We start from the raw sequence: 144,179 nt of genomic DNA, 5'->3' as shown, positions 1-144,179 counted from the left end.
TCGGCGATCACTTAAATGTTTGGTGAGATCAAATCGAAGAAAAACAACAGTAGAACTCAGGTCTATGTTTAATAGTGAAAGTAAGAGCATTTCCACACGCACAATGCGAAGGGAACTCAAGGGATTGGGACTGAACAGCTGTGTAGCCTTAAGAAAACCACTAATCAGTGAGGCTAACCGGAAAAAAAGGCTTCAATTTGCTAGGGAGCATAAAGATTGGACTCTGGAGCAATGGAAGAAGGTCATGTGGTCTGATGAGTCCAGATTTACCCTGTTCCAGAGTGATGGGCGCATCAGGGTAAGAAGAGAGGCAGATGAAGTGATGCACCCATCATGCCTAGTGCCTACTGTACAAGCCTGTGGGGGCAGTGTTATGATCTGGGGTTGCTGCAGTTGGTCAGGTCTAGGTTCAGCAACAGTATGTGCTCAAAAAATGAGGTCAGCTGACTACCTGAATATACTGAATGACCAGGTTATTCCATCAATGGATTTTTTCTTCCCTGATGGCACGGGCATATTCCAAGATGACAATGCCAGGATTCATCGGGCTCAAATTGTGAAAGACTGGTTCAGGGAGCATGAGACATCATTTTCACACATGGATTGGCCACCACAGAGTCCAGACCTTAACCCCATTGAGAATCTTTGGGATGTGCTAGAGAAGGCTTTGCGCAGCGGTCAGACTCTACCATCATCAATGCAAGATCTTGGTGAAAAATTAATGCAACACTGGATGGAAATAAATCTTGTGACATTGCAGAACCTTATCGAAACAATGCCACAACGAATGCGTGCCGTAATCAAAGCTAAAGGCGGTCCAACGAAATATTAGAGTGTATGACCTTTTTTTTGGTGGTGACTTTTTTTTTGGCCAGGCATATTAGATTGATTGAAAACTTATATAATTAGTAGGCCGAATTGAGCGGAAGCCCTTCCTGATTAATAACATGTCTTAAACTTGAACTAAGAAAGCGTGGAAGCATTGATAACCATGAAAAACATGTGAACTCTTATGATTTTTAAACCGAGTCTGACCAGACGACGCTCAGCAACATCTAAAGCCAACAAACACATATCCCGGGTCATATTACATACATTGGAGGAAAGTTTCATGATAATATGTTTATGTTTGGTGAATCGACTTTTTAATGAGAGAGAGAGAGAGAGAGAGAGAGTGAGAGAATGTTTTTTCTGGCTAAATTTGCGTCAGGAAAGCAGTGGATCTGTTCTCGGCATTGGATGCAGTGCTGAGCATGGTCCAGCCAGACTCAAATCATAAGAGTTTACATGTTTTTCATGGTTATCGATGCTTCCGCACTGTCTTTGTTAAAGTTTAAGATAGGCCTATGTAATTAATCAGGAAGTTTTCAATCAATTTAATATACTTTCAGCTGTCTGAGTTCCTTCACTCTAGTGCAGATGAGCGCAGATGATGCAGCCGCGGGTGAAACTCGTAAAAGTTAAATTAAGCTATTTTACTGAATCTCAGAACTACTGGAACTCTCAGTACACTGAATAGATTAAAGATCAAACTGGTTTATGGCCCTATTTTCCTTGTTCTTTGCACTCACCACTGACCATTTCCAATGATAACTCAAGCAGACGGGAGACCCCAACACACCCGCTGACGTCACCAGCTGCTTGGATAAAAGATGGCAGCTTCCTAGTGGCGAAAGGGGGGAATACTTTTTAGTTTTCCAGCAAACCTAGGTGAAATTCATGTTATATTTCAGAGCCATATCTTACCCAAGGTGAAATGCAAACAAACCACACTCATATTGACCAGTGTTTCATGTCCTCTTTAAAACCAACTGCTTAAGGTTCATTCTCACTGCCGCGATACGGAAATACAGGACGGATTTGCGGAATATTTGCGCAGTGCCCTTCCATGCTCAAACCATACACACAGGCGCGGTACGGACGCGGTGCGTTATTTTGCGTTGTTGTGTTCCAAGTCTGAGCTGTGTGAACGGGTGCGGATGAACATGGACGAGAGTAGGAGTAGCAGCAGCAGCGGCAGCGAGCTAGCAAGCTAACGTTTAACAAGCGTCAACATCAACTTTCTTTAGCACTTACCACTCTCACCGCAGCCACCAAGCTGGACAATGGACTGCCAGACGTTGTCCTTTAATTCATTGTTCATAAAATCATCCTGTCTTTTATCAAAAAGGATGGGGTGCTGTGAAATTATCAACCTTTCTCCCATACTGTCCTGCCTGACTGGATTTCAGACTCTCCCGGTCTGTGCGACTATAAACAATTTCATTGGCCCAGCTGTGTAGTTCCGCCGGCGAATTCCGCGGGGGGTCAAAGTCTGGGCGGAAACTTTTTTCACCGCACGAAAGTTCCGTCCTGGTGTGCAAACTTCCATAAGAACCCATGAAATCAACTTTAATATTTTTCCGCGAGAATAATCCGCGCAGATATTCGCCCTCAGTGAGAATGGACTCAGAAACATCTTTAGTGTAACGTTTAGCTGTAACATGTGAAGGTTTGTTGTGGCCGCCATGTTAACCCTCCTCCCCCCTTGCTAACAAGCTAACTAGTCTCGCTGCTGGCGGGAGACTAACACTAAATGAACAGATTTATGCATGACAAGGAAAGGAACTGCAGCTCTAAAATGTAATAATAACAATTAATATACAGACTTCACGTGTGTTTTAAGTACGTTACCTTCTCGTTTGCAAGTTGCGTGCCCGGGAAGACAACGCTGAACAGGAAGTACTTTGGCGGTTAACACAAAGAAAGTAAAGCTAGCGGAAGTGCAGAAAGTGCAGTTCCGTTAATCATAAAATGCTCGTTATACTTCCAATATTTCCCTTTATGGACATGTGTCTAACCCTAACATTAAATCCAATGTACCTATTTATGCAATTTCATAAGAACATACTGAGGATATATTGACAACACGTAAGGGACATCTAACATGATACCGGAAATGCTAACCTGCATCCTTCAAAATAAAGTTTGTGCTTCGATCTGGCTTCGATCCATATGAATTCTTCCAAAATGTATAATGCTGTGTTCATATAATAGCGCAACAACCTCACACTACTACATTAACATATAGCCTTGTGTTAACCTTATGTTGCTGTTGAGTCTCTTTCTCTGTGATAGCTCATTTTATATTGTAATATCACCATACATGCATTGTCCTTACTAGCCCAGTGAAAACAACAAGTTTCCTTACCTTAGTCAGCCAAAACTTTCTGCAAGGTGAGCAATGTGGAAGTAGATGGGCATTCACCTCGATTCAAATGTCTTGTCTAGAAGATAGCCTGCTGCATTTTTTCTTTTTTTTTTTAAAAAAAGGCGCACTTTGACAGGAAATGCTTTTCGATTGAAAACTGCCTGATTACATTAACTTGAATTCACTCAATATTCTCTATATTTGGAATCAAATAAACAGAATGCTTATGTTGTATTTAACTATAATGAGTGGATTTTATTCCAAACATTTTTATTTAAATTTTAATTAAATAATTGCCACAAAATCAAAAATACAATTATATTGAATACTTTTTACCTAATACATTAATTAAAATCTACTTGACCAAAGAATTATTTATTACAGTGTAGATACTTTGTTCACTAGTAATGATTTAATAACAACATTTTAAGGTATCCTTAAAATGTACACACTGTCTTTGCTTGCTCAAAGAATATTCTAAAACAGAACATTGTTATTCTTTCAAAAGTCACAAATAGTAGTAGGCCTAAACAAGTTTTCAACAACACAATGTTTTTATTGCAACACATTTTCAGACAAAAAGTTTGAGACTCAATACAACAGGTGGTGCCGGCTACAATATGCTGCGTTGTCATGTGTTTTTTCCATCTTTGAACACCTTCCTGATGTAAAATGGGGGCGGCATTAAATCGTCGATCCTCTCTTTGATTTTGACGCTCGAGATTGTGACGTCATTTCGATCATCAAGCAGGCAGGCGCATCTTTCATTTAGATGTAATCCTCCTTGGACAGCAGTTTCTCTGCCACAGCCCTTCGTGCATTAAGAAGCTGAAACAGAAAACAATTATTGCACTTGCTTCTTTCACTTGCTAGTGGTTGGCAAAAACTGTTAGAGGGAAGCGATAAGCCACTAGGTGGAACCACAAATGCAAAAACTTTATCTCTTCATTGACCACAGGAATTAGTAGCTGATATCGACTATATATGGTTTAAAGGTGGAGTCAGTATGATTTTCCTAAAAATAAAATATAGACTTCCTGCTAAATCATCACCTATGGGCTTATACTCGTGTGGTGGTGACTCTGTCTGCAGCCCCCCTTCCTTCTGCCTATATTTTGATGTTTTGGTGTCTGTTTTGTTGTGCACGGGGGCGCTCATGGGCGGGTTTCTTGTGTTTCCCCCAGTCAAGGACAGAGCGCAGGACTGGACTGGAAGTAGTGAAACCTGATGACTGCATTCAAACAATGCTGGCAATGCAGCACCTTCCTGCACGGTTGTTTGGAGGTGTGGGTGTGTTTATTTGTGCTTATCAGCGTAACTACGGTGAAAAATTAACAAGAAGGTGTTATTCCTCTGATTCCAATAGTGTGTCTGCACACCATGAGACTGCAGATACATGCTTCTCTCTGATTACCCAGCTTCACTTTTAGTTTTGTCTCGCCAGCACTGCTCTCTCTCTTCAGTCTCTAGCTAGCTTGACCACAGCTGTGTTTACAAACAACAACAACAACAGGCCGCAGGTATGTTGGCGGTGTGTGAGTCCTGCCTCCCGACCCTGTCAAAACTGAGGGAGAGCATCTCCGGACTGCAGGCCGACCTCAAGGAGAGGGAAAAGATCCTCCTGGATTTTACCACCGTCGCCACGACCCAGGCAAAACATATTGCTCACCTGACGGCATCCGGCGCTGGTGACCGGAGCATGATGGCCACGAACACCACCACCCTGCCGTGGACTGGCTCCATAACCACCAGAACTCTGACACCAGCACTAGCCGAGTCCCGCTGGCACCGCCAGGGAGCCAAGCCCAAATCATCGGCACTCTCCACCTCCTGCCTTCGCCCTGCGGAGCTGCAGCGCTTCATCACGGAGGGTGGAGCGGGAGCACCGGTGAGCTCAACTCCACTCAAGCCGAGGGAGCCCTGGTCGGTGGTGCCCAGGGGCTCTGGGGCTCGTCCATCTCCTCCTCCTCCGCCTCCGGAGCTGCCGCTGGATAACAGGTATGACATCCTAAGCCTGCAGGTCTTCCCTCCCGTGGATGCTTCGTCCAGCTCGCCTGTGGAACCTGTAGGCCTACATCCAGCTGGCCGTGGCTCTCACCAGTCCAGGAATCGGCGTCTGCTTGTCCAGCCTGACCCCTCCCCTCCATCCTGGTCAGGAGGAACCGCGGCCCGGCGCCACAAACATCGGGCTCCATCCCGTCACCGTCATACCTCCAGGCAGCCGGAGGCGCACACGTGAGCAGCACACCCCCTCTGTGCTAGTGATCGGGACCTCCATGGTCAGGCACGTGGAAGTGCACAACGGCCGCACCTTCTGCCACCCTGGTGCCCGTGTCAGTGAGGTTGCATCCTCCGCCCTCCAGCTGACTGCACGGCACAGCTCGGCCTCCATGCTGGTCCTGGAGGCCGGTATCAATGACCTCAGGAACCAGCAGTCAGAGGTCCTCAAGCAGGACTTCGTCTCCCTGGTGGACCGCCTGCTGGACACGGGGAAGCGGCTAATTATTTCCGGCCCGCTTCCCCCACCTCGTTATGGTGACGTCACCACCAGCCGCCTTCTTCAGCTGCACCTGTGGCTGAAGGGATACTGCCTGTCCAAAAGTATCCCTTTTGTCGACAATTTTATAGCTTTTTTAAACAGACCCCACCTTTTTAAACGGGATGGCCTCCACCCAAACCAGGAGGGATCACGGCTTTTATCAGTCAACATTAACCTGAACCTCCTCCACTACACATTGCACCACACACACTTCTCCCTCAGTAGCACCTTCTCTGCAACCGGAAACACAGGACATTCACACCATAAAAACTATCATTACACTTAGAAAGTTGAAACCCAGGAATGTTTTTAGACCTAACCGTGTTTTTAACATCCATTTGAAAAGTCACGAAGAGTGCATGTTCAGCACAAACATTAAAATGGCAGTGCTGAACGTGCGCTCCCTTTTAAACAAATCTTTTATCATAAATGATTTAATTTTAGACAATAACCTAGACAGTATTCTCCTTACAGAGACATGGCTTGGCACCGACGCACCTGTTGTTCTCACCAAGGCTTCCCCACCAAATTTTAACTTTTTATATTCTATTAGGGGAGGTAAAAGAGGAGGCAGAACTGCATCAGTAACAAAAACCACAATGTTCTCAAATGAAGTTTCTTTTAGCAGTTACACGTCATTTGAGCATCATGCCTTTGTTTTTAGCAGTCCTCCTATCCTTTGCATAAGGGTTTACAGACCACCCCAGTACTCCACTTCTTTTATCAGTGATTTCTCTGAATTATTATCAATCATTCACTCCACCTACAACAGGATTTTAATAACTGGTGATTTTAATCTACACATTGACAACACCTCGGATCCAGTATCCAGAGAATTTTTAAACCTCTTAAACTGTTTAGATTTTAAACAACATATCACGCAGCCGACCAACAGCAGAGGGCAGACCCTGGACCTGGTCATAACCTATGGCCTGTCCGTGGGTGTGTCCTCTGTTGTGGATCTGGCTGTGTCCGACCACTTTTGTGTGTTTTTTAACATCACTAGTTTTAACCAACAGGAGGCCCTGGTGAGAACAGTGAGGAAATGCTACCTAACTTCTGAAGTGGCTGCAAATTTAATCCAGATTTTACAGAGCACTCCTGCAGAGATTTTACCAGCACCCTGTGATTTTATTGTGGACAATTTTAACAACAAACTCAAGTCAACGCTGTACTCAGTGGCTCCACTTTTAACCAAAACAATTAGAACAAAACCTACTCCCCCATGGAGAAATCAGGAAATCAAACAACTGAAAAGATACTGCAGGAGTGCTGAGAGAAGGTGGAGAAAATCAAACCTAACAGTCCACTACGAAATATGACGCCAACATCTCAAAACCTACAGTAACGCAGTCAAACAGGCAAGAATTTCCCACTTCAAAAAACTAATCTCTGACAATAAAAACAATCCCAAATTCCTCTTCTCCACAATTGATATTTTAACAAACAGTAATTTTAACAGATCACCTAAGACAACGATCAATGCCCTTTTTGAGGACTTTGCAGACCACTTCAGAAGTAAAATCAATGACATCAGATCCAGTCTCTTATCGCAACAGATTTTAACTGTCGACACACCTGGATCATTGCTTTTACCTGAGGAAACACTGAAGAGTTTTGCCCTGGTTGATGCGAGGACACTTGGTCGAGTTTTCTCCCAAATAAGTCCACAACCTGCCTTTTAGACCCAATTCCCACACCATTTTTTAAAACATTTTATGGATTCTTTGAGAAACAGCTACTGTACATGGTGAATTGCTCTCTTCAGACAGGTGTCTTCCCGGCCTCCTTGAAAACAGCGGTGGTGAGGCCCCTTCTGAAGAAGAGCAATTTAGACCCCAACATTCTTAATAATTATCAACCTGTATCCAACTTACCATTTTTAAGCAAAATTTTAGAAAAACTGGTTTTTAACCAAGTAAATGATTTTTTAAATACAAATAACACTTTAGAGAAGTATCAGTCTGGTTTTAGGATGAACCACAGTACCAAGACAGCCCTTTTAAAGATTTTAAACGACATCAGGTGCAATTGAGATAACCATAAACTCACAGTCTTGGTACTACTGGATCTAACCGCCGCCTTCGATACAGTAGACCATCACATTTTATTAAATAGACTGAGGCACCTGGTCGGCCTCTCTGGTACTGTTTTTAACTGGTTCGTGTCTTACCTTACTGATCGACACTTCTTTGTAAGTATGGATACATGTTCCTCAGGAACCCATGAGATAAAGTTTGGGGTCCCCCAGGGGTCAATTTTAGGTCCAACTCTTTTTAATCTCTACATGCTTCCTCTGGGGGACGTCATCAGGAGGCACGGCATCAGCTTTCATAGTTATGCTGATGATACGCAACTGTACATCGCCGTGTCTCCTGATGACACAGGGCCAATTGATGCCCTTTTTAACTGCATTTTAGATATAAAGTCATGGATGGCAGCGAATTTCCTGCAGCTCAACCAGGACAAAACAGAGGTTTTAGTCATTGGTCCTGAAGGCCAGAGAGAGAAACTTTTACCAAAACTACAGGATTTTAAACCAACACAATCTCTAAAAAATCTGGGTGTGATTTTTGACTCTGAGCTCTGTTTTATTCCACATATTAAAAACATAACAAAGGCAGGTTTCTACCACCTTAAAAATATAGCCAGAGTCCGCCCGTTTCTCTCTCAGGCCAACACGGAGGTGCTGATGCATGCTTTTATTTCCTGTAGGTTAGATTATTGTAATACCCTGCTCTCTGGTCTTCCCAAAAAGAGTATCTCAAATCTACAATTATTACAGAATTCAGCTGCACGAGTGCTGACGAGGACCAGAGGGCAGGAGCACATTACATCAGTTTTAAAATTGCTGCATTGGCTCCCTGTGCGCTTCAGGATCGATTTTAAGGTTCTTTTATTAGTTTTTAAATGTCTTAACAGTCTTGGGCCTTCTTATTTATCTGACCTGCTTTAACCATATCAACCCTCGCGGACCCTGAGGTCCTCCGGCACCGGCCTTTTAACCATACCACAAGTTAGGACTAAAACACACGGGGAGGCGGCATTTAATTATTATGGCCCCCGATTGTGGAACAGCCTGCCGGATGACCTCAGAGCTGCAGAGACTGTTGATGTTTTTAAAAAGAGGCTCAAGACTCATCTTTTTAATCAGGCTTTTAACTGATCTCTATATTTATCTATTTTAAATTCCTCTTATAACTGATTTATCCATCTATTATCTATTTTTTATTTATTTTTTATATTCTTACCCTTCCTCTTTTTACGTTCTTATCTCATTTAACCTTTATCTTTTGTTATTTTAGTTAGCCTATAGGTTTTAGTTTTGATGCATTTTATGTCTCTGTTTTAGATCATTCTTACCTAGCTACTAACTCAATTTTATGAGCTAAATAGCTTTTTGTTGGGTGGGAGGGTTGGGTTTTCTCTTTTCTTTTTGTTTTCTGTTTGGATCTTTGTTGTTTTTAACCTCTGTGAGGCACTTTGTGTTACTGTTGTATGAAAAGTGCCATATAAATAAAGTTGATTTGATTTGATTTGATTTGAACAACTGGAAAATCCTACAGACTCCACCTTTAACTGGCTGCTAGGAAAGGGATCTGGAAGGCACATCCCTGACTGTTCTAGTTTTGACTGACTGAGCATCTACAGGGCTTGACGCTAACTTTTTGAAAAAGTTGAAAAAGTAAGGAGTGCACAAAGAACTTTAGGGGCACAATGTAATGATATTGATTTTTTTTTAGGAGTCTAAAGTACGTTTGCTACAGACTGTGTCCAAAGTAGCATATTGTTTAGCTTCCTACACCAATACTCCTACTGATTCTCCAAACTAAGGTGTGCCAAACACCCTTTTCTGCAGCTAATACACTGGATATGGATACAACTGCACTTCAAATAATCCAAACAGTCCCTTTAATATTTAGTTAGCTAGTAGGACTGGGTGAAACATAAACTACCGTAATCATGACCATCATTATTTTGGTATTGATATAACTATGTTTACTAACATGAAGAATGACATGTAAATGACCAGTGATGTTCACGTTTAACTGCATGATAATCATATAGTGCCAGTTTCCCAGACACAGATTAAGCCTAGTGCTTGACTAAACTACTAGATTCTACTTTTAAAATACAGTTTAATCCAGAACTAAGCTAAATCTGTGTCGAGAAAACCATCACATAAAGTGTGATCAAACTAATTGGTGTGCATGCTTCAGCCAAGTCATGCTTGAAATTGTTTCAATCCAGCCATTGTATTTATAATTCTACTATTTATGTTTCCAGTGGTTGCTATTTACATCTCAGTCATGTGAGCCTGAGCTTGCCAGTGCAACTATGACTTACAATATATTTCATCCTGGGGAAAGCAAGATTCAACAGTGTCCAATTTAATAAACAGCAACACAACAAAATGTTCTATACACAGCATTTCAAACATTATGTGTTGCTTACCTTTGTATGAATTCCAGGGTAAGTGATATCTCCTTTGGGTATTTTATGTTTAAGACATAAAACAAGGGGAAAGTGTAGCTCAGGGCCACAACAGGGGAGTTGATGTGGTCATTCACAACTTCCTGATCGACAGCAATCTTGAATCGCACATCACCTTAAACATATAAGATATTACAAAAATAAAAATATTGCATGTCAACTTCAGAAAACCACTCCAAATATAGTCGTTCTTCCATATTCAAAACAATTTGGTTCTCTACTGGCCATATACAGTAATAAAAACTGTATATGGCCAGTAGAGTGTAAAATGTCCTCAACAGGTATTCCGCAACAAACTATTTTTTTCTCTCGATATTTTGTTTTCTCAGACTCTAAATTTTACATACATTTCAAGATTTTGTCTCCACCAAACTACATAGAGTATCAACTGTATATGACCAGTAGAGTGTAAAATGCCCTCAACAGGTATTCCGCAACAAACTATTTTTTTCTCTCGATATTTTGTTTTCTCAGACTCTAAATTTTACATACATTTCAAGATTTTCTCTCCACCAAACTACATAAAGTATCATTTCAAATCAAACTAGACATTTTCAACAATGCACTAAAATTTGGCTCCCACATTATTGTTGTCTTTGCAGCATAACAAAAACAAGTGAACAACTATCACAAGTTAGCTGGGGCCAGAAAGCATGTTAATATGATACAAAAAATTGTTTTCAGTTTGTTCATGTTCATAATGAATCATCCTTACGTACTAAAGTTTGTTTTGGAGTTCTGCAAGGTTCTGTGCTCGGACCAATCCTATTTACTCTATATATGCTTCCTTTAGGTAACATCATTAGAAATCACTCTGTAAATTTCCATTGTTATGCGGATGATACACAATTGTATTTATCTATGAAGCCAGAAGAAAGTAATCAATTAACTAAACTTCATAATTGCCTTAAAGACATAAAAACCTGGATGAGCACCAATTTCCTGATGTTAAATTCAGACAAAACTGAACTTATTGTTCTTGGCCCCAAACAACTCAGAGACTCTTTATCTGATGACATAGTTTCTCTAGATGGCATTGCTCTGGCCTCTAGCACTACCGTAAGAAACCTCGGAGTAACATTTGATCAAGATTTGTCTTTTAATTCTCATTTAAAACAAACCTCACGGACTGCATTTTTTCATCTGCGTAATATTGCGAAAATTAGGCCTATCCTGACCCGGAAAGATGCAGAAAAATTGGTCCACGCTTTTGTTACCTCAAGACTGGATTACTGTAACTCTCTATTATCAGGTAGCTCTAGTAAGTCCTTAAAAACTCTCCAGCTAATTCAGAATGCAGCAGCACGTGTACTAACAGGAACTAAGAAACGAGATCATATTTCTCTTGTTTTAGCTTCTCTGCACTGGCTCCCTGTAAAATCCAGAATTGAATTTAAAATCCTACTGTTAACTTATAAAGCTCTAAATGGTCAAGCTCCGTCATATCTTAGAGAGCTCATAGTGCCATATTATCCCACCAGAACACTGCGCTCTGAGAATGCAGGGTTACTCATGGTCCCTAAAGTCTCCAAAAGTAGATCAGGAGCCAGAGCCTTCAGCTATCAGGCTCCTCTCCTGTGGAATCATCTTCCTGTTACGGTCCGGGAGGCAGGCACCGTCTCCACATTTAAGACTAGACTTAAGACTTTCCTCTTTGATGAAGCTTATAGTTAGGGCTGGCTCAGGCTTGCTTTGTACCAGCCCCTAGTTAGGCTGACTTAGGCCTAGTCTGCCGGAGGACCCCCTATAATACACCGGGCACCTTCTCTCCTTGTCTCTCTCTCTCTCTCTCTCTCTCTCTCTCTCTCTCTCTCTCTCTCGTATCCTATTACTGCATCTTGCTAACTCGGCCATTCTGGATGTCACTAACTCGGCTTCTTCTCCGGAGCCTTTGTGCTCCACTGTCTCTCAGGTTAACTCATATTGCAGCAGTGCCTGGATAGTTTGATGTGTGTGGTTGTGCTGCCGCAGTGGTCCTGCCAGATGCCTCCTGCTGCTGCTGTCATCATTAGTCATACTTCTACTGTTATTATACACATATGATTGTTGTCACATATGTATACTGTCTGATATTAATATATACTTTCAACATATTGTATCACAGTAGCCAGAACTATAATTATAATATTATTACTTTCATTAATGTTGTTGTAAGCTACTGTCATTACCGTCTGTCCTGCATCACTCTCTCTCTGTCTCTCTCTCTCTCTTTTTCTGTCTCATTGTGTCATACGGATTACTGTTAATTTATTATGCTGATCTCTTCTGTACGACATCTATTGCACGTCTGTCCGTCCTGGAAGAGGAATCCCTCCTCAGTTGCTCTTCCTGAGGTTTCTACCGTTTTTTTCCCCAATAAAGGGGTTTTTTTGGGGAGTTTTTCCTTATCCGCTGCGAGGGTCATAAGGACAGAGGGATGTCTTATGCTGTAAAGCCCTGTGAGGCAAATTGTGATTTGTGATATTGGGCTTTATAAATAAAATTGATTGAACTGAATTGAAAAAAATACAAACCCATGATAAGGATGCAGGGGGTGCTTGGGATGCTCAGTCCAGCAGCAGCTGGAGTCCTGTTGCTGGAAAATAAAACATCAAATAAACACTATGAATGCAGGGTTCAACGCTAAGGTTTTTTTTCACTTGCCCGGTCGGGCAAGTTGGTCAGAGATCTACTTGCCCAAAGTCAGTTTTTACTTGCCCTATAAAAATTGTTTAATTTAAGTGGCTATCAAATAACAAAGACTGCAGTTATTTTTATGTTATGTAATCTTTATTCACATTGTATTTGTTAATTAAAACAACATATGTCATGTATTGTAGCTTAATTCCTACACAAAAATGACAGTGTCAGGGCTTAAAGTGAAAAATTTGTCTCTCCGTCTATAATTTTGCGCCCTACTTGAGCCATGCCCACCTCTATTTATTTTTCACCCCTCTCTCCAGTTCTGCTGTATTAACACTGGGTTTAATATATTTTGCTTCCATCTCTCTGCCCTGCTCTACTCTACTTCAACACTACTTAGCTCTCTCTCTACCAGTAGACTACAACATCCACCTGTTGCACAAAACGCACACAGCAGTGTTTCCCCTAGGATGGAGTTGTAGTAGCAGAGGTGAAGCACACGCATGAGAAATATTTTTTTTTATTTTTTTGTATGCTTGCAAAGCACAGCCTGCTGGGATGTTTCTATGTATCTACTGGCACCAGAAGGGCTCTTTAGGATTAAGTACGTACAGTACATGTGTGCACAGTATGAGCAGGTGAAATGTCTGTCTAGCTTACATATGAAGTGTCTCAAGATTTAGGAACATACAATTATATGGGGAGGTGAGGAGACCGGATGGCAGCGTGAGACCGCGAGACCACTGTGAGATTTTGAGATTCAACATGGCGGCGCCTAGCTGCTAGATTAGATATCAACAAACTAGCCAAACAAATATAATTACCTAACGGGTGACAACTCCAGCCTGCACCATCAGCCAGAGTGGAGGACCTAGAAGAGTTTATCGATCACTACTACTACTACGAGTGCGTCATGGAGGGTCCTGCCGACAACCCCAATAAGAGGAAGAAGACCGACTCAGCCACCGATACACAAGACTTATTATCCTCCGAATTTAGCGTCTTGGAATCCATCAACAAGAAGCTAGAAGTGCTCGGTATGCTTCACCAGGAGATAAAAGACCTGAAGGTAAGCTTGGAGTTCACTTACCAGCAGATTAGCGACCTGCAGCAAAACAACGCTGAACTCCGCTCCACCTTAGCGGCGGTCACTTCAGATGTAGATCTCCTCAAAAAGGAAAATAAACTCCTGAAGGAAACTGTCCTCGACGTGCAGTCCAGAAGCATGAGAGACAATTTAATCATTTCTGGCATCCCGGAGAGCACACCAGACAACCCAGAAGTCTAGGTAAAAAAGTTCATGGTGACGGCCCTCAAGATCCCGACGGAGACTGTCAACAACATCACCTTTCACCGCGTCCACAGGCTCGGCCCCCGAGGAGGTCAGCGTCCTCGTCCTATCATCGCCAAATTCGAACATTATCAGCAGAAAATGCTCGTTAAGAGTAAAGGACGAGAGCTAAAAGGCACTTCGTTCGGTATGAACGATCAGTTCCCCAGGGAAATCAACGAGAGGCGGAAAGTGTTACATCCCATTTTAAAAGAACACAGGCAGAAGGGAAATAGGACCTCTCTTGTGGTCGACAAATTATACATAGATGGGCAGCTGTCCCGCCACTCTAGCACCACCCCATGGCTCTTCTGAGTGAGATAAGTGTCCCTAAAACCACAAAACAAAGTAGAACCATAGCTTAATTGTATTATAAAAGGAATAAAAAAAAAAAAAGACCAAAAGATGTGTGTATGCATGTATATATATATTGGTGCTGCACTATTCTTGAAATAAATAAATAAATATATGTATATTTCATTCAAAATGGTACTCTGACACATTTCTCCTGCAACAGATAATTCTGCGATTGCAATGCAATTAATCGTGCGGCCCTGGTATATATGTATGTATGTATGTATATATGCAGATGTATATGTATGTACATGTGGATATATGGATATATATGTATATATAATGAACACAACACTGACTTAGTGAAAAGGAAAAAAAGGAAAAAAAAAAAATCTCACAGGGTGTGAATGTACACTTCACATACCCCACCCAGTATTCTCCCTTTCCTTCTCTATTTTTTTCCCTCCTTCATGTCCCTACATCATTTCTCCTACAAGAAACCCACTTGCTAAAGTCAGAAGAAAAATCTCTTAAAGATCCAAATTTTAATCAAATTTTTTCATCCTGCTATAACAACAGACAAAGAGGTGTCTCTATCATGGTCCACAAGAGACTACCATTTACTTTAAACAGCACGGTAACAGACCCAGAAGGCTGCTACATCATTATTCAGGCAACAATCTTTAACAAATTATATACAATCGTTAATCTGTATGCCCCTAATAATGATGATCCAGCCTTCTTTCACACAATCTTCTCTCTACTATCTAACCTATCAGACAGCTCGACAACTATAATTGAAGGAGACTTTAACACAGTCCTAAATGCTTCATTAGATCGATCTAGTAACTCAGTACACACAAAGCAATCACAATCGGCTTAGGTAATACAGGAATATATGGATGATTTTGGGCTTAGCGATGGCTGGAGACTCAAATACCCATCGAAGAGGGAATATACTTTCTTCTCTCCTGTGCATCGCTCATTTTCAAGAATTGACTTTTTTCTCTTAAATAACTCCATCTCACAAAAAATTACCACAAAAATACACCCGATCATTATCAGCGACCATGCACCAATATCACTCAATCTGCAAATAGAAACCATCCATAAACGGCCCCCAATATGGCGCTTTAATATCTCTTTACTTAAAGACCCAGACTTTGACAAAATGGTGAGACGGGAGTGGGCAAACTTTCTTGAAGACAATGACTCTCCAACTTTATCTCCATCCTTAATATGGGAAACTGGGAAGGCAGTAATCAGAGGAAAAATTATATCATACTCCTCCTACAAGAAGAAACAGGAATTGCACGCAGAAAAAAATATTGAGGAAAAAATTAAACAACTAACACAGGAATATGCAAACAATCCAAGTGATCAAGTATGGACCCAATTACAGTGTACAAAATCGCAACTGGACAATATTCTATCAAAGAAAACTTAATTTATCATACAGCAACTAAGATATAATAATTTTGAACACAGTAACAAATCAGGAAAATTTTTGGCTAATCAGCTCCAAGGCAATAAAGAAAAATCTCTGATACCAACAATCCAGGGGCCGTCCGGAAATTACACACAATCTCCTCAGGAGATCAATCAGATTTTCTATTCTTTCTACCATAACTTATATTCAACAGTAAACAATCCAAACCCAGTAGATATTCAGGCTTTTCTTGATAACCTAAATTTACCTCAGTTATCCACGGATCACAGAAATATGTTAGACGCCCCCCTGACTATTAATGACCTGCAGAGCGCATTAGACAAAATGCCAACAGGTAAGGCTCCAGGTCCAGACGGCTTTCCTGCCGAATTTATAAAACATTTCTGGACAATATTAGCACCACTTTTCATCAGGACAATGACAGAGATCAAAAAGAACGGAGGTATAAGACCTCACATGAATACAGCAGCAATCAAATTATTACTAAAGCCAGACAAAGACCCCACACTTCCTTCTAGCTACTGTCCTCTATCACTAATCAACAGTGATATCAAAATTATCTCAAAGGCACTTGCTTCTAGACTGGAGAAAATAATCGCATCAATAATTCATAATGATCAAACGGGCTTCATTAATGGCAGACACTCAAGTAATAATGTCAGAAGAGTTCTTAATCTGATAAGTAAAGTACAACGCTTTAATACAAAAGCAATTATTCTGTCACTTGATGCATAAAAAGCCTTCGACAAGGTCAACTGGTCCTTCCTATTTGCCACCCTGAGTGGATTTGACTTTGGAGAGTCATTTATCCAGTGGGTATCAGCCCTATATAATTCCCCTAAGGCCACAGTCACCACCAACGGGATCACATCTAAAAGCTTCATTTTGCAGAGAGGAACCAGACAAGGGTGCCCACTCTCACCTCTACTGTTTGCAATATTCATCGAACCATTGGCTATGGCAGTCCGTCAGAACAGCAAGATCATAGGTATCCATTCCGCCAATTCAGAGCATAAAATTAATCTATATGCCGACGACATTTTACTTTATCTACAAGAACCGAAATCGTCTTTACATGAAGTATTTAATCTCATAACAAATTTTTCTAAACTTTCGGACTACTCCATCAACTGGTCCAAATCGACAATACTGCCAATAACAGAGAACTCTTGGAATCCTGCAGACCAAAAATTTTCTCTCCCTGTGGGCAACATAAGATATCTTGGCATAAATATTTCACCCAAACTATCAGACCTGGTCCACCTGAACTTTAGCCCGCTGCTAGATAAGATCTGTGGTGACCTGAAGCGCTGGAATAATCTTCCCATCTCCCTGCTGGGACGAATAGCCACAGTTAAAATGAAAATTCTACCCCAAATTAACTATTTTTTTTCCATGATTCCATTCACACCCACATCGAAATGGTTCCTGTCATTAGATTCTGCAATTATAAAATTCTACTCAAAGAACAAAACAGCAAAAATTAGCCTAAGCACCCTTCAGAAAAACAAATTGGAAGGGGGATTGGACGCTCCTAACTTTAAACATTACTATTTAGCTAACCAGCTACAATACCTATTGAAATGGTTATATCCTAACGAAGACTACAACTCCTGGCTCGAACTAGAACAAGCGGACTGCAACAATATAAAACTCTCTGACCTCCCGTTTATCACCACTACACTCAGACGTCATAACTGTTAAGAAGTGTCATAAGTGTTAAGAACCCAATGATTGCTTCCACCTTATCAGCCTGGTGGAAAACACTAGAAATCACAAACTCTCCGATAGAACCTTGCTTGCTCTCTCCAATTTGGCACAACCCAGATTTTGAAATTAACAAAAGACCTCTCCATTTTAGCACATGGGAGATGAAGGGAGTAACTCATCTCCATCACCTTTTCCAAGACAATATACTTATGACATACACAAACTTATTTCAAACTTTTGAAATAAGAAATGGCAATTTTCTACAATATTTACAATTGATAAAAACAATCAAGAGGAGAATTCCAGCGCCTCAGAACAATTTGCAGCCACCAGAATTTGCCAAACATATTACAAAGCTTTCTCCGAGTAATAAGAAGAACCTTTCTAAGATTTATAAATTACTATCAAAGACCAGTTCTATACATTTACCAATTTTAAAATGGGAAAAAGAGCTGGGTGTATCACCAGACCCTGACTTCTGGACTCAGATATGCAAAAATACATTTAAGATGACAAGACACACTAATATACAACTTATCCAATTTAAAGTACTCCACAGAACACACATCACCCAACAAAAGATGAATAGAATGGGCTTTAGTCAATCTGACACATGCACTGTGTACTCAGAACACTGCAGACACCTACTTTCATGCACTCTGGTTATGTTCACCCGTCCAGCACTTCTGGTCAACAGTCACTCAAAAACTCTCCTCCATTTTGGACTGCAGGATCCCATTATCTCCCAACCTGTGCTTAATTGGTGACCTGATGACAATTGACCTCCCAAACAGCCACTGCAACTCTCTTCTTGTAGCTCTCGCCATCGCCAAGAAAACAATCCTAGTCAATTGGAAAGATAAACAGACCTTCAACATCAACCATTGGCTGAATCTCCTTGTAGAACATATTTCGCTGGAGAAAATATCTGCTGGCCACAGAAACCAATTAACATACTTTACAGAAAAATGGTCGCCATTTATTCACTCACTAAACATGTCTGTATAGTGCCACTCAGCCTGTGAGCATATGCCACCTGTACATATAAATATTACAACTCAAGAAAGACTGTTGTGTAATATGTAACGTGTTTCTATTAATGATGTAACCCCTAATCCCTCTATCTCTCTCACCACAATATACCACAGCGGTTCATCAGAACTCAAGGTCTTAAGCATGTGTTAGGTGCACCTTCTCCCCCTTGAATCCGGGCCTTCTCCCTGGCTCTGTGGGGGATCGCGGGGCCGGGCGGTTTCCCCTGGGGGCGGGTGCGTCTGGACTGCTCGCCCTGTGTGCCTGGGGGGGGGCAGGGTCTCCTCGTGCTCCCTGGGCCTGGGGCGGCGTGGCCGGTCCCCCCTGGGGGGCTGTTTCCACCCCTGGTGGTGCGGGGTGGGTGGGCTCCTCCTCCCCCCCCAACCCCTCCTTCGCTCCGCTCCCGCCCTTCCCCCTCCCTCCTCCCTCTCCCCTCTCCCCGTCCCTCCCTGCTCCTCTCTCCCGGCCTCGGGCGGGCTGGGGGGCCTGGTGTGGGGGCTGGGTGCTGCCCGCGGGGGGGTGTTCTGGTGCTGCGCAGTGTGGGCCGGTGGTGGGGGGCGGGTCGGATGGGCTGGGGGTCCGGCTTTGGGTCTGTGGCGGTCTGGGGGGGGTACTGGCGGGGTTGCGGGTTGGCCTGTGTTCCTGCGCGTCACGGTTCAGGGGGGCTGGGTGGGCCCTCCTGCCCCGCCTGTCTGGGGTGTGTCTCTGGCTCTCTGGGGGTGCCGGCCATTGCCGCCCCGGGTCCTTGGGCTTGCGTGGTGTCCTGCGGCCTCTGCGGCTCCCTGGTCTTGGGGTCTGGGCGCTCCTGCGGTCTTGGGGTGCCATACCGCCCCCCTTCCCCCGCAGGGTTGGCCCTGGACCCTGGTGATGGTTTTCATAAACACATTGGGAGGGTTCAAATACATGCATGCATGTTCGATACATAAGCTCCGTGATGCATCGCAAAGAACCGATGGGATCACTCCAAAGGGGCCCACTTGCTTCTCAAACCTACCACACCGCGCTGGCAACTCTTCTCTACAATCGGGCTTTCCCCCTCCACCAAGACTCTCACATTTTTGGTGTTCAGTATAGACTTCTCTTTTGTTTTTGTTTTTCAGTACAGTATAGTAGACATGTATATGTTTATTTTTGATAATCTGCATGGAGCACAACCACCTCAAGGCCACAATACATCAGCTACACTGCCTGTTTCTCCCCTGTTTTTTTTTTGTTTGTTTGTTTATTTGTTTGTTTGTTTTTCCTCCTCCTTCTCCGCATGCACTGTCACGGCCCTCTCTGGCTCATATTAGGAAGTTTTTCCAATAAAGGCTGTTAGGCTAGTCTCCAGGGAGGGTGGGTGACAGTCACAACCACGCATTATGGGTATAAAATACTTGACTGCAAGATTAACAGTGCATCAATCTTCACAAGAAGTTTACACCCTTTTGTGGCGCTAAGCTATGAAGACCAATGCAGACAAGTAGAAAAAAAAAAAAAAAAAAAGGAACATACAATTTTATTGAATATAATAAAGTAAAAAGTCACTTGACATGCTGCTGTTTTGTGCTATGACCTATTTAAGTGTTGGAAGTTGTTATTTACGTGACAACGCCTGAACGCAACACAAGTTCAGCACGAGTGCCATGCTGGGCTGCTGTGCGAGCAGCGTGTTTGTCTGTGCGCAACAGCAGTCTGTTGGTTATTTACACACTGTCCATTTCAATAACTTTGTCAGCTGACAAACTGCACCGGACTCGGGGTCAGGTTTGGTCAGGAAAATGTGGCCCGAGCCGCTCTAGCGTGCTCACCTGTGTGTGTGGCGGAACTCCGCCGTGCGCAATACAGAGAGCAGAGGAGAATTGTTAACGCGTGACCATGTAGAGACAGAAATGATACGATGACATAACACCATAAATAGTATATTATGTTATTATATGAAACGTCCGTCGCGCAAAATCATATCAATGGGGGCTGTGGGCAGGACATTGTTACACAGCTGTGCCTGTGACTTCAGGCAGAGAGACCGCTGCATAAGAGCAGAAGAGCACGTTTTAAAATACATTTATTTTATCAATTAGTTATTAACTTTTACTATTTTTAGCAACTTGCCCAATCGGGCAAGTGAGTTGTTAGTTTACATGCCCGACCGTGAGTTTTACTTGCCCCGGGCAATCGGGCAATCTTTATTGTTGAGCCCTGGAATGTCATGAACAATGTTTCAAGGCAAGACAGAGGGCACCAGCAGTGCAAAATGGGTCATGAAGAAAAACAAATACTTACACTGTTGTGCCATATGGACAAAAACTAGCCAACAGCCCACATATAAAGAGCATTAAAAAAATCTTTTAGTGAATGGAAAATAGTCAATTTTTACTTACCTCATTTTGGTAGAAAAGGTGATCAGGGTTTTCCTTGAAGAATTTCGAGATGCCAGAGATCAGCTGCAGTGGATCGTCACCTAGTTGAAACATTATCCCTTTGGTGTCTAGGAAATCTTTGATGCTCTTTCCTTTTCTTGACAATTCGTCTGCCATCTTTGTGTGAACCGGAGGAGGGTACAAGTGTGATCAAACAGGTGAACAGCTTCAAAAAGGAAGGGCCACTCTTCCAGCACTGTGTTTACAGTGCTTCCTTTGTTGATAGCTGCACATTGAATGCAGTATGTTTCAGCCATCAGTTTTCGAACGTGTGACTCCTGAAGATGATTGGTGTTGAAGGCACCTTTCAATTCATCTTGTTTAGATTCTAGTTCTAGCAGCACATGTATGAAAAAAATAACGAGGTGAAGATAGCGTGTCCACCCGGTAGACTGGAGATTTGTGTTCCCTCTTACACACACACCTGAGCTGACTGGGCTACCAACTGAGCTAGACCAGCAGCTGTCAATACCAGCCTCACCTGGCTTAGCCGTTTCAAATTCAAAATCAACACACGGATACTATCGTGTCAGCACCACCGCCATTGTTGAGGGCATTAAACTGATCTATAACGTTACACACCAGCAATGCATTTAGTATAGAGGCAACCACAGCTACTCAAAGTCAACAACACCACATCACTGAGGCTAAAACTGACTGATTAGCACTGATAGCCTACCTCTGCCTGACGTCCACGACACTGTAAAGTAAGCACTGAAGTCCCTTAACAAGTCCATATTCGTCTCATACTTTGCTTAATTTAACTTAGTAGTAGCCGGCCATGTCGCTAAAGGGCGGTAACGTTAGCTTATTGGCAAAAAATAAGCTAACGCTAGCTCCGCCAATTAGCGACATGACGGGACCACATTCAAGCGGGTGTAAACTCTGCTGTGCTGAGCTGCAGCTTCGAGTCAAATAGAGTCAAACTAAGCAGCACATGTATGGAAAAAAAATAACAAAAGGAGGTGAAGATAGCATGTCCACCCTGGTAGACTGGAGTGCTAATGGATTGTTAGCATGATTTGTTTTCCCTCTCACACACACACCTGAGCTGACTGGGCTAACAACTGAGCTAGACCAGCAGCTGTCAATATCAGTCTCACCTGGCTTAGCCGTTTCAAATTCAAAATCAACACATGGACACTGTTGCCAACTCCTCAGTAAGAAAAGTAGCTATTGGCTGTCCTAAAAGTCGCTAGAAGTCGCTAAATGATGTCATCACCTAATTTGCATAATTATCCATATGCATGTCATTGTAATGGCTGCTGTAGGAGAGAGGAATAATGTCGTGGGAGACAAAAACTGAGTAAAAAAACACCCTGAATATGTTTAGAACTACAAATGAACCTTCTTTCAGTGATTTATATTAGACAAAGAAAATTTTACATTTACATCCCGCCCTGACTGTAACAACCTCATCTCACAGAAATACGTGAAATGACCACGACCTCTTAACACCGCATTCTGTGGTGGCAGCACGTAATGGGTTGAAATTACGTGCTGCCACCACGAAAACAATGCCAATGTAAAGTCAATTAGGATCCTCTCCCGTGGTGGACACACAGATTCCCTGATTCAATCACGTCACGTCAACCTCGTTTTCCTCAATGATATCTTTAACATTCTTGTATACACCCAAAAACGCGGAAGTGTCCTTGATAACTCAACAATATGACAGGTTAATGTCAAGGCCATAAAATAAAATAAATGTATTTTGCCAGCTTTTGATAGTGTAGGGCTTTAAGAGCATTGTGCTGTGGGTGGATGGGGTGCGTTCCACTACTGTTTTGTAGCTGCTGTCTGCCGTCTGTGGGCTTCAATCCATTTCAGATTGACATCCATCTGCTGTAACTGAAACCAAACGCCAGTAATAAATAAATAAATAAGAAGATAAAAATAAGGCTGAGCACGGAAGAACCAGAGAGGAAACACCATCACATGGAGCCGTCTGCCCCTGGCAACCCGGCCACCCTCCACTCCACCAGGGGAGAGTGGACCCCAAGCCAGCGCCACAGAACCAGCGGCTGCCCCGCTGGTTATACCTCCGACCGTGGCAGCTGTCACACCAACCACTGCTGAAAATTATACATTTTGATACAGGTAGGCTATATACATATTGCAAAACTCTGTAAAAGTACACCAAAGCATATTTTCGTTTCCAAATATTTACTTGAAAACGAAACCATTCATACGGTCAATATAAAACATTTTGTTAGTAATAAAAAACAAATGTAATCTCAATGTGAGCCAGCCGGCGGGACTGTGGCTGAACCACTTCCAATGTTCATTCATTCATTCATTCATTCAATCGCGTGTTCAATGTGTGTGTGAGTCTGTGTGTGTGTGTGTGTGTGTGTCTCAGAGAGGAGTATCAATAAAAAAAAGTAATTATTTCGGTGTTTATTTCTTTTATTCTTCCGTTTTTTTTAATTAAAATGCGTAATATAGCCTACAATATTATAGACCAAATGTTAATCTAATTATTATTGTAGAATGTATTTAGCAAATCACCACTCTCAACTGGAGACAGCAGCAAAAAAAAAAAAAAAAGGTATTATAAAAAGCCGACAAATCGTGTTAATTAATTGACGTGAGACATTGAAGAGGTTGTCTCCTATACTCTGTAAGATTTAATTTTTTTTATCATAACTTCTCGGAAATTACTCAAAAGTAGAACATGCTAAAAGTAAATACAATAATAGGCTAAATAGTATCTAAGCAATAATGAAGTGTCTAAACAATAATAAATATTATCTAAGTTATCTATTAGGCTACCATTCCACTCTGTAAATAGAAATTTAGAATAGAAATAAATTTTAACATTTCAATATGATTTTAATATTATTTTTGCTTATTTCATTATTGTTATTATTGGTTTTACTTTTTAGTAGTATTGTATTGTCTGAGGATGACTCATTTTAGTAACTATCTACAGTAAAAAAAGAAAAAAACAAGCAAAGAAACAAACAAAACTCACTTTATACACGGGGCCTTCAAAGTGCTCTCTGAAACTACACCTGGCATGGCTTGTGTCCAAAAAATGAAAAAATCTAAACTTTGTCGTAGAGCTAAACCAAATACATCATTGGAAAGGTCTCAACCTGGAGAGTGACATGTCAGTATGAAGATTCTACATGGCTCCTGCTTTCATCCATTGACCTTTGAACCTTGACCTCAGTGCATGTTTGAGGACTTATAACTCAGCAACGAAAGGGGGTACAGACATGGGACCAACTGTTATAGAGAGCTCTTGACCTCAGCTATCATGTGAGCGTAGTCAACAACTGTGGGTGCTGTCAGATATGGATAAAATATGGATAAAATTAATTTTCACCCATTTAGAAATTAGATATTTAAAATCTGATTTCACAAATGTGTTTACCATCCCCTTAAAGTCCACAATGTACTCTCAATTCAATATTTACAACTTCCAAATCTGGGAACAAACACTTAGATTTTTTTCCCTGGGACCGCGCCATGCAGTTTGATACATATCAGCAACATAGTTGTAGTTCTTCTGATATGCAAAGTAGGGCTCTAAATAGGGTTGTAAAGAGGTTTATCTACTGAATATATCTAATATCAAGTAAAGCCGAACGAGTTATTACACTCCACCTAGATGAACTATGGTAAGAAAAAGTAAAGATGTCGGCTAATTTTCGATATTTTAGCTAATACACTAGAAACGGCGCTTTTGGGACAGTAGGTTCGTTTGCGGCATGTAAAATAGGGTTGTAAAAAGCTAGATCTACTGAATAAATCTAATATCTAGTAAAGCCGAAGTAGTTATTACACTGCACCTAGATGAACTATGTTAAGAAAAAAAGCAAGGATATTGGCTAATCGTAGTTATTTTAGATAGTACTCTAAAAACGGCGTTTTTGGGACGGTAGGTTTTTTGCGGCTTGTTGTAAAACAGGGTCGTAAAAAGATACATCTACTGAGTATATCAAATGTCTAGTAAAGCTGAACTAGTAATGACACTGCACCTAGATGAAATATGTTAAGAAAAAGTAGGCATGATGGTTCATTTCAGATATTTTAGCAAGTTCTCTAGAAACAGCGTTTTTGTCATTGAATATTTGAATAGGCTATAACAAATATCTAGAACAGCCGAACTATCACGTTATTATCATTATTATTATTATTGGTGGGAAATTATAACAGGGGAATGTATTTGCCGTTTTAATATCAAGAACACTTTGGCGTTTTTGTGTGTGTACAGGAATGTTAAAGATATCATTGAGGAAAACGAGGTTGATGTGACGTGATTGAATCAGGGAATCCGTGTGTCCACCACGGGAGAGGACCCTAATTGACTTTACATTGGCATTGTTTTCGTGGTGGCAGCACGTAATTTCAACCCATTATGTGCTGCCACCACGGAATGCGGTGTTAAGAGGTCGTGGTCATTTCACGTATTTCTGTGAGATCAGGTTGGACTGTAAACCAGGTCGGGATCAGAGCAATAGATCAGCCAGCGGCGGTTCCGCACATGCGCGATTCACTTGCAGTCTGGACATGGAGGGGTTAACGTCTCCTGCTCTGACTGCTGCTGGGAGGGAGGACTGGGCCGTCTGTGAGTGATTTGGGGTGAGAGAGGAGCCCACAGCAGCATCAGAATAAGAATGATACATGCTCTCACAACAGAGTCTCCAGAAGTCTTCAATAACATCAGAAAAAGTCGCTAGATTTGTCCTTAGTCGCTTTTTTGAAAAAGAGTCGCTAAAGGGGTCTGAAAAGTCGCTAAATATTGCGACAAAGTCGCTAAGTTGGCAACACTGCACACGGATACTATCGTGTCAGCACCACCGCCATTGTTGAGGGCATTAAACTGATCTATAGACACCAGCAATGCATTTAGTATAACGTTAGGCAACCACAGCTACTCAAAGTCAACAACACCACATCACTGAGGCTAAAACTGACTGATTAGCACTGATAGCCTAACGTTACCTCTGCCTGGCGTCCACGACACTGTAAAATAAGCACTGGAGTCCCTTAACAAGTCCACATTCGTCTCATACTACTCTTAATTTAGTAATAGCCCGCCATGTCGCTAAACGGCAGTAACGTTAGCTTGTTGGCGAATTATCAGCTAACGTTAGCTCCGCCGATTAGCGACATGATGGGACCACTATCTGCTTCAGTGGGGACTAGACGATGTAAAGTTAGATTCGTTTGTTTGTTTGTTTTTACTACAGATGTGTGACAAAGGTTACTCCAATCCCGAAATCCTTTCACAGAGCAGTCCAACCAAAGTGGGTAATGGCCGCTACCCTTTCCGCACCAAGCGGAAGTCCTTGTTCCCATAATGTAATGCGGGCTTGAAAATACGGAAGAAACACCTGTAAAAAATCATTACGGAAAATTCCTTCATAGTAACACGGTACATTGTGCTGTATTTTTACGGACTTTTCTTACAGTGTAGCTTCGTAGCGTTCAGTTACGCTGGGCTGTATCTCCACTCTCCAGGGTGGAGGGAGAAATGCACAGACTGCTTTGTGAAAAAGTGCTGTGGTCGGAATAACGGGCAGTCAGACACCTGGGCATGAAATCCAACGGTCGGAATAATGGCATTAAAATGGTCGGATTAATGGGCAGTCGACATTATGGGACTAAAACGATAAAACTCACCATAGACCTGCATGGTCGGATTAGCGGGTAGTCGGAGTTATGGGTATTCGGACCTATGGGACGTCGGACTAACACCTGGTCCCCCATTCTCCATTGGTCATAATCAAAATTGTCAGTGTTTGTATTATCCTTAGAAATCACAATGCCCAGATATTTCTCCTACCTTTTAATCTCTATGTTATATAGCCTAATGGCTGTGAGCGATAGTCACATAACTTTAATATTTCACATTTATCTAAATTCAGTTGCAGGCCTAAGGCTTTTGAGAAATGGTTAACTGACTGTAAAGCTAAGGGAAGTTGATTTTCGTTTTCTAAAAATACAGTTGTATCATCAGCCAAATGACTTATTATTATTTACCTCCCATCACATCTAACCCTAAAATATTACTGCTTTCGATAAAAATAGATAACATCTCTGGAACCATTAGAAACAAAAACGGTGAACTACCACATCCTTGACGAATCCCGCTCTTAATCTCAAATCTCAAGTCCTAGATCTATAGAGCTATTTACTCCATTATAGAGCATTCAAATTAAGTCTATAAATCTCTCTACAGATCCAGCGATGCAAAGTTTGAAGTATGAAAGTATGTTCAACAGAATCAAATGCCTTATAAACAACAAACAAAAAAAAACTCTTTCTTGAATCATATGGCTTTAATCAAATAAATCAAATGCAAGTCTAATATTGTTATTGATCTCCCTTCCAAAAAGCTTGATTGTGTCTCAGTAATTAAGTTTTAAATTTCCTATTTTGAGCCTGCCAGCAGTAACGGTTCATCAGTCTTTGACCTGAACCCATAGACATATATACATAGACGCCGCATTGACTGCCGCTGCCTATCAGAGTCGACGTCCTCGCCGGCCGCCATCTTGGATGGGTCTCGCTTTGCCTCCACAGTGCATTCACTTCTATTGAGGAAGGAGCTGTATGCACAAGTAAAATAGAATAACTCACTGAATTTTTAACTGATTTTCACGTGGTTTGGTTTGTTACAAACGGCACACATGTAGTTATGATACAGGATGCTTTTGTACATTAAAAATGCGGGATTTCATGCTTTAATACTTTCTGCAGATAGCAACAGCATGTTATTTAGGTCACAACACAGTTCTTTTATTCACCTCTACCCCAGAGTGGGATATATATATATATATATACACACACATACACAGTATTTATATACTGTATAAACACAATATATACAATACAAAACATAGTATAGCATATTATGTATAGCACACCTTTGTGCACATATTCACTTTTCCACCAGCTGTGCTGAAAATATCCCCTGCTGCTCATCCTTCTGTATCTTTTTTCAAATTATCTTCACCACAGTCCTATTTTCATAGTTATAATACCAATACCAAAATTAATTTCAGTGTTTATGTAAATATTGAAAATGTTTTTTTTTACTACTTTTGAGGGATCACAGCAGTCAGTGTAATAAGAATAAGAAGAACTTTATTAATCCCCAAAGGAAATTTCAAAGAAGTCTGTAAGATCATCTATTTAACAAAGAATTATTAAGTCTAATGGCTGTGGGTATAAAAGAGAGTGAGTGTGTGTGAGAAATAAACTCAATCAACAATCAAGCTTTTTCTTTATTAAAATATATTAATAAATGTATTAATATGCTATATTATTAATATGCTATACTATGTTTTGTACTGTGTATATTGTGTGTATATCTATCTATCTATCTATCTATATATATATATATATATATATACATTCATCGCACTCTGGGGTTGAGGTAAATAAAATAACTGTGTTGTGACCTAAATAACATGCTGTTGCTATCTGCAGAAAGTATTAAAGCATGAAATCCCGCATTTTTAATGTACAAAAGCATCCTGTATCATAACTACATGTGTGCCGTTTGTAACAAACCAAACCGCGTGAAAATCAGTTGAAAATTCAGTGAGTTATTCTATTTTACTTGTGCATACAGATCCTTCCTCAATAGAAGTGAATGCACTGTGGAGGCGACGCGAGACCCATCCAAGATGGCGGCCGGCGAGGACGTGCTCAGGCACTCGATGCGGCGTCTATGTATATATGGCCCAATCCCAAACCACTCCCTACCCACTACCACTTCACTACCGAGTGTCACTCCAAATCAAGTTACACTCGCAGCTGCGGAGGGCACTCCTGATTAAGGGGAAGTGTATGAAAGAGAAGCCAAACCATGGGACGCCCTCGCCACTCTACCGGAAGAAGGAAGCAGATGTAACCATGGATACAGACAGATGCTTTGTGAAAGCAAAATAGAGCAACGGGCTATTAAAAAAACATTTAAATATTAATTAAAATGAGTTAAATTAAAAAAAAAAAAAAACTTTAATAAGTCAGATAAGAGATACAGTGCAGTGTAATCAAAGTAATTAACTTGTTCATATTTTATAGACACAGTTTACACATTCACAGATGAACTTTATTAATTAATCTGGGCAATCTCACCTCCATCCCTGCTTTGCAGCATTCCTTTTTTTAGTAAAGAGACTCATTTTTAATCCGTAGATTGATTAACTGCTTTGTTTTTTCTTCTGTCCCTGTGAACATTTTTTAAAAATCATGAGAATGGGATGAGGAATTTTTGAGACAGTTTTAAATAGTTCATTTAAGCATATGGACATGTAGGTTTTCATCTTTTGACATCAAACATTCTGTGAGTTTGTTTGAGACTCTAAAGTCAGTGTGAGGAAAACAAATGTGTGTGTTTGATCGAAAATATTTTACAAAGTAGAAAGACGGAACTGTTACATTTGTACGTTGTTTCCTCCATTGTGATGTTGCGCTTCCTGCTGGGCTCATCAGAAGCCTGCACTGATGCACACTAGCTATCTAAGGGCTGAGCAGTCCACTCGCACTCAGCGATAATTGGTTTGGGACGGCCCTTAATATGGCGGAGCTCCGCGTGACCGCGCAAACGGAGGGGGAGTGAATAGGGCGAGGGGATAGGGACCGGTTTGGGATTGGGCCTATGTCTATGCCTGAACCCAGCAGCTTTCCGGTCATGGGATAGCCTCTTTCGGAGCATGCTGGGAAGTGTGTTTCTGGATTGCTCGATTCCCATTTGTTCTCGGAGACAGTAAGTCGAGCTGAAACTCCACCTCCCAGAATGCCGCTCCACTATCCCCTTATTACTTCAGTTCGACACTGAACAAGACACTCAGATGCCAGATTTGTTGCGTTTGTAACACGTATCCCCGGTCAGGTTCAGTTCGGAAGGAATGCTAAATAATATTTCATTGTATTGACAGCTCAACTGTAGCAAGCCGCTTCAAATACAGTGGAGAATTACAATGGATTTTATCAGGAGAATGAGGAGTGGCAGCCGTGCTAATTAAACAGTAGCTAGTTCCTAAATTAGCTGGCAGGAGATGGAAGCTAAGTGAGTTCTGTAGCCTCCATTCCTCCGCGTGAAACCCATTCCAATGTTAGCTAACTTAATGTTAATAAATAACCCTGTTAACATCGGATGATCTGCCGCATCCCTGTCTTTTAGCTGGTATATCTAACGTTACCGTTACAGAGGAACTTAAGCGATGGAGGAAGTTGACAAAATTTTGATTCACGCCCTCAAACAAGTCGGCACGTAAGTTTCATCAGCGTTTTCTTCATTTTCCGTTTGCAGTTGTGTGTAGTGGCAGCTTAACCACGGGCTGCTGAAATTACATGTTAGCTGACTAATGTTCAGTTTGGTGGTTAGCAGCCTGCTGTCACACAGAAAGCATTCAATCATTAGTCAACTAAGCGAAGTCAGCGCATCACATGACCAAACACGTATGTAGGTTATTTGAGGCTAAAGGTTGTGAGCTTGGATTGAGAACAGATTCAACTCGCTGTGTAACCAGCAGTACCGTTATGTTGAATGTATGACCCACAGAGACGTGAGCGAGGAGACTGACAGTGTCAGACAGTTCAGCAGTGAGCTCATAGTGGAGGCGGTGGTCAGATGTATCCGGGTGATCGATCCGGGCCTGGGCAGCGCGCTGCCCACCTCCCTACCTCCAGGCATGTCTGCCCGCTTCAGGGTGGGCATGAGCCTGGCACAGGCCTCCCAGGTAAGACACCTCTTGTAATAAACTTGTTGGTTTATTTTAAAATAAAGAGTGTTCTTGTAGTTTCACTGCCATTCAAACATGCACCTATCAAAAACTGCCATAACTGTCGCAACGCATGTCGTAAAACATATTCTCTGACATCTCCCCCTTTTAAACAGCATCCATGCTGATGCTTAGAAACATAGATCATTAATTGTAAATAATAACAGCTTCTCATTGTGTCTACAAACAGTTATTCACCAACCATTGAGTGTCTTATCATCAAATAACTTTGTATAGTATTTCCCTTCAAAACAACCATATATTATTTTGTATTCTTACAAAACTCCTCTTTTTTCCAAAAAAACCCCCCACAAAGTTATTTGTTATTCATTTAACAAACAGATAATAATTAACTTAATTTACTAAACAGTTAAACCTCTTTTGTATATTGTTTGTTTATTTAAACAGCTTGAACATAATGTCCTTCACAGATCAAGTCTCTGAACAGGTTTAACAACTCTACCAGACCTAGTTTGAGACAGTCCATCAGGGGTCTCCTTCGGGCCAGGAGAGCTATAGTCTGGGCTTGCCTGAGTATCTGGTGTATTTGTGTTTGTTGTGGTGTTGACAGGGGACCCTACAACAGGCAGTGCTTGGAGACGGTTTCGCCTGTACAGGGCTCCTTGCTCTGTTTCGATGAGGTATGATCTCTCAGTTGTGCTCTCACCAGCCACTGCTGCGGGTGTAGACCAAGTCTTTTGATTGTCCAGCCTAGTGAGAACAGGGTCTCCAGGCTGTAGTGGTATGAGCTGTTTCACACCATGTCGCTTGTTGTAGTGGTAGGCCTGTTTACTTTTCTCCACAGCATCCTTTGGTCTGATGTGCTGTCGGTTCGGCCATTCTGGTTGGAGGTTTTTAGCCAGGGTAGGTAAAGTCGTCCTGATTTTCCTGCCCATTAACAGTTCAGCCAGACTGACACCAGTGCTGCTGTGTGGTGAGGATCTGTAAATCATAAGGGCCAGTAGAGGATCTTTTTGTCTCAGTATTCTTTTGGCTGTTTGCACTGCACGTTCAGCATGTCCATTGCCCTGTGGGTTGTGGGGGCTAGAGGACACATGCTTAAAGTCCATCTCGCAGGCAAAGTCTCTGAAAGCATCACTGCTGAACTGCGGCCCATTATCACTGACAACCTCTTCCGGTATTCCATACCGGGCAAATGTAGCTTTCAGCTTTAAAGTTACCTGTGCACTTGTTGTGGTTGGCATGTGGATACCCCACATGCCAACCACAACAAGTAGGTATCTGGTAGGTAGGTAAGTAGGTAACTACTACTCCAAGTATCTGGAGTAGTAGTCTGTTATGACAAGAAAGTTCTCTTTGTCATATTCACATACAGTACAGGCCAAAGGTTTGGACACACCTTCTCATTCAATGCGTTTTTTTTATTTTCATGAGTATTTACATTGTAGACTCTCACTGAAAGCATCAAAACTATGAATGAACACATGTGGAGTTATGTACTTAACAAAAAAAGGTGAAATAACTGAAAACATGTTTTATATTCTAGTTTCTTCAAAATAGCCACCCTTTGCTCTGATTACTGCTTTGCACACTCTTGGCATTCTCTCCATGAGCTTCAAGAGGTAGTCACCTGAAATGGTTTCCACTTCACAGGTGTGCCTTATCAGGGTTAATTAGTGGAATTTCTTGCTTTATCAATGGGGTTGGGACCATCAGTTGTGTTGTGCAGAAGTCAGGTTAATACACAGCCGACAGCCCTATTGAACAACTGTTAAAATTCATATTATGGCAAGAACCAATCAGCTAACTAAAGAAAAAACGAGTGGCCATCATTACTTTAAGAAATGAAGGTCAGTCAGTCCGGAAAATTGCAAAAACTTTAAATGTGTCCCCAAGTGGAGTTGCAAAAACCATCAAGCGCTACAACGAAACTGGCACACATGAGGACCGACCCAGGAAAGGAAGACCAAGAGTCACCTCTGCTTCTGAGGATAAGTTCATCCGAGTCACCAGCCTCAGAAATCGCAAGTTAACAGCAGCTCAGATCAGAGACCAGATGAATGCCACACAGAGTTCTAGCAGCAGACCCATCTCTAGAACAACTGTTAAGAGGAGACTGCGCGAATCAGGCCTTCATGGTCAAATAGCTGCTAGGAAACCGCTGCTAAGGAGAGGCAACAAGCAGAAGAGATTTGTTTGGGCCAAGAAACACAAGGAATGGACATTAGACCAGTGGAAATCTGTGCTTTGGTCTGATGAGTCCAAATTTGAGATCTTTGGTTCCAACCGCCGTGTCTTTGTGAGACGCAGAAAAAGTGACCGGATGGATTCCACATGCCTGGTTCCCACTGTGAAGCATGGAGGAGGAGGTGTGATGGTGTGGGGGTGTTTTGCTGGTGACACTGTTGGGGATTTATTCAAAATTGAAGGCACACTGAACCAGCATGGCTACCACAGCATCCTGCAGCGACATGCCATCCCATCCGGTTTGCGTTTAGTTGGACGATCATTTATTTTTCAACAGGACAATGACCCCAAACACACCTCCAGGCTGTGTAAGGGCTATTTGACCAAGAAGGAGAGTGATGGAGTGCTGCGGCAGATGACCTGGCCTCCACAGTCACCGGACCTGAACCCAATCGAGATGGTTTGGGGTGAGCTGGACCGCAGAGTGAAGGCAAAGGGGCCAACAAGTGCTAAACACTTCTGGGAACTCCTTCAAGACTGTTGGAAAACCATTTCAGGTGACTACCTCTTGAAGCTCATCGAGAGAATGCCAAGAGTGTGCAAAGCAGTAATCAGAGCAAAGGGTGGCTATTTTGAAGAAACTAGAATATAAAACATGTTTTCAGTTATTTCACCTTTTTTTGTTAAGCACATAACTCCACATGTGTTCATTCATAGTTTTGATGCCTTCAGTGAGAATCTACAATGTAAATAGTCATGAAAATAAAGAAAACGCATTGAATGAGAAGGTGTGTCCAAACTTTTGGCCTGTACTGTAGATCTATGCCAATTTTCTTCCATGGCCTGTCTGGGAGAGGTGTTGACAGGAGAGGCTCCTTGTTCTGTGCTCTCCTATGCTCCCGACAGTACATGCAGTTCTCCACTTTGTGTGTGATTTGTGAAGCGATGCCAGTCCACCACACTGAAGTGTTCGCTCTCATTCTGCATTTGTTAAGCCCTTGATGACCATCATGTATTCGTTCTAGCATTTCTGACCTCATGGAACCAGGTATCGCTATCCTGCTCCCTCTGAGTACCAACCCATCATGCACAGATAGTTCATTTCTCACAGGAAAATACTCTCTCACACAGCTCTGTGTGTGTGTTATGTGTTCAGGCCAGCCATTCTAAATGTACCTGATTACCTCTTGGAGTTGTTCATCAGTGGCTGTCTCTGCACGGATGCCGTCCATTTTCATCTGTGATGCTGCTCATAACAGCAGCAACGTAACACTCAACATCTGTGTGGCTGTCTCTGCAGTGCTCCGCTTCCTGCTGCGGGCTCCTGGGCAGCATGTCCGCCACAACAAGTGTTTTCCCCGGAGCGTAGTCAGCCTCCAGGTTGAACCTCATCAGCTGCATGAGGAGTCTCTGGCAGCGGACTGGTGTGTTAACAAGGTCAAGGGATTTCATTAGTGGAATGAGTGGTTTGTGGTCAGTTATGCAGTCCTTCCAGAAAAATGCGGAATTTTTTTTTTGTGATTGTTGCGGGCAAAAATCCTTGATTATGCGGCACGTTATCTTAAAAAATGCGATGGAATATGCGGGATATTTATGCAATTTTATGTGATGAAATTGCGGGAAAAAACACTCAAAAAAATAATTCATTGGATGAACATAATTTCATCATGCCACCTATATTCCATCTAAACAAATCAAGTAATATCAGCCTATCTTGAGTGTGTTACTTGAACACCACTTAGATTTGTCAGTGTAAAGTCATGTAAATATTTACATTCAATTTATTTGCCTTTTTTATTGAATTAAAATGTTTGTAGCTACTTAGTCTAGTCAGATTAATTTATGTTCAGTTGACAATGACCAAATACTTTAGTGCAACAACATTCAGTCTTGTTGAATAGTATAGGTTTTGTGTGTTACACTAATATCAATCTTGTTGAATGAACTAATATAGGTTTTGTCTGTTATACTAATGTCAATCTTGTTGTTTTAATTAATGTTTTTATTATCATAATCATGCTTAATTAAATTGCCAAAGGTCCTATAACATACATAAAACATGCAAAAACATTTAACATTTTATTCAACATTTGGCTGTAACATAGTAGTGTTAATTTTATCAGCCATTTTTAAATTTAGTCTCAGTTTTAGTCCAGTTTCAATCGCGCTTGTTAGTTTTTATCACATTTAGTCAACCTCATCCCGTTTTTATTTAGTCAAGTTTTAGTCGACTATAAGTCGAGCATTTTAGTCTTTATTTTAGTCCAAGAAAACATAATTTTATTCGTCTAGTTTTAGTCAACAAAAACTGTCAACATTTTAGTCTAGTTTTAGTCAGGACAATCACTTTTATACCACATTTAGGGTTTTTCATGTATGAAAATGTAGGTTAAAGTTGTTTTGAATTATGTGTGGCGTATTATTTTATTTTATTTTATTTTATCTAGATGAATTGTTTTAGTTCGTTTTAGTTTTTAGTTTGCATCCATGTGTAGCTGCCCAGGTGTTTTGTGTTAACTATAGTTCGCTTGCAGCTCCTAGATTAGCTCATACTTTTGTCTGCTTTAATTAAACTTGCAATCCAACTGAAACCATAGTTGCCCGACCAGTATAACGTATCTAAGTTAGCATAATTTCAACTTCATACACAATTCTATCAACAAGTGGCTACGGTCGCTACATGCTAAGAAGCTAACGTAAGTTAGCCAGCCACACACATTTATATCAACAAGTGGCTACTATTGCTACATGATACGAAGCTAGTAAGTTAGCCAGCATTAGTTTGCGGTCGGTTTAACGTTATTGTTGGAACATTACAGCCGTTGGTTTAATGTTATGTTATAAACAACCACCACCAAACTTTTTGTTAACTTACCACGATGTCTTTGTGGTGAACTGCGACGTGTCTCTTCAGGTTTGTTGTGTTTTTTCCAGCTACCTTGTGCCCACATTCCTTCCCTTCGACTAAAATCAAGCATAAGGTTTTTTTCTCCACTTCAATGTAGTGAAAATGTGTCCATATATCACGTCTTTTCTTTCTCCCGGGCCCCGTGCAAAGCATGGCCATTAATGTTTTACTTTTAACCTTTCGCCGTGAATCCACCTCCTGTCTGTCCCATGTGTTTGTGCACTCTGTGCCCACTGCAGATTTGAAAGGGGGTGTGTCACTGTGTGTGAGTAGCAGAAGAGCCGAGGAGGCGGAGGAGACAGGATTTGACAAAATCATATCATATAATAATATAATATAATTTTCGTCTCGTCTTTGTTCGTGAACTAAAATGTCCATAGATTTTAGCCCAGTCTTTATTGATTGAACTACATTTTCGTCTCGTCTTTATTAGTCCACGAAAATGCATACTGATTTAGTCCCAGTTATTGTTTATTAATGGGGGTTTTAGTCTCGTCTAGTCTAGTTTTCGTCTGGTAAAAAATGTGCGTTGATGAAAATATTTTCGTTTAGTTTTCGTTAACGAAATTAACACTATAACATAGAACTGCCAACAGCAATGCAGAAAAACATGTTCATAAAACAATGTGGCAGATTACACAAGTGTAGACACTGACCTCCAGCAGACCTAAAATTACACCAGATTTTTACCATAATTATCTGTCTTTTTCATGCATCTCCAAATGCCAGTGACAGTAAAACTCTTAAATCCTTCTACCACTCAATGCATCAATTAAACCAATTTTCACCTTTTGTTTGTGTCAAATATTTACCATATCATGCATTTTGGAATGCTGTATTCACTTCGAAGTCCTAGCAGCTTCAAGAAAATAGTGTTTACAGACAGTCTTTAAAGTTTTTAACAATCAGCATTTTTCTCAACCTTTGTAACAAGTGCATGTAGAATGTTTTACCAACAAAATAATCGATATACAGAACACAACCTTAGTGCTCCTGTTGTCCTTGGGTCAAGGAAGGAAGATGAGGGAAGGACGGAGGGGAAGAAGGAAGGAAGGAAAGGAGGGAGGGAGGAAGAAAGGAAGGAAGAAAGGATGGAGAAAAGAAGGAAAGGAGGAAGGAAGGAGGGGGGAAAGAGGGAAGGAGGGGAAAAAGGAAGGAAAGAAGGAAAGAAAGAAGAGAGGAAGGAGGAAAGAGGGACAGAGGGAAAGAAGGAAGGATGGAGGAAGGAAAGAAAGAGGGACAGATGGAAAGAAGGAAGGGAGGCAGGAAAGAAAGGAGGAGGAAGGAAATAAAGGAGGAAAGAAGGAGATAGTCAAAACAGATAGACCCGGGAGGACAACACGGAGGTTAAAACAATCTTTCAGGATTTGTGCATGACTGGTGACATTTCAAGTTTTAAAATTTTAAGTGCAACAACTCAACTTCTTAAACATAAAATTGACATCAAGGTAATAAGCATGTTATCATTGTTTTAAACACTGAAATATTACAGTCGACACATGTGCACAGTTTAAAAAAGAAAATGAAACAGTGAACAATAACTGTAAAAGAAATGTCAGAAAATCTTTGTGAATACACATACTGTACTTTAAAGGAGTCCATAACTTCCCATAACCCATAATTCAATTAAACTTCAAGTATTCATTGTATGTTTGTGTGCAAGTATAACAGGTCTGCTCAAACAATTTTTGAAAAACAGTATGAATACAACTGTTCCAGCTACAACTGTCCATGTAGTAAAATTAGTGTAGATGTGTGTTCAAAAACAGTTCTCTTCTCCACCCACAAACATAGGAGACTTCAACATATGAGACAACAATCTTGGTCTGAGTCCACTTTGCTTGTGTCGATTTTGAACCTTCAAAACAAAACAAAAATCTGCATTGGCAGGGATGTGGACAAATGCCATGCTTATCAGTCTTCTTCAAGCTTATTCACTCCATAAGCTTGTTTTTGAGGAACTGTGCCTTGGATGACAACCTCTGTCCATCCAGGTTTAGAAGTATCTTCTGCAGGACTTCAAAGGTGCATTTGAGCTCTGGTGGGTAGCTTAGGTTCAGACAGTAGATCAGTCCAAATAACAGAGCACAGGCAATGTCCCTCAAACCACTGAGGACCTCCACTCCTTAGATCAGCACACAGATGTCCTCTGGGGCATCTCCAGGCTCTGCACCCTCCTTCAGAATGACATACACTCCCATCACAGTTTGCTCCATGAAAGTGTTGGCCTCAGCGTCTGTGTTCTGTGGAGTAAAATATGATATTCGATCAGTCTAGACAAAGTGTGGCAAGAGACAATTTTATGAAGAAATTAAAGTATTTTGTAGGCACTTCAATACACAAACGGCTGCTAGTCTGCTGCTAAAACACACATACATACACACACCTGCTGCAACCGCTGCTACAGTAACCAAAGATGTTGGTTAGGGTGTTAGCAGACTCATTACGTTACCAAACCATTGACAATATGATCAAAAGGATCATGTTAAAATGTCAACAATATGTTCCTGAATTTCCCCACTGGCAATAAATGAAGGCTTATTTTATCTTAATGCTGTGTTCAGTTCATTTTGTTTGTTATTAGTGTGCATGAATTATTTATGACACCTGCTTGGATGTTTTTGGATTTTGGACTTTTAAAACATAGGTTTAGCAAATACTGTCTCTAGTTTTCAACCTTGCAGAAATAACAGATGAAGAAAACCCCTGTACCCTATTAGGGACAAAAGTGTCCTTTACAAGTTTTATTTTCTTGATAACTTTGCAGTGATTATGTTTTTAGCCATGATATTTGGCACAGGTGAGTATTTTTTGACTCATTTTGGAATTTCAAAGACAAATCCTATATTCCATTTTCCTACACAGTGTAGCAAAAATACTGACACTTCCTATTAAGGGACAAAATTGTCCTCTTCAAAAATGCCCTATCATATGTTACATGTTTTTTTCCACTTTTTTCCCATAAAATATTTTAATCAACTTCAGTCCTGATCATAACTACCAAATATTCAATTAATTTCAGAATTTTAACCCCTTAAATGCCAGGGTCTAAGACAGCATCACATTTTTTGTACAATTTAAATATTTTTAATATATCCAATGCAAAGTGGATTTTCGGGGGGGGGCATCTTAGACACTGCCATTTAAGGGGTTAAAATTCTGAAATTAATTGAATATTTGGTAGTTATGATCAGGACTGAAGTTGTTTAAAGAGGCAACAGACAGCATTTTTTCCTAAATATATCATTATGAAAATAATGTGGGTTGCACAGGGTAGTGGCCACGGTAAAATCAGACTATCACCTTTTACATAGGTTACTTAGTGGCTTTGCAATCTTTGTAAAAAGCTTCTGCCACCGGGGGCGAAATTTCGTGGAAAACAATCTGCTTTACGGCAGGAAACACGTCATGTATCGGTCAGCCAATCAGGGACTGGAGCTGGTCCTTATGAGGAGTTGGGCATGAGATAGTTGAGTCACAAGCACAATGGCAGACAGACAATGTTTGGAGACAAGTGAAAAACGGCCTAGCAAAAGAAAAGGAGCTCCTCTGTCTGAGGAAGAAAGAAGAGCAAAAAGGAGAGTGATAAAAGAAGAGGAAAAACAAGAGTAAACCTCAGTCAGGCGTTCAAGAGATGGAGGGAGCTCCGTGACCAAAGAGACTTCAAAACCAATGTCCAACTAGCTTTCTTTCTAATGGATCAGTAAGTAACACAGCTAAATGTTAGCTAGACGAGAGAGGACTGTACTGTACTGTACTGGCTGCTAGTTCATTCCTAGCTGGCCAGCATCGCAAATCGCTGCAACCAGGGACCGGGTAGAGAGTGTTGGTCGGCTGGCATCCTTGTTGCCATTCTACGGCAGCCCTCGGACAGTGATATCCCCTTCCCTTCCTTCTGTTCTCTTCTCATGGAGGCAGCTATCGACGGACATCGCTGAGCTAAGTTACGCCGGTCACTGGCCACAAAAGTGAGGGCAGCCTTCGCAGCTACTGGGCACCCAGCATCTCCAACCGGGAGAAGTGAAGTAAAATCCTCTCCGCCGCTCCCGTTTGTGTGGTGAATGCCTCTCCTCTGTCAATACACTCTGCCAGCAATTTAATAATATTGATGCCAGTTATAACATTTGAATGTTTTAGTAGTAAGCCATGTTCTAAGCAAGACAATGTATAGTGAGCCGGTGACAGTTGAAAAATAACTCCGCTGCACGTCGGGGTTAGTTATTTTTCAACAGTCACAGGCTCACTATACATTATCCCTTACGTGTCTACTATTGTTTGTACTGATACTGCACATATTAGTATAATTTACTGCAAGTTGTTTGTACTGGTTCTGTGCATTTTGGTATAATTATTTGCATTGCTATTTGTTTTTTCTTCAGATAAATCTGATAATTGTTGCTCGGTCTCTTTACTCATTTATTTAGTAGAGTGTCCACACACCTTCTCATTCTACATTAGGGATGGGCAACACAAGCAAAAACACTATTCGAAAATCGTGGCAAGTATTCAACAATTTTTTGAAAAATCGATTTTTCAAAAATAAAACGACTATTCGAAAATCGTGACCCATCCCTATTCTACATATACATAGAGGTATACTGGTGGCTTTACAGCCTATATTTTATTGATTATCTCTGATCCCACTATCAGTTTGGTCGTTGCCACAGTGCGAGCAACACTGCTGACGCTAGGTGGCGCCAAGCTAAAAAAAAACTGAATCCTATCTGTTGCGTCTTTAAAGATTTATGGAAAAAAAAGTGGGAAAAAACTATAAGCATATAATATTTTTAGGGTGTTTTTGAAGAGGACACTTTTGTCCCTTAATAGGAAGAACGTAACTTTTTTTAATAGGGTACAAGGGTTAACAGATCAAGCATGTAAATATGTGCTTTATCCAGCTGGCCTACAGCTACTTTGTCACACCTAGTCAAGTAGATACACAAGGACTTGAGGATGCATGCTCGTCTTGTATGTATTAGGAAAAAATAAAAAAATTAAATTAAATTTTGACAATATTATGCATTTTAGGCAGCATTTTCAAAAAATAACTCCAGTGTTGGTAGCGAAATTTTGTCATTTTTGTTTACATACATACATAGAGATTTATGCTCATGCAGTTATCATGACAGGGGCATAAAAATGTTTTTTAAGAATAAGAATCACTTTATTGATCCCCAAAGGGAAATTCAATTGTCTGGCAACTCATCTACTGAAGAGGTAAATAGTTTTACAAACCCATTTTAATACCACCATGGCCACCATGAGAGCTCTCAATTTTCTTCCAGCCACCCCACCTTTGCTTCGAAAGATCTCCATCATGCGTGGAGAGCATCAGTCGAGCTCAGCAAAGAATGTAGAAAGCAGAGGTACAGTCAATATGTGCATGAACTCGTTATCGATCTGAAAAAAAAAACAAAAACACAATGCGCTTGTCACTCAAAAGGAGAGAAACAACAGGTCAACACTATTTGATTTGTCATTATCTTCCTGTACTTGTTTGTGCACACACTCGGGGCATACAAAAAACCTGAGCAAATATAGGACATGCACCTCTTTCTGAGAGAACAGAGCTGGCCATCTGCTTTTGAAGTCTGCAACCAAGGGCTGTCCTTGAAGAACTTCTTGCCTTCTATATGAGAAAGTCTCCATTTTCAGTGTCACTGTATGGCCATTGGTTCTCTTCTTAATCTCTGAAAGCAGCGCAATTCTCTCGTCTTCCAGAGTGTCAGTGGTTTCCCCTGGTGGATGCTGCGGACAGTAATTGACTTCTGCTCTTCTGGGCTTTTTCACATTCAAGGCTGCTTTATCTTGGGCCTTGTTCTTTAGTGAATTTATGGTCACCTCGTTACATCCAAGGCCTATTAGTTTGGTCCTGAAGTTGGCCATTTTATACTTGAAGCTAATCTTCCACCCGTAACAGCCATTGAAGGATCCTTGTTCCCTCAGACATGGATGCTTTTTCACAAGGGCTTCTGCAACATCATTCAGATCAAGGTCAGTTGGGTACGCTTTGAATTTAATAATTTCTTCTGCTAGTCGTTCCAGAATGAGGGATTTCAGTTTTGGTGAGGGGCTCAAATGAGTTCCACTAGCACTGCACTCAGCATTTGCCATTTCAAGTTGCAGTTCAGCCTCATAGCTGAAACTAGGGATTGTGAAGACACTTGGCCAAACCAGCTGCCTTGTGGATGGCGATGAACCTGAAGGTGAAACTGGCTCTGTGTCATCTGTGTCAATTGAGGAGACTGATAAGGAATCTGTTGGGCCTTGGACTGCTAGAGGTTTAAGTGTCATTTCAGCATCGTTTGGAGTAGATGAGTATACAACCTTTATAGTTGCTTTGTCATTTATTTCAGAGGTCACAGACAGATTTACAAACTCATCTCCAAAATCAGCGTCTTGATACTGAAGCTGAAAATCTTGTAGCAATCCAAAACTTGTCTTTATTGTCTGGCACAATTCCTCTATGGAGTCTGGTATCCCTGCTGGCAGAATTAGCTTCCTGGCATCATCTTCACCAAGGATAACCCTCAGTCTTATGGGCTGGGCCATTGTGTAGATCTAAATAATAAAATAAGAAAACCACAATTAGAAAAAATACAGAGGCCCTCACAATAATTAGACAATTGATTTGTTGATTTGTAACTGACCAGATATTTGAGCCAATAAGCCAATGTGTAAACTAGTTCAAAACACCAGTGCCCATTAACTTTTTGTGTGGCTGAGGCTCAAAAACATTAAATTTACCTTTTAAACTAATTTAAATGATACAAAATGAAAATACAGGTAACAAGGTAGTGTACAGGCTTTGATTGTACACACATTGTGCCAAGCAGAGCTGTACTTGATTGACAGAAAAATAAACTGTCCTTAAACAGTTGGTATGGCGAGCAATCTGTTTAAAGAAACTGTGTTTCGCCTCAAATCTCATTGTCCATTTATGGACAAGAGGCCCAAAGAGGCAAATCAAAACAGGGTAGTGCTCCAAATAATGATGTTTAGGGAGAAGATGGTTTTTTGGAAAAAGCTCTTAGTATCTCTGGTGATGTTCACTGATTTTACACTCAAGATATGCAGTCGACTCATCACAGTGTACAGGGACTATGACAAGCTCCACTATGTCCTTGACATCCAAAACAACATGCCATATACGTTCATCCTCTGGAATGAGTGGACCAATAATCAGAGGCAACAATCTAAGCAGAGACCAATTTTCGTGTGCATTTCCACCAATGTTTTTTTTTTTTTGCTGAGAAAGTCTGTGGTATTGCGTGAGGCCGATTGGTTTTATCTCCCCATTTGTACTTTGTTTGGATCTAATTGTGAAGTTTTTCTAAGGTGAAATACTTTTTAGAGATCAAAAGAGAAAACAATGAGCAAGCTCCACAGGTATTATGCCCTCCAGTAGATCATGTGCTACATCTGGAGGGTAGCCTGCAGTGACATGAAAATGGGTGAGATTGTTACTCAAAACACGATCCCGTTTAACTCCACAACATGTACTTGCTGTTTCCAGTGCACACTTCAAATGGGCTTTGTGAAGTTCCTGCGTTCTACATTCAGAAATACCAGCAGCCAGTGACTGGATTTCTGATTTCTTGGCTGTGCAGAATCTACAGATGTATTCACCAGAAAAGCTTTCTACAAAACCTGCCAGGCCATGGGCTCCTAGGTTGTCAGCTGTTAAGCCATTCACAGTGCCTTTGATACACTCAGGGGCGGACTGGGGCAAAAAAGAGGCCCGGGAATTTAGTAACTGACTGGCCCACTCAGGGGCCGGGGCAGCGAGTGATGGCGGCGGATGATGGCGGCGGATGATGGCGGTGGATGATAGCGATGGATGCTGGTGGTGGATGATGGCGGTGGATGATGGTGGTGGAACAAATATGTTCACATATATGTGGGAGACAAAAAATATATACATGTAAACATTATTGAAGGGATAATGACACATCATTTAACCTGAGGCCTTGATTAGAACAAATATGTAATATTTTTAATGTTAGTTAAAATAGTTAGTCTGCAATAGTCGCTTAATAGTGTGAAGACTGGTGAACATGTAAGTCACACTAATAATGATCATAACATAATAAACATATATCACCTATGGTGCCTACTGAATAAGTACAGCTTAAGTTTTATAAACTGCAAATAATACACTTTAAGAACAACACATTAATACACATTTCCCTTTCACAGTGCATGTAGACTGTCTCAATTTCTATATTATCCAACAAAACCCACACAAAAAGAATAAAACTGACATTCATTTTAATGTTGATGAATTAGCAAAGTAATATACAGCAGAGCAGCATTTAGCTCACCAGCTTAAGGGAAATACACAAGAGATAATGTTAGATCAGATGTTCAGCTATTTTATTAGTTACTTAGCCATGCTGATGTTGGCTAATGCCACTGAACGCTGTCTGGCTTTAGTAAGGTTACACAATAATGACGTTTTGACAGCCAAACTAGCCTACATGCATTGTGCTAAAAGTTAACAAGCTAGCCATATAATGTTATCACATTAGCTTACAGCTGCCTCACCTGACTAGCATCCCCCTCCCGGGCATGTTGTCCTCCTCCTGCAGAGGGCGACGTGAGAGCTGCAGGTGCTGCTGCAGATGCTGAAGGTCCTGCTTGAGATGCAGCAGCAGAAAATAAATGTGTCAACTTTTGACACTTGGCAGCATCTGCCTGTAGTGCCTGCCTTTTTGTCTCTCAACTTCTCCGCTCCTCCTTTCCGTTTCTTCTCCATTTTTGCATGTGTGTATGATTGATTGATTGACAGATGCAGAGGGAGGAGGGACCGAGGCCCTTGGCCTTTGGCTGTGATTGGCCAACAGCCCCAGGACTGAGGTGAAAGGGGTGTGACACACCCATGTGGGCCAATGTTGATTAGCCAGACACTAGAGAAACTGTAAACATTGGTTATCATATTAAAGGCCAGCCCAACTGCGCCGAAAGTCGTTTTTCTTTTTTTTTTTTTTCCTCTCAGTCCGGCCATACCGGTACTCCAGGTGGCCAGTCCGCCTCTGGATACACTCATCTGATGACTGACTGATGAACACACCATGTTGCTCCAAAATGACAAGATCTTCCAAAAGTGGATCTAAAACTTTTTCAAACCCAAATCTCCTCAATTCTTCACTTTTACAAAGAACTGACAAATAAATGGATGAGAGAGCAGAATGAGAGTCAGGAGGTAAATTGTCCAAGACCCAATATACACCACAAAGCTTACGTTTTTTGCGTGAGGTCCCAATAGGATTACAAACCTCAAAATTGTCAATGTAAAAATTTATGGAAATTCTCAATTCAACAACTAGAAAGCTATTTGTTTTATAATGCTCACCATCTTGAAAAGACCTGTAAACCCGCTGATCACCATGCAAATCATCTCTATTTTCCTGAGCTATGAGTTCTTCAGTCACTCTATCCAGTAATTTATTGTGACTCAGTATTTCCTGCAATGACTGTAATAAAAGGCTCGTTTCCACTGCAGGAACTTCGGGGTAATTTTACGGGGCCGGGGCCGTTGGTGCGTGTCTCCACCGCAGGAACCACCCCTGAAGGACAGAGTTCCGGAACTTTTACGGGGGCTAAACAAGTCCCTGCCTCGGGGTAGGTACTCAGAACGGCCCCGAAAGACTCCCGGCTGGGGCTTGGGGATTACTTGGTGCTGATTGGATATACTCAAGGAGGGATGTGATGTCAACAGAAAGCTACAAAATAGCCGGCATTTTTAAAACTCAGCAGATGAGGATTAGCTCGTTCATATAGCTTCCTCCGCCATGTAAAAAAAACCTCACTAAATGGCCCGTGAAAAAAATATTCTTTCCAGCGGATATCTTAGTTACAACATGATTGAGCTAGCAAAGCAGTTTTGTGTTGCTATGTGTGGTATTTATTCAGTTTTGGGAAATCACGATGTCTGGAAAGCATCAGTGGCTGCCGCTGACAGGGACAGCTAACAGCAGGCTAATATCAGGACGTCATCTGTTAAAAGCCTCCCGTTGTCGGATACAACATGAAACTACTCCAGTTAGCTCAATCATGTTGTAACTTAGACATCCACTGGAAAAAAATTTTTTTTCACGGGCCATTTAGTGAGTTATTACAGACACCGCTAAGGGCTATCAGCTAACGGCGTTCCTACGTCACCCCGGTAAATGGTCGCGCAACGATTACGTCACATCCAGAGCCCGTAACTTTACAGGAACCTTCCTCGTACTCCGCTCTCTCAGTGGAGACACGGCGGTTGAGAGGGCCGAGCGAGAGGACGTTCCTGTAGTAGTTCCTGCCCCCCAAATAGTACCAGGAACTTCTTCAGTGGAAACGGGCCTAAAGGGATGTACTGAAATGACCTCCTTTGGTCTACAGATAAGCTTGAAGTATTGTTTTCTTTTATAAGAAGTGGCAAGAGGACCACACTTCCCCAAAATCTTAGCCACAGGATTAGAAACACATATAGAATTGGCAAGTTCTTCAATAACAGCCTGACCAATATGGAGGTTATGGCTTTTGAAAACTTCTGTAACTGTGCACTTTGTGACAGGTGCACTAGCTGAACTTAACAAGAAATGCAACTCCTCCAATAACTCATCTACTCCTTTCGCTGGAATATAAAATATATGTTCCAATTTCAACAATATTACTGCTCATTTTTGCTCAATTAGTTCTGGCAGATTTTCAATAGCACCGTCATCACTTTCTGTCACTGACTCAGTTTCATATGATACATCAGCAGAACAGCCAGCCCTCACATTATCAGACAGGGTTCCCGCGGATCCTTAAAAAGTCTTAAAAGGCATTGAATTCATTAATCTAAAAATAAGGCCTTAATTGGCATTAAAATGTCTTAAATCAGTCTTTCAAAAGTCTTAAAAATGTTAACACATGGTAAGTAGGATTTTATGATTGTAATTAGTCTCAAATCTAAAAATAATAGGTAACATTTATTTTTTTTAAATAATTTGCTGAATAGCAGTAAAGTCACGCAATCACGAGAGCAGAACCAACAAAACAGTGATGTGTTTGCAGCCGTGACTCTCAGAGCAGATGCACGTCAGTCATGTAGCAGTCGGACCACATGGGAAAGTTTAAATTTAATGAAAACTAGCTGTCCAACAAAGATTTTTCTAGATGGCTGAAACCGGTACCAGGCAATTTATACGAGGCACGGTGTATTTTGTGCAAGAAATGTTTCAAAATTGTCATGATGGGAATCCAGGCAGTGGAGTCCCACATGCACAGTGTGAAACACAAAGCCTCAAAATCAAGCTGTCAACAAACGCCAGGTATTTCACAGTTCTGCTCTCGTCTCTACCGTGCCTCCACCCCCATCTCCGATATCAACAACCGGGAGAGGAGCACCAAATCTCTGGACAATGTTCGGGTGCATGCCTACGCTAAAAGTAGAGGTACTGTGGTGTCTGAACACCGTGACAAAACACCAATCACACTAGGGCTGTCAAAAGGACCATGAAATTGATTTAGAATATTTTCGAATTAATTATTGTTTTTATTTTTTTATTTATTTATCTTTTTTTTTTTTACAAAAAAACACAAAAAAAATAAGATGCTTATTGTTGACGCAATATGAACGTGACACTCTGATACATTCTGAACTCACTGAAGTGGCAGGTATGACCAACTTCTGCCTCGCTATCTGAGCAATGTTTGGATACTTCAGTGCGTGCACCACAGGATTGGATCCTGGTCGGCTCGTAGTGGTGTCTCATTCTGGTAATGTTTCATCTCTAATTCAAAAAGGGTAGGCAGGGAAGCAGCAGGTGCAACACTCTCCCTGTATGTCTTCCCGAACAGGTCACACATCGCGGACAGCGCAGTGGGTGGTGTTGGCGCAGCGGGCTCCTCCGTCAGTGCCTCTCCCTCCCTTGCTGAGTCCCTCTCTGGCCTGGCTTGTGCGCAAGCCATCTCCGCCCGAACGGGATTCGCCGTGATATACAACATTATTAATAGTATTAATTAATTAGTAATGATATTCAAATTATCAAATTTAGGTTTGAACTTATAAAAAATATATATATTCAAATATATTTCGAATTTTTTTGACAGCCCTAAATCACACAAATCAAATGAGGGAGTTTTTTCATTTGTGTTGATTGTGTCGTTGGTCTTAAATTTCATTTCAAGTGGCATTAAAAAAAGTCTTAAAAAGTCTTAAATTTAACTTGCCTTAAGCTGTAGGAACCCTGTCAGAGGTATCCGACTCTTGCAATGGGTCCACAAATGTAACTACACTGGCTTTTAGATCTTTCAGTGTGTGTGGATGATGCTTTCTCTTTTTGTGTGTATAAAATATACTGTAAATATTTGTCTTGAAAGGGCAACCTAAAAACACACAACTAACTGTCTCATTACTTCGCGGATGTGTTCCAATATGAGCAAAAAAATCTCTCTGTGGAGAGGTCACTGCATTCACACAAGTCGCATTTAAAAGTTACTGAACTAGAAGTTGTCTGTGTTGCCTGAGATGAATGAGCTTTATAGACATGGGTATTGAGTCCACTCCACGTCTTGAATGTGCATGGACAATTTACATATATGCACAGATAATGTTGGCCTAATCCATAATGATGATGTAGTTTATAATGTTTAAGTAATTTGTACCTACTACTCTCTCTGGTAAGGATAGACCGATATGGATTTTTTAGGGCCGATGCCGATACCGATTTTTTTCCATCACCCTTAGCCGATGACCGATTATGGACTGCCAATTTTCTTGAGCCGATATTTGCTCCCTCAATTTACATCAAAAAAAATGACACAATGATAACAAATATTACAGGTCTCAAGTTTAAAATAAGAAACATTTATTGAACAGTAAAAAATACTAAAACAAGATGGAAAGTTGAGGTAGAACAGGTAGAATATTATTATTATTATTATACATTCAAATAAAAAAAAGAGTTCAGTGCTCTTAAATCTTCCAGTAATGTCTTTATAAAAATAAACAAATATTTAAGCTGAAGCATAAATAAAACAACAACTTCTGTACACAGTAGGATTCAACAGCTTTGTTCAAATTAACCACATACTTTCAAATGAAAAAAAGTGCCAGGGAAAAATAAATCTGCGAAGCCACACGCGTATCGGCCGATGCCGATACAAGTGAAAAACTCAAATATCGGCCCGATATATCGGCCGGCCGATGTATCGGTCTATCCTTACTCTCTGGCGACACAATGTTTGCACTGCCATATACGCGTCACTGAAAGAAAAAGGAAAAAAAACAAAAGCATTAGCAAATGATAAAAATACATATACTACATTTCCTCAAATACAAAATCTGCACGGAGGTCCGTGAGCCGCGAGTTGATCTGACCGAATCTGACTAGAGAAAACACTGTAATCTACTATAAATGATGTAACTCTGCTAAAACTACATGACAGAAGCTGTGTCAAGCTACACAGAGCCGGGCAAGCATAGTACATCTGGTCAATTTTCAAAATAAAACACCCTGTGCCTGTCGGTCTCTAAACAGAGCGAGAGGAACAGACACACACAAGCAGGCAGAAAGAGACAGAGAGATGGACATACAATGACATGTAAGGTGCAGTGGAAGAGGAGAGACACTCATGTTTCTTTTTTTGTTTGAAATGTCTGTTAGTTATTTCATACTCATTTTTATTTATATTTATTTGTATTTAATTATCATCATTTGTTGTTAAAAGCAGAGAAGAAAATAAAACCTGTCTTGCAAATTCATTGCATTTTTAGCATAAAAAATATTTTTGTGGTAGAAATATTGGTACTCGGTATCGGCAAGTATACAAATCAAAATGGTCAGTTTTAAATAATGGTATCGGTGCATCGCTATAAAATAATTAATTCGGGTGGATGGCGGATGGAAGATTAATGTTGATATGGGGATTCACCATAGCCCTTCCATGCATCTTTAGTGGATACACTCCTGCTGCCATGCTGCATGCCAACTAGATAACACATAAACAGTATGATAAATATTAACTTACCATGTATTGTTGAGAAGGTGCATACACCTCATGCATGGGGCATGGGGACACTGCTTTGTTTTGCGATGTATTTCTGGTAAAAAGAAATTGTTTAAAACTAATATAATGTAAGTAATATGTCTAATGCATTGAATAAGCTAAGTATTACAATAATTAAAATGACATACATTGAAATGTGAAGACTATTACTTGACCTTAATGTAGACGACCTAGGGCTACGTGATGTGACAATATATATATATCATGTGATGATAGAAAAATGTCTTCCATATTATGCTGTATTGTTTATTTCGTTGTGCTGCAAGTCACAGTCAATACAATATTTTTCATCATTTGGAATCTCTCTATCTTCTGCGTAAATAAATTCCTCTTATTGGCTTTTTAGTGACAAAAGCTTTTATTGCACTTAGAAGTAATATAACTTGAATCAGTTTTCTCAATTCTCCACCAGTGTCTTTTCTCTCCTCTGCTCTGTGTGTGGAGGCGCTGAGCCCAACCTGCGATGAAACAGCGTAGAAGAGAGGAGACAAGAAACTAAAGTGACCATAAATGACAGAAAAATGCAGTAGAGACTATTTCAGCTCAGTGTGTGAGTCCACTTTGCATTTTGCTGTTATTTCTGATCACGCACTCTCCTGTGGCTCGGCTGCTCCTGTGCGCACATGCACGCTGGGAGTATACAGACCTATTTACAACTATTTATCCATTGAATTTACAGGAAATGTGCAATATCGTGACATGTATCGTTACTGGATATTAAATTACCTATGTGAGGACAAGAGGTTTTGGTCATATCGCGCAGCAATATTTAATCTAATTAAATAGATTCTAAGTTCAATAATTGTAAAAGGGTGAAATATAATTTCCATGACTGACCAATGAAGACAAAATATCAAGGAAAAGATCCTACTGATGATTTAATATGATATTACTGAGGCAGAAAAAGGACACGCACTTAATTTGTACATTAAGATTTTATCTTGCCTCTTGTTACCATTTCAACTATAAAATGCAGTGCATACTAGCTTACAAGTTGGCTTTGTAAGGGCATGTGTCTTCATCAAGATGAGACATAATGCACCACAGAAAACAGTCCAGCTGATCATTCACTGTTCTACCAACTTCACAGCTACACTAAAACTTCACATCTTCACTGCTCTAGTTGCCAGCACTCACACACACGGCACACCCGCTTTCTCCCGTACATACCGTTACGTCACACACATTAACGTTACGCATTCGGATTCAAAACAAAGCGACTAGTTTGCAGATACCCACGCTGTTTAGAGCGAGCCAAAGCATGTGTGCACAAGCTCACATACGCGCTCAAATGCTAACAGGCTAGAAAACTCGAACAGAAAACATGTTGTGGCCACTTTATGCGCACTTTGTCCATTTTTCAACTCTTTTTTCGGCCCAAAAATGACAGGAGGTAAAATACTGTACTGAATGTCAAGAATGTCACTTTTATAGAATTGGCTTCTTTATTTTATAATTTATGATTAATGTCTACATCAACAAATGTTAACCGTAGAATCATATCATATCGAATCGTATCGTTCCTACACTGTATCGAATCGTTGTGTATTAAAAATATATTGTTTCTGAATTGTATCGTAACCCGTGTATTAGGGCTGCATGGTATATGCGGTAGACGGTAGAAATGATATAAATTTGGCCCACGGTAACGATTTGCGCTCTACCGTCCTATCGTCGATGACGTCATCGCACCTGCCTCAGTGTGAAAATGGCTGCGAGCACAGAGTCAGCAGAGCAAGAGGAGCTGGTTCACGTCCGTTATTAGCGTAGCACGTGCAACATGTGTTGCTGGAGAACTTGTGAGTGAGTGAGTTAATGTTTTATGAACAGCCCCGGACTTATCAGACTCTTTTAGCGACTTATCGCTCAGAGGGAACTCATTCAGTGTCTCCTCTGGCAGCAGCACAGCGTCTCTCCCTCTCCTCTCTCGCCGTGCGCACACGGGAGTTGGTTTTCGGCAAGAGAGTTTGTCATAAACCTTTGGTAATGTAAACCTATGTGGCGCTAGGGGCTCCACAAAAAACTCCATATGTGAATGTGTGATAGTTGTGGTATCATAACTACTTATTGACTTATTCATACTTCAAAAACAGCATCAATAGGCCCGTTTCCACTGCAGGAACTTCGGGGTAAATTTATGGGGCCGGGGCCGTTGGTGCATGTCTCCACTGCAGGAACCACCCCCGACGGACAGAGTTCTGGAACTTTTACAGGGGCTAAACAAGTCCCTGCCTCGGAGTAGGTACTCAGAACGGCCCCGAGAAACTCCTGGCTGGGCTTTGGGGGTTACTTGGTGCTGATTAGATATACTCAAGGCGGAATGTGATGTCAACAGAAAGCAACAAAATAGCCGGCATTTTTAAAACTCAGCAGACGAGAGTTAGCTCATTCATAGCTTCCACCGCCATGTAAACAAACTCAATAACTGGTTCGTGAAAAACAATTTTTTTCCAGCGGATATCTTAGTTACAACATGATTGAGCTAGCAAAGCAGTTTTGTGTTGCTATGTGTGGTATTTATTCAGTTTTGGGAAATCACAATGTCTAGAAAGCATCAGTAACGTTAGTGGCTGCAGCTGACAGCAGCAAAGCTTACATCGGGACGTCATCTGTTAAAAGCCTCCCGTTGTCGAAAATGACTTGAAATTACTCCAGTTAGCTCAATCATGTTGTAACTAAGACATCCACTGGAAAAAATATTTTTTTCACGGGCCACTTTGTGAGTTTAGTGAGTTATTACAGACACCGCTATCGGCTAACAGCTAACAGTGTCCCTACGCCACTACGTCACCCCGGTCAAAATGGTTGCGCAATGATTACATCACATCCAGAGGCCGGTAACTTTACAGGAACCTTCCTCCTACTTCGCTCTCTCAGCGGAGACACGGTGGTTGTGAGGGCCGAGCGAGAGGACGTTCCTGTAGTAGTTCCTGCCCCCCAAATAGTACCAGGAACTTCTTCAGTGGAAACGGGCCTAATAAGTGATTAACATAGGGGGGATTAAAATAAAATAAATAAATAAAATAAAATAAAAATCAACCAGCCACCCTCCTCCCCTGACAAGTAAAGAACAGTCCCTCCATAAGTAAAGAACAGTCCCTAAAGTGCGGTGAGGTCTGTGGGCCGTTACCTGCCACAAAGAGAGAATGTGAACGGCTTGTTTCCCCGCTGACACGCCACATATCTGTGTGCCGCCACGGCTTGGCTGGTTACTTCCAGGTACTTCTGGGCAGTCATGACATCAACAAAGAGGAAAATATTGGACCTGGAGCCAGGCATCTCCGTCGGCGGTAAGAGGTTATCTTGCACCGCGGAGCACTATGGCCGGCGTATTTAACAGGAATATGTATTCCTGTCTGTGTCTGTGACCCCCGTTCAACCCACAACCGACAGGATTCTGCTGCTGGTTGAAATCTGTACTCGCGCAGCATGCTCCTGAATGATTTCTTTTACTTGCACAAAACTATTTTTGGTCACAAATGCAGTAAAATGCTCTCACCGTAGAGCTCTGTGAAAAACAAATCACTGTAGCATATATAAACAAATCTAGCCTACAAGTAAAAATATTAGGTATTCTAGGTATTTTAGGTATTCTAGGTATTTTATATGGTGATGTAACATTAATCACTATGGATATATAGACCGGCGGGGGGGGGGGGGGGAATCCCACACACCCAGCCCAGGCTATAATTATGGTTATATTCATGTATTTAGAAGTATCTGAAAAATAATATAATCCCAAATCAGAAACCCTATTTAGTAAATAGGGTCGCAGAATAGCTAATGGTTATTAACTCCACGTGTTGGCTGCTAGCATAATGTTACAAACCTGGACTGGACGTAGATGAACTAGCTGTGCTAGGGCATTCAGACACTGTAGGCTACATCTTTCTGTCTGAATATGATGCACTTTTGCAAGGTGCTTTGACAGATTGCTAGTGTTGCCGCCCTTACACGCAAAACATTTGTCACCCTTGTGACAACGCGCTGTGTCTGCATCAACTCTTGTAATGTAAAGCCACACTTTTGACCGTTTGGCTCTTTCCGCCATCATTATCTATCTAAAGGTAGGCTACAAGCTTGAGTTAGTGTATGCGCTGTCTTGTGTGTGTGTGTGTGTGTGTGTGTGTGTGTCACTGGAACAACAGCCCTGCCCCCTGCACTCCACTCACACACAGCAGGCAGCCAGGGTGAGCGAGACAGATCTCTCGTCTTCAGGGAGAATAGCAAAAATTATGATACAATAACAGATAATTGACGGAGTTGGTGAGATAAATGTGCAAGATAATGTTTATCTTGTAAAAAAAAAAAACAAAACGTGACTGCTCCAGTACCGATAGCAGAACCGTTAAGGTCAGAGCTTATCAATACTGCGGTCTTGAAGAATGTAGCCCCGGGGCTCGTTCAATACTGGGGTTCGGTACCCATCCCTACAAATGTCTAATAACTACTATTTATCACTCACGCTATTTAAATAAATAGATTCATGTAGATATATCTGAAGTACTTACCGTTCCTGGCGAGGATGCTGAATGATGGTGAGATTAGGTCAAGCAGGTGCTGTTAACCGATGGTCCTCTCCCGCTTCTCTGCATGCAGAGTGGTGTGGAGCATGCGCAATAGCGATCCTTCTTCTTCTTCGTTGGTTTACTGGCAGTTAGCAAGCAACTTTTAGGTGCATTCTGCCACCTTGTGGACGCAATGAGTCATTGACTTGAAGAATCTCATTCTCATCGGATTGAAATGAATGAATTTAATTCATCTGAATTTTCTTTGATTCATGTACAACAAACGAGAACGAATCATTTAATGAACATAAATATGATTAAATAATTTAATGTGAACATATTTCTAGTTTGCTAATCAAACACATGCCTGTTGATTTTTTTGAGTGAAGTGATTCCCCCAACACCCTGTTCTCACTAGGCTACTACCTTAATGTAAAGAGTCATTTCTAATTACTTCCTATGATAAGCAAGCATACTACATCACAGAAAGTGCAGGGAATATTTAAGTTCTCATCTTGTTTCATTTCAGACCTTAAACACATGGCTCAGACTTACAAAACATTGCTTAGTCAAACAAGTTCTGTAGCTTTACAAAAAGAATATGCTACAACTTCTGTAAAAATGAATAAATAAAATATAAAAAAATAAAATGTGTGCTTCCTGTTTTACAGAGGTAGCTATACAAAACAGACATCTTCCGTTAAAATAAATGCTTCCAATGCGCAAAGTGCAATCTCTTACTGTAACGTAAATGTACATACTACAATATACTTACAACTGTAAGGTTTTTGAAACTAGTATGATTTAATCCACTGGAAACAAAAAAGTGCGATCTTACAACTGTGAAGTTGCATCAACTCCTGAACTACAACAGTCTACTGTGAAAATTGAAAACTATAACTGCGTAGCCTCTAACACTGGCCAGTCATTCGCCATCCTCATCCTCCATCCCCTCTCCCTCAACGTCCATCTCCTCCCCCTCCTCCATCTCCTCCTCCTCCTCCATCTCCTCCCCCTCCACCATCTCCTCTCTCTCAAATGCTCCACTGTGGACTCGTTGGTTGTGGTAAAGGAAGACCAAGGCTTTGAGGTTTTGGTTGGTAGTTGATCTCCTTCAGTTAGACAACACCAGTTTGTAGATGCTGTTGCTGCGTTCAGCATCAGCTTAGTTTGAGACAGCATCTTTGTACCGTTTGGCCAAGGAACTCAGCACAGGAAGTCTCTCCTGTAGGCCATCCCAAAACACATCCAAATCCACCACGCCAGATGTTGCACCTCTGAGTGCTGCTGGACCAAGAGTCTTGAAGTAAGAGTCAAGTTCATCACTCGGCACTTCAGTGAAACCTGGAATGGCCTTGTAGCTTGCTACGGAGTCATCTAGGAATGCAATGTGGCGAGGGTCAAACACCCTGACCTCCTGGAGAAACTCAATGGCTGGCTGCCCATGTGACATGTACTTGGTGAGCTTTTCTTCAGCGTTTTCTGGGTCTTGAAGCATCTAGTGGAATCTCTCCACAGACTGTGGAGCACTTCTGCCACACACCTATGAATAAAAACCACAAATAGAAAGAAAGGAATTAGGTCAAACATACAATATTTATGTTCAATGCAATTACATTTTTTACTTTGATCTTACTAAACTATTTATGTTTGTACGTGCAAAGGGGGTTAACTGATGAAGAAAGGGAAGTGTTAATTGTATTGAGGAATTGTTATGTGAAGGAAGTTTATACCTCGATTTCCATCTCTATGAACTCCTTGTACAGTCCAAAGTGCTGTGCGTGGTACTGCACTGCAGAGAACCAGGAGTTCCAGCGTGTTGCACAGGGGTTTGGAGGCATGACTGCCTTTTTTCTTGGCAGCTTGTTTGTCATGAAGCAGAGATATCTTCTCTTGCGTGATCCAGCATTGAAGAACATCTGGGAGAAACTCAGCATGAAGCTGTTCAACTGAACGAAAGGTTTGCAGAAGGCATTGCTGATGAGATTCATTATGTGTGCCATGCATGTGATGTGTAGTGAGTTGGGGAACAACAACTGCAGAGCTGCTGTGAATGCCTTCTTCATGTAGGCTGCATTATTAGTGTCGAACACAATCACATCCTCGTTGTTAATGCTGTATTCTTGTAGGCACCTTACAACAGCCACGGATACAGTGGAATGATTGCACTGCTCAAGGAAAACAGTATCTGCAAGGTAGGCCAAGATCCTCCCAGAATGATCCTTCTCAAGTGGTGCAAGTAGGATGTTCAGCACACATCTCCCCTCGACATCTGGAGTCTCATCGAATATCACAGCAAGAGGTTTTCCTGCAAGAAGTGTCCTCAGCTCCTCTTTTTTCCTCTCATATACTGCTCCCAAGTACATCTCTTGAAGCTGGTGAAACCCTGGAATGGCGCCGCCATTGATGACTTTCTCATTCAGAAATTTCCTCAGTGCAGGGTGGTCACTCTTAGACAGTGGGATGTTGATGGCCGTGCAGGTGGCAACCCAGGTTTCACAAATCTACAAACAGAAAAATACTTTTGTATCACTGGGCTGTATTATGTATGTACACACACCACACCACATCACACCACACACAAAGTCCAGTGTAACCTACAGCAAACTGCAGTATAAAACTGAATCATTTACAGTAAGCCTTTCACAGAACAGTAGTGTTTCTGCAAATAAAACATAATTGTTTCATGGCAAAATCAATCATCTTGCATGGGAAATTACACTACTGTTAGGCTATCTAACCCTAACGTTAACTTACATCCACACACGCAACATACTTGGAAATCTCATTCACACTCACACACACCTGTCTGTTTCATTCTGTTTTCAATTTAACTATCAACCTTTTCTTAATTTTACAAGCTTTAATCTTGTAGGCTACTGACCTTGGTTCTTTCAGCCCTAGCAACTGTTTTGGAAGTTGACACCTCAGTGTAGGTGAGCTGCTTCTTGGCTGCTTCCGCTGCTGCTTTAACCATCATCGAATGTTTGGCGGTGGCAAAGTGGTTGTCCAGCGTCGACTTCCGCCTGTGGTCCAACACGCAGTTGCATGGAGTGCAAAATAATTTGCCCCCAATGTCATGTCCAGACATGTTTTTATCATTTGAGAAACATAGCCAAAGTCAGGTCTTTTATCTCAGCCACAGATTTGGAGAAGCTCATCCATGCTTTTGTTTCTTCACGCCTCGACTATTGTAATAGCTTATATACCTGTCTCAGCCAGAAATCAATTCACCATCTACAGTTGGTGCAGAATGCTGCAGCTCGGCTTTTAACTAGGTCTAAAAAATGTGACCACATCACCCCCCTTTTAGCATCCCTGCACTGGCTGCCTGTTCATTTTAAGATCGATTTTAAAATTATTTTTTTGTTTTTAAGGCCAGACTTGGGCTAGCCCCTGCCTATATTTCAGACCTTTTATCCTCACACAAACCAGCTCGCAGTCTGAGATCTGCTGATAAGGCCCTGCTAGCTGTTCCAAGGTCTAGGCTGAAAACAAAAGGCGACAGGGCCTTTGCAATCAGGGCACCTAGACTCTGGAATGATTTGCCTGAGGAAATCAGGTTTTCAGAGTCTGTTCCTCATTTTACATCACTCCTCAAGACACACTTTTACAGGAAGGCTTTTATGAAGTAATGTTTAAGTTGATATAATGTTTAATTTGTATGTATTTTGTGTTGATATTGATTGTGTGCTAATATTTTATGCTGTAAAGCACTTTGTTATTTATATTGAAAAGTGCTATACAAATAAAGTTATTATTATTATTATTATTATTATGTAACACACCGGGAAACTGCTTTGCGTGGTCTTTTGCGCTTATTTTTGTTGGCAAATGAGACTGATTTGCGGGCTTCATCATGGCTTCTTTGCGCGGTTCACAGCTTTCCGATGACGTTCACGTTGCGTAATTACGTCACTTCATAACGTTCCCAAGGCAACGGGGAAAACGGCTGCTCCTGTGTGAAGTAAACGCAACATTTTTCAACTTTCTGCTAAGATAGATGTGACTTTTTGCAACGAAAATGCGGGGATTATGAATGCAAGCCCCGCATATTTTACGCATTTTGCACGGAAATTGGCGATTTATGTGGCGAAAGACCCTTCATGATGGACAAAAGCAAGGGCACGTGTACCCAACCTGGAGGTTTACCGGGGCCCGGCCCTGGAGCCAGGCCTGGGTTTGGGGCCCTTGAGCGAGCCCATGGCGTCCGGCCGGGCCCAGCCCGAACCAGCTACATGGGCTCGTCCCCCTGCAGGCTCACCACCCGCAGAGGGATCCAGAAGGGATCGGTGCTATGTGGATTGGGCAGCAGACCAAGGCGGGGGCCTTGGCGGTCTGATCCTCGGCTACAGAAGTTGGCTCTTGGGACATGGAATGTCACCTCTCTGGCGGGGAAGGAGCCGGAGCTTGTGGAAGAGGTTGAGCGCCTCTTCTGGAACCCAAGTCCTTGAGAGGGGTTGGACTCTCTCCTTTGCCCTCCGCCTCTCCGGGTGAGAGGCGGAGGGCCCCCAGACTCTCTGCCTGTACGTTGGGGTTCACCCTGGTGGACAAAGGGTTGCTTCCCTGCGCCTTCGGGTCGGGGAACGGATCCTGACTGTTGTCTGCGCTTATGCGCCGAACAACAGTTCAGAGTACCCGCCCTTTCTGGAGTCCCTGGGACGGGTGCTGGACAGTGCCCCGATTGTTCTTCTGGGGGACTTCAACGCTCACGTGGGCAATGACAGCAGGACCTGGAGGGGCGTGATTGGGAGTGGTGTTCAGTTATTGGACTTCTGTGCGGGTCGCAGTTTGGCCATAACTAACACCATGTTCAAACATAAGGATGTCCATCGGTGCACGTGGCACCAGGACAGCCTAGGTCGTAGGTCAATGATTGACTTTGTAGTCGTATCATTTGACCTGCGGCCATATGTTCTCGACACTCGGGTGAAGAGAGGAGCAGAGCAGTCAACTGATCACCACCTGGTGGTGAGTTGGATCAGATGGCAGAGGAGGACGCCATGCAGACCTGGCAGGCCCAAACGAACAGTGAGGGTCTGCTGGGAACGCCTGGTGGAAGAACCTGTCCAGATGATCTTCAACTCCCACCTCTGGGAGAGCTTCGACCGCGTCCCGAGGGCAGAGGGGGACATTGAGTCATTGAGGCGGCAACTTGCTCACACTGTTTACAGTGGGGGCAGAGAGCGTGCTGACGTCAACTGGGGACATTGTCGGGCGGTGGAAGGAATACTTTGAGGAGCTCATCAATCCCACCAACACGTATTCCAGTGAGGAAACAGAGACGGGGGTCTCAGGGGCGGGTCATCCAATTTCTGGGGCAGAAGTCGCTGAGGTAGTGAAGCAACTCTGAGGCAGCGGAGCCCCAGGGGTGGATGAGATTCGCCCTAGATATCTTAAGGCTCTGGATGTTGTAGGGCTGTCCTGGCCGCGCCTCTGAAACATTGCGTGGACATCGGGGCAGTGCCTCTGGAGTGGCAGACCGGGGTGGTGGTCCCCATTTTCAAGGAAGGGGACCAGAGGGTGTGTTCCAACTACAGGGGGATCACACTCCTCAGCGTACCCGGTAAGGTCTACTCCAGGGTGCTGGAGAAGAGGGTCCGGTCGATAGTTGAACTTCAGATTGAGGAGGAGCAGTGTGGTTTACGTCCCAGACACGGAACCGCGGACCACTTCTTTACCCTCGCCAGGGTGCTGGAGGGGGCATGGGAGTTCGCCAAACCAGTCCACATGTGTTTTGTGGATTTGGAGAAGGCTTACGACCGTGTCCCCAGGGACATCCTGTGGGTGGTGCTCCGGGAGTATGAGTTTGGTGGCCCCTTGCTAAGGGCCATCCAGTCTCTGTACCGAAGGAGCATGAGTCTGGTTCGCGTGGCCGGCAGTAAGTCGGACCTGTTCTTGGTGGGGTTGGACTCCGCCAGGGCTGCCCTTTGTCACCGGTTCTGTTAGTAACTTTCATGGACAGAATTTCTAGGCGCAGCCGAGTGGTGGAGGGTGTCAGGTTCGGTGACGGGAGGATCTTGTCCCTGCGTTTTGTGGATGAAGTGGTCCTCCTAGCTCCATCGAACAGTGACCTCCAGCTCTTGCTGGGACGGTTCGCAGCCGAGTGTGAAGCTGCTGGGATGAGAATCTGCACCTCCAAGTCTGAGGCCATGGTCCTCAGCCGGAAAAGGGTGGATTGCCCACTCCAGGTCGGGGGGGGAGGTCCTTTCTCAGGTGGAGGAGTTTAAGTATCTCGGGATCTTGTTCACGAGTGAGGGTAGGATGGAGCGGGAGATTGACAGGCGGATTGGGGTGGGGTCAGCAGTGATGCAGGCACTTAACCGGTCCGTTGTAGTGAAAAGGGACCTTAGCCAAAAAGTGAAGCTTTCGATTTACCTGTCGATCTTCGTTCCAGCCCTCACCTATGGTCACAAGCTCTGGGTAGTGACCGAAAGAACGAGATTGCGAGTACAAGCGGCTGAAATGAGTTTCCTCCCCAGGGTGGCTGGGCTCAGCCTTAGGGATAGGGTGAGGAGCTCGGACATCCGGGAGGGATTCGGAGTAGAGCCGCTGCTCCTCCACATCGAGAGGAGCCAGTTGAGGTGGTTCGGGCATCTGGTAAGGATGCCTTCTGGACGCCTCCCTTGGGAGGTGTTTTGGGCATGTCCAACAGGGAGGAGACCTCGGGGCCGCCCCAGGACACGCTGGAGGGACTACATCACCCGGCTGGCCTGGGAACGCCTCGGAGTTCCTGCGGGAGAGCTGACGGAAGTGGCTGGGGAGAGGACTGTCTGGGCTTCTTTGCTGAGGCTGCTGCCCCCGCGACCCTGACCCGGATAAGCGGAGGATGACGAATATAATCGTGTTTTTCTGGAGGGACTGGTTATCAGTTTGAATGCAGGCAGACCATAAAGATATTTCTCAAATCTCTCACATGCCCACACAGATGCCAGGCACGCTTTTTCTATTTGAGCATACCTTGTCTCGGCATCACTCAGTCACCTCGAACAGAACGCCACTGGTCTCCAGTCTTCACCATGGAGCTGCAACAGCACGCCCCCAATCCCATAGCTGCTAGCATCAGCTGAGACCACTGTGCTCCTGTTAGCATCATAATACACTAAGGTAGGTGACGTTGTGAGAAGCTCTTTAATTTTATCGAAGGCTGCCTGCTGCATGGGACCCCACATCCAAACTGATTTTCATCTTAGCAGTTCATACAGTGGTTGACCCACTGTGGCGAGGTCAGGAATATATTTCCCAAGGTAGGGCTCTCCTTACTTCTTGGACATTTTCAGGTGGGGTGAGCTTGTTGATTGCTGACACTTTAACTAGGTTGGGTCGCACGCCATCTTTGTTGATCACCTGACCCAGGAAGTGTAACTCAGTCTTGCTCAGCATGCACTTCTCTGTGTTTAACTTCAGGCCTGCTGACTCTAGACAGTCCATGACTTTCTGCAGCCGCTCATTGTGCTCACTCATGTCCCTCCCGTGGACAATAATGTCATCCATGTAGACTGCAACTCCCTGCAACCCTTCCAGTGTCTCCACCATTTTTCTTTGAAAGATCTCTGGGGCGCTGGTGATCCCAAATGGAAGACGTTTGAAGCAGTACCTTCCATAAGGTGTTATGAAGGTGGTTAGCCTCTGGCTATCCTTATCCAGAGGGATTTGCCAGAATCCAGAAGCTGCATCCAAGGAAGAGAAAACTGTGGAGCCACTCAGCTGAGCTATCATCTCTTCAGATGTCGGCAGAATGAACCTCTCTCTCTTGACAGCTTTATTCAGTCTCTTTAAGTCAACACATATGCATGCTTTTCCAGTCTTTTTTTTGGGACAGGCACCATCGGCGCACACCACTCAGTTGGTTCTGTTACAGCCTCAATGATGTTGTTGGCCTCCATCCTGTCCAGCTCCTCCTTCACTGCCTTTAACAGGGGTATGGGGACTCGGCGTGCCGTGGCCACTGCATAGGGCTGAGCATCTTCTTGTAGTGCAATTTTCACAGGTTGTGTTTTCAGTAGGCCAAACTCCTGTTCGCTGGTACTGATCTCATACACTCGCTTTATTAGCCCCATCGCTAAAGATGTTGGACGACTGAGCAGATTGTTCACACTCTCACCTCGAATAACATAGAGCCTGAATGTGTATGTTTTGCCTTTGTATACAGTCTGTGTGATAAACTGCCCCAAACAGTTCAAACCACCCCCCGGACCACTCAATACTTTCTTTGCCTTGTGTAGGATTCTCTTTGGCTCAAAAGTGTTTTATACAAAGTCTCACTTAAAACACTGCAATCAGCCCCAGAGTCAATTTTAAACTTTACAGGCTTTTTTTTTGCAATATCCAGAGTTACTGTCCACTCATCATCATCATCATCATCAGACGTGCTATTAACTGTGCCAAGGTAGTAATGGTTATTATGACCATCATTTTCAGTCACTTCACTCACCAGCCTGCTTCTGAACACTCTTTCCCAGTGCCCCTTTTTCCCACATTTGTTGCATGTAGACTGTCTTGCTGGACACTTATCCTGCTGGGTGTGAGGTGTTTTGCCACACTGTCCACATTTTCTGCTGTCACTGTCTTTGTGCTTATGTTTGTCCTGGCGAGGTCTCCATCCTTTAGTCTGCCCGCCGCTGCCGTGTTTTTGTGCTACTTCTTGGATAACACAGTTTCGCTCTCCCTGCTGGTTAACTTGCGCTTTTACCTCCTCTGACTGACGCACTTCTTGCACAGTCATCTCCAGAGTGAGTTTCAGGATTAGCTGCGGTTTCTGTGATAATTCTTTGTCTGAGATGCCTACCACAATCCAGTCCCTTATATGTTCCTCCCATTTTGCACCGAAATCACAGTGTTCAGACAGTTCATACAGGGCGCGGATAAATGTCTCTGTACACTCTCCCGCATGTTGCACTCTCCGGTTGAAACAGGCATGTTCATGAATAACGTTGCGTCTCGGAATGAAATAGGCATCAAACTTTGCCATCACTACGTCAAACTCATCTTCACTTTGCCCCTCTTCATAGGAGAAAGAGCTCAGGATGTTTTCCGCTTCCTTACCAAGTGCATACACCAGTGTGCTCACTTGAACCGGGCCGTCCTCTTTGTCCAGTTTAGTAGCTGTAGTAGTCCTGTAGCGGGAAAACCGTTTCTTCCACTCAGGCCACTCCGCTGGTTTCTCAAAACAATAACTCTCTGGTGGTTGGAACTTCGCTGTCCGTGACCACTTCTGACACCAGATAATAAACTTGTTGGTTTATTTTAAAATAGAGAGTTCTTGTAGTTTCAGCACATTGACTCTTTATTGACACAATGCTCTCTTAACACCCATGAACTGCCGTTCAAACATGCACCTATCAAAAACTGTATATCGTAAAACATATTCTCTGACACCTCTGATCCATAGCCCAAACCTCTCTGGGGTTAACCAAGTTCATCAGACTCTCCAGTAAGTTTTTAAACTGGAACAAAAAAAAGTGCCACCAGAAGGGGAGACAGTAGTAGGTGACCCAGTGGGTAAGCTGACCAACCGTTCCTTACCATTCCCGCCCCCCCCCCCCCCCCCCCCCCCCCCCCCTTCTGTTGGGGTACCACAGATCTTGTACTAAAAGGTGGAGCTAGAAACACTGCAGTCCGTTGATTAGTCAATAGAGGACGGCCACTCTTGCTCAGGGCTGAGTTGTGGCAGGTTTTTAGGCTTATGTAACCACTGTTCATACTGTGACATGTTTTTCATACATCAGTAAACTAAAACTGTAAAATGAAAAGATGTTTTGCTGCGTATTGCAGCAACTGTAGTCTGAGGAAAAAAATAACTTAATTCACCGGGCTGACTGCTGGCAACTTTTAAGGTTGAACGTTCTCTTAATGTTACTCAATACATGAGTAGACAATGTGAATCTATCAGCACACCTTAAATTTCAATATGACAACTTCGACCAGTCCAGTAGTTTTTATTGTCCCTCTTGGATGACATAGACTTTTAGTCATTAAAAACTTATATTAATTTCGACTGGATTATGTCAACTGACCTGAACAGACCTACTATTTTTTTAAATATCCCATTGACTCTCACTCCAGCCTATTCTATTTTGTTCTGAAAATGTTGGCATGCAGCCTCGTTCTGTGGATGATGAGTGAGATGCAGATTTCCATCTGTGTCACCGGGGAAGAGCAAACGCAATGAGTGCTGGGCGGTGCAGTGAGTAACAACAACACCGCCCACATTTAAGAGTAATGTTTGCTGTGGAAATGCTAAATGGACCTAGGGTCTAGGTACCATGTCTGAAGGGTTACTTTTCGTTCCAAAGGTACTATAATCAATCAATCAATCAATCAATTTTATTTATAAAGCCCAAATAGCACAGATCACAATATGCCTCACAGGGCTTTACAGCATACGACATCCCTCTGTCCTTAGGACCCTCACAGCAGATAAGGAAAAACTCCCCCCAAAAAAACCCTTTAACGGGGAAGAAAAATGGTAGAAACCTCAGGAAGAGCAACTGAGGAGGGATCCCTCTTCCAGGACGGACAGACGTGCAATAGATGTCATACTGATCAGATCAACATGATACATTACAGAGCTTTAAGTACTCCAGCGTGGCGGCGGATTTCCGGCTAGACAGACATTTCTAGTATTTTTTATTTTTTATTTTTTTTTCTTTACAACAACTTGGCATAAGTTAGCATTTAATAAATCTTCGGGGAGCTGAAGATGAAGACCAGGGAGGCTAAGGAGAGGTACAGGAGGAAGCTGGAGTGGAAACTCCAGCAGAACAATATGAGAGAGGTCTGGAGTGAGGACCATCACTGGCTTCAGGACCAACAACAGCAGAGGAGTTGAAGGCAGCGTGGACAGGGCCAATGAACTGAATCTGTTTTTCAACAGATTTGACACTGTTGGCCCTGCCTATCCCCCCCTGACTCTTCTGCTGTCTGTCTTAGACAACCATCACCCACTCCGCCCTCCTCCCCCACTCCTCCCTCTCACCCTCCTGCGTTAGCCCTCTTCACACCTCCTCCCCCTGTGGCCAGACTTACTGCACTCTCCATCATGAGGACTACACCCCCACGTGTCGTCACCTCCACAATGTGCTTCACTGATGACCATGTGAGAAGACAGCTGATGAGACTCCACTCAAATAAGGCTGCAGGCCCTGATGGTGTCAGCCCCAGGGTGCTCAAAGCCTGTGCCCCCCAGCTATGTGGAGTACTTCAACATGTCTTCAACATGAGCCTGAGTCTCCAGAGGGTTCCCATGCTGTGGAAGACATCCTGCCTCGTTCCTCTGCCAAAGACGTCGCGTCCCAATGGCTCCAAGGACTACAGACCCGTGGCATTGACCTCCCACATCATGAAGACCCTGGAGAGACTTGTCTTGGAGCAGTTCTGGCCCATGGTCAAGCCACTTTTGGATCCCCTCCAGTTTGCCTATCAGCCCCGCCTTGGAGTTGAGGACGCCATGATCTACCTGCTCAACTGCGTCTATGCCCACCTGGACAAGCCGGCGAGCACTGTGAGGGTCATGTTTTTTGACTTCTGTAGTGCGTTCAACACCATCCGTCCAGCTCTACTGGGTGGCAAGCTGACAGCAATGCAATTGGATGTCCCCCTGGTGTCCTGGATTGTAGAATCCTTGACTTGCAGACCATAGTATGTGCGCTTGCAACGCTGTGTGTCAGACAGAGTGGTCAGCAATACCGGGGCCCCGCAGGGGACTGTCCTCTCTCCCTTCCTCTTCACCCTCTTCACCACAGATTTCAGCTATTGCACTGAGACCTGCCATTTTCAGAAGTTTTCTGATGACTCTGCTATAGTTGGATGCATCACCAAGGGTGATGAGGATGAGTACAGGGCTGTTTTGGATAACTTTGTCACATGGTGTGAGCAGAACCATCTGCAGCTCAACGTGGCAAAGACAAAGGAACTGGCTGTGGATCTGAGGAGGACCAAGACACCGGTGACCCCTGTTTCCATCCAGGGGGTCACTGTGGACATTGTGGAGAGCTATAAGTACCTGGGAGTACGCATGGACAATAAATTGGACTGGGCTAAGAACACTGACACTCTCTACAGGAAGAGCCAGAGCCATCTCTATTTCCTGAGGCGACTGAGGTCCTTCAACATCTGCCAGACTATGCTCAGAATTTTTTATGAGTCTGTGGTGGCCAGTGCTACCCTCTAAGCTGTTGTGTGCTGGGGTAGCAGGCCAGCAACCATGATGCTGCCACCACTATACTTGACTGTAGGCAAGGGACAGTTGTCTTGGTGCTCTTTCAGCATGTGTGGCACCTTGGTGAAGAGCACCAAGACAACTGTCCCTTGCCTACAGTCAAGTATAGTGGTGGCAGCATCATGGTTTGGGGCTGCATGAGTGCTGCCGGCTCTGGGGAGCTCGGTTCATTTAGGGAAACATGAATTCCAAGCAGAGCATGATCGCCCCTCTTCGGAAACTGAGCCGCAATACAGTTTTCCAACATGATAATGACCCAAAACACACCTAGTAGATGACAACCACCTTGCTGAGGAAGCTGAAGGTGAAGGTGATGGACTGGCCAAGTATGTATCCAGCCCTAAACTCACCTGTGCACCTGTGGGCCATCCTCAAGCTGAAGGTGGGGTAGCGCAAGGTGTCTTCACATCCATCTGCTCCATAATGTCATCATGGAGGAGTGGGAGAGGATTCCTGAAGCATCCTGTGAGCTCTGGTGAAGTCCATGACCAAAAGGGTTAAGGCAGTGCTAGATAATAATGGTTGGCACACAAAATATTGACACTTGAGGCACAATTTGGACATGTTCACTGTGGGGTGTACTGTTTAGATGTTGATGGCTGTGTTTTGAGTAATTTTCAGAGGAAGGTAAATCTATACTACTATACAAGCTGTACACTGACTACTTTAAGTTATATCAAAGTGTCATTTCTATAGTTTTGTCCCATGAAAAGATATAATGAAATATTTGCAAAACTGGGAGGGGTGTACTCACTTATGTGAGATACTGTATATTTGTAAATACTCTTGTTAAATTACTTATATTTTCACTTATCTTTCCACTCTTGCAAGGAGCACCTGTAACGCGAATAATTTCCCCTTGGGGATCAATAAAGTATTTCTGATTCTGATTCTGAAAACAAAAAAATGAAAGAAACCATATTGGACATACAAACCAGAAGCATGCGTGATAACCTGATTTTCTCCGGCATACCCTAACATCCATCTGACAACCCAGAAATGCTGATAAAGGACTTCATGAAAACCCGACTCAAAATCCCCCCAGACACTGGAAATCAGATCACCTTCCACCGCGTTCACCGTCTAGGCTCACACACAAACAAATCTCCTCGACCCATCATCGCCAAACTGGAACATTACAAACACAAGGAACTGATTAAAAGCAAAGGAAAGGAACTTGGAGGCACGCTTTACAGACTCAACAACCAATTCCCACGCAACATAAATGAATGACGCAAAGTACTTTATCCCATCCTCAAACAGCACAGACAAAACAATAAACGTGAAAACCTGGTTGTGGATAAACTTTACATTGAAGGACAGCTTTTCCGTGACTCTAAAACCACTCCGTGGCTCTTTTAATCTGCCATGACCGGCTGCTGAAATCCAGCCTGACTTTAACATGATACTGTAAACACCCCTTGCGCCTACGTCACATCACCTGCACTGTAAAAAACAAAAAATAAAAGCCTGATTGTCTATATGTTTATATGTAAATGTCTTTTGTTATGCATGTTGTAGTTACCTCCCCACCCCCTTTTCAATACATGGTTCACACACACACACACACACACACACCTACCTGGATCTGCTTTTGCTGCATATTAATCACTATTCTCTACAATAATACTTCATTGTACTGTCTGTAAAAATAACCTCTTGGAATGTAAGAGGAATCAGCTCCCCTGCCAAAAGAACAAAAATATTAAACCAGCTACAAAAATTACAATCAGATATCTGTTTTCTGCAAGAAACTCACTTCACAGAGTCTCGGAAACTTACATGGATTAGCCAGTCATACCATTCCACATATAATTCAAAAAAACGTTTAACTTGTTGTATGTGATTTAATGCTGTCAGAGTTATTGTTGTGATAGTTTACAGTTAGGTCATTGATTAGTTGGCAAAGCTAAGTGTTTAGTTTGCTAATACTGTTCACAAACAGATTCTTGCACCCAACTAAACAATCTCTGCACTAATCCAGACCGTTTGCAACACATATCACATTCACGTAGACTCATTAACAAATAGGCTTTCAACAGAGCTACACCCAAGCAGGCATCTCCCGCTTCTTTTCCTTTGTCTTTGGCCTGACCACACGGTCAGACAAACACCTCCCCTGATCTGAAGCTAGCTTTGATTCGGCCATCTTGTAGTTCTCTGTTGTCAGCCATTTTGTTTTGTAGGCCAAACGGCTCTTTGATCACCACGCCCGCCTTTGTCTTTCTCTTCTCTCTCTCTCTCTCTCTCTCTCTCTCTCTCTCTCACACACACACACACACACACACACACACACACACACACACACACACACACACATATACAAACCAAGCTTGTATATAGTTAGTTAGAATTTGTGTGTTTTGGTTTGCTTTGCTAGTTTGTGAATAAATATAATTCTTTGGAATCATACCTGCTGTCTGTTTAATGTTGCACAAGAGTGAATGAATAGTCAACCTCTGCTGCGTCAAGTACTCCAAGATCCTTCAGGTGTTGCTGTTAATTTTGGTTATTGTCATTAATTTAATTATTAATCAAAACTCCAAATTAATAGTTTAGCGTATTTTATGAGACTGATATTTTTAACTGACTATCAGTTTTCCTTTTATGGGAATGGTGCCCCACGAGGTGATTTAATGTTAATTAAAGGTAGGATCTGGAGGATTTTCAAACAAAACAAAATATAGACATGTACAAATGAAATCCTGCTTAATCATCACCTATGGGCTTCTACTCATGTATGGCTCCTGCCCTTTAACTGTATTTTGATGTTTTTGTGAGCTTGGACCGCTTCTGGGCGGAGATTTCCCCAGCCAATGAGAAAGCACAGGTGCCGTGCCCGAGCGTGTCCGAGCGTGCACCAGCGTGAGCCTTGCCTGAACCTCTTCTGTGAAGCCTTCTTCCGTACCTCCGGGCTCGTACACCCGGGACAGTTGAGCCTGATAGGAGGGGCCAAATTTGAATGTGTGTTTACAAACAGCAACTGAAAAATCCTCCAGACCCTACCTTTAAGTCACATTATTTAACATAATTATTGCGAAAGACTTGCGAAGGGTCAGCGGCCACCTAGCGGTCTGGGTGCAGCCCAAAAGCAGGACTGCCCTAAATAGATAAAAAAAATATATATAAAACACAAATAAATACTATACTGAAAAGAACAAAAGTAACAATGAAAAGAAAGAGAGGAGTAGACCCCTGTCAGTGTGCCGCGCCTGCCTCTGGCTGGGCCCTCCGGGCGTGTTGCTGGGGGCTGGTGGTGGGGAGCCCTGCCCTCCTGGCCTCCTGTGTCAAGTGTCAAGTTGTGTAACCACCATTTAAGAGGCCATTTTGTTAATATTGTAAAGAAGGTCATGTGACAGGAAATGGTATTACAGAGAAGGACCCCTGATGATCACAACTGCTGCATGACAAGGTTAGAATCTCTTAAAATTACTAATAAATTGACGTTTTTAGGCTTTGGTCAGGTTTGGTAAGTTTACATGTCAAATGGTATGACCCTAGAAAAACATTAATAATTCTTAAAAATCATAAAAATGAATATTTACTTTAAAAATGATGTTTGAAATATTGAGACTAGGGCCATGTAAGTAGAAATGTTACTCAAAGTTTCTGGCTGCAAAATACAATTATTTACATTTCTATGTCATATTTGATTTTCAGTGTCCATTTCTTCAACAAACATGGTGTTTGACTGTAGAAGGAACATAGTCAGGCAGTGTATCATATTTTTATGAAAAATACCAGTTACACCAGTTGACACAACCCAGTGTCATTTGGTGTAACTGGTATTTTTCATAAAAAATATGATTATATACAGGAAAATATATGTGGATTAAAATGTGGAATAAATGTAATCCACATTTGCAGTGCAACACTTTTTTTTTTTTTTTTAACAAATTTTACATAATTTGTCAAGCGTTATTTAGAAAAAAAGGGGTGTTTTTAGGAAATGTCCTGCTCAATATTGCCAAAATGCATTAAAATTTAAATATAGAAATACTCCAGAAATACCTTATTTCAAGTAATGCTTTTAAAATAAAGATTTTTTTGTAAGTACACTTAAATCTGCTGTAGGTGGATAAAATATTTAATATTTATCATTCTTTCGTGGTTACACAATTTGACATTTTCGGGAGCATTCAGTCTTACTTTTGATAAAAAATGGTGCAAATGTCTTTTCAAATGACAATAAACCAACAAAAATACATAATGTACATTTTAACAAATCTGATGCATGCTTTTAAAACTATTTTTGAAGATAGTTCTTAATTGCTCATTTTGCCAACCCATATTTGTCACTGATCCATATACATACATATATGTATATGTATATATGTATATGTATGTATATGTTTATGGGGAAATTTATTTGTTGTACTTCTGTCTTATTTCCATGCTGAGGACAACAGAAAAAATGTGGCTCTTCTTACCCCCCTCTCCCCTACTCTCAAGCAGCAGCCAATGTGTTGTGTGTTATGTGATATGTTTAACATACAATATGATAACTAGATGGGCAGCACAGTGGTGTGGTGGTTAGCACTGTCTCCTCACAGCAAGAGGGTTCCTGGTTCGATCCCAGGAGGGAGCCCTTCTGTGCGGAGTTTGCATGTTCTCTCCGTGTCATCGTGGCTTCCTCCCACAGTCCAAAGACATGCAGGTTGGGCATAGGTTAATTGGTGACTCTAAATTGTCCGTAGGTGTGAATGTGAGTGTGAATGGTTGTCTGTCTGTGTGTTAACCCTGCAATAGTGTGGACTACCTAGACCCTCAAGAGGATAAGCAGTTACAAGGATGTATAGATGGATGATAAGATGGAAGAGATGACCAAGGCAGCCCTCTTGTTCTGACATCTGTCCTTTTAATGCATGTACAGGTCCTATTTGTGCGCATGTGTGTATTGCGGGCCTGTATGTATATGACAACAGAGTGAATTAATTGAATTTCCCTCCAGGGATTAATTAACTTCTTCTAAGTTATCTTTTATAAATTCTAGGCCTTAAAAGTTGTCATTTAGTCTTAAATTTGAATTTCTGAGGTCCTAATTGCTACAAAAGACTGATTCACCCAAAGTGTGTGAAGGAACGCTATCACAGATCCTTCCTGCCTGCTGCTGTCAGACATAACTAGCACTGCTCACAATAAACTGCACCATGGACACTATGGACACTTTATAAACACCATTATAAGTGTTACTGTCCCCCTTGTTGTTTTTTGCACATACAATCTCTTTAATCTACTGCTCATTTTTATTCACTGTTCATTATTATCCACTTCTCATTATTATTATTATTATTATTGTTATTTATTGCTGTTTCTTGTATTTTTGTACTTTCTTTTACATGCCTAGTTTTTAAGTTTTAAATTTTTTAATCTGACTCTTTCTCCTTGACTGCTGTAACACTGGAATTTCTCAAGTGTGGGATCAATAAAGGTGTATCTTACCTTAAACATCATATCCTTTTATCTTTAAATTTCTTTTGTCAAAATGAGTCAAGTGCTTTTAAACCTACCACTAAACCTCATGCTGTCTTTTGACTTTATACTTAAACTTTTCTGTTAGCAACATGTAGATTTAATACTACTTACCTTTACGCTTATGCTTGAATAAGAAAAAGATAATTTGTCCAGAAGTCAGTCTTAAATTTGGTTAAAAATGATATTGAAAAGGTTTTAAAAGCCATTAAATTTAAGTGTCTGATACCTGTAGACACCCACTTGTAAATGACTCCTGATAAACACAGTTGACAACTAAGCGAACTTTATCCACGGAGGAAGACAATGAAGTGTGGTTAAAAGCCCTTGAACAATCTTATAAGTGCACCTTGAACCAGCATTTTTGGTCCATTTTTAGTCAGAGACTAAATATTAACCTTCACCAGAAAGCAGATGTAGGAAATGTATAACACATGTAATGTATTGAGTGCTTTTACGACACTTAGGGACTCTTAATTGGAAGCACAGATAGTTGTGGGGATAATTCAGATGGGCCCATATGAGTACCAGCTCTATTGAGTCACTGCCTGAAGTTCCCTGGCAGTATTCCTAATATGTCAACCTGTTGGTTTGCAGGATATTGGTTACAAAGGAGAGATAGGCTACCAGACCTTTCTGTACAGCAATGAGCCAGAGATCCGCTCCCTGCTCATGTTCCTGGTGGAGAAGCTGCCCAGAGAGAGATCAGAGGCCTCAGACCAACCAACAGGTACAGAGAGCACCAGTCTGCATCCACACCACCTCTCCTCAGAGAGAACAGAAAAAATATTTCACATATATTGTTACATTGTAACAGGTGCTGTTATATGTGACATATCCAGGGTTTTCCCTAGGGTTTTTCGAGACCAAGGTGGCACAGGCCTGTGGGGGGGTGCATCTTGACAGCTGTAGTTTTAGATACAGCCCCACCCATTAAATATATATACAGTCATGTGAAAAAATTAGGACACCCTATGAAAGCCTGTGTGTTTTTGGACATATGGATATTTAATATCAATTCTAACAATACTGGGAGATTCAGGTAATATAACTAAACAATTAAAACTTAAAAGATTTTTATAACTTTCTGTAAAATGTAATTTTAAAAAAATGCAATTTCTGGTGAGGAATAAATTAGGACACCCCCACATTTATTCCCACTTAAAATGGCTAAAATCACACACAGGTGTATCACATCAGGTGCACATGATTAAAACATCGTTACTCAGCATTTTTGAAGGAGGCTTGCCCTTTTAAACCTCAGACATTTAGTTTGGTGTGCTCCAGACTGCTGAAGTGACAGTGAACACCATGGTGAGATCAAAAGAGCTGTCTGAGGCCTTCAGAAAGAAGATTGTAGCAGCTTATGAGTCTGGTAAGGGATTCAAAAAGATCTCAAAAGAATATGAAATCAGCCATTCCACCGTCCGGAAAATAGTCTACAAGTGGAGGACATTCAAAACAACTGCCACCACGCCCAGGTCTGGCCGTCCAAGCAAGTTCACCCCGAGAGCAGACCGCAAGATGCTAAAAGAAGTCTCCAAAAACCCTAAAGTATCATCATGGGACCTACAGCAGGCTCTTGCTACTGTTGATGTGAAAGTGCATGCCTCTACAATCAGAAAGAGACTGCACAGGTTTAACTTTCATGGGAGGTGTGCAAGGAAGAAACCTTTGCTCTCTAAGAGAAACATGAAGGCCAGACTGAAGTTTGCCAGAGTGAACACAGACAAAGACCAGGACTTCTGGAATAATGTTCTTTGGACAGATGAGTCTAAAATTGAATTATTTGGATGTCAGAAGAGAGGACATGTTTGGCGTAAACCCAATACAGCATTCCAGGAAAAGAACCTCATACCAACTGTGAAGCATGGAGGTGGAAGTGTCATGGTTTGGGGATGCTTTGCTGCAGCAGGACCTGGCCGGCTCACCATCATAGAATCCACCATGAATTCTATCGTCTATCAGAGGGTGCTTGATGAACATGTGAGACCATCTGTAAAAAAATTAAAGCTGAAGCGGAACTGGACCCTGCAACATGACAATGACCCAAAACATACCAGTAAATCCACCAAGGACTGGCTGAAAACTAAGAAATGGAGAGTCCTGAAATGGCCGAGTCAAAGCCCAGATCTTAATCCCATTGAGATGCTCTGGGGTGACTTGAAACAGGCTGTACATGTAAGAAACCCCTCAAACATCTCACAGCTGAAAGAATTCTGCATTGAGGAGTGGGGCAAACTCTCCTCAGACCGATGTCGGAGACTGGTAGACGGCTACAAGAAGCGTCTCACTGAAGTTATTTCAGCCAAAGGGGGTAACACTAGCTATTAGGGGGTAGGGTGTCCTAACTTTTTCCTCAGTTAGAATATGCATTTTTATTGATATCTTTCGTTTAATATATATATATACAGTACAGGCCAAAAGTTTGGACACACTTTCTCATTCAATGCGTTTTCTTTATTTTCATGACTATTTACATTGTAGATTCTCACTGAAGGCATCAAAACTATGAATGAACACATGTGGAGTTATGTACTTAACAAAAAAAGGTGAAATAACTGAAAACATGTTTTATATTCTAGTTTCTTCAAAATAGCCACCCTTTGCTCTGATTACTGCTTTGCACACTCTTGGCATTCTCTCCATGAGCTTCAAGAGGTAGTCACCTGAAATGGTTTCCACTTCACAGGTGTGCCTTATCAGGGTTAATTAGTGGAATTTCTTGCTTTATCAATGGGGTTGGGACCATCAGTTGTGTTGTGCAGAAGTCAGGTTAATACACAGCCGACAGCCCTATTGGACAACTGTTAAAATTCATATTATGGCAAGAACCAATCAGCTAACTAAAGAAAAACGAGTGGCCATCATTACTTTAAGAAATGAAGGTCAGTCAGTCCGGAAAATTGCAAAAACTTTAAATGTGTCCCCAAGTGGAGTCGCAAAAACCATCAAGCGCTACAACGAAACTGGCACACATGAGGACCGACCCAGGAAAGGAAGACCAAGAGTCACCTCTGCTTCTGAGGATAAGTTCATCCGAGTCACCAGCCTCAGAAATCGCAAGTTAACAGCAGCTCAGATCAGAGACCAGATGAATGCCACACAGAGTTCTAGCAGCAGACCCATCTCTAGAACAACTGTTAAGAGGAGACTGCGCGAATCAGGCCTTCATGGTCAAATAGCTGCTAGGAAACCACTGCTAAGGAGAGGCAACAAGCAGAAGAGATTTGTTTGGGCCAAGAAACACAAGGAATGGACATTAGACCAGTGGAAATCTGTGCTTTGGTCTGATGAGTCCAAATTTGAGATCTTTGGTTCCAACCGCCGTGTCTTTGTGAGACGCAGAAAAGGTGACCGGATGGATTCCACATGCCTGGTTCCCACTGTGAAGCATGGAGGAGGAGGTGTGATGGTGTGGGGGTGTTTTGCTGGTGACACTGTTGGGGATTTATTCAAAATTGAAGGCACACTGAACCAGCATGGCTACCACAGCATCCTGCAGCGACATGCCATCCCATCTGGTTTGCGTTTAGTTGGATTTTTCAACAGGACAATGACCCCAAACACACCTCCAGGCTGTGTAAGGGCTATTTGACCAAGAAGGAGAGTGATGGAGTGCTGCGGCAGATGACCTGGCCTCCACAGTCACCGGACCAGAACCCAATCGAGATGGTTTGGGGTGAGCTGGACCGCAGAGTGAAGGCAAAGGGGCCAACATCGAGAGAATGCCAAGAGTGTGCAAAGCAGTAATCAGAGCAAAGGGTGGCTATTTTGAAGAAACTAGAATATAAAACATGTTTTCAGTTATTTCACCTTTTTTTGTTAAGTACATAACTCCACATGTGTTCATTCATAGTTTTGATGCCTTCAGTGAGAATCTACAATGTAAATAGTCATGAAAATAAAGAAAACGCATTGAATGAGAAGGTGTGTCCGAACTTTTGGCCTGTACTGTATATGTATGTATGTATGTATGTATGTATATATATATATATATATATATATATATATATATATATATATATATATATATATATATATATATATAAATAAATCAAGTCTTTGTACATGAGGCCCCAGGTCTTTGGCTATAGTGAATGGTTTCTTGGCTTTAGCTATGAGGAAAGACACCGCATAAGAGACCTCCAGGGCTTTGGCTGATGTTGTTGAGGCTTTCCGCATCATGTCTTGAGATGACCTGAATTCAAAGTTTCCTCTTAAAAAAACTCAGGTGGCTTACCAACATGACTTGCATGTTTTGTCTTGAGATGCCGCTGAAGATGTGCTGGCTTCATGCTAGTGTTGGCTAATTTGTCCCCACAGAAATATCACAAAGCCTTGGGTGGGTTGCCACTTGAGGACGTAAATCCCATTTAAACATATTTTTCTGAATACTGACAGAATTTTGCCAGCTCTGGTTTCGCCTTCTTTGGCACTTGTCCCTCCGTGGTTTCAGCAGCATTGCTGCTAAGCTTCCATCACGACTCCATTGTTTGAGTTTTCAAGGCGGCAGTGATTGACAGGTGATGACAGGTGGTATGTGCCAGGTTGGCTCAAACCATCCTGGTATGAGGGAGACTCAGGGTTTTTAGGATAATGAAATTGAACAGCTTACTAAATTTAAAATTCAGTTTATGAACATACACTTATATTTTATTGAATATTTATTGAATAACTATTTTTAAAGGATTTTTGAATGGATGCCAATTTGAAATATATATTTTTTAAAAAATCTCACGTACCCTCTGGAGTGCCTTCACGTACCCCCAGGGGTACAAGTACCCCATTTGAGAACCATTGGCTTAGCACTTAGTTATGATTCATCCAAAGGTGTCATTTCTTCCTGTAGGTAAATCGGTAGTCCTCCAGAGAGCCATCGCTGCTGCAATCAAAGCCCAGCTGGTTGTGCCCTGGCTGCCTCCAAACTGCAGACTGCCACTGCACGGTGAAACACAAGTAAACTCTTTAAAGCTGCATTTTGATGTTTTAAAAAAAGTTTCAATGCATGTGGATGTGACACTCTAATGTCACCAACTGTGTATGAAACTTAACTCATGGTGCAAAATGTCTTTTTCCACAACATAAACTGTAACCCATAACAACCACTGTGAAATACTGCATAAGGGTTAACATGAGTGATTTAGAACATATTGAACACAGTTTTCTCCAGCTTATGGCCTTAAACACATTGCCTCAAGGCATGCTGGGAAACTCCACCCATTAGCCCCAGCATGCCACAATATGTGAAGTGCACAATGATGGTGTTGTGTATTGGATTTGAACTAATCAGGCAAGATTGGCCATATAAGTTTTAGTCAAAATTAATTAAAAAATTGTTGACTTAAACTAAAAAATGACATCAAGCTCACAAGCAATGAGTTTTTATGTCAAATGAACATTAAGTTTTTATATCATTTTGAAAATCCTGGCATTTGTGTAGACATTACATTAAAATGTTGTGTCATGGATGGATTGGGGCTTACAGTGTCCATCTGTCTGTCCATCTTTGCGTGCCTCTGTCTGTCTCATTCTCATTAACCTGTATATTAAGAACACCTGAAGGGGATTTCCTCAAATTTGGCACAAACACCCACTTGGACTCAAAGATGGACTGATGAGAATTTATGGATGAAAGGTCACTGTGACCTCACAAAACATGTTTTTGGCCCTAAATTAAGAATTCATACACTTATTATTACAAAATTTCACACAAATGTCTAATAGGATAAAATTATAGCATTTTATATCTAAAAGGTCAAAGATCAACTTCGCTGTGACACCATAATTTTTTGCAAAAACACTTTTCTGGCCATTATTCAGTGTCTTATCCCAGAAACAGAAGGGGAGACATTTGGTCAGATACTTAATAGGTGACAGTAATCTTAAAACTGTGTTGGATGAATAGATCTTCTGTGCTGTTGGGTTAAAGATGTGTGTGAAGCACTGACGTGTAAGAATTTGTAGCTTCTTTGCAGCAACATCCATATTTGAAGCATCGTCATGGCTACACATGAGTCTGGACAGACATGGATGTAAATTGTAACTGCAACATGACTGGTTTGCAGAGGCATACAACTGCAAGACAGTAATTCTATTTTTATACTTGAATTGCTTTTTTTCCTTATTTAAATGCAGTAAGACTAGGCTAAATGCAGCTGTTTTCTGTGAGAAAACTCAAATAGAAATGTAGTTCAACTCTATTAGCTGATCATCGGTAGGAAATAAGTTAATTGAGGTCAGGAGATTTGTTGTGATATTTGTTGTGATATTTAAATGATTGTGTCTTGTCTTGGAGCCTCTGAATGCATGATAAGAACCTGTTTATGGAACCTGCCCAGAGAGAACCTGTTGCTTTCTGACAGGTCTTTTTTTTCTCCTGTTCAGAGACCAGGAGCACTACACAGCTTCCATGTCCAGCCTCTTCGTTTACCACACTGCACTAAAGGTACAGGAAAGAAGCAGCTGAAAGGTAGACCTCCTACTGCACACAGATACATACTGTATGATTTCAGCTTTCTGTTTGACCATGATCCCTCACAGTACTGTAGTCATTATTGTGGTTTAAAATGTCAAACTTTGCGGCATCTTTCCTTTTAAATTATTGTTCATAATTACCTGTTTATGGAAAAAAAGGCTTAAAGAATTCTTTTAATTATATTGTTGAAATATTAGTTTCAATGGAGAGATACTCTTCAAGGAGGGTATGTGTGAGCCTGACTGTTTTTGTGGAAATTATGCAAGTAGAGTGCAAACGCTTTGAAAAATAAGGTGGTTGCATCACAAAAATGGTGTCCAGTTCACCCTCAGGTTTCCACTGAAATTATTGTGTGAAGAAAAGAAGAAAGATATCAATCAATCAATCGATTTCATTTATAAAGCCCAATATCACAAATCACAATTTGCGTCAGAGGACTTTACAGCATACGACATCCCTCTGTCATTTGGACCCTCACAGCGGATAAGGAAAAACTCCCCAAAAAACCCCTTTAACGGGGGGAAAAAATGGTGGAAACCTCAAGAAGAGCAACTGAGGAGGGATCCCTCTTCCACGATGAACAGACGTGCAGTAGGTGTCGTACAGAACAGATCAACATAATAAATTAACAGTAATCCGTATGACACAATAAGACACAAAGAGAGACAGAGACAGAGAGAGATGCAGTACAGACGGTAATGATAATAGCTTACAACAACATTAATGAAAGTAATAATATAATTATTATTATGGCTATTGTGGTACAATAAGTTGAAAGTATATATTAATATCTATAGTATGTATGACAATAATCATATGTGTATAATAACAGTAGAAGTATGACTAATGATAACAGCAGCAGCAGGAGGCATCTGGGAGGACCACGGTAGCAGCACAACCACACACGTCACACTATCCAGGCACTGCTGCGATATAACTTAACCTGCGAGACTAAGCTTTATCAAAGAGGAAAGTCTTAAGTCCTCCCGGACCGCAACAGAAAGATGATTCCAGAGGAGAGGAGCCTGATAGCTGGAGGTTCTGGCTCCTGATCTACTTTTGGTAACTTTAGGGACCATGAGTAACCCTGCATTCTCAGAACGCAGTGTTCTAGTGCGATAATATGGCACTATGAGCTCTCTAAGATATGATGGAGCCTGACCATTTAGAGCTTCATAAGTTAACAATAGGATGTTAAATTCAATTCTGGATTTTACAGGGAGCCAGTGCAGAGAAGCTAAAACATAAACAAATATCAAACAAATATGATCTTGTTTCTTAGTTCCTGTTAGTACACGTGCCGCTGCATGCTGAATTAGCTGGAGAGTTTTTAAAGACTTATTAGAGCTACCTGATAATAGGGAGTTACAGTAATCCAGCCTAGAGGTAACAAAAGCGTGGACCAATTTTTCTGCATCTGTTCGGGACAGGATAGGCCTCATTTTCGCAATATTACGCAGATGAAAAAATGCAGTCTGTGAGATTTGTTTTAAATGAGAATTAAAAGACAAATCTTGGTCAAATATCACTCAGAGGATTCTAACGGCCAGGCTCCACCAGGCACGTCAGCAGCGCGACACGTCTGCAGCGCAAGTCCTGTAGCAGCTCACCCCCCTGTTAATCAATTACAGCAGCTCCACCGGCAACGGGAGTGGTGCGACAACTCTCTATTTTACGCGGCTCTTCTATTTTTGTCACACTACGCTCCCCTACACGACCCTCCAGCAGATAAAAACTACATGAAATAGTGTGCTAAACGAGCAAAATGTGTTTTTAAATGAATAAACCATTATCAGAGGTGATATGTGATTTTTTTTTTTTTCATGCATTTACCTATGTTTATCCGTGATCCTACCGTTTAAACTATGGATTTTAATACAGTTGAAACTGTTTATTGTATATTGTATTGTAAATATATGTAATAACTTCGGTGGAAAATGCTTTAACTTAACCATTTCATGCAGCCTACATGCAGCCTCTCGGCTTAGCAAACGTTAAACAACCCTGCTGGCTTCTCTTTGTGTCGCTTCTGTACGCCGTCAATGGAGCCCAAATGAATACGCCGCGACGCTACGCTGACTTGACGCTTACGTTTGCAGCCGGTGGAGCCCGGCCATTACGGTAGTGCTAGAAGCCAGAGCAATGCCATCTAGAGAAACTATGTCATCAGATAAAGAGTCTCTGAGTTGTTTGGGGCCAAGAACAATAACTTCAGTTTTGTCTGAATTTAACATCAGGAAATTGGTGCTCATCCAGGTTTTTATGTCTTTAAGGCAATTATGAAGTTTAGTTAATTGATTAGTTTCTTCCGGCTTCATCGATAAATACAACTGTGTATGATCCGCATAACAGTGGAAATTTACAGAGTGATTTCTAATGATGTTACCTAAAGGAAGCATATTTAGAGTGAATAGGATTGGTCCGAGCACAGAACCTTGTGGAACTCCAAAACAAACTTTAGTACGTAAGGATGATTCATCGTGAACATGAACAAACTGAAAACAATCAGATATAAGATTTAAACCAGCTTAGTGCAGAACCTTTTAAGCCAATTATATGTTCCAGTCTCTGTAGCAGAATCTGTTGGTCAACTGTGTCCAGAGTTGGGTATAACGCATTACAAAGTAACGCGTTAGAGTACTTTGATTACTTTTTGCAGTAACGAGTAACCTAACGCGTTAGTTTGCTGTTTGAGTAATCAAATACTTAAGTACATTTTCAAACAAGACATCAGTTACTTCCGTTACTTTTAGAACGCTGGTCCTTAAGCTCCGAAACAGCAACGGCTGTCGTTTGGTTCTAATAACGGAGATAATGTTAAACCTATCAGTCTGAAAGAAGCCACGGAGCTTGTGGCTCACTATGTGGTCGGAGAAATGCTGCCGTTGTCTACGGTGGAGTCTAAATAGAGTAGGACTCGCATTAAGACTCAGGACTTGCATTATGCCTGGTATGCGCTACACGCTGGTACTCACCAATTATCCCCGGTCGTCTTTCACGGCTTGTGTGATGTCATCGGGTTATTCTTGTCCTATTTTTATTACTTTCACTATTATTTGAGTCACTGCCAGAACTGTGTCTGTTCATGTGCCAGCCGACATGTTGTTGTAGTCACCTAAAAGCGTCAGCAGATGGCAGGAGCTACATTTGAAGTGCCATACGTAAACTATCAAGCTACTGTATCTTCCACAGGAAGTTCTGACAAATGTTTCAGAATAAAAGCCTATTTAGAAAATGGAGGGATTCTCTCAGCCGAGGTTATAAGGGGCTTTTAATTTGAAACAAGTGTTGAGTTTGAAATGACGGTGCGATATGTTAACTTTATAAAGACAACGGAGCGGGAAAAAAGTAAATATATAAACACACAGAGGGATTAATAAATAACGGACCGTCTATAATGTCGTTTGTTTCAAATGAAGCTGGGAGCCTCTGCAGTTGTGGTGAGTAAAAGCCCTGCCGCTATTTGTTAATGTTATTACTTTATGTCCGACCGTGAGGATGTACCATTGTTTGCTAGCTTGATGCTAATGACGGTAACATTAACGGGTTGACAAAGTACCTCTGCTGTTTCACACCATCATTTCCCCCTTTTACTCTGTGTGGTAACATCCCTAGAGGAAATATTAAAAATGCTGGGGTGTTGTTGTCATACAGTTGTCTACGGCAGCAGATCGTTCTGTGTTTCTACTGGTCAAAGTGATGGCTGTGATGGGAGAATTGGATCTCAGTGAAGGGCAAGTGGTCCATCACTTCAATTTTGGAGACAAAAAAATGTAGGCTTAGTGCCCTGTGGTCCATTGCCCAATAGGAAATGTAGAATACTCAAAAGTACTTTAAAAGTGCTTGAGTTACTTTTCTCAGGGAGTAACGTTGGAAGTACTTTTAAAGTAATTGAGTTACTTTACTCAGGGAGTAACGCAGTAAAGTAACTGGTTACTTTTTTTAAAAAAGTAACGCAGTAACGTACTTTGATTACTTTTAAAGTAACCCTTACCCAACACTGATTGTGTCAAATGCCAGTAAGATCTAATAAAACACGGGGAAAAACGGTTAGAAACATGAACAGGCTGGTGGTGAAACGTGTGTGTGTGTGTGTGTGTCTGTGTGTCTGTGTGTCTGTGTGTGATTTCAGAGGTGAAGGACTACCAGCGAGACATTCTTCCTCCTGTGACCGCTCAGCCTTCCCATCATGCCACAGTGGTGGCATCCATACTGGAGCAGCACACAGCTGAGCTGAGTGCTGCTCAGGTGTGGGACAACGAGTGGAACAGTCAGGGACTTTTGTCTCGCCTAACACCGCAGGCAAGCCATCACACTCACTACAATCACATATACATTGTTGGTAAATTCAGTGTGTTCTGAATTCGTCTACTAAATGATTCTATCTATCTATCTATCTATCTATCTATGCAGTATGTATTTATCCATAAATGCCATCAATCTATAATAATGCAGTATGTATATAAAATACGTCCCCCAGCAAGGGACATATAGCACTTTTAATTATACAATTCCTACCGATACTGCTTATCATTGCTTAATTTTTATGTATGTAAGTGCACTTTAAATTAACATTCTGCTACAGCGTTGTTTAGAATTTAATTTCAATTTTCAATTTTCTTTATAAAGCCCCAAATCACAATTAGTCTGAGAGTGCTTTACAGTATACAACATCCCTCTGTCCTTGGTCCCTCACAGCAAATAAGGAAAAATTTGTGTGGTGCATTTCTCAATCTGTATGTGATGCAGATAGGGCTGGGCAGTATATCAATTTTTTCCAATATATCGGTATATTTTCAAGCAAGATATAGATTTAGACAAAACTGTTTATATCGATATAGGGTTAAGTTGTGCCACACAATGCATACCAGTGTGCATCTCTCTTCTCTCACACTCTCCTCACAGCTCTGCCACACTCACTCACTCAGTTATAGTTTCTCCAACACCCAGAGAGACACAGAGCTGCTCCTCTGTTTAATCTGTCCGTTAATTAGTCTACAGTGCGACATCCGTCTTTATGTTGCACAAGCTACGCTAAATCAGTGTGTGAGATGAATAAAGTTACCGCAGTAGCAATACTGTGGGCCTTTTCCGTGGTAACTTTTAACTGCGTCCTGTCAAGTCATGCTGGGCCAATTTGTGTTTCTGTTATCGGTTTAGAGGCCCAGTGCCATGCCAAGCTGTGCACCTACTCCTTCTCTGGAGTAGGTCCAAAAGCTGAGTTACCTGCTGGGGTTGGGTGATAATACGATAATAAGGTATCCTGCGGTATCTAAAAATAGCAGCGGTATCAGTTTCATTACTGTCATAAAAAAACAAAAATCTGCCGTGCATATAGGCCTTTAGGGGCCTGATATAATATTAAATATAATGTATTTAATGCCTAAATAATGAGTGTTTGTCCAGCACCTATGTAGCCTATGTGTGGTTGAGTTTTCAATTATCAAATACTCTTACAATTTAAAAGTAATAGTAGGCTATAATGTTTCTCTTATAACTGCCCTTAACTGTTGTCGGGAGACATTTGATAAAGTTTTTGGATGTGACGTCGTTGCGTGACAGCTTGGACGTGAGAAAGAGAAGAAAAGATGGCCGAGCATAAAGCGAGTTGGTCCCAAAACTTCTGCAAGCAGCAGCAGCAGGTCCAGTGGCCATCAGAGTGGAGGAGGGAGAAGCGCAACCCGAAACACCCAGCATCGCGGTCAATCCACTATGTGCCCTGCTCCAGCCGGAATGCCATTTCAAACTGAAAAGCCTGGATTTTTTTTTTTTTTTTTTAAACTGTTTTTCACTAAAGGGAATGTTCACTAAATAATATGTTAATCCTCTCTTTGTTGTAATAAAAATATTATTTTCTAACAAAATGTCAGATAAAGTGATTCTAGTATGTTTTAGTGGCAGTGTCAAGAGTTTAAAGCATGTTTTGATGATAATGGGGGTAATACACCAATCAGCCAAAAAAAACATTGGTGGGTGAAATGAGTAACATTGATCATCTTGTTACAGTGCAATGTTCTGCTGGGAAACCTTGGGTCCTGACATTCATGTGGATGCTACTTGAGGTACTCCACCCACCCGAACACCGTTGCAGACAAAATAAACCCCCTCATGGCAACGGCACTTATTGATGGCAGTGGCCCCCCAGCAAGACAATGCACCATGCCACGTCACAAAAACTGCTCAGGCATGCCCGAGGAATGGGACAAAGAGCTCAAGGTGTTGACCTGACCTCCAAATACCCCAGATCCCAGCCTGATCGAACATTTGAGGGACGTGCTGGTACCCCAGAGTTACCCCCGATCCATGGTGGGTGCTCCTTGGACCGGACTTGGCTCTGACCTGTTAAGGCATGGACACAGGACCTCTGGAGGGTGTCCCTTGGTGTCTTGCACCAGGGTGTTAGCTTTAGATCTTTTGAGTCCTGTGGGTTGTGAGGTGGGGTAGCAGCATGTCCCACAGTTGTTTGATCAGACGAGGATCTGAGGAATTTTTAGCAAGTTGATGCCTTGAGCTCTTTGTCATGTTCTTTGGGTCGCTCCTCAGCAGTTTTGTGGTGTGGCATGGCGCATTGTCCTGCTGGGAGGCCACAGCTACTGGAGAGTGCTGTTGCCATAATGGGGGTTGCCTGGTCTGCATTAGTGTTTAAGTGGGTGAAGCATGTCAGGTGGCATCCACACGAATGTCAGAATCCAAGATTGCCCAACAGAACATTGCATTGTAACAAGATGATCAGTGTTGTTCACTTCACCTGTCAGTTGTTCTAATGTTTGGCTGATCGGTGTAAAGTGCAATTTATTTGGCCAGGATGATATGAAATTTTCACATCATCCCATGCCTATTACCTTTTCATACATCAAAGATAGTGGTGTTTGCCACATTTTGTTGGCACGCCAGATCCTCTGTACCTGTTCAGGAAAGGCTGTAAGCGTGCTTATTATAAACCATCCCGTGATAAGTTTGTTTGTCTGTTTTTGAACAGGAATATCGCTCCAGGAAACTGACCCGGCTGCGTAAACGTGTCGAGGAGCAGCTGCGTTGTGCTGCAGTGCCCTTTCCTGAAAGTGCCTTTGGTGGTCCTTGCTTCACCTCTGACCTGTCTGAGTTACTGCAAACCTTTAGAGGTTTCGCCCCCTCCGAGCACATCCTGACCAAGGGCACCCACTTCGCCCACACACAGAAGTTCACCTTCACACAGGTGAGGAGCATGCCATGAGCAGAACTCAAAAACACAGCGTGGTTTTAGTGCATGTTCTCTAACTAACTGTGTGTCTGTGTGTCTGTGTCTGTGTTTGTGTGCGCGCACGCGTGCCAGCAGGCAGCAGCAGGAACCAGCCCTGTCCCCTCTGGCCGTCAGTCAGAGAGTGATATCCAGCTCCGTCAGCAGGAGGAGCAGCTTTCTCTCCAGCAGCAGTTCCAGCAGTTGTGCAGTAATGTTGACCAGATAACAGCAGACATGAAGCACATGAGTGTCACTAATGCACAAGTAAGGAGCATACATATACAAAAGTTACTCTCCATGACCTGAGAAATCTAGTCACTGAAGTGTCTAACAGACAAACAGAATGACAGCTGACTCATGAGAACAGTCAAATGAAGGTCATCACTGCCCTGCATTTGTATAAACTACAGGCATTTTTGGACCAAACACTTCCAGGGACTCGAGAGGAACTGACAACTGAATAGCTTCACTGAGAAATACATACCTTTAAGGGTTTTTTTTCTGTTTGCATTCTCTCCACCAGTAGGAATGCTGATGTGCTGTAAGAGAATCTTATATTTTCAGGGCTTCGTTACAGCATGATATCCAAATGAGTGTGGTAGAATGTGCAACAGAAATGGACAATTGAACTGCGTTTGAATGATTAGCTTGTGTTAGCTTGACCACCAGCTATCGGACACAGAGAGAAAACAGCATGCCATGTGCGTTTTGTGCAACAGGTGGATGCGGTAGTCTACCGATAGGGTAGAGAGAGAGCTAAGTAGCGTTGAAGTAGAGTAGAGCAGGGCAGAGAGATGGAAGCAAAATATATTAAACCCGGTGTTAATACAGCAGAACTGGAGAGAGGGGTGAAAAATAAATGGAGGTGGGCATGGCTTGAGGAGGAGGGTGCTGAGGGCAAACCATTTAATACATGGTGCAAGAAGCTGAACGAGCCAGGTGCAGCATTTTGCGTCGCTTGTTCGAAGAAGTTGATGTATGGAAGCAGTGGCAAAAAGGTTTTCCTTCGTCACGAAACTGACCCAAATCCTTTGTAAGGTTTCAGGCTCAGGAAAATTTTTCACTTTAAGCCCTGTATTTTGTTTTGATGAGTCAAAATCATGTTTTATTTCCCATCACATATATGCTTAGTAAAGTGTTGGTGTCAGTCCATTTGTGCATCATGTTCATCTGGTCACATCTCTCACCTGCGTCCAGGAACCCTGTCATTCCCTCTTCCTCTTCTTGCCGTTCTTGTACTCATATTACTAAGGTTACATCCAGTAACTAGTGTTTTTTTTCTGTGGCGGCCCGCTCTGTCTCACACGGGCGTCACAGAGCTGTATCACATGTCTCCTACTGCAGTAATTTCATTCATTTAATTTAATTCATGCTGACTGATTTCTACATAGTATATACAACATATATGTGCTGCGAGGGTCATAAGGACAGAGGGATGTCGTATGCTGTAAAGCCCTGTGAGGCAAATTGTGATTTGTGATGTTGGGCTTTATAAATAAAATTGAAATTGAAATATGTCACACTGTGCAGCCCTGCACCTGATGACAAAAAGTGTCATCAGGTGCCAACACGTTTCTTGTTTGTTTGGGTTTGGTTTTCACATGTGTCTGGATGGCTGCAAAAAGGGAGCCCAGTATCAGACCTGCGTGTAGAAACATCCTTTGAAGTTAACACTGATGTATTTGAATTAATATGGATTAGATAAGCTTCTACGGCAGCGGTCACACTGACTAAAACGAGCAAAATGAACACATATAAATGATAGTTGTTTGACATGTGTGATGTGTTTTTGGTGCAGGTGCTGGATGAGCTGAAGCAGAGAGAGCTGGGGAACTCTGAAAAACAGGAGAAGATGCAAGTGAAGAAGAAAACAGTTGACCTGTTGCCAGATGCAGACGACAACCTGCTGAAGCTTCAGGTAGGAGGGCTGAGTGAGATCTCTGCTAACAGCTGGCCTGAGATCTGTCATCAAACCCAGCAGAGCACTTGGCTTTAGTGGAAACCTGCTGTTTTTCTTCCTCTAGGCTCTGGTGGAGGCCAGTGCCAAGCGGGTGGTGAACCTGGCCTCTCAGTGGGAGAAACACCGCGCTCCACTCATCAATGAGCACCGCAGACTCAAAGAGATCTGCAGCAACCAGGATGTAAGTGGCACTTTACAACAGGCTTGTCACTTCATTTGCATCACCCAGGTCTGGATGAACCCATCATAATTCCACACTAAGGAAAGTAAACCATTCTGGGTTGTTTGTATTTCCTCACACCAATCACTGTGGTCTTGGTTGGTGCTAAGCCCAGGATGCAATTATGATGCCCTTACAAAATAGTGTCAGGAGGGAGTTTGTTTTCATGGTGAGGCGAGTCTTGGCTTCAAAATGACTAAATTCCTGCAAAAGACAATGTCATCCAAAACATTAAAATACATTTTAGTATGTCGGTTGTTGCTCTGAAGTTGTTGTTATTGTTTCATACACAGCAGCAGAACAAAGTGGGGAGGTAGGTCTGGCTCTGCAAGGATTTTAAAAACGATAACACGCAGATAGCGGAAGGGGAGGAGAATTCCATCTAAAATAGCTGGCCAGTGGAGGCTCATAACCACAGTTGACATCCAGTGAGTCAGACTACTTCATTTGTTACAGTAAAACCACAATTTGATTCTGTTCACTTGTCTCCATTTTCCACAGCTGGAGTCATCCAGAAAGCTTTCTGAAATCAAGTCCCTGCATGACAAAATCCGTGTGTCTACAGAGGAGGCCAAGAAGAAGGAAGAAATCTACAAACAACTGGTACTGGACTGATTTTACATTGCTTCTGAAAACTAGCAGAGAACTTACAGCTCATCTTTACAAGTTTTTCTGTTGGAAGTATCATGTTGACACATTTGTTTGAAACTTTATTTCTGTGTACAGCAGGTTGTCTTTTGACTCTTGCTGAATTCACTACATATGTGTTTGACTGTTTGTATTGCAACTGTTCTCTTCCAACGTAGGTAACAGAGTTAGAAAGTCTTCCTCAGGATGTGTCTCGGTCAGCATACACTCAGAGGATTCTAGAAATCGTCAGCAACATCAAGAAACAGAAGGAGGAAATTACAAAGGTACATTAAAAGCACATTACAAGACATCACTGGAAGTAACTAATACACAAAGCAAGCAACTACATGGCTAGATTTAATATTTTCCAACCTAGACCCCATTTTCCCATGTTTTTGTGTTGAAGTGACAGATGGGAACAACAGCTTTTGAATTTGGTCCAGTATTAAGCAAGATCACTGCAGCCAGCAGTGGAAGTTCTCTAACAACATTATGGAAAGGATTCTAGAGGGGTCGACCTTTTTGGTATAGCGTAAGGCGTAAGAAGCTGGTTCATTTCATTTTACAAAAACCATGAGCACCAGAGAAGACGGTTATTCATTCAGATTTACCTGCATGACATGGTGACTCTTTACCTCCAAAGATGTCATTAAGTCCACTGTGTTCATTCCTTGATTATTCTCCAAGTTATTCATATTTCTTTAGTCCATAAGGGTCCACTGATCAAAAGAATCAAAAGGGTTTTTCATAAAACGTAATTCAACATATAACAATTGTTTTAACAGGATAAAATCTTGCTGTGTCAGTATGCCGGGTGCTGTGAAACAAGTATGATAACATCAATCAATCAATCAATCAATTTTATTTATAAAGCCCAATATCACAAATCACAATTTGCCTCACAGGGCTTTACAGCATAAGACATCCCTCTGTCCTTATAACCCTCGCAGCGGATAAGGAAAAACTCCCCAAAAAAAACCCTTTAATGGGGAAAAAAAACGGTAGAAACCTCAGGAAGAGCAACTGAGGAGGGATCCCTCTTCCAGGACGGACAGACGTGCAATAGATGTCATACAGAACATATATACATATATACATATATAACACATAACTGACATATTATCTGAAGTCTAATTTGTATACAGTATTCATACTCATTCAAATGAACAATTTGATTGTATTTCCCATCTTTGCTGTGAAACAGTTTTGTGTAAAAGGAATTAAAGGCCTGTCCCATATAGATGCCTGTCCCAAATACAGACCTGTTGAGTTCAGTGATGTAAGCAAATAATAGCCCAGGCTACTAATTGAAGATTTACGGTACCTGATAAAAAATAATTCAAGTCCTTTCAAGTGTAAGTCAAGTCTCAAGACATCAATGCCAGTAGTTCGGAGAACAAATCAAAAATTTTGCTAGAGTTTGGCCCGATTGACATACTGCTGTGATGTGCTATGGCCTATTCAAGTGCTAGAATTTGTTATTTACGTGACAACGCCTGAATGCAACACAGGCTCCGCTCCAAATGAGTTTGGTGTACAGTGCCGTGCTGTGCGAGTAGCATGTTTGATTGTGCGTAACAGCAGTCTTTTAACTATGTCAGGTAACAAACTGCGTGTGTGTGTGTGTGTGTGCGCACGCATCAGGGCGGAACTCAACCGTCTGGGGGTGGGGGGGGGTGGCCGAAGGCAGCCGCATGGACAGTGCTTCAGAAATGTTTTCCCCTTCTAAAAGGACAAAGTCTGAAGTCTGGACGTATTTTGGATTTTATAAGGATGCTGAGGGGAAATTAATTGAAGATAGTAACCCTGTCTGTAGAAAATGCAGAAAAAAAAGTCTCCGCGAAGGGAGACACTTCAAATTTGACGAGCCATCTCCGTGACCACCACCCACAACTACACAGGGAATGTACCCATGCCTGGTACACACTACACGACTTTTCTGCCCATTCTGAAAGTCACTATGTTACTTACACGATTGTGGAGTCATAAAATCGTGCTATGACTTGGCCCACAGACATGAAACTACACGATGGTCCACACCAATTATCCCCGGTCATCTTTCATGATGTGTGTGATGTCATCGGGTTTTTTTGTCCTATTTTTATTACTTTTACTATTATTTGAGTCACTGTGTCTGTTCATGTGCCAGCCGAAATGTTGTTGTAGTCACCTAAAAAGCGCCAGCAGACAGCAGGAGCTACATTTGACGTACCGTACGCAAACATACAAGTTACTGAATCCTCCATAACAAGTACCTGCAAATGTTTCACAATAAAAGCCTTTTTTGAAAATGGAGGGATTCTCTCAGCCGAGGTTATAAGGGGCTTTTAATTTGAAACAAATTCAGGAAGTGTTGAGTTTGAAATGACGGTGTGATGCATTAACTTTCTGAAGCCAACGGGAGTGGATAAAAAGTAAAAATACACTGCTCAAAAAAATAAAGGGAACACTTAAACAACACAATGTAACTCCAAGTCAATCACACTTCTGTGAAATCAAACTGTCCACTTAAGAAGCAACACTGATTGACAATCAATTTCACATGCTGTTGTGCAAATGGAATAGACAACAGGTGGAAATTATAGACAATTAGCAAGACACCCCCAATAAAGGAGTGGTTCTGCAGGTGGTGACCACAGACCACTTCTCAGTTCCTATGCTTTCTGGCTGATGTTTTGGTCACTTTTGAATGCTGGCGGTGCTTTCACTCTAGTGGTAGCATGAGACGGAGTCTACAACCCACACAAGTGGCTCAGGTAGTGCAGCTCATCCAGGATGGCACATCAATGCGAGCTGTGGCAAGAAGGTTTGCTGTGTCTGTCAGCGTAGTGTCCAGAGCATGGAGGCGCTACCAGGAGACAGGCCAGTACATCAGGAGACGTGGAGGAGGCCGTAGAAGGGCAACAACCCAGCAGCAGGACCGCTACCTCCGCCTTTGTGCAAGGAGGAACAGGAGGAGCACTGCCAGAGCCCTGCAAAATGACCTCCAGCAGGCCACAAATGTGCATGTGTCTGCTAAAACGGTCAGAAACAGACTCCATGAGGGTGGTATGAGGGCCCGACGTCCACAGGTGGAGGTTGTGCTTACAGCCCAACACCGTGCAGGACGTTTGGCATTTGCCAGAGAACACCAAGATTGGCAAATTCGCCACTGGCGCCCTGTGCTCTTCACAGATGAAAGCAGGTTCACACTGAGCACATGTGACAGATGTGACAGAGTCTGGAGACGCCGCGGAGAACGTTCTGCTGCCTGCAACATCCTCCAGCATGACCGGTTTGGCAGTGGGTCAGTAATGGTATGGGGTGGCATTTCTTTGGGGCGCCGCACAGCCCTCCATGTGCTCACCAGAGATAGCCTGACTGCCATTAGGTACAGAGATGAGATCCTCAGACCCATTGTGAGACCATATGCTGGTGCGGTTGGCCCTGGGTTCCTCCTAATGCAAGACAATGCTAGACCTCATGTGGCTGGAGTGTGTCAGCACTTCCTGCAAGACGAAGGCATTGATGCTATGGACTGGCCCGCCCGTTCCCCAGACCTGAATCCAATTGAGCACATCTGGGACATCATGTCTCGCTCCATCCACCAACGCCACGTTGCACCACAGACTGTCCAGGAGTTGGCGGATGCTTTAGTCCAGGTCTGGGAGGAGATCCCTCAGGAGACCATCCGCCACCTCATCAGGAGCATGCCCAGGCGTTGTAGGGAGGTCATACAGGCACGTGGAGGCCACACACACTACTGAGCCTCATTTTGACTTGTTTTAAGGACATTACATCAAAGTTGGATCAGCCTGTAGTGTGTTTTTCCACTTTAATTTTGAGTGTGACTCCAAATCCAGACCTCCATGGGTTAATAAATTTGATTTCCATTGATAATTTTTGTGTGATTTTGTTGTCAGCACATTCAACTATGTAAAGAACAAAGTATTTAATAAGAATTTTTCATTCATTCAGATCTGGGATGTGTTATTGTAGTGTTCCCTTTATTTTTTTGAGCAGTGTATAAAATCACAGAGGGATTAATAAAGTTGTGGTGAGTAAAAGCCCCACCACTATTTTTTAATTTTCTTACTTTATGTCTGTCTCCATTATGAAGAAATAACATTGTTTGCTAGCTTGACGCTAATGGCAGTACTCACCGGATTGATAAAGTGCCTCTGCTGTTTAACACCATCATTTCCCCCTTTTACTCTGTGTGGTAACATCCCTAGAGGAAATATCATAAAGGCTGGGGTGTTGTAGCCCTACAGTTGTCTATGGCAGCACATCGCTCTGTGTTCCTGTTGGTCAAAGTGACGGCTGTGATGGGAGTAATTGTGAACGACAAAAATAAAATCAAACATGCTAAACTTTCTGTTAGACAGAAAGTACATTATGCTCTTTATTTTATTTGTTTTTCGAAATAAAACTTCAGTGTGTATATAAGTACTGTTACACCCGCAAACGTAATAACAGCCCACAAACGTAATAAACCACAAATGTAATACAAATCTGCAGCTTTGAATGTAATAATCCCTCAAATGTAATAAATTTCCCACAAACGTAATAGCAGCTGCCTACTACAAACGTAACACACAATTTTTCGCAAATGTAATAACTATAACATTTGCAGGAAATTATTACATATGTGGGAAGGTGAAAATCTAACCTGTAATAACTTCCCACAAATGTAATATGAGACTGAATAATGATCTTTGTGGTTGTTGTTGTTTGTTTACTTATACACCTGCCAATAGTGATGTGTGTGTTGACAAGCAACCTGCAGGTCGGGTGGGGCGGGTCAGAAAGTGACAGAGCAGCGTTCTGAGTAAGTTAGAAATAACTTACAGAAACACACACATACACACACACACACTGGTCATTCCTTGTCAGTTCACAGAATTACTTTGTGGCAGCAAATATGTTGTTTAATTGGATTTATTTTATTTTCTTCTGCCTCTTGTTAATGCAGATTTAATGGGAAATTTATTACATTTGCGGAATTATTATTTTCAAAGCTGCAGATTTGTATTACGTTTGTGGTTTATTACGTTTGTGGGCTGTTATTACGTTTGCGGGTGTAACAAGTACTTTTTGAACATTTTGAGCACATTTCAACAATACCGCGATAATAATGATAACCGTGATAATTTTGGTCACAATAACCATGATATGAAATTTTCATACTGTTACATCTCTACTTCCTTGTGAGAAATTTGTCTTGAATAAAGGGAAAATTGGAAAACCAGACATTACAATACAAAAACATTAAAGCCACAGTGTGTAGGAATTTCTCCCGTCTAACGTTGAAATCATATATTGTATTCAAACGGATAGCGCACTCTTGCGCCTCACTGTTTCAAACGGGTATTGCAACAACGGTAGTCGCTGTGTACCAAAAAGCTATGATAACGTTGATGAAACCATGTCATCCGATACTTCATGGAGTATTCACTCAGGCTCCTACACAGACACACGGGACGCAAGTTGACAATCCCCCTCCTCACCATGCTGGCTGTGTTTACAACATAGGACTGTTGGGACAGGTGTAAATTGAAACAAACCAAACACGTCTTGTCCTTTGACAACTGACAAGTGGCTCAACCTCACACACCTCATCCCTCTCCTCGCAACACTGCGCCGCTAACAGCTGTTAGCGGCCAGCGCCGCTACTACCCTGGCACTACTGCAGCATAACAAAGGGAGCACGCTGTCACTTTACAATGGATTGGCATTCATGACCATACACACGTGTTTATGATCAAATCTGATTTTCCCGCGGCGTTCCTGAATCCGGAGTAGGTTTTTAGTAGACTAGGTTAGGAGTAGATTTGATCGTAAACACGTGTGTATGGTCATGAATGCCAATCCATCGTAAAGTGACAGCGCGCTCCCGGTAATCAGCAATTAGCATAAATCCCCGCCCATGAATAGCCAATGACCACCATATAAGGAGGTGTAGGTGCATCCTGTCCACCTGTCAGTCATGGCGTAAAGAAAGAAAGAGAGTGAAAGAAAAAATAATTTTTCCGAAGCTGAGATCGAAATAATTTTGGGTGAAGTGGACTTAAGAAAAAACATTTTATTTTCTTCAGTTAGTAGTGGTGTGACAGGCAAAGCGAAGACCTGAAGGGAGGTAACAGATGCTGTTGATGTTGTCTCCGTAGTACAGAGAACCATGTCAGAGGTAAAGCGCAAATGGTTTGATATGAAACTGGAAGCAAAGAAACGCATAAGCACACACACAAAAAAATACAGCAGCCACAGGAGGAGAAGGTTCACAGTCACAACTATCTGCTGCAGACGAGCGCATCGCTGGCATAATTGGGGAGACCTCTCTGTCAGGAATTATTCCTGATGGAGCCAGCGACATGCCTCCACTGGAGTCAACATCAAACCCAGACTGTAATGTGTTACAGCCTAATACATTCTGAAAATCATCATTGATAGCGTAGTGGTCACCAAACAAACAGAAGATTCATTTGTGGGGGTTTGAATGAAGTGGGAACGGGAAACCAGAGATGTTTTGTGTGTAATGGATAAACTCTAAATCAGTGATGGCTGTCGGAATGTAGAGCTATTTAACATTTATTTTAACAAATGATACAGATAACATATAGCCTACAGCAGTTTTGTATGCATCGTCTTCAAATTATTTGAATCTTAATAGCCTTAAGCTCTGTTTTATACAACGTAAATTAAACATTTTCAAATCAGATTTATTCATTCAAATGATCAAAAAGCCACACACAAAAAAAAAAAAAAAAAAACGCGTGTTGTCTCAAATAATTCTTTCAGCTGCTGCTGCGGAACCCAGGCACCGAGACCGAAGAGGCTGTGATCCGGCTGTCCTTACGGATATTTTTATTATCATCATTCAACATGTAGAGAGAACGTGTAATCTATTGAGTCGATTTACATAGATAATTCACAATCATGAATCTAATCTGGATCTTAAACCTGCTAATTGCCAACTAATTTAACTAAATGTGTTATATTTTTAATATTTTGTCATGTTTAGATTACGTGTTTCAAAGGCATCTGTGTATTGTGTACATAACGGAGCGCAGTACGAGTTAAAATTGTAATTTCCAATAGTGACAATCAATATTTATGTGCTTTACTAAATTTACACAAGCACTACGAGTGGTCAGGAGCAGGAGTAGATTTTGTTAGTAGCTACGAAAAGATCGGAGCTACTAAAATATTGATGAATGCGGACATGCACATAAATTTCCGTCTGCGAACAGTTTACACACAAATTCCTTCTGCTCACGTTTCATGAATGAGACCCAATGGGCCTCATTCACAAACAGTGCGTACGCACAAATCTTTGCTTAAACTGTGCGTACGATCGTTTGACGCACAAATCCGGGATTCATCAATATTTTCTTACCTGAATTTGTTCTTACTCTGCGAACAAATTTAGAACTGCCTCAGACCATGCGTACACACAAATGAGGAAGGCCGAACTGACTTAGAAAATGCAAACATACCTTTTAAGTACATGCAGAGTCTATAAAACCACATTCATGAAAAAGAGATTTAATTAACATTTTTTAAAATAATTAATTTACTAATATATTGGCCAAATGGATTAAATTACCATGAAATTGACACACGTTCACCCTCATCGTGACAATTAAAATATTAACAATAACATGAACAGAAAAACTATCACTCCATCAGCATGCAGATGATCCGTAATGCCGACTGCCATATCCTTAAGGCTGTGGCCCGTTGGCCAGGAGGCACCCACGACTCATTTATTTTGCAAAACAGTACAATGGGAATGCATTTGGAGGCAGGGGCTGTGAGAAGTGGATGGCTTGTTGGTGAGCATCTTTTGTTCTAGTCTTTTCAGTAAGTCTCTATTCCGTTAATGTTAAAATGTTATATTGTTTGGGTGACCGGGCATATGGCCTTAAAACATGGCTGATGACACCATATGCAAACCCTGAAACCCCTCAAGAGGTGTGCTATAATAACATACATGCCCACACACGCGCCGTAGAGCGCACTTTTGGCGTGCTTCAGGGCCGTTGGATGTGTTTGGATCAGATACGGCCGGTGGCAAACTACTTTATACCCCTGAGAAGGTGTGCAAGATCATCCTGGCATGCTGTGTCCTCCACAATCTTACAATGACCCATGGCATTCCTGTAAGACCCGGCGCCATCACTTCTAACAAACTGTGAAATTTACTACTTCTCTCCTCGCGTAACTGTTTCCTTCATTCATGAATCAACTCTAGGCAAGCGGTTTCCTTATATGGAGAAATGGGGGCGTGGTAGTATGCTGATTGCAGATCGCGGACACGCGCCTGTCAATTTAGAATGGTTCTGATTTACTAACATACGCACGGTGGTGAGAACAAAATTGGCCGGTACGCACGTGTCATGAATCTGACAGTGATTTTGCGCAAGTACTAATTTTTTGCAGAGAGTAAGAACATTTCTGCGCAGATATTAGTGAATGAGGCCCATTGTGTTTACACAGAGGGGTCCTTTACCTCGTCCCAAAGTTCATTAGTACATACTCAAAATCCAAAACTGTTGGATAAATCATATTGGCCTGCCTAATGGTGGACTGCTCAGAAAGACCCTGGGAGAAAGGATCTGAGATTTAGATTGAACTGTTAGGTTACCAAACCAGCTGGTGATGCAGCGTAAAATTGACTCCATTGTCGCTCTGTAAAAAAAATCAATGTAATATTCTTACAGATGGTCAAAGGTCAAGATCAGTGTGACCTCACAAAACTCAAGAATTTATATGTTAATTATAACAAAACTTCACACAAATGTCTAATATGATAAAATGATGAAGTGATGACATTTTATATCATAAGGTCATAGGTCAGCTTTAATGTGACATAACACTCTGCTATAACACTTTTCTGGCCATTATTCAACGTCACATCTCAGGAACAGAAGGGGAGACAATCAGATACTTAATTGGTGTCACTAATCTGGGTGTCCACCTTGAAATTATGCTGACTGTGTAGCTCTCCTATGCTGTTGGAATGACAATGTTTGTAAAGCATCCTTCTTTTCACAGACATGGATGTAAACTAAAAGAGAAACTTGACTGGTGCATGGAGGCATACAACTGCAGGATGATAATTCTAGTCTCTGGTCATGTAGCACCAATTTCAAATGTGTTTGCATCTTTTTACTGCATACACAGCCCAGTTTAATGAAAACACCATCTTTCCAGCAGTGAATTACTGGTTGTAAGTATGTGCTGTCTATTAACTGTAACATTCCCTCAGCAATACCATGTTTCCTTTTCTTGTAGATTTTGTCAGACACTAAGGAGCTCCAGAAAGAGATCAACAATCTGACGGGAAAACTGGACCGGACCTTTGCTGTGACTGATGAACTGGTCTTCAAGGTAGCAGAGTTTTTTGTCTTTTTTTTTGTTTTTAATCAATTTTCTTGTTACATTTACTTTTAACTGTTTGGCTGTGAAGGAACTTAATTACGCAACTATAACACTGAAACAACAGCTAGGTAAAGAACTCTGCTGCCTCATGTTTTTAGAAACATAATACTGATGCAAGTGTTCTCAGGATGCTAGGTTGCTGTTTGTTCCATCATGTTTGCATAGCCAGTGCAAATCCAAAGCAAATGAATTCACATGATTATTTCTTCAGCTGTTAAAATACCCATACATCATGTTAACTGCATGCAGAACATGAAAATCAGAGAGTGATACTGACTGAACCTAATGACAAACCCATGCTTAATACTTCCAAAGTATCTGAATATTTTGCTTCATCTTCACATGGTTAATTTAAGTTTACTTCATTGGAAAATATCAAAAATGTTTTTTTCGAACCAGTATGTGCTCTTTAATCCAGAGGTTTCTTGAAATTGTTGTTTTCAGTGTGTAAGTGTGTTTTTGGACAAACCACTTTTTCATGTAGTAATGATTTTTGTCATTTGAAGGATGCCAAAAAAGATGAATCCGTCCGCAAATCCTACAAGTACCTGGCTGCCCTGCATGAAGTATGTCAACATGTTTGTCTGACTTTGTTATATTTCATCACATCTGTTGCTGTTATCAGAGAACATGCTACATGTCATCTCTCCATCTTGGATTCTCTTATAGAACTGTAATCAGTTGATCCAAACCATCGAGGACACCGGTACAATCTTGAGAGAGATTCGAGATCTAGAGGAGCAGGTAGGATTTACAGTTTGACGGCTTCAAATATGGCTGTTGAATCATCACATCATGCACTCTAATACTTGTTTACTGTGTTACACGGGGTCAGATAAGAAGATCAATATCAGCGTGATTGTGTTTGTGTCCAGTACAGACAGAGCTGTAGCTTGTGGGTAGCCTAGCCTAGCATGAAGACTGGGACAGGCTCGAACCTTTTTACTTTCTGTTGAAAGCCATCTTGTTTTCATGTATCATGTGTATTTAACAAATACAGAAGCATAAGACATTGAGGCCCCGTTTATACGACAGCAATTTCAACTGAAAACGGTAAACTTTAGTAGCGTTTTGGTCGATCGTTTACACGACAGCGGCGTTTTGGGTGCCTGAAAACGCAGCGATTCGAAAACGGGTTCCAAAGTGCAACTTTTTGGAAACGGCAGCGTCTCCGTTGTCATGTAAACTTGCAATATGCAGTTCCTCTGAAAACGGAGACTTTTCGCACATGCGCATTACGGTTCCAGTCACTAGGCAAGCCGACCGTCAAGGCCACTGTGACCTTGCATCTGTCTCATTCTTGTGAATGCAATATCTCAAGAATGGCTTGAGGGAATTTTTCTCAAATTTGGCACAAACGTCCACTTAGACTCACCGATGAACTGAGTAGAACTTTGTGGTTGAAGGTCAAAAGTCAAGGTCAGTGTGACCTCACAAAACGTTTTAACATAAAAAAATTTAATTATGACACTTCACACAAATGTCTAATAAGATAAAATGATGAAGTGATGACATTTTACATCCAAAAGGTCAAAGGTCAGCTTTACTGTAACATGATAATGACCTGCAATAACACTTTTCTGGCCATTACTTAATGTCATAAGTCAGGATCAGAAGGGGAAATATTTTGTCAGATACTGAAATTGGTGACACTAATCTCGGTTGCCCACCTCACCTATGCTGATTGTATAGATCTTCTGTGCTGCTGAGGTTAAGATGTGTGTGAAACATCTATGTTTTCACAGACATGGATGTAAACTGTAAGAGAAACTTGACTGGTGGGTAGTGGCATACAACTGCAAGATGGTAATTCTAGTTTTTATTTAAATTTATTGCTTTTCATTTTGTTGTTACAGTAGAAACACCACCAAAAAAAGTACCAGCAAAGATGTACAACTGAAAGTATAACTCAGTCTTAATACAAATGTTTTAGTTTGTCTTTGTGATAGGTTTTATAAAAAGTTAATTTTTAAAAAAGTTTTTATTTAACCCCAAATATGTGTGAGTCTTTCCATATCACGTATCCCTTCAACAATGTCCAGCCAGTGGGTGTTTCTCAAAGTCAAGGATCCTTCCTTGGGAGAACGGGAGGGAAGGATCCTGCAGAGGCAAGGCAAGAGTCCTCCCTAGCATTCAGTGACCACACATTGGAACAGGCTAACAAGTGTACTCAGGTGATCGTCATTAACCCTCAGCAGACTGAGGAGGTTTCAGTTACTGTGATAATTTTGACACTCTTTAATGTTGTACAGTTTTAAACAAATATCAGTATTGTCAGAATCACGTGACTTTTAGGGAGAATATATTTCTGGATCATATTTAAGAGTAAGTGGAGTAATGAAGTAAAGACAACAGCTGAAAATGTTCTAAATTATCATTAACAGTATGAACACAGACTCACACTGTGTCACACTGTGTCACACTGTGTCATTTCAAAGTGATCCATACAATAATCTCAACCACAGATCTCATTTGATGAGCCACACTGCTCTGAAACGACTGACTGCACTGATTATAGATTATACCGTCCGGTTATCCTCTGAAATATGTTCACCTCAGAACAAATGGGTGATGTTTTGACCTGCAGGATATTCTAAAGTCTTTACTGTGGCAGTTCTCACCGCGACCCCCCCTCCAAAAAAACACCAATTAAAACTGACAGAATGAAAACACTTATCATGTCGTTATCATGTGAATATTTGAAGGAGGAGGGGAGGGGGACACTTAGCGCTCCATCTCCGCTGTAAATGATTCATTTAAAAACTTGAATGTTTTATCTAAATCACGTTATTTCAAAAAAATCTCATTATTTGGCAGTGGACACATTGGTAAGTGTAAATTAAGAGGTTTCTGTCTATTTTTTTTTCACACTTGTATGATAAAAACTCGTGGAGACATTAATCCACATAAATTACATATTAATCTAAATCCTGCCAAGCTCTGCTGGCGCAGGTTTCATTGAAGAGGCTCCGCCTTCACTTCCAGCAAATCTTGTACTGTGCAAAGCATTGTGGGAATTTTATACCCGCGGAGGATCCACACATGCATCTATGACATAGCGTCCTTCAAATTTGGCCGTTTGAGGATCCTTCCTTGACTTTGAGAAACACCTAGTGTCTCAGGTTAGGGAGGGTCACATGTTTTTTGTGATTCATAACATCAAATCTACCCATTCATATCATCCCAATACTTTGCCATTTTTGACACTTCCAGAATACATGAGTGTAGTTCGCATCCTTCTCTGCAGCACAGCTGTTCAGATGAAAATCAGTATTCTTCCCACACCCTGGAGCTGGTGGTTGTATGTTGTACTTTAAATTGTGCCAGGTCTCTTTAGATAAATTAATCTTGAGTTCTGTTTCCTCTTTACCTCTAACTAGTGCAGAACCCATTAAAAACGAGCCTGTTAGGAATGGACTGATCGCTTGGCCTGTGATGTTGCTGCTTGTAGTTTTCTCAAGATCTGCTCTTCCAAACAACTTGACACTTGAGGCTGCACTTCCCTGGGTCCTGAGCAATATACACAGCTACTCTGTCTTCTGGTTCACAAATAAAGCCAGGCCCCCACCTTTTTTCTTTCCATTAGCTTTAGAGTCTCTGTCCGATCGTATGAGAGTGAAGCCAGGTAGATCCACGTTGGAGTCTGAGATGTTTTGATTCAACCACGTTTCCGTAAAACACATGAGACTGCACTCACAGTATACTTTCTGAGTCTTCACCAATATCTCCAGTTCATCACTCTTGTTGGGCAGAGAGCTGACATTTCCCATGATGACTGATGGCAGAAAGGGCTTATATCTCCATTTTCAAGCCTTCACCTTTGCACCAGCACGGCAACCACGAAAACACCTCTTCATCTTGGCTGGAATAGGATGGTGTCCTCCAGACTTGATCCGTTTCAACGAAAAAAGCTTGTCTCTTGAATAAACTCTTCTCTTCACTGAAGTATCCATTAGTAGCTGAGAAAAATATAATAACAATTCAGTAAAACGAAGTAAAATTGCAGAGCTACCAGACTTTGCTGCCGCTAGTTGAAGCGCATATTCTAGAATCAGAGTCAATTTCTATGTTGAAAACTCAGATTAATCTTTTCATTGAAACAAATGTTGTTTCTGCAGGCACAACTTGGGAAGCATTTGAAGCTTTCATTAGGGGACGTGCTATTCAGTTTTCATCCTATAAGAAAAAAACATAACCTGAGAAAACAGATTCAGAGAAAAAGGTGGAAGAGACTGAAGGAAGGCTAATACTAAATTTCTCCCCACAAAATTTGAAACTAGTCACACAGCTAAAATATGAGTACAATCAGATACTTTCACCAACGGTTGAATTTGAACTGTTTAGAGTTAGGCAAAAGTATTTTGAATCTGGGGACAAGAGCGGGAAACTTTTGGCTCATTAAAGTTGTCCATGGCCACAATAACTGCCGTCCAGTCTCAGGGAGGGGATCTCAAGACAGAGTCAAATTTTATATGAAGCTCTATACTTCATCTTTGTCTTGCACAAATGATGAAATTCTCTAATTTCTGGGAGGGTTAAACCTCCGTACTTTGGAGACAGACAGTTATTTGACCTTTGTAGTCTGGTAAAGCACTGGGGTGTGACGGACGTACAGCTGAATTTTTCCAAGTGTTTTTCCAACGAGCTCACTGCTCTTCTGTTACAAATGTATAATGATGCATTTGGGAGAGGAGAGTTGCCGCCCACTTTATCTCAGGAACTAATATCTTTAATCTTGATGAAAGGCAAAGATCCTACTAATTGCAGAAATTGTCGTCCAATCTCTCTGATATCACTGGACACAAAAATACTGTCTAAAATGTTTGCAAATCACCTCAGTAGAGTTATAGCCACTCTAATAAACCCTGACCAAGTCAGGTTCCTTTGTAACAGATTTGCCTCTAATAATATTGATGGCTGATTCATGTAATGTGGGCAGTCAGGAAATACTTTCAGGAATGCTGAAAAAGCATTTGATTGTGTAGAATGGAATCATGTTTTTCCAAATGCTAGAGATCTTTGGTTTTGAGCAGAAGTTCATAAAAAGAGTGAAATTATTCTACACTTCACCTCAAGCAGCTGTTCAAATCAATGGAATAATTTCCTCGAATTTTAAACTTGGTCACAGGACCCAGCAATGCTTACGGCAGTCTACTTAACTATTTTGTTTAGCAATAGAGCCTCTTGCTGTAGCAATTAGAAAAGACCCAAATTTTCTTGGGGTCAGGATCAGGGGTTACAAACATAATCTTGTGCTTTACAGCGACAATATTTTGCTTTCCAAATTGATCCATACTTCAGTCTTTCTCCTGGTATATGGGACATCCCCAAACTCCTTGGTGGCAAATCCCCAGATATACAGTATGGAGGGATCGGGTGAATAAGGTGGGCTTGGGTGACCTTTATAAAGAAGGTGTTCTTAAGTCATTTGACAGTCTTTTTGAACAGTTCAATTTAGCCGGTAACCAACTGAGAATTGAATTGAATTGAATTCTTGTCAGTACTTTTGGCTCAACACATAGTCATCCTTTAGGCTTGGACCTCATTATTGCACATTGCAGAAACAGGACATGGGGCTTCTTACTACTACTCTATGCTTATAAACAAGTCTGGTTACAAATTCACCTCAGCTCTGAAAATACAGTGGGAAAGGAACTTGGGCACCATCTTTAAAGAAGATGAGTGGGATAAAATCATGGGGGTTACCAAGGAGGTTTCCAGTGATATCAGAATAAGGTTAATACAATTCAGACTTTTTCATTGATTCTACTGGTACCCTTGCAGGTTATTCAGACTTTAAGTTTAAAAGAAACACCGGACTGTTGGAGGTGTAGTGGGGAGGTAGGTGACTTGGTCTATGCACTGTGGTCATGCTCAAAAGCACAGGCCTTTCAGATCAGAGTCCATGAGTATATCAAAGAGGTCGCAGAGGTAGATTATGAGTTTTGTCCTGGTGTATACTAGGGATGTAGTGGGGTGTCATGTATGTATAATTTGTTGTTTTCATTTCAAATTGATGCGAAAGTTTCGTTTTTACTTCTAATTTGACGATAAGGGTCTATAAAACAATTTTGGTTCGAGTGTCAAGCAGTCAGATTAAAAATTGGCCTCTAGGGGGTGTTGGCGGTTCCCAACCACCAGCCTTAGCAAAATATGGTAACTGTTATAACTTTTGTTTGGATTATCCAATCTGGACATATGAGATATGGTATGGTATGGATGCGGGATCAGGAGTAGCAACTGATATATGAACCATATTGTCCATAAAAGGTTTTTTTTTCTGGTATTGGCACATATCCACAAAAATAGACAAGAGAATCATAGGCCTGATGAGCTTTTATTGAAATATTTTTTACCTGCATTCAGAACCAACAATACAGTGACATTTTTCTTTATCTTTTACTTTTCACAATTGCACTTGCACAGACGTGTGCACTTCAAATTTGCCCTCATGCACTTGCTCCGAGAGCAGGTAGGCCTACTTGTACAAGTACTTGTACAAGTGCACTTTACATCCAAGTGGAATGCATCCTTGGCGAGGGGCATGATCCAAATGGGAAGTAGTTTGCCGTCCTCTTCCTTCCACCCATGATCAGTGGGGTTGTTGACAGGCATCATGGACCTGAATGAATGAATGAATGAATTATTGAATGTTATTATTTGACATAATAATACAATACACAATGCATACAGATGCATACCTTTGGGCTGTCGTTCAGATGCTTGCTTGGAAGACACTCCTTTTGAGGTGTTGATCCAAAGCATCACTTGTTGGGGGAATTTTCTCCACATCCCTAGTCTTCTGTGAGAATAGCCTCATTCGGACAAGATCAACATCATTGTCCTCATTTGACTCATTGGAGTACAGCCTACAGATGAAGTTTGTTGCCACTTCTTTCAGCCTTGGCGATATTTGGAATGTTGACGATGGTTGCAAATTCCTCCGTGAGGGATGGCACTTTGTGCATCAACTTGCAGCAGGATTGCTTATACTTGTATTTGTTTCGCCACCACAGAAGAGGCATAGATTACGATTAACAGCTGTACCAGTCTGGCAGGATCTTCTTGTTGCAGGAGGCAATCCCTTAGAATAATGTTTTTTTGCACTGTCAAGTGCTGATGCCCTGTAAAGCTGACGACATGATTTGTGCCAGGATGCACGATTCGGCTGCATGGATTCTTCATCTGGAAGTTCTACATCTGGATGGGGAGCAGCACCAGTTTCTCTGAACTGACTAAGGAGGCTAATGATTTCTGTGTAGGCTCCCTCTCTACGACTAGCAACTGGATTTTCAAGAGGGCAAACAAGTTTTCCTCAGTTTCTTTTTGGCACAGAATACATACAGTGCCCTCCAAAAGTATTGGAACAGTGAGGCCAATTCCTTTATTTTTGTTGTAGACTGAAAATATTTGGGTTTGACATCAAAAGATGAATATGGGACAAGAGATCAACATTTCAGCTTTTATTTCCAGGTATTTACATCTGGATCTGATACACAACTTAGAAGATAGCACCTTTTGTTTGAACCCACCCATTTTTCATGAGAGCAAAAGTATTGGAACATGTGACTGACAGGTGTGTTTTGTTGCCCAGGTGTCTCCCAATTACATTGATTATTCAAACAATAAATAGCACTGGATGTCTGAGCTCAGTTTCAGATTGGGTACGATAGGTTTTGCCTGTGCAGACTGCATTTAGAGGTGGAACCAACATGAAAACCAGAGAGCTGTCTATGGGTGAAAAAGAAGCAATTGTGAATCTGAGAGAAGATAGACAATCAATCAGAGCCATTGCACAAACATTGGCCATAGCCAGTACAACCATTTGGAATGTCCTGAAGAAGAAAAAAACCACTGGTGTACTAAGCAACAGACGTCGAACAGGTAGACCAAGGAAAACATCAGCAGTTGATGACAGAAACATTGTGAGAGCTGTAAAGAAAGACCCTAAAACAACTGTTAGTGACATCAGCAACAACCTCCAGAGGGCAGGAGTGAAGGTATCACAATCTACTGTTCGCAGAAGACTTCATGAACAAAAGTACAGAGGCTACACCAGAAGATGCAAACCACTCATTAGCAAGAAGAATAGGAAGGCCAGGCTGGAATTTGCCAAAAGGTACAGAGATGAGCCTCAAAAATTCTGGGAAAAAGTTTTATGGACTGATGAGACAAAGATTAACTTTTTCCAAAGTGATGGAAAGGCGAAAGTTTGGAGAAAGAAAGGATCTGCTCATGATCCCAAACATACAAGCTCATCTGTGAAACACGGTGGAGGTAATGTCATGGCTTGGGCTTGCATGGCTTCTTCTGGGACGGGCTCTTTCATCTTCATTGATGATGTAACACATGATGGCAGCAGCAAAATGAACTCAGAAGTCTACAGAAACATTTTGTCTGCTAATTTAAAGAAAGATGCAACCAAACTGATTGGGAGATCCTTCATCATGCAGCAAGATAACGACCCAAAACACACTACCAAAACAACAAAGGAGTTTCATCAGGGGCAAGAAGTGGAAGGTTTTAGACTGGCCAAGTCAGTCTCCAGACTTAAACCCAATAGAGCATGCATTTTACCTGCTGAAGAGGAGACTGAAGGGAGTAACCCCCAAAACAAACAACAACTGAAAGAGGCTGCGGTGAAAGCCTGGAAAAGCATCACAAAAGAAGAATGCAAAAGTTTGGTGATGTCAATGGGTCACAGGCTTGATGCAGTTATTGAAAGCAAAGGATTTGCAACTAAATATTAAGTCTCATTCACTTTAATCTATTTTAAGTTTATATGTTCCAATACTTTTGCTCACCTAAAAATTTTGTGTTCCATTACAAATAATGCTATCTTCTAAGTTGTGTATCAGATCCAGATGTAAATACCTGGAAATAAAAGCTGAAATGTTGATCTCTTGTTTCATATTCATCTTTTGATGTCAAACCCAAATGTTTTCAGTCTACAACAAAAGTAAACGAATTGGACTCACTGTTCCAATACTTTTGGAGGGCACTGTAACTGCTATTTCCTTGTCTCCGCCATCTCTTCAAAAGACTTTTAAACAGACTATTCCCACTTATTGAACTTTTTTTTAACTCTTTTTAGGGCTCTGACAACAGGAAAGAGTAAAAAAGAGATGTGTCATTACTTTTAGTATTTTTATTTTTGTTTTACTTATGACAGGTTACTTCAAAATATCAGTAACACAAGAGAGCAATCGGTTCAGCAATACAGAGCTTCATTCACATTTTCCCATTGTGGCTACTCACAAAATATTCACATTATACCAAAATATGTTAAATAGAATAAATTAACAAATGCCTTCACATAGTCACAGCACTGCAGGACATTGTACAAATATACAAACGTCCCAGTGCTGGCAAACACTTTGGCTAGCTCATACTATTGGGATTTATTACTTCTTCCACATTATGTTTCCATATTCATAAAACGCTTAGGTTACTTCCTGTCAAGTCTTTGTCTACTTACCTTCAAAATATGAATTTCACAAGAAAACAATCAGTAGAGCTCATAATCTTGTACATGCTTGTTAGCTATCTGATGAGCTAACATTGCAGTACTGGCTACCAAGAAGTCAAGACAAGACACTTTGGCTAGCCTCCCCTCTAGTGGCAGTAGATGGTATATTATATATTATATATATATTATATATGTATATTAAAGTGGGTTTTTTTTTTTTCTCACAATGCACAAGTTTTGCTGGTATTTGAAGGCAAGCAATGAAATGTAAATGTTAAAAGTGCATTACAATAAGAGAATAAGACATGGGAGTGGGGTAATTTATATTATTATATCTAACTCTAGTTCCCCAAATATTTACTGTCTCATTTGTGTGAAATATCATAAGTAATCTCCAATCATGTTTATTTTATTTTTATTGAATTATTTATTCACGAAAACCTAGGTACAGGCACCAACATTACCATTCTAGGTTCAAGACAATAGAAGTTATGAAGCATAATTTGATAAAAAAAATAAAATAAAATAAGGAAATTGGCAGCCATCTTTGATTTTTGCCATACCAGAATATTCAAAACATCAATATTTCAACTCCAGTTGATTTCTCACACAGTATAGACTCTAAATAACAATAAAAATAATATTACACAGCAATTGTGTGGAAATTAAGATATGTTTTCAAAAATTCATGATTTTGATTGTGGCCATTTTGGGAAATGAGCAAAAAAAAGGTTGCTACTCCTGATCCCGCACCCATACATACCTCATAAATCCAGATTGGATAATCCCATAAAAGGTTATAACAGTCACCATATTTTGCTAAGGCCGGTGGGGGGTTGGGAACCGCCAACACCCCCTAGAGGCCAATTTTTAATATGATTGCTTGACACTCGAGCCAAAATTGTTCTATAGACCCTTACCTTCACATTAGAAGTGAAAATGAAACTTTCGCATCAATTTGAAATGACTGAGTGTCTAGGCACCCCACTAATGTTCCTGGCGACTAATTTCCCTGTCGACTAAAGAAAAATTCAAATTAAGAGTAGTCAGCTAGTCTAAAAAAGGTAAAGCACTCAGAAAACAGTCATAATTTAGTACAATTTATTGTTAAGTATTTGAAACATTGTCTAAAAACATTGTATGCATTAAGAGCCCTTTGAAGCCTTTAAGATAAGATAAGATAAGATATACTTTATTGATCCCCCATGGGGAAAATTCAAGTATCACAGCAGCACAAGACAAAATCAAAGGACATTTAATAGAATAAGATTAAAGAGAAAAAAAAAATTAAAGCTAATAATAGATAAATAAAAGATAAAATAAAATTTCTACATCAATAAAATTTCTATATCAGATGAATGAAGTGACTAAAAAATAGCAGACAAAGTGTTGAAAGGAATTAAGTGACAGGTGGCAGATGAAGTGTTATTATTGGACAAATGCAAGATAGGTCCGTTCAGAGCTAGATGTAGCTAAGCCAAACCGCTGTTGTACATCACAAACTTCAACAACCATGTCGGATTTTAAATGCCGCCAATGTACACTTTGCGCCATGCGGTATGAGTGCGAACATGACAGCAACTCAGTCAAAAGTTGACCACCAAAATAACATCTAAAATAAATAAATTGTCTCTGAAATGTGGGGCACAATGAACCTTGTAGATTATCCAACAGAAATTATAGCAATTCACTTTGAAGTTAATAAAATAACATCTAATTTATAATTAAATTTGAGATGAAATGAGAGGCATTTTGTGCCATGTAATATGAATGTAAACCCTGCATTTTATCTGGCAACAACTCACTTAAAGTTAACAAATAATATAACATCTCAAAAAAGATAAATTACATCTGAATTCATTTTCTAGATCAAAGTAGATATATAGATAGCCTTTATTGTCCCATGGGGAAATTTGTTTTCACAATCTGTCACAACATTTGGATACACAAAACACCGCCAACAAACACCATGCACAAACACCACCAAACATTGAACAACATATGCATACACACACAATGCACAAACACCACCAGGCATTGAACAACCGACACATATATCACACTCAGGAGGGCTGTGCTGAGATAGCAGATGGGACAAAGCTCTTGTTGAAGCGTGCCTGTCTCCACCTCAGGGTCCTGTATCTGCGCCCAGACAGCAGCAGTGTGAAGTGTGGGTTGAGAGGGTGATCCGAGTCATTAGTTATTGTTCATGCGAGACGTGTGACAGCTCGGTGGTTGAGCTCTGTGAGGTTGGGTGTGGGATGGTTGATGATTTTGGATGCGGTGTGTGTTATTTTGTTAGTTTGTTCCTGTTAGTGGTGGACAGCATGTCGTAGAAACAGGGGGAACAGTACAGAAGGATGGGTTGAATGATACTGGTGTACAGTAGTGACAGAAGGTGGGGGGGCAACAGAGAGGGCACAGAGCTTGTGGATTCTCTGGAGTCTCTGCTGGGACCTTTTGTGAATGTTGGTGATGTGTTGATCAAATGTCAGTTTATTGTCTATAGTGAGTCCGAGGTATTTGAAGTGGCTGACCTGTTCAACTGTTTGGTTATGGATGGAGGTGGGGTCCAGTTCAGAGGTATTGCCAAGTATTGCCAAACCATGCTGGTTGTGCGAGAGGACATCTCTCCAGTTTCCCACCGTGCTGTTTTAAAACTCCGGTCTACGCGAACATTACCACTGGGAGGGAGACTGCTGTCTGACGACTCTGTAGCACCCACTAGTAGTGGGCGGCTGCATGACCGTTAAGTGGCCTTGTACATGAATAAAACACTACCTAGCGAGGTGGCAGATGTTTAATCATTAAGATGTCTAATCGTGCGCATCCCTAGCGTATACATACTTGGACATCCTCAACCCATTGACCACATTGTAAAACCTCCAGCAAATTAGATTGACACAAGTATTGTCATTGGTAAACAGATGATAATGAAAACATGGAAAGCTGTAGAAGGCCCCCCACAGGGGGGCCAGTGAACATACTTGTCTGAGCATAGGGGGAGTGATTTTGATGTTGCAAAGTACCAGGCTCATAACATACATGGTGTGCGTATATTGATATGTTTGTTACAAAATGTTATGTGTAGTTGTAAACATACAGTCACATGTTGTCAGTAGTGCGTACAGCTCTTGTTGGGGCATTAAAGTAACCACCATCCCCATTCCTGCCACCCATTCATTTAAACACATCTCCTTCAAACTCTCTGGTCCTACTCCTTTAGTAACAACTATTATCTGCATAATGCATCACCTCTCCAGCCTCAACTTCCATATCTCTGACCACTTGGCAGTCACCTTGGACATTGACATCTCTATCCCTACCCCAAAAGAAAAACATAAAATACCTTTGAGAAATCTGAAATCCATCTCCCCTTCAGCCTTCTCAGCTTCTCTTGCCCGTGTAACGTCTGCCCTCACCCACTGTCTGATAATCCCTCCGACCTTGTCAACTACTACAACGACACACTCTCCTCCTGTCTCAACCAACTAGCTCTTCTCAAAACTAAAACGGTCTCATTCACACACTCCTGAACTCCACCAAATGAAATCCTGTAAGCGCCAGCTCAAAAGACTCTCCAAGAAAACCGGTTTAACAGTACATCTCCAGGCCTATAAAGACTATCTTCAGCAAAACAAAAGTGCTGTTACCACAGCCCGGTCCACCTACTACTCACAGCTCATAAACTCTGGCTCCACCAATACCAAGGCTCGCTTCTCCACCTTACACAGTTCATTTACTTACTGTCCAGTTGAGTGAACGCTGGCATGAATCACTGCCACTGCTCTCCAGCTTTTTAATTAACTTTTAACTGCAGTCTCTACTTCTGTAACAGTCATTCCACCCCCGACCTATGCTGCTCCTTGTATTTCACATTCTGGCATCATATCACATCGGATTATCCCACATTCGGGAGGCTTTACTAGCCTAACGTCAACATTACCTGTGACGCCCTGGCTGCTCCTGCTTTGTGGATCCGACTGCTGAGCCAGAATGTGGATCAGCAGGTTGGCTGTGTGGTCTATATTCTTCTGGACTGCGCTGGTCTTTCAGATTAACTCCTCAACATCCCTGCTCCAGCAATACTCGGCTGCTGAGCTTCTGAGGCTTCGCCTCCACTCGGCTGTCCCATCACTGGTGTTGCAGCTTTTCCCTGATGTCACTCGTCTTCCTCGCTGGAAATACATCCACTGTGCGTCTCAACTGAGCTTTGATGACTCCTCTTCCATCAAGTCCATCTGGTCTGCATCTCGCTGCCAACTGAGAAACTCCACTAGGAGAGTGGACCACGGTGTACTAGCCAACCTAGCCAGGTCGGCTTACACTCCATACATGAGCGACTACAGTGATCTCTGCTTCAGTGTATTCAACATCCGCTCACTTACGGGCAAAGGACAACTCCTCCAGGACCTCATCATTGACCGCAAGTATGACTTCTTATGTCTGACTGATACTTGGCGACAACTTAATGACTTTTCCCAGCTGAACGAAGCAACTCCCCCTGGGTTTGTTTACACCTGTCAGCCCTGTGCCACTGGCCGTGGGGGAGAGAGACTTTCCAGGTCTCACGAGATCATCGCGAGACCTGGAAAGTCTCGCCGGTCTGTGTGCCAGCATACCAGTCATTTGAGTCTCTTGCCATAAAACTGAATGGTCCATCTCCAACCATAGTTGCCACTGTTTACCGTCCACCCAAGCCTAACTCTTCATTCTCTGCTTTTCTCACTAAAATTTCCTCCCTCTCCCCCAATTTAATTCTGCTTGGTGATTTTAACATACATATAGACAATACTCATAACCACCTCACCAAAGACTTCATTTCTTGCTTGGACAGCTTTGGGTTGCAGCAGTTTATTGATTTTCCCACCCACTCAAAGGGTCATATTTTAGACCTCATCTGCTGCTCCGGTGTTACTCCCTCCAAGTATTCTGCAGCTGATCTCCCCATCTCTGACCACATGCTTATTTCATTCACTGTTAATGTCAGATTATCCAAAACCAAACTATCTCGCACCATCTCATTCCGTAACATTGACAATATTAACTTAACTGCACTGGTCACTGGTATTGCTAATCTTTCTAGCGTCAGCCCCACATCCACTCCTGATGAACTGCTCTCCCACTACAATAGTGGTCTGCACAACCTCCTGGACACTCTGGCTCCAGTAAAACACGGACTGTCTCCTTCACCCAATCTGCACCTGGTTTACACCCGAACTCCGCCAGCTCAAAGCAAAAAGTCGTCAACTGGAATGCCTCTACAGAAAAACTGGTCTCACTGTTCACAAGGACATGTTCATGAATCACATTCTCTTCTATAAGGACTCTCTCTCTATTACAAAATCCACCTACTATGCAGATTTAATCAGACTGGCCCATGGAAACACACAAGCATTATTCACCTTGGTTAACAAAACACCACGCTCACCAGACTGTCTTCCTCCCCACTTCTACTCAACTGACTTCTGCAATTCCATTGTGGCATTACACAGTGACAATTTTCAACACTAAGATTGACAGTATTCATCAGCAATTAGCCCCTCACATCTCAGCCACCTCACCCATCCCAGTTTTCCAAATCCCTTTATCCCACCCCCTCTCCAGCTTCAAACTTCCCTCTGCTGCTGACATCGGATCTCATCCACAAATCCAAGCCATCTTCCTGTCAGCTTGATCCTCTCCCTACCTCTCTGGTCAGAGTCCCTGTCCATTCTCTGACCCCTCTAATAACTGCTATTGTCCACTCTCTTCTCACTTCTGGCATTGTTCCCTAGACCCTCAAATCTTCGTCCCATCTCTAATCTCCATTTCCTCTCCAAAATTCTGGAAAAATTTGTAGCATCAATAACCTCTATGAACAGTTCCAATCTAGCTTTCGCCCATTCCACAGCACTGAAACAGCTCTTGTCAAAGTCACCAATGACCTCCTCATGGCTGCTGACACTGGACTCCTCACCATTCTCACCCTTCTCGATCTGAGTGCGGCCTTTGACACAATCTCCCACACCATCCTCATTGACAGATTAGCCACCACTGGATTATCCGACACACCCCTGGACTGGTTTAAATCATATCTCTCTGGCCGCACTCGGTGGGTTCAACTGAAAACATTTACATCCCAACCAGTCCTTCTCTCTTCCGGTGTACCCCAAGGTTCTGTGCTTGGACCTCTCCTGTTTTTCATCTACCTCCTCCCTCTTGGCAGTATTTTCCACAAATATAACATTCAATTTCATTGGTACGCGGATGACACCCAGCTCTACCTGTCCACCAAACCCACCTCCTCCCTCTCCGATTGCCTACCAGAAGTCAGATCCTGGTTCTCCTACAATTTTCTCAAACTTAACAGTGACAAAACTGAGCTCCTTCTCATTGGCACCAAATCCACCCTTTCAAAGATAAACAGTTTCTCCATCTCCTTTGACAACTCCTCTGTTTCCCCTTCCCCCCAGGTTAAGTGTCTGGGTGTCATCCTTGACAGCACCCTATCATTCCAGTCCCACATCAGTAATGTCACTCGCTCAGCTTACTTCCATCTGCGTAACATCTCACGCCTGCGCCTTTCCCTCACACCCAACAGTACTGCTATCCTGATCCACACCCTGGTTGCATCCCATCTTGACTACTGTAATTCCCTTCTTTTTGGTTTACCAGACAGGTCCATCCATAAAGTGCAACTGGTTCAAAACTCTGCCACCAGAATTACTTCCAGAACCCCCTCTTCTAGTCATATTAGACCTGTCCTGCAGCAACTCCATTGGCCTCCAATCAAATACCGCATCACTTACAAAATCCTACTTTTCACCTTCAAGGCCATCAACAACCTTGCCCCCTCAGTATCTTGCTGAGCTCCTTCACATTAACATACCCAGCCGCACTCTCAGGTCCTCCTCCTCCATTCAACTCACCCTGCCACCTGCTCGCTTATACACCATGGGGTCGAGAGCCTTCAGCCGCTCGGCCTCCCGCCTCTGGAACTCTCTACCGCAGGACATAAAACACTCGGACTCTGTCACCTCCTTCAAATCCCGCCTCAAAACTCACCTTTTCAGACAGGCATACTCCCTTTAATCTGGACTGAAATTACCTAACTGTTGCACTTTACTGCTGTTTTATGTATTATGTTATGTATTGCATTTTTTGATTGTCATGTTTTATTGATTGTTTTATTATTATTGTCTTTTGTACGGTGATCTTGAGTGTCCTGAAAGGCGCATATAAATAAAATGTATTATTATTTATTATTATTATTATTATTATAAACCAACTTCCCCAACCCTGCGAGAACACCTCCACATCCTTCACAGTTGACAAGTTTAACTCCTTCCTTTAATTTTTTTCAGACAAAAATTGACTCCATCTACAACAACCTCTCTTCTACACCCGACCCCACTCTCTTCACCCCTCCACCTGTCTCTCCCCCTTTTACCACTCAGCCTTTCACTCGGTTCTCTCCCATCTCCCCAGTGGAGCTGCCCAAGTCTATGGCTGGAATGAAAAACTCCACCTGCGCTCTCAACCCCATCCCATCTAAACTTGTTAAGGACTGCCCCTCCTGCCATCTCCTCAGTAATCACAGAAATCATCAACTCATCCTCCATTTCTGGTTCAGGCCCTCAAACACTCAAACTGGCTGCTGTCACCCCCATCCTCAAAAAATCTGGACTCGATCCTGGCGACATGAGCAACTTTAGACCCAGCACAGAAACCGCCCTCCTCCAAGTCACCAGTAGGATTCATTGACTTATCATTGATCAGATGAACAGTTGTCGAGAAAAGCGACAGACAAATAGTCTCCTTCCATTTTAGATATACATAGTAGAAATTCCTCTACTCATCACTGAACTGTGATAAAGTTTTGAAATCACTCTACCTGAAGAAAAATCTTGGTTCTCCAAAATATATTCCTTTTAAAAAAAATTAAAAAGTTTGTTTTCACCCTTCTCAGTTAGTGCTTATTGGTGTAATGCCCCATGTGCCCATTGTTTAAACCTGGAATAGAGAGTCCCTGGTTTGAAATCAGAATCATAAATCACCCAGCTGAGAACTTAACAACCCTCTCTAGGTTATATTTCTTAATCATTGTATATCAGAATTAAATTAGTGATCTCATTATCCTTGAACATATCCCTATTTGCCATCAAACTTTGGATACCTCATCCCTCCATCCTCAAAATATGATAAAAACATGATTTGTTCTGACAAAAAGGTCTCCTCAACACAAATAATCCAGATTAAATCAAAGATGGTGCACGTCTTTTTTTTGCTAAACACTGCTGTGTTTTGTAGCATTGATGTAATATACATTCTGTTCACCAGTGTCACCAGTAAGTGCATGACTGCTCAGCAGCAGTTGAGTCATTAAGCAAAAAATAAATCCTGTTCCATTTTTATTATTATATTATGTTTTTGAGTTGTCCGTCCACTTGTCCGTCCCATCCTTGTTACCACGATATCTTAAGAACGCCTCAAGGTAATTTCTTAAGATTTGGCACAAATGTCCACTTGGACTCAACAATGAATTTATTTAGTGGTCAAAGGTCAAGGTCACTGGGACTGCACAAAATGTGTTTTGGGCCATAAATCAAGAATTCATATGCTAATTATGAACAAACTTCACACAGATATCTAATAGGATAAAATTATGAAGTGATGACCTTTTATATCCAAAAGGTCAAAGGTCAGTTTCACTGTGACATCATAATTTTCTGCATAAAACACTTTTTTTGGCCATTATTCAATGTCATATCTCAACAACAGAAGGGGAAATATTTTGTCAGATACTGAATTGGTGACTAATCTTGGGCATCCACCGTTAAACTGTGCTGATTGTATAGATCTTCTGTGCTGCTGGGAGGCAGATGTGTGTGAAGCATCCATGTTTTCAAAGACATGAATGTGAATTCTAAGAGACTTGACTAGTGCACAGAGGCATACAATGTGGGGCGGTAATTCTTGTTTCTACATAGTTTGAATGGACCCTTCCATGGTGGAGTGAATTATGTTTTTGGGTCAGAGACATTTGTTGACATATAGTAGTTAGACTTTATGCAGGGTGTGTTCTGTTTTGACAGAGGTTAGTATTTTCCATCTGCCCGCAGTCTTTGTGCAAAGCTAGACCATGCATTTAATGGACCTGTAGTGTCTCTGTACTGGACACACAAAAATGGGATTGTTATGGCTATTTTTACATCTTTACTTGTGACAGCTGACATGTTTTCTTTCCCATAATTTGTATTTTTTGTTTTGTTTTGTTTTTTTAAATGCAGCACGTTCAGAGATTTATTATACATTTTTGTACTTTTTTCAATGTCATCTGAATTTGTCCACAGATCGAGACAGAGAACAGTAGCAAAACTGTGGCTAACCTGGAGAGGATTCTGGATGACTACAAAGCTATTCGACAGGAGAACACTGCACTTGCTGCCAAAGTCAGAGAGGGCTGAAGAAAGCTCAGCTCTACCTGGTGAGGTGGAAATTGTGATTAAAAACAAGGAGCCATGTGGACCTGAATGGGACTGAAACAGCGCTCCAGTTTTCACACTGAAGAACTGAATGAACTGCTGTTCATTAACTCAACCCTCTGTGGCCATTGGAGACCTGCTTTTCTTTGGAAAGGCAACATTATTTTTGAACCATTTAACTAACCTGACATTTAAATGCACAACCTGGATGGATGAAATGACAAATAGTGTTTGATTTCAAAATGATTTCTAAAGCTGGATGTGCTCGCTGAGGATCCATGCACTGGTTTGATTGTTCTTTGCCCAAGTGAAACACAGCAGTGGACAGCAGAGGGTGCTGTCAGGCCTTGTCTGATCAAAGTCACATTATATTGATGTATGAACAGTTTTCATAAGATATATTGATGAAAAACAAATCTTTGACTAGGAATTTTTAATATGGGAAATGATTCCACCATTTTCAGACATTAGTTGTTTTCATGATTATATTTGAACCGAATATGTTGAGTGAATGGCATTTGAATGTAGTCCATAAACAATGTTGTCCGGCTCCATCAGCAAAGTATTGTTGTATATGTTATACCAGCTTATATAAAAATGCCTTACAAACTTGAACAACTTGTCTTGTAATCCTTGAGAAGATGCTGGTCATAATGAGTGGACCTACTGTGATCAACATCATATACATTCTACTGCTCCCAGCTAGTCACCAGTGTCTTCTGACATTGATATTTGATTTGATTTATGTTGTAACGTCAAGTGACCAGAATTTAATGTTAGGGCCACTAAAGCCAATGTCAGTCAATGCAGAATACTGACAACGGATAATGTTGCTTTTTTGTTGGTTCTAAGTTGTGATGTTAGGTAAAGAAAAATCAAAGTCTTCTGATTAAGCATCTCATGCCAACATTATTGCGTCATAGAATAACGATATTTAGTCTCAAAGAATGGAAAACAAAACCCAACTAGTCCATACCCATTGGTAGCTTTGTCACCTTCTACCTATGCCAATCCTCAATGCCTATGTCAGTGAGTCAGTGAGGAGAAAACATGGAACAGACACCCACAGACAGAGTTTTCATCATTATATAGTAAGATGTCCGCAAAATGTCATAATGTAAAGGGATAGTGCACCCAAAAATGAAAATTCAGCCATTATCTACTAGGGCTGTACCCAAATATGCGGATATTCAAATATTCGTTTCTATGGGTAGGTATTCGTTATGAAAATTTGGTATTCGAAATTCGTTTTTCTATTAACTTTTTTTTTTTTTTTAATTTTTTTTGGTGCTAAATGCAGTCTTTTTGTTGTTGGTAAATGTAGGTTATCAATAAAAATCAACACTTTTAAATTGCATTGTTAAAAATGTGAAAATATAGTATAACCTACTGAGCTTGTGCGCACGGCACGCTTGAGCGCATCCGTCTGAGCCTGTGGATCAATGCCAAGTTTTAACACTTTATCACTATTCCCTCTAACTTGTAGCTGTTTTTTCGTTATCTTTTGAATTTAATATGAATTATGGAACCATTTTTGTCAACATTTGTTTCCCCCATTTTGTACAATAAAATATTGTTTAAAGTTTCAACAAGTTTCTTTGGGAGTGCGTGACACAAGTGTGTTTTGAAAACGACTGTGGACGACCTGCTCAACGCATCAGTACCTATGGATACCATGACAGTAAGCCAATAATGTCAAAATATCATTAACAGACCGATGTTAATATCATTAACAGACCGACTTAACAGATGATCACTGCTGCCCGACCCGCAGGTCCATTTGCGGGTCCCGCGGGTTTCGGGTCAACCCGCGCATCACTGCTCAGCTCAGTCTATAAGGCTGTACACAACAGTAAGACTATAGACATTATATTCTATTCAGGCCGGCAGAACCAGCAGCGCATCGGCTCTACAGTGCACAACACTGCTGATTAACCATTTTATTGCAGCACAGAGTGTCTGCCAGCAACCAATTACTTGCAGAGGCTTCCTACAACTTGTTTCAACGGTTCCGACAAATTAAACAGCCAATGTGAAAATCAAAAGAAAGCATAGAATAATGTACTGTAGGAGACTGTTGTGCCATCACATTTTTTTGTGGTTTGAGAGCAAAGATCCGGTCGCCGCTGTGCAAAACTGCACAATACAATTAGGTCCGAAAAAAACACAGAGTCCCCCCCCACCCCCCGCCCTGAACGAATATTCGTTATAAATTCTTCCGAGGGTCCGAATGTTAAAAAATGGTATTTGGGACAGCCCTGACATCAAAACCCGGAAGTTTAGCATCGTGCTGCTAACACAAGTTTATGATACTTACAGGTTTTGTTCAGCGAGATAATCTTCACATATGAACACCTTTCATACCGCATTTGAAGCTTAAATGCGATCGCCAGAAGTAAAAAGCTAACGTTAGGCTTTAACGGACTACATGACTACTCCATGGTCGCATGACTGTTGACGTCACCGCCACTAAGCTTTCAACTGATTTCGGCCGCTTTATTTTAAAAACATTGTATAATGGGGAAATCGGACGGTTTAAGCTAAATAAGAAGCTGTAATGGCGGACTGCCAGCACTCTCGCCTGTTCAGGGGTGATGACGTTTACTGTCCCCAACAAGGTTTGTAGTCGTATTGAGCAACTTGTTAGCAACCGCCTCTTTTACGACACATAAAAGCTTCAAAATTCACAAGTAGGGTATTTACTGACGTGTTTTATGTCATAGAACAAAACCTGAAACTCGCTTAAGCTTTTGTTAACCACAGACCTTATTTGAGGCATTTTACCAAAATCCCATTCAAAAAACGTATTGACTTTTAGACGAGAGAACCGGAAGTGCTAAAAGCGCTAACGGAGTTCCGGGTTTACTGGCACACTCTATGCCGAGGGAGGATCTGGTGAAGTTTTAGAGTCCTCACAACACTTGGGGAGATCCGAGGGAGAAGTGGGTAGCAGCACAACTGCACACCTAATAGCTGACGGGGACCCAGATTAAAACCATAAAATATCTCCATACTGCTCGTCTGTAGTGATCCAAGTGTCCTGAAGCCCCGACATAAATGTTGTTTGGAAAAACGTCATTTGAACTCTGTTTTTAGCCTCATTGTAGCCTGTAGCTCTAACTGCCTCTGTGTACACTGTGCTGATGTGTGTGTAATTAATTAATTATAAAAAGAAGTTTTGTCTTTTTTTTTTCTTGGGTACTTGAGGAGACCAAACACCACATGTTCTCATAATAATGTAAATTCTTTAAAGATATGGTCTATGATAAATCTGCAAAAGTCCTTCCAGAATTTCTTGGTGTGAGAACAATGCCAGAAAAGGTGTAAAACAGTTTAAGAATGTTCATCACATAAAGTGTCTGTCTTTTTTATATTTCTGCATGTAGTGATTGGCAGGGTAATATTTATGAATAATTTTGAAGGACACCTCTTTAACCTTGTTAACTCAGGGAGAGCCTTGACTGCTCTTTGCTTGTCCTTCTGCTGAGAGCAACCTGTCTAACAGCACCAAACACCTCTGCCATATCATTTCTCCTGTTTAACAGGTTAGTTTGGTGTATAAGCACAATGAATTTCATCATTATGAATCCTTGTGATCTTAAGTAAATATTTTGACAGTATAAATTAACTTTTATGTGCTTCTAAAAGGCTGTATATTAGTAAAGTCAGTAGTCAAGCCCACAGTATTTTTGGCTGTTAGTATGTAGCCTAAATAAATAGTATGCATTGTTATGCAAAAGAACTCCCACTGTCACTTTAGACACCTGTAGATGGAACTGGATGAAGCTCCCATTAAATATGTTACATGTATTTCATTATACTGTTTTTTATACTGTGGTTAGACATGGTTAGTATTTCACCTATCAAGGTATTATCTAGTATACCTTCAAAGTAAAACTCTCAGATTAAATCTGGTAAGAAGTGGATTATATATGTGTTTACATACACTTAAAGGGTCATTGCTAATAAATTGCAGTCTTATGAAGGTTAATATTCCTGATGAAAATATGACTAAACTGATGAAAGTTGGATACTGTATGTTTTAGTTGGTAAATGTACAGTAAATTTACAGTTTTCTTTTGCCAGTTTAAAACAGACACTGATGTTAAATTGAGTTTACTATGTGAATAAATTCTGCAGAGAGTGACCAATCTAACAACAACATCCTCCTCTGCCATATAATTTTGCCTGTTTAACAGGATGTTTTTTATTTTTTATTTATGATTAAAATCAAAGTTAGTGGTGTAGTGAGAGGAAATGTCAAAAATAAAATTTACTATTGATAGATTGGCAAATTAATGTTTTTTCTCTCTGCTCCATATTGAACTCTCCATTTTAATGGTCATTTGCCCCACATTCTGTTGATTGACTTTCTACTAAAATCTACAAAGTAGTTCTTTAAGCCTGCTTTAGGTCATTTTAGGTTTTAATGTACTCTGCGAGATTATTTTGTTCAAAAACAATTATCATAAATGAATACTGTGGATTTCGGATCACAGCTGAAAACAATAAACAAAAGATTTCATTTGGGCCTTGTGTGATTTGTCCTGGAGAAGAGTCTGCTGCCCACTAAGAAAATTCATGCAGTGGGAAAAGTCAATGGCCATTATTTGTCAGTCTAACCTACAAACTGTCTCAGGTCCGGGTGCAAAAATCAACTAACAATAAGGTTCCTGTGTGATTCATTAAAACATTCATATCTGGTCAGTTGCAGTATTGGAATGACTGGGGGCTGATAAATGTGGAAGCTGAAAACAATTGTCATTTACATATCCTGCCATTATATATTCTTGATATAGAGGCCTGGCCCCGAGAGTATACAGCATGGAGAGGTGTAATACAGCCAAGAAGAGTAACTTCTCTGAGTTGGAAATGGAAACACTGATGTCCAAGGTCCGATCAACCAACAGGCTCTATTTGTCAGCCTAAAAGTTTCATCAAAGGAGGTCAGAAAAAGGGGGTTTCGATAGAAATCACTGCTGCAGTCAACAGTCCAGCTAAGGTTGGAATATTTCATTCATACATCCATGATATGTACCAACCTGTAGCATACATATATTAATAATATTGGCCTATGTATTTTAGTATATTGATATTATTCACATAAAAAACATATATATATATCAAAATTTCTTTATATTTGGGGGAAGAAAAAATGGTCAGACCTAATACTGGTTACAAACAAGCATGTTGCAGCCCTTTGGTGCAGCTCTACACTGACAGGAGAAGGCCAGCTGGACTGCAGTCTTAAACTGACACAGACTGAGGAGTGCATAATCACACTTATCAGGTTTGCTTCTATTTCAGGCATAACAGGTGGTGGAGGAGACAAAGACGCGCCTATGTCCAAGGAGGACAATGATTAAAATTTATTCACCTAGGCTACAATTCACCAGCGTAACCACGGGAAGTCTTCTTCGGCTGTGTGAAAGTGATGGAAAAGGGACTAATTAATTAAGACAGGGTACAGTTGGACATAAGTTTTGTTAAAGGGGCAAAAAGCGAAATCATTTCACCGCTAGGTTTGCTGTTGTGCACTGCCTGTAGACCAAAACAAAGTGTGTCATGAGCCACACCTCCCTCTACCTCTGCTCTCCCAGATTGTAGCCCCCTTTAGCTCTCGCAGTGCTCTCCACCTTGGAAATGCAAGGCCAATGTCAATCTGGGTTCTGTCCCTTTCTTTATCCGACAACTTCTTCATCATCCTGGTCGTCTTCAGGTGAACTTTTTGTTCCGCTCTCTGCCATTTCGCATCGAAAATACACGCTGCCATTGCTCATTGGCTGTAACCGTTTATGGGGAGGGAGGGCCAAGGGCTCCGAGAGGAGGGAGGAGACGGTGATTCACATGAATGTACATGAACGCGCAGCCGGACTGGCTTGTAAACAAGGGGCTGGAGATCAACACAGAGAGAGGGTGTGTGACATCATGCTATACTCCAGATTAAATTATACCTCTAGTTCTTCACATAACGTTTTTTTAATTCCTTCAGTCTAGAAATGATGAATTTCCGCTTATTGCCCCTTCAAAGGGGGCTTCAGTAACTGGAGGAAAGCCACAGAAAAATTCAACCAGCACAAGAAGTCTTAGCTTCACAGTGAAGCCATTCAAAAAATCACTACTCTCAAAAATATGCTAATTAATGCCCTTTTATCTGCTGCTGCTTGCCAAGTTCAGAATACAACAAGGCATGTTTTGGAATTGATGTTCAGGTGAGTGCTCTTCTCTGGCAGGAAGGTCAGAAAACAGCATCATGTCACTTTTAGCGTTTTCAGGGCCCGAAAAGCATTTTGAGAGCATGTTGTAACTTAGGCTGTTACTTTTGACCAGAAGCAATCAGAAACGAGTTTCCAAGAAAGAAACGTGTGGTTTGGTGAATTCTATAGCAGCAATGCAGTTTCCTCTGGTTTCCCTCACTAGTTGGTCAGAAAACAGCATCATGTCACTTTTAGCGTTTTCATGCCCCGAAAAGCATTTTGAGAGCATGTTGTCACTTAGGCTGTTACTTTTGTCCAGAAGCACTCAGAAACAAGTTTCCAAGCCAGAAACATGTACTTTGGTGAAGTCTATAGTAGCAAGGCAGTTTCTTCTGGTTTTCATCACTAGTTGGTCAGAAAACAGCAACATGTCACTTTTAGTGTTTTCAGGGCCCGAAAAGCATTTTGACAGCATGTTGTCACTTAGGCTGTTACTTTTGTCCAGAAGCACTCAGAAACAAGTTTCCAAGCCAGAAACATGTACTTTGGTGAAGTCTATAGTAGCAAGGCAGTTTCTTCTGGTTTTCATCATTAGTTGGTCAGAAAACAGCAACATGTCACTTTTAGTGTTTTCAGGGCCCGAAAAGCATTTTGACAGCATGTTGTCACTTAGGCTGTTACTTTTGTCCAGAAGCACTCAGAAACGAGTTTCCAAGCCAGAAACATGTACTTTGGTGAAGTCTATAGTAGCAAGGCAGTTTCTTCTGGTTTTCATCACTAGTTGGTCAGAAAACAGCAACATGTCACTTTTAGTGTTTTCAGGGCCCGAAAAGCATTTTGACAGCATGTTGTCACTTAGGCTGTTACTTTTGTCCAGAAGCACTCAGAAACGAGTTTCCAAGCCAGAAACATGTACTTTGGTGAAGTCTATAGTAGCAAGGCAGTTTCTTCTGGTTTTCATCACTAGTTGGTCAGAAAACAGCAACATGTCACTTTTAGTGTTTTCAGGGCCCGAAAAGCATTTTGACAGCATGTTGTCACTTAGGCTGTTACTTTTGTCCAGAAGCACTCAGAAACGAGTTTCCAAGCCAGAAACATGTACTTTGGTGAAGTCTATAGTAGCAAGGCAGTTTCTTCTGGTTTTCATCACTAGTTGGTCAGAAAACAGCAACATGTCACTTTTAGTGTTTTCAGGGCCCGAAAAGCATTTTGACAGCATGTTGTCACTTAGGCTGTTACTTTTGTCCAGAAGCACTCAGAAACGAGTTTCCAAGCCAGAAACATGTACTTTGGTGAAGTCTATAGTAGCAAGGCAGTTTCTTCTGGTTTTCATCACTAGTTGGTCAGAAAACAGCAACATGTCACTTTTAGTGTTTTCAGGGCCCGAAAAGCATTTTGACAGCATGTTGTCACTTAGGCTGTTACTTTTCACCAGAAGCACTCAGAAACAAGTTTCCAAGCCAGAAACATGTACTTTGGTGAAGTCTATAGTAGCAAGGCAGTTTCTTCTGGTTTTCATCACTAGTTGGTCAGAAAACAGCAACATGTCACTTTTAGTGTTTTCAGGGCCCGAAAAGCATTTTGACAGCATGTTGTCACTTAGGCTGTTACTTTTGTCCAGAAGCACTCAGAAACGAGTTTCCAAGCCAGAAACATGTACTTTGGTGAAGTCTATAGTAGCAAGGCAGTTTCTTCTGGTTTTCATCACTAGTTGGTCAGAAAACAGCAACATGTCACTTTTAGTGTTTTCAGGGCCCGAAAAGCATTTTGACAGCATGTTGTCACTTAGGCTGTTACTTTTGTCCAGAAGCACTCAGAAACAAGTTTCCAAGCCAGAAACATGTACTTTGGTGAAGTCTATAGTAGCAAGGCAGTTTCTTCTGGTTTTCATCACTAGTTGGTCAGAAAACAGCAACATGTCACTTTTAGTGTTTTCAGGGCCCGAAAAGCATTTTGACAGCATGTTGTCACTTAGGCTGTTACTTTTCACCAGAAGCACTCAGAAACAAGTTTCCAAGCCAGAAACATGTACTTTGGTGAAGTCTATAGTAGCAAGGCAGTTTCTTCTGGTTTTCATCACTAGTTGGTCAGAAAACAGCAACATGTCACTTTTAGTGTTTTCAGGGCCCGAAAAGCATTTTGACAGCATGTTGTCACTTAGGCTGTTACTTTTGTCCAGAAGCACTCAGAAACGAGTTTCCAAGCCAGAAACATGTACTTTGGTGAAGTCTATAGTAGCAAGGCAGTTTCTTCTGGTTTTCATCACTAGTTGGTCAGAAAACAGCAACATGTCACTTTTAGTGTTTTCAGGGCCCGAAAAGCATTTTGACAGCATGTTGTCACTTAGGCTGTTACTTTTGTCCAGAAGCACTCAGAAACGAGTTTCCAAGCCAGAAACATGTACTTTGGTGAAGTCTATAGTAGCAAGGCAGTTTCTTCTGGTTTTCATCACTAGTTGGTCAGAAAACAGCAACATGTCACTTTTAGTGTTTTCAGGGCCCGAAAAGCATTTTGACAGCATGTTGTCACTTAGGCTGTTACTTTTGTCCAGAAGCACTCAGAAACAAGTTTCCAAGCCAGAAACATGTACTTTGGTGAAGTCTATAGTAGCAAGGCAGTTTCTTCTGGTTTTCATCACTAGTTGGTCAGAAAACAGCAACATGTCACTTTTAGTGTTTTCAGGGCCCGAAAAGCATTTTGACAGCATGTTGTCACTTAGGCTGTTACTTTTGTCCAGAAGCACTCAGAAACAAGTTTCCAAGCCAGAAACATGTACTTTGGTGAAGTCTATAGTAGCAAGGCAGTTTCTTCTGGTTTTCATCATTAGTTGGTCAGAAAACAGCAACATGTCACTTTTAGTGTTTTCAGGGCCCGAAAAGCATTTTGACAGCATGTTGTCACTTAGGCTGTTACTTTTGTCCAGAAGCACTCAGAAACGAGTTTCCAAGCCAGAAACATGTACTTTGGTGAAGTCTATAGTAGCAAGGCAGTTTCTTCTGGTTTTCATCACTAGTTGGTCAGAAAACAGCAACATGTCACTTTTAGTGTTTTCAGGGCCCGAAAAGCATTTTGACAGCATGTTGTCACTTAGGCTGTTACTTTTGTCCAGAAGCACTCAGAAACGAGTTTCCAAGCCAGAAACATGTACTTTGGTGAAGTCTATAGTAGCAAGGCAGTTTCTTCTGGTTTTCATCACTAGTTGGTCAGAAAACAGCAACATGTCACTTTTAGTGTTTTCAGGGCCCGAAAAGCATTTTGACAGCATGTTGTCACTTAGGCTGTTACTTTTGTCCAGAAGCACTCAGAAACGAGTTTCCAAGCCAGAAACATGTACTTTGGTGAAGTCTATAGTAGCAAGGCAGTTTCTTCTGGTTTTCATCACTAGTTGGTCAGAAAACAGCAACATGTCACTTTTAGTGTTTTCAGGGCCCGAAAAGCATTTTGACAGCATGTTGTCACTTAGGCTGTTACTTTTGTCCAGAAGCACTCAGAAACAAGTTTCCAAGCCAGAAACATGTACTTTGGTGAAGTCTATAGTAGCAAGGCAGTTTCTTCTGGTTTTCATCACTAGTTGGTCAGAAAACAGCAACATGTCACTTTTAGTGTTTTCAGGGCCCGAAAAGCATTTTGACAGCATGTTGTCACTTAGGCTGTTACTTTTCACCAGAAGCACTCAGAAACAAGTTTCCAAGCCAGAAACATGTACTTTGGTGAAGTCTATAGTAGCAAGGCAGTTTCTTCTGGTTTTCATCACTAGTTGGTCAGAAAACAGCAACATGTCACTTTTAGTGTTTTCAGGGCCCGAAAAGCATTTTGACAGCATGTTGTCACTTAGGCTGTTACTTTTGTCCAGAAGCACTCAGAAACGAGTTTCCAAGCCAGAAACATGTACTTTGGTGAAGTCTATAGTAGCAAGGCAGTTTCTTCTGGTTTTCATCACTAGTTGGTCAGAAAACAGCAACATGTCACTTTTAGTGTTTTCAGGGCCCGAAAAGCATTTTGACAGCATGTTGTCACTTAGGCTGTTACTTTTGTCCAGAAGCACTCAGAAACAAGTTTCCAAGCCAGAAACATGTACTTTGGTGAAGTCTATAGTAGCAAGGCAGTTTCTTCTGGTTTTCATCACTAGTTGGTCAGAAAACAGCAACATGTCACTTTTAGTGTTTTCAGGGCCCGAAAAGCATTTTGACAGCATGTTGTCACTTAGGCTGTTACTTTTCACCAGAAGCACTCAGAAACAAGTTTCCAAGCCAGAAACATGTACTTTGGTGAAGTCTATAGTAGCAAGGCAGTTTCTTCTGGTTTTCATCACTAGTTGGTCAGAAAACAGCAACATGTCACTTTTAGTGTTTTCAGGGCCCGAAAAGCATTTTGACAGCATGTTGTCACTTAGGCTGTTACTTTTGTCCAGAAGCACTCAGAAACGAGTTTCCAAGCCAGAAACATGTACTTTGGTGAAGTCTATAGTAGCAAGGCAGTTTCTTCTGGTTTTCATCACTAGTTGGTCAGAAAACAGCAACATGTCACTTTTAGTGTTTTCAGGGCCCGAAAAGCATTTTGACAGCATGTTGTCACTTAGGCTGTTACTTTTGTCCAGAAGCACTCAGAAACGAGTTTCCAAGCCAGAAACATGTACTTTGGTGAAGTCTATAGTAGCAAGGCAGTTTCTTCTGGTTTTCATCACTAGTTGGTCAGAAAACAGCAACATGTCACTTTTAGTGTTTTCAGGGCCCGAAAAGCATTTTGACAGCATGTTGTCACTTAGGCTGTTACTTTTGTCCAGAAGCACTCAGAAACGAGTTTCCAAGCCAGAAACATGTACTTTGGTGAAGTCTATAGTAGCAAGGCAGTTTCTTCTGGTTTTCATCACTAGTTGGTCAGAAAACAGCAACATGTCACTTTTAGTGTTTTCAGGGCCCGAAAAGCATTTTGACAGCATGTTGTCACTTAGGCTGTTACTTTTGTCCAGAAGCACTCAGAAACAAGTTTCCAAGCCAGAAACATGTACTTTGGTGAAGTCTATAGTAGCAAGGCAGTTTCTTCTGGTTTTCATCACTAGTTGGTCAGAAAACAGCAACATGTCACTTTTAGTGTTTTCAGGGCCCGAAAAGCATTTTGACAGCATGTTGTCACTTAGGCTGTTACTTTTCACCAGAAGCACTCAGAAACAAGTTTCCAAGCCAGAAACATGTACTTTGGTGAAGTCTATAGTAGCAAGGCAGTTTCTTCTGGTTTTCATCACTAGTTGGTCAGAAAACAGCAACATGTCACTTTTAGTGTTTTCAGGGCCCGAAAAGCATTTTGACAGCATGTTGTCACTTAGGCTGTTACTTTTGTCCAGAAGCACTCAGAAACGAGTTTCCAAGCCAGAAACATGTACTTTGGTGAAGTCTATAGTAGCAAGGCAGTTTCTTCTGGTTTTCATCACTAGTTGGTCAGAAAACAGCAACATGTCACTTTTAGTGTTTTCAGGGCCCGAAAAGCATTTTGACAGCATGTTGTCACTTAGGCTGTTACTTTTGTCCAGAAGCACTCAGAAACAAGTTTCCAAGCCAGAAACATGTACTTTGGTGAAGTCTATAGTAGCAAGGCAGTTTCTTCTGGTTTTCATCACTAGTTGGTCAGAAAACAGCAACATGTCACTTTTAGTGTTTTCAGGGCCCGAAAAGCATTTTGACAGCATGTTGTCACTTAGGCTGTTACTTTTCACCAGAAGCACTCAGAAACAAGTTTCCAAGCCAGAAACATGTACTTTGGTGAAGTCTATAGTAGCAAGGCAGTTTCTTCTGGTTTTCATCACTAGTTGGTCAGAAAACAGCAACATGTCACTTTTAGTGTTTTCAGGGCCCGAAAAGCATTTTGACAGCATGTTGTCACTTAGGCTGTTACTTTTGTCCAGAAGCACTCAGAAACAAGTTTCCAAGCCAGAAACATGTACTTTGGTGAAGTCTATAGTAGCAAGGCAGTTTCTTCTGGTTTTCATCACTAGTTGGTCAGAAAACAGCAACATGTCACTTTTAGTGTTTTCAGGGCCCGAAAAGCATTTTGACAGCATGTTGTCACTTAGGCTGTTACTTTTGTCCAGAAGCACTCAGAAACGAGTTTCCAAGCCAGAAACATGTACTTTGGTGAAGTCTATAGTAGCAAGGCAGTTTCTTCTGGTTTTCATCACTAGTTGGTCAGAAAACAGCAACATGTCACTTTTAGTGTTTTCAGGGCCCGAAAAGCATTTTGACAGCATGTTGTCACTTAGGCTGTTACTTTTGTCCAGAAGCACTCAGAAACAAGTTTCCAAGCCAGAAACATGTACTTTGGTGAAGTCTATAGTAGCAAGGCAGTTTCCTCTGGTTTTCATCACTAGTTGGTCAGAAAACAGCAACATGTCACTTTTAGTGTTTTCAGGGCCCGAAAAGCATTTTGACAGCATGTTGTCACTTAGGCTGTTACTTTTGTCCAGAAGCACTCAGAAACAAGTTTCCAAGCCAGAAACATGTACTTTGGTGAAGTCTATAGTAGCAAGGCAGTTTCCTCTGGTTTTCATCACTAGTTGGTCAGAAAACAGCAACATGTCACTTTTAGTGTTTTCAGGGCCCGAAAAGCATTTTGACAGCATGTTGTCACTTAGGCTGTTACTTTTGTCCAGAAGCACTCAGAAACAAGTTTCCAAGCCAGAAACATGTACTTTGGTGAAGTCTATAGTAGCAAGGCAGTTTCTTCTGGTTTTCATCACTAGTTGGTCAGAAAACAGCAACATGTCACTTTTAGTGTTTTCAGGGCCCGAAAAGCATTTTGACAGCATGTTGTCACTTAGGCTGTTACTTTTGTCCAGAAGCACTCAGAAACAAGTTTCCAAGCCAGAAACATGTACTTTGGTGAAGTCTATAGTAGCAAGGCAGTTTCTTCTGGTTTTCATCACTAGTTGGTCAGAAAACAGCAACATGTCACTTTTAGTGTTTTCAGGGCCCGAAAAGCATTTTGACAGCATGTTGTCACTTAGGCTGTTACTTTTCACCAGAAGCACTCAGAAACAAGTTTCCAAGCCAGAAACATGTACTTTGGTGAAGTCTATAGTAGCAAGGCAGTTTCTTCTGGTTTTCATCACTAGTTGGTCAGAAAACAGCAACATGTCACTTTTAGTGTTTTCAGGGCCCGAAAAGCATTTTGACAGCATGTTGTCACTTAGGCTGTTACTTTTGTCCAGAAGCACTCAGAAACAAGTTTCCAAGCCAGAAACATGTACTTTGGTGAAGTCTATAGTAGCAAGGCAGTTTCCTCTGGTTTTCATCACTAGTTGGTCAGAAAACAGCAACATGTCACTTTTAGTGTTTTCAGGGCCCGAAAAGCATTTTGACAGCATGTTGTCACTTAGGCTGTTACTTTTGTCCAGAAGCACTCAGAAACGAGTTTCCAAGCCAGAAACATGTACTTTGGTGAAGTCTATAGTAGCAAGGCAGTTTCTTCTGGTTTTCATCACTAGTTGGTCAGAAAACAGCAACATGTCACTTTTAGTGTTTTCAGGGCCCGAAAAGCATTTTGACAGCATGTTGTCACTTAGGCTGTTACTTTGTCCAGAAGCACTCAGAAACGAGTTTCCAAGCCAGAAACATGTACTTTGGTGAAGTCTATAGTAGCAAGGCAGTTTCTTCTGGTTTTCATCACTAGTTGGTCAGAAAACAGCAACATGTCACTTTTAGTGTTTTCAGGGCCCGAAAAGCATTTTGACAGCATGTTGTCACTTAGGCTGTTACTTTTGTCCAGAAGCACTCAGAAACAAGTTTCCAAGCCAGAAACATGTACTTTGGTGAAGTCTATAGTAGCAAGGCAGTTTCTTCTGGTTTTCATCACTAGTTGGTCAGAAAACAGCAACATGTCACTTTTAGTGTTTTCAGGGCCCGAAAAGCATTTTGACAGCATGTTGTCACTTAGGCTGTTACTTTGTCCAGAAGCACTCAGAAACAAGTTTCCAAGCCAGAAACATGTACTTTGGTGAAGTCTATAGTAGCAAGGCAGTTTCTTCTGGTTTTCATCACTAGTTGGTCAGAAAACAGCAACATGTCACTTTTAGTGTTTTCAGGGCCCGAAAAGCATTTTGACAGCATGTTGTCACTTAGGCTGTTACTTTGTCCAGAAGCACTCAGAAACGAGTTTCCAAGCCAGAAACATGTACTTTGGTGAAGTCTATAGTAGCAAGGCAGTTTCTTCTGGTTTTCATCACTAGTTGGTCAGAAAACAGCAACATGTCACTTTTAGTGTTTTCAGGGCCCGAAAAGCATTTTGACAGCATGTTGTCACTTAGGCTGTTACTTTTGTCCAGAAGCACTCAGAAACGAGTTTCCAAGCCAGAAACATGTACTTTGGTGAAGTCTATAGTAGCAAGGCAGTTTCTTCTGGTTTTCATCACTAGTTGGTCAGAAAACAGCAACATGTCACTTTTAGTGTTTTCAGGGCCCGAAAAGCATTTTGACAGCATGTTGTCACTTAGGCTGTTACTTTTGTCCAGAAGCACTCAGAAACGAGTTTCCAAGCCAGAAACATGTACTTTGGTGAAGTCTATAGTAGCAAGGCAGTTTCTTCTGGTTTTCATCACTAGTTGGTCAGAAAACAGCAACATGTCACTTTTAGTGTTTTCAGGGCCCGAAAAGCATTTTGACAGCATGTTGTCACTTAGGCTGTTACTTTTGTCCAGAAGCACTCAGAAACAAGTTTCCAAGCCAGAAACATGTACTTTGGTGAAGTCTATAGTAGCAAGGCAGTTTCTTCTGGTTTTCATCACTAGTTGGTCAGAAAACAGCAACATGTCACTTTTAGTGTTTTCAGGGCCCGAAAAGCATTTTGACAGCATGTTGTCACTTAGGCTGTTACTTTTCTCCAGAAGCACTCAGAAACAAGTTTCCAAGCCAGAAACATGTACTTTGGTGAAGTCTATAGTAGCAAGGCAGTTTCTTCTGGTTTTCATCACTAGTTGGTCAGAAAACAGCAACATGTCACTTTTAGTGTTTTCAGGGCCCGAAAAGCATTTTGACAGCATGTTGTCACTTAGGCTGTTACTTTTGTCCAGAAGCACTCAGAAACGAGTTTCCAAGCCAGAAACATGTACTTTGGTGAAGTCTATAGTAGCAAGGCAGTTTCTTCTGGTTTTCATCACTAGTTGGTCAGAAAACAGCAACATGTCACTTTTAGTGTTTTCAGGGCCCGAAAAGCATTTTGACAGCATGTTGTCACTTAGGCTGTTACTTTTGTCCAGAAGCACTCAGAAACAAGTTTCCAAGCCAGAAACATGTACTTTGGTGAAGTCTATAGTAGCAAGGCAGTTTCTTCTGGTTTTCATCACTAGTTGGTCAGAAAACAGCAACATGTCACTTTTAGTGTTTTCAGGGCCCGAAAAGCATTTTGACAGCATGTTGTCACTTAGGCTGTTACTTTTCACCAGAAGCACTCAGAAACAAGTTTCCAAGCCAGAAACATGTACTTTGGTGAAGTCTATAGTAGCAAGGCAGTTTCTTCTGGTTTTCATCACTAGTTGGTCAGAAAACAGCAACATGTCACTTTTAGTGTTTTCAGGGCCCGAAAAGCATTTTGACAGCATGTTGTCACTTAGGCTGTTACTTTTGTCCAGAAGCACTCAGAAACAAGTTTCCAAGCCAGAAACATGTACTTTGGTGAAGTCTATAGTAGCAAGGCAGTTTCTTCTGGTTTTCATCACTAGTTGGTCAGAAAACAGCAACATGTCACTTTTAGTGTTTTCAGGGCCCGAAAAGCATTTTGACAGCATGTTGTCACTTAGGCTGTTACTTTTGTCCAGAAGCACTCAGAAACGAGTTTCCAAGCCAGAAACATGTACTTTGGTGAAGTCTATAGTAGCAAGGCAGTTTCTTCTGGTTTTCATCACTAGTTGGTCAGAAAACAGCAACATGTCACTTTTAGTGTTTTCAGGGCCCGAAAAGCATTTTGACAGCATGTTGTCACTTAGGCTGTTACTTTTGTCCAGAAGCACTCAGAAACAAGTTTCCAAGCCAGAAACATGTACTTTGGTGAAGTCTATAGTAGCAAGGCAGTTTCTCTGGTTTTCATCACTAGTTGGTCAGAAAACAGCAACATGTCACTTTTAGTGTTTTCAGGGCCCGAAAAGCATTTTGACAGCATGTTGTCACTTAGGCTGTTACTTTTGTCCAGAAGCACTCAGAAACAAGTTTCCAAGCCAGAAACATGTACTTTGGTGAAGTCTATAGTAGCAAGGCAGTTTCCTCTGGTTTTCATCACTAGTTGGTCAGAAAACAGCAACATGTCACTTTTAGTGTTTTCAGGGCCCGAAAGCATTTTGACAGCATGTTGTCACTTAGGCTGTTACTTTTGTCCAGAAGCACTCAGAAACAAGTTTCCAAGCCAGAAACATGTACTTTGGTGAAGTCTATAGTAGCAAGGCAGTTTCTTCTGGTTTTCATCACTAGTTGGTCAGAAAACAGCAACATGTCACTTTTAGTGTTTTCAGGGCCCGAAAAGCATTTTGACAGCATGTTGTCACTTAGGCTGTTACTTTTGTCCAGAAGCACTCAGAAACAAGTTTCCAAGCCAGAAACATGTACTTTGGTGAAGTCTATAGTAGCAAGGCAGTTTCTTCTGGTTTTCATCACTAGTTGGTCAGAAAACAGCAACATGTCACTTTTAGTGTTTTCAGGGCCCGAAAAGCATTTTGACAGCATGTTGTCACTTAGGCTGTTACTTTTCACCAGAAGCACTCAGAAACAAGTTTCCAAGCCAGAAACATGTACTTTGGTGAAGTCTATAGTAGCAAGGCAGTTTCTTCTGGTTTTCATCACTAGTTGGTCAGAAAACAGCAACATGTCACTTTTAGTGTTTTCAGGGCCCGAAAAGCATTTTGACAGCATGTTGTCACTTAGGCTGTTACTTTTGTCCAGAAGCACTCAGAAACAAGTTTCCAAGCCAGAAACATGTACTTTGGTGAAGTCTATAGTAGCAAGGCAGTTTCTTCTGGTTTTCATCACTAGTTGGTCAGAAAACAGCAACATGTCACTTTTAGTGTTTTCAGGGCCCGAAAAGCATTTTGACAGCATGTTGTCACTTAGGCTGTTACTTTTGTCCAGAAGCACTCAGAAACGAGTTTCCAAGCCAGAAACATGTACTTTGGTGAAGTCTATAGTAGCAAGGCAGTTTCTCTGGTTTCATCACTAGTTGGTCAGAAAACAGCAACATGTCACTTTTAGTGTTTTCAGGGCCCGAAAAGCATTTTGACAGCATGTTGTCACTTAGGCTGTTACTTTTGTCCAGAAGCACTCAGAAACGAGTTTCCAAGCCAGAAACATGTACTTTGGTGAAGTCTATAGTAGCAAGGCAGTTTCTTCTGGTTTTCATCACTAGTTGGTCAGAAAACAGCAACATGTCACTTTTAGTGTTTTCAGGGCCCGAAAAGCATTTTGACAGCATGTTGTCACTTAGGCTGTTACTTTTGTCCAGAAGCACTCAGAAACAAGTTTCCAAGCCAGAAACATGTACTTTGGTGAAGTCTATAGTAGCAAGGCAGTTTCTTCTGGTTTTCATCACTAGTTGGTCAGAAAACAGCAACATGTCACTTTTAGTGTTTTCAGGGCCCGAAAAGCATTTTGACAGCATGTTGTCACTTAGGCTGTTACTTTTGTCCAGAAGCACTCAGAAACAAGTTTCCAAGCCAGAAACATGTACTTTGGTGAAGTCTATAGTAGCAAGGCAGTTTCTTCTGGTTTTCATCATTAGTTGGTCAGAAAACAGCAACATGTCACTTTTAGTGTTTTCAGGGCCCGAAAAGCATTTTGACAGCATGTTGTCACTTAGGCTGTTACTTTTGTCCAGAAGCACTCAGAAACGAGTTTCCAAGCCAGAAACATGTACTTTGGTGAAGTCTATAGTAGCAAGGCAGTTTCTTCTGGTTTTCATCACTAGTTGGTCAGAAAACAGCAACATGTCACTTTTAGTGTTTTCAGGGCCCGAAAAGCATTTTGACAGCATGTTGTCACTTAGGCTGTTACTTTTGTCCAGAAGCACTCAGAAACGAGTTTCCAAGCCAGAAACATGTACTTTGGTGAAGTCTATAGTAGCAAGGCAGTTTCTTCTGGTTTTCATCACTAGTTGGTCAGAAAACAGCAACATGTCACTTTTAGTGTTTTCAGGGCCCGAAAAGCATTTTGACAGCATGTTGTCACTGAGGCTGTTACTTTTGTCCAGAAGCACTCAGAAACAAGTTTCCAAGCCAGAAACATGTACTTTGGTGAAGTCTATAGTAGCAAGGCAGTTTCTTCTGGTTTTCATCACTAGTTGGTCAGAAAACAGCAACATGTCACTTTTAGTGTTTTCAGGGCCCGAAAAGCATTTTGACAGCATGTTGTCACTGAGGCTGTTACTTTTGTCCAGAAGCACTCAGAAACAAGTTTCCAAGCCAGAAACATGTACTTTGGTGAAGTCTATAGTAGCAAGGCAGTTTCTTCTGGTTTTCATCACTACTTGGTCAGAGAACAGCAACATGTCACTTTTAGTGTTTTCAGGGCCCGAAAAGCATTTTGACAGCATGTTGTCACTGAGGCTGTTACTTTTGTCCAGAAGCACTCAGAAACAAGTTTCCAAGCCAGAAACATGTACTTTGGTGAAGTCTATAGTAGCAAGGCAGTTTCTTCTGGTTTTCATCACTACTTGGTCAGAGAAACAGCAACATGTCACTTTTAGTGTTTTCAGGGCCCGAAAGCATTTTGACAGCATGTTGTCACTGAGGCTGTTACTTTTGTCCAGAAGCACTCAGAAACAAGTTTCCAAGCCAGAAACATGTACTTTGGTGAAGTCTATAGTAGCAAGGCAGTTTCTTCTGGTTTTCATCACTAGTTGGTCAGAAAACAGCAACATGTCACTTTTAGTGTTTTCAGGGCCGAAAAGCATTTGACAGCATGTTGTCACTGAGGCTGTTACTTTTGTCCAGAAGCACTCAGAAACAAGTTCCAAGCCAGAAACATGTACTTTGGTGAAGTCTATAGTAGCAAGGCAGTTTTCTTCTGGTTTTCATCACTAGTTGGTCAGAAAACAGCAACATGTCACTTTTAGTGTTTTCAGGGCCCGAAAAGCATTTTGACAGCATGTTGTCACTGAGGCTGTTACTTTTGTCCAGAAGCACTCAGAAACGAGTTTCCAAGCCAGAAACATGTACTTTGGTGAAGTCTATAGTAGCAAGGCAGTTTCTTCTGGTTTTCATCACTACTTGGTCAGAGAACAGCAACATGTCACTTTTAGTGTTTTCAGGGCCCGAAAAGCATTTTGACAGCATGTTGTCACTGAGGCTGTTACTTTTGTCCAGAAGCACTCAGAAACAAGTTTCCAAGCCAGAAACATGTACTTTGGTGAAGTCTATAGTAGCAAGGCAGTTTCTTCTGGTTTTCATCACTACTTGGTCAGAGAACAGCAACATGTCACTTTTAGTGTTTTCAGGGCCCGAAAAGCATTTTGACAGCATGTTGTCACTGAGGCTGTTACTTTTGTCCAGAAGCACTCAGAAACAAGTTTCCAAGCCAGAAACATGTACTTTGGTGAAGTCTATAGTAGCAAGGCAGTTTCTTCTGGTTTTCATCACTAGTTGGTCAGAAAACAGCAACATGTCACTTTAGTGTTTTCAGGGCCCGAAAAGCATTTTGACAGCATGTTGTCACTGAGGCTGTTACTTTTGTCCAGAAGCACTCAGAAACGAGTTTCCAAGCCAGAAACATGTTCTTTGTTGAAGTCTATAGTAGCAAGGCAGTTTCTTCTGGTTTTCATCACTAGTTGGTCAGAGAAACAGCAACATGTCACTTTTAGTGTTTTCAGGGCCCGAAAAGCATTTTGACAGCATGTTGTCACTGAGGCTGTTACTTTTGTCCAGAAGCACTCAGAAACAAGTTTCCAAGCCAGAAACATGTACTTTGGTGAAGTCTATAGTAGCAAGGCAGTTTCTTCTGGTTTTCATCACTAGTTGGTCAGAAAACAGCAACATGTCACTTTTAGTGTTTTCAGGCCCGAAAAGCATTTTGACAGCATGTTGTCACTGAGGCTGTTACTTTTGTCCAGAAGCACTCAGAAACAAGTTTCCAAGCCAGAAACATGTACTTTGGTGAAGTCTATAGTAGCAAGGCAGTTTCTTCTGGTTTTCATCACTACTTGGTCAGAGAAACAGCAACATGTCACTTTTAGTGTTTCAGGGCCCGAAAAGCATTTTGACCAGCATGTTGTCACTGAGGCTGTTACTTTTGTCCAGAAGCACTCAGAACAAGTTTCCAAGCCAGAAACATGTACTTTGGTGAAGTCTATAGTAGCAAGGCAGTTTCTTCTGGTTTTCATCACTAGTTGGTCAGAAAACAGCAACATGTCACTTTTAGTGTTTTCAGGGCCCGAAAAGCATTTTGACAGCATGTTGTCACTGAGGCTGTTACTTTTGTCCAGAAGCACTCAGAAACGAGTTTCCAAGCCAGAAACATGTTCTTTGTTGAAGTCTATAGTAGCAAGGCAGTTTCTTCTGGTTTTCATCACTAGTTGGTCAGAGAACAGCAACATGTCACTTTTAGTGTTTTCAGGGCCCGAAAAGCATTTTGACAGCATGTTGTCACTGAGGCTGTTACTTTTGTCCAGAAGCACTCAGAAACAAGTTCCAAGCCAGAAACATGTACTTTGGTGAAGTCTATAGTAGCAAGGCAGTTTCTTCTGGTTTTCATCACTAGTTGGTCAGAAAACAGCAACATGTCACTTTTAGTGTTTTCAGGGCCCGAAAAGCATTTTGACAGCATGTTGTCACTGAGGCTGTTACTTTTGTCCAGAAGCACTCAGAAACAAGTTTCCAAGCCAGAAACATGTACTTTGGTGAAGTCTATAGTAGCAAGGCAGTTTCTTCTGGTTTTCATCACTACTTGGTCAGAGAACAGCAACATGTCACTTTTAGTGTTTTCAGGGCCCGAAAAGCATTTTGACAGCATGTTGTCACTGAGGCTGTTACTTTTGTCCAGAAGCACTCAGAAACAAGTTCCAAGCCAGAAACATGTACTTTGGTGAAGTCTATAGTAGCAAGGCAGTTTCTTCTGGTTTTCATCACTAGTTGGTCAGAAAACAGCAACATGTCACTTTTAGTGTTTTCAGGGCCCGAAAAGCATTTTGACAGCATGTTGTCACTGAGGCTGTTACTTTTGTCCAGAAGCACTCAGAAACGAGTTTCCAAGCCAGAAACATGTACTTTGGTGAAGTCTATAGTAGCAAGGCAGTTTCTTCTGGTTTTCATCACTAGTTGGTCAGAGAACAGCAACATGTCACTTTTAGTGTTTTCAGGGCCCGAAAAGCATTTTGACAGCATGTTGTCACTGAGGCTGTTACTTTTGTCCAGAAGCACTCAGAAACAAGTTTCCAAGCCAGAAACATGTACTTTGGTGAAGTCTATAGTAGCAAGGCAGTTTCTTCTGGTTTTCATCACTAGTTGGTCAGAAAACAGCAACATGTCACTTTTAGTGTTTTCAGGGCCCGAAAAGCATTTTGACAGCATGTTGTCACTGAGGCTGTTACTTTTGTCCAGAAGCACTCAGAAACAAGTTTCCAAGCCAGAAACATGTACTTTGGTGAAGTCTATAGTAGCAAGGCAGTTTCTTCTGGTTTTCATCACTACTTGGTCAGAGAACAGCAACATGTCACTTTTAGTGTTTTCAGGGCCCCGAAAAGCATTTTGACAGCATGTTGCTCACTGAGGCTGTTACTTTTGTCCAGAAGCACTCAGAAACAAGTTTCCAAGCCAGAAACATGTACTTTGGTGAAGTCTATAGTAGCAAGGCAGTTTCTTCTGGTTTTCATCACTAGTTGGTCAGAAACAGCAACATGTCACTTTTAGTGTTTTCAGGGCCCGAAAAGCATTTTGACAGCATGTTGTCACTGAGGCTGTTACTTTTGTCCAGAAGCACTCAGAAACAAGTTTCCAAGCCAGAAACATGTACTTTGGTGAAGTCTATAGTAGCAAGGCAGTTTCTTCTGGTTTTCATCACTACTTGGTCAGAGAACAGCAACATGTCACTTTTAGTGTTTTCAGGGCCCGAAAAGCATTTTGACAGCATGTTGTCACTGAGGCTGTTACTTTTGTCCAGAAGCACTCAGAAACGAAGTTTCCAAGCCAGAAACATGTACTTTGTGAAGTCTATAGTAGCAAGGCAGTTTCTTCTGGTTTTCATCACTAGTTGGTCAGAGAAACAGCAACATGTCACTTTTAGTGTTTTCAGGGCCCGAAAAGCATTTTGACAGCATGTTGTCACTGAGGCTGTTACTTTTGTCCAGAAGCACTCAGAAACAAGTTTCCAAGCCAGAAACATGTACTTTGGTGAAGTCTATAGTAGCAAGGCAGTTTCTTCTGGTTTTCATCACTAGTTGGTCAGAAACAGCAACATGTCACTTTTAGTGTTTTCAGGGCCCGAAAAGCATTTTGACAGCATGTTGTCACTGAGGCTGTTACTTTTGTCCAGAAGCACTCAGAAACAAGTTTCCAAGCCAGAAACATGTACTTTGGTGAAGTCTATAGTAGCAAGGCAGTTTCTTCTGGTTTTCATCACTACGTTGGTCAGAGAACGACAACATGTCACTTTTAGTGTTTTCAGGGCCCGAAAAGCATTTTTGACAGCATGTTGTCACTGAGGCTGTTACTTTTGTCCAGAAGCACTCAGAAACAAGTTTCCAAGCAGAAACATGTACTTTGTGAAGTCTATAGTAGCAAGGCAGTTTCTTCTGGTTTTCATCACTACTTGGTCAGAGAACAGCAACATGTCACTTTTAGTGTTTTCAGGGCCCGAAAAGCATTTTGACAGCATGTTGTCACTGAGGCTGTACTTTTGTCCAGAAGCACTCAGAAACAAGTTTCCAAGCCAGAAACATGTACTTTGGTGAAGTCTATAGTAGCAAGGCAGTTTCTTCTGGTTTTCATCACTAGTTGGTCAGAAAACAGCAACATGTCACTTTTAGTGTTTTCAGGGCCCGAAAAGCATTTTGACAGCATGTTGTCACTGAGGCTGTTACTTTTGTCCAGAAGCACTCAGAAACAAGTTTCCAAGCCAGAAACATGTACTTTGGTGAAAGTCTATAGTAGCAAGGCAGTTTCTTCTGGTTTTCATCACTAGTTGGTCAGAAAACAGCAACATGTCACTTTTAGTGTTTTCAGGGCCCGAAAAGCATTTTGACAGCATGTTGTCACTGAGGCTGTTACTTTTGTCCAGAAGCACTCAGAAACGAAGTTTCCAAGCCAGAAACATGTACTTTGGTGAAGTCTATAGTAGCAAGGCAGTTTCTTCTGGTTTTCATCACTACTTGGTCAGAAAACAGCAACATGTCACTTTTAGTGTTTTCAGGGCCCGAAAAGCATTTTGACAGCATGTTGTCACTGAGGCTGTTACTTTTGTCCAGAAGCACTCAGAAACAAGTTTCCAAGCCAGAAACATGTACTTTGGTGAAGTCTATAGTAGCAAGGCAGTTTCTTCTGGTTTTCATCACTACTTGGTCAGAGAACAGCAACATGTCACTTTTAGTGTTTTCAGGGCCCGAAAAGCATTTTGACAGCATGTTGTCACTGAGGCTGTTACTTTTGTCCAGAAGCACTCAGAAACAAGTTTCCAAGCCAGAAACATGTACTTTGGTGAAGTCTATAGTAGCAAGGCAGTTTCTTCTGGTTTTCATCACTAGTTGGTCAGAAACAGCAACATGTCACTTTTAGTGTTTTCAGGGCCCGAAAAGCATTTTGACAGCATGTTGTCACTGAGGCTGTTACTTTTGTCCAGAAGCACTCAGAAACGAGTTTCCAAGCCAGAAACATGTACTTTGTTGAAGTCTATAGTAGCAAGGCAGTTTCTTCTGGTTTTCATCACTAGTTGGTCAGAGAACAGCAACATGTCACTTTTAGTGTTTCAGGGCCGAAAAGCATTTTGACAGCATGTTGTCACTGAGGCTGTTACTTTTGTCCAGAAGCACTCAGAACAAGTTTCCAAGCCAGAAACATGTACTTTGGTGAAGTCTATAGTAGCAAGGCAGTTTCTTCTGGTTTTCATCACTAGTTGGTCAGAAAACAGCAACATGTCACTTTTAGTGTTTTCAGGGCCCGAAAAGCATTTTGACAGCATGTTGTCACTGAGGCTGTTACTTTTGTCCAGAAAGCACTCAGAAACAAGTTTCCAAGCCAGAAACATGTACTTTGGTGAAGTCTATAGTAGCAAGGCAGTTTCTTCTGGTTTTCATCACTAGTTGGTCAGAGAACAGCAACATGTCACTTTTAGTGTTTTCAGGGCCCGAAAAGCATTTTGACAGCATGTTGTCACTGAGGCTGTTACTTTTGTCCAGAAGCACTCAGAAACAAGTTTCCAAGCCAGAAACATGTACTTTGGTGAAGTCTATAGTAGCAAGGCAGTTTCTTCTGGTTTTCATCACTAGTTGGTCAGAAGAACAGCAACATGTCACTTTTAGTGTTTTCAGGGCCCGAAAAGCATTTTGACAGCATGTTGTCACTGAGGCTGTTACTTTTGTCCAGAAGCACTCAGAAACAAGTTTCCAAGCCAGAAACATGTACTTTGGTGAAGTCTATAGTAGCAAGGCAGTTTCTTCTGGTTTTCATCACTAGTTGGTCAGAAAACAGCAACATGTCACTTTTAGTGTTTTCAGGCCCGAAAAGCATTTTGACAGCATGTTGTCACTGAGGCTGTTACTTTTGTCCAGAAGCACTCAGAAACAAGTTTCCAAGCCAGAAACATGTACTTTGGTGAAGTCTATAGTAGCAAGGCAGTTTCTTCTGGTTTTCATCACTACTTGGTCAGAGAACAGCAACATGTCACTTTTAGTGTTTTCAGGGCCCGAAAAGCATTTTGACAGCATGTTGTCACTGAGGCTGTTACTTTTGTCCAGAAGCACTCAGAAACAAGTTTCCAAGCAGAAACATGTACTTTGGTGAAGTCTATAGTAGCAAGGCAGTTTCTTCTGGTTTTCATCACTAGTTGGTCAGGAAACAGCAACATGTCACTTTTAGTGTTTTCAGGGCCGAAAAGCATTTTGACAGCATGTTGTCACTGAGGCTGTTACTTTTGTCCAGAAGCACTCAGAAACAAGTTTCCAAGCCAGAAACATGTTCTTTGTTGAAGTCTATAGTAGCAAGGCAGTTTCTTCTGGTTTTCATCACTAGTTGGTCAGAGAACAGCAACATGTCACTTTTAGTGTTTTCAGGGCCCGAAAAGCATTTTGACAGCATGTTGTCACTGAGGCTGTTACTTTTGTCCAGAAGCACTCAGAAACAAGTTTCCAAGCCAGAAACATGTACTTTGGTGAAGTCTATAGTAGCAAGGCAGTTTCTTCTGGTTTTCATCACTAGTTGGTCAGAAAACAGCAACATGTCACTTTTAGTGTTTTCAGGGCCCGAAAAGCATTTTGACAGCATGTTGTCACTGAGGCTGTTACTTTTGTCCAGAAGCACTCAGAAACAAGTTCCAAGCCAGAAACATGTACTTTGGTGAAGTCTATAGTAGCAAGGCAGTTTCTTCTGGTTTTCATCACTACTTGGTCAGAGAACAGCAACATGTCACTTTTAGTGTTTTCAGGGCCCGAAAAGCATTTTGACAGCATGTTGTCACTGAGGCTGTTACTTTTGTCCAGAAGCACTCAGAAACAAGTTTCCAAGCCAGAAACATGTACTTTGTGAAGTCTATAGTAGCAAGGCAGTTTCTTCTGGTTTCATCACTAGTTGGTCAGAAAACAGCAACATGTCACTTTTAGTGTTTTCAGGGCCCGAAAAGCATTTTGACAGCATGTTGTCACTGAGGCTGTTACTTTTGTCCAGAAGCACTCAGAAACAAGTTTCCAAGCCAGAAACATGTACTTGGTGAAGTCTATAGTAGCAAGCAGTTTCTTCTGGTTTTCATCACTAGTTGGTCAGAAACAGCAACATGTCACTTTTAGTGTTTTCAGGGCCCGAAAAGCATTTTGACAGCATGTTGTCACTGAGGCTGTTACTTTTGTCCAGAAGCACTCAGAAACAAGTTTCCAAGCAGAAACATGTACTTTGGTGAAGTCTATAGTAGCAAGGCAGTTTCTTCTGGTTTTCATCACTAGTTGGTCAGAAACAGCAACATGTCACTTTTAGTGTTTTCAGGGCCCGAAAAGCATTTTGACAGCATGTTGTCACTGAGGCTGTTACTTTTGTCCAGAAGCACTCAGAAACAAGTTTCCAAGCCAGAAACATGTACTTTGGTGAAGTCTATAGTAGCAAGGCAGTTTCTTCTGCGTTTTCATCACTACTTGGTCAGAGAACAGCAACATGTCACTTTTAGTGTTTTCAGGGCCCGAAAGCATTTTGACAGCATGTTGTCACTGAGGCTGTTACTTTTGTCCAGAAGCACTCAGAAACAAGTTTCCAAGCCAGAAACATGTACTTTGGTGAAGTCTATAGTAGCAAGGCAGTTTCTTCTGGTTTTCATCACTAGTTGGTCAGAAACAGCAACATGTCACTTTTAGTGTTTTCAGGGCCCGAAAAGCATTTTGACAGCATGTTGTCACTGAGGCTGTTACTTTTGTCCAGAAGCACTCAGAAACAAGTTTCCAAGCCAGAAACATGTACTTTGGTGAAGTCTATAGTAGCAAGGCAGTTTCTTCTGGTTTTCATCACTAGTTGGTCAGAAAACAGCAACATGTCACTTTTAGTGTTTCAGGGCCCGAAAAGCATTTTGACAGCATGTTGTCACTGAGGCTGTTACTTTTGTCCAGAAGCACTCAGAAACGAGTTTCCAAGCAGAAACATGTACTTTGGTGAAGTCTATAGTAGCAAGGCAGTTTCTTCTGGTTTTCATCACTAGTTGGTCAGAGAACAGCAACATGTCACTTTTAGTGTTTTCAGGGCCCGAAAAGCATTTTGACAGCATGTTGTCACTGAGGCTGTTACTTTTGTCCAGAAGCACTCAGAAACAAGTTTCCAAGCCAGAAACATGTACTTTGGTGAAGTCTATAGTAGCAAGGCA

The 144,179-nt window shown here is 41.6% G+C and overlaps 1 protein-coding gene and 1 pseudogene across 3 annotated transcripts; one reads left to right on the top strand and one right to left on the bottom strand.

Annotated features, from left to right (window-relative positions):
- Positions 1–7,493: 7,493 nt before the first annotated feature.
- Positions 7,494–21,797, bottom strand: LOC144464201 (uncharacterized; annotated as a pseudogene).
- Positions 21,798–29,699: 7,902 nt separating this feature from the next.
- On the top strand, positions 29,700–117,595 carry ccdc22 (CCC complex scaffolding subunit CCDC22). Of its 3 annotated transcripts, none has more exons than XM_033630060.2 (16): positions 29,700–30,301; positions 30,593–30,770; positions 72,706–72,838; positions 76,961–77,067; positions 78,496–78,580; positions 82,719–82,888; positions 85,566–85,781; positions 85,902–86,069; positions 87,604–87,723; positions 87,830–87,946; positions 88,487–88,588; positions 88,792–88,899; positions 97,895–97,990; positions 98,548–98,607; positions 98,711–98,785; positions 116,846–117,595. In XM_033630060.2, the coding sequence occupies exons 1-16, from the start codon at positions 30,252–30,254 to the stop codon at positions 116,957–116,959; spliced, it is 1,899 nt and encodes a 632-aa protein (XP_033485951.1). In that variant the 5' UTR covers positions 29,700–30,251; the 3' UTR covers positions 116,960–117,595. The 3 variants fall into 3 exon arrangements, with proteins under 3 accessions (XP_033485951.1, XP_033485950.1, XP_033485952.1); XM_033630059.2 differs by having other exon boundaries at positions 85,899–86,069; XM_033630061.2 differs by having other exon boundaries at positions 29,701–30,301; positions 78,496–78,556; positions 85,899–86,069.
- The last annotated feature ends 26,584 nt before the right edge of the window (positions 117,596–144,179 follow it).

Source organism: Epinephelus lanceolatus, chromosome 8 (assembly GCF_041903045.1).
Source record: "Epinephelus lanceolatus isolate andai-2023 chromosome 8, ASM4190304v1, whole genome shotgun sequence".
NCBI classification, from domain to species: domain Eukaryota; kingdom Metazoa; phylum Chordata; class Actinopteri; order Perciformes; family Serranidae; genus Epinephelus; species Epinephelus lanceolatus.
The sequence above is the reverse complement of the archived record's forward strand: the minus strand, read 5'-3'. Positions and strand labels throughout refer to the sequence as shown.

Excerpts from the sequence above, each read along its gene's own strand:
- ccdc22 (XM_033630059.2), top strand. The coding sequence starts at position 30,252 with ATGGAGGAAGTTGACAAAATTTTGATTCACGCCCTCAAACAAGTCGGC. Across the intron at positions 85,782-85,898 it reads AGAAGTTCACCTTCACACAG|CAGGCAGCAGCAGGAACCAG; the intron begins GTGAGGAGCATG and ends CACGCGTGCCAG. Across the intron at positions 87,947-88,486 it reads AGATCTGCAGCAACCAGGAT|CTGGAGTCATCCAGAAAGCT; the intron begins GTAAGTGGCACT and ends CATTTTCCACAG.